This window comes from Delphinus delphis, chromosome 19, assembly GCF_949987515.2.
Source record: "Delphinus delphis chromosome 19, mDelDel1.2, whole genome shotgun sequence".
Classification (NCBI taxonomy): domain Eukaryota; kingdom Metazoa; phylum Chordata; class Mammalia; order Artiodactyla; family Delphinidae; genus Delphinus; species Delphinus delphis.
In genome coordinates, this window is record NC_082701.1 from 30,965,067 (window position 1) to 31,101,602 (window position 136,536).

At 51.2% G+C, this 136,536-nt stretch overlaps 2 protein-coding genes across 6 annotated transcripts; both read left to right on the forward strand.

Moving 5' to 3' along the window:
- The first annotated feature begins 12,896 nt into the window (after positions 1-12,896).
- CUEDC1 (CUE domain containing 1) lies at positions 12,897-89,281 on the forward strand. Of its 5 annotated transcripts, XM_059996613.1 has the most exons (12): positions 12,907-13,012; positions 37,561-37,634; positions 68,218-68,769; positions 73,028-73,155; positions 78,042-78,168; positions 78,819-79,011; positions 80,088-80,171; positions 81,797-81,868; positions 82,708-82,801; positions 84,112-84,170; positions 85,011-85,081; positions 87,487-89,279. In XM_059996613.1, exons 3-11 carry the CDS (start codon positions 68,449-68,451, stop codon positions 85,076-85,078), a joined length of 1,146 nt encoding a protein of 381 aa, XP_059852596.1. In that variant the 5' UTR covers positions 12,907-13,012; positions 37,561-37,634; positions 68,218-68,448; the 3' UTR covers positions 85,079-85,081; positions 87,487-89,279. The 5 variants fall into 5 exon arrangements, with proteins under 5 accessions (XP_059852597.1, XP_069396169.1, XP_059852596.1 ...); XM_059996614.1 differs by lacking the exon at positions 37,561-37,634 and having other exon boundaries at positions 12,897-13,012; XM_059996616.1 differs by lacking the exons at positions 12,907-13,012; positions 37,561-37,634 and adding an exon at positions 19,579-19,595.
- An 8,614-nt stretch (positions 89,282-97,895) lies between these two features.
- On the forward strand, positions 97,896-106,129 carry MRPS23 (mitochondrial ribosomal protein S23). The gene is made up of 5 exons (XM_059996332.1): positions 97,896-98,048; positions 98,888-99,058; positions 101,155-101,232; positions 101,535-101,661; positions 102,019-106,129. The coding sequence occupies exons 1-5, from the start codon at positions 98,005-98,007 to the stop codon at positions 102,169-102,171; spliced, it is 573 nt and encodes a 190-aa protein (XP_059852315.1). The 5' UTR covers positions 97,896-98,004; the 3' UTR covers positions 102,172-106,129.
- The last annotated feature ends 30,407 nt before the right edge of the window (positions 106,130-136,536 follow it).

Consider the following 136,536-nt stretch of genomic DNA (forward strand, 5'->3'; position numbering starts at 1 on the left):
GCTTTTGTCTGGAATGGGAAGTGTTATTTCACTGAATTGCTAGTTAACCGTCCTGGCTGTCCAGGTGTTTCCACTCTTCTCAAGGGGCGCTGCTGTTTGGTCCTCTCTGGAGAGACCTGGGTTCGGGATGTAGAGGGCATGGTGGAGGTTTTCCCTGTAGTATCCTCAAGTATCGTTGCCTGGAATGGTAATCACTTTCCCCTCCCAGGCTTAATAAATCTGGCCTTCAGTCCTGTACTCTTCCCTCTCTAAAGAGTCTTGTAGCCTGAAAGAATGCCATTTGTCCCCATTTGGGCCTATAAATCTCCCCCACAACTGATCTGACCCTGGCAGATTACTGGATAATCTCTCCCTGTCTTGTAAAAGTAGGGGCCAGGCAGATCAGTGCGTTATGGTTCACGGCTGAATACTGACTGAGTTTGTGCATTGATCTAGACTCCAGCTTCTCTTGGCTGCTCGCTTTTGGGCAAAGGCCCATGTAGTTCCCAAGGAAGGAATGGAGGGAGGGTCCAGGGCTCTGCTTAGGATCTTTGTGTGATCTAGCCCTCCCCTTGGACCAGCCCATCAGGGGTTGACTAGTTAGCTCTCTTCTTCCCAAGACAGGCACTTGACCCAGATCTTGGCCTTGGACCATGAGGGTCAAGTATTCTGTCATTTACAAAAACTGCCCTGTCATGGGAAGGGAATGGAGTTTCACACTTCAGATTCTGTATCACCACTGACTTGCATCATAGCTTCAGAAATTGTCTTCATCCCTGATGATCTTTAAGTTGACATCCCACCTTCCCAACTGTTAAATATCTCTTTGAAGAGTACATAGAAGAAGAAGAACTTAAAGTCAGTCTTCTTATTGTAGTGAATCCTTTCTGATGTATATAACTGCCAACCATTCAAGAAGAATTCTCTTGGGTGTTTTGGTAAATTTACATTGTTTATGGAGTTTTCTCAAAGTGAGGTCCACCTGCATTTGGCTGTGTCAGCCCTTTCACCTGAATGTCATTTTTTCCTAAGTACACCTATAAAGACCCTGGGCAAGAACTAATATGCTAACGATGGACACTTGAGGACAACTTTTCATTCTGCCTGTGAGCGATTCCTTTGGCACGGCAGCTAGAGAGGACGAGGAGACCAAGGGAAATGGAAGGGACATGCCCTTCTAGTGACTGGTCCAGCAGCTCTGTCTGGCAGTCAGTGCCCAGGTCCAAGGCTGGGAGGAGTAATGTACCAATTCCAGAGGCTGCTCATGGAGAGGGGAGCCAGCCTCAGAGACTGGGACAGGAAGCTAAGTCTTTGTCAACCTCAGGGGCAATTGGGAGGCCACCAAAGCCATGGTTCTTACTGAGTCAGCCTAAATCCACTCAGAGATCAGGCTTGAAGGAGCCTGGATCCCCAAGGCCCTTGGTCATGAGCCAAGAAATTCCGAGCTTTGTTAATGGTGGGAAAAGAGCCAGAGAGAAATCAGCTTGCTTATGAGGTGAGGGAGAGAAGGGAAAGGGGGAATTTGGAGGTTAGAAAGAGGCCCAGGGAAGGGGGAGAGAGAGAGATTTTGGAGAAATTGTCCTTGTGCTTCCTGTGGTGTCATCTCCACCCTGTCCTCCTCCCCTTTCCATGCATCTGCCCCGAGCTGGACATGATTACTCAGAGGACCCTGAGACAGGCTGCTAGTGTAAGCCAGCTGTGATGATTTCAGCTCCAGTCAATGGGCAGAAAAGAAGACATGCTCTTCTTAGCCAGAAAAAGAACAAAATCAGTAGCTGAAGAAACAGGCAAGATTCAGGTGATTAGTAGGGAATCCCCACCTGTGGTGGGGACCCAGGAGCCCCTTCCAGCTGAGGAGGTAGGGGTCCCCCTTCCTGAAATCCTAGAGCTTCATCCCAGGAGAGTAGGCCTAGACTCCAGGGTGGCCTGTCCCACACAAGTGAAGTTCTGCCACTTTGCCAACACCAGAAACTGTGGCTGTCAAGGATGTCTGAGGGAGAAGACTGGGGAGAGGGTGGAGTTGTGGAAAGAGGAAGGAGATAGAACCTTTGTATATTCTGTCCCTTAGGCCTAGAATGTCCTCCCCCAAGCAACCCTCCAACACATTTTCTCTGTTGTGAACCACTAGATATCCTTCAAAGTCTAATTAAAATGTTGTTCCCTCCGAAGCCTTCCCTGTAACTTTTAGGCAGTTGGTTCATTCCTCCTTGGTATACAGGCAGAATTGGGAGCTACCCAAATAAAGTGGAGGTAGTCCAGGGCCCCACAGAAGGGAGGCTAGTTCCTAAGTCGGACTGTATATTCCAAATGTTTTGCCACATCCCCTAAATCTCTGGTTCCAAATTAGTGGGACCGTGGCAACCTGCTGCTGACTTGCCCTTGTATCAATGAGTCCCAATGTTCAGGAAGCCCAAAACACAAGGCACCAAGTACCAAGGCCAGAAACAGCAGCAACAGGTAAGTAAGGCCCCCAGAAGATCCAGAGCAGGGCAAGGCCTGGCATAAGGGACAGCTGGGAGGTGCTGTAATATAGGGTTGCAATTAAGAGCAGGGGCTTGGAGTCTGACAGGCTGGGGTGTAAATCCAGGCTATGCCAGTGGGAACTGTGTGTCCTCGGGCAAGATATGTAACCTCTCTGGCCTCAGTTTCCTCAGCCGTAAAGCAAGGATGATAATAGTTCCAACCTAGTAAAGTTTTTGAAGATCTAATTCATGTAAAGTGCTTAGTACAGAGCCTGATATAGAGGAAGGAACCTCAGATTCAATATACTCCCCCCACCTGGTCCTCCTATACCCTATGTAGTAACAGCAACATCAATTCCCTCAGAGGCACCAACTGCGTTCTCCAAAAGAGCAAAGGAGCTGATTGCCTTCCTTCATGGCTTCCCCATCTCAGACGCTGAGATTTTAAGGATTGGCATCCAGCATGGGAGCCAGAACCTCATCTCGGGAAGGAGAAATTTAGATGGGAGACACATCTGACCAGCAGCTAATTGAAGGCTGCCCAATATGTGGCAGGGAGGGCTCAAGTTACACCGAGGGAATAGTCACCAGGTTGGGAGACATGGAAAATGTCAGGATATGTGCCTATCAGAGAAGTCGTTCCATCTCACGTCATTCACCAAGATGCACTAATATCTAGAGAAGTCGCCTGTGCAGTTTCCCTCTGCAATCTCACCATCCTGACAGTTAGTTCTTATAGCTTGCCGCTAGCCTGGCACGGGCCTGACCTCCTTCCTTCCCAAGAGGAAAGGGAGCGCCACCACCTACCCAGGCAGGATGTGGGAGAGAAGCCTGACATACTTCTCAGACCTGCTCGCTCCTAAATCAGCCGTCATCAGCTCCAACCTGTTTTCCCGAAGGCGTCCTGGACTCGGCGCTCTGAGAGAGGAGCCCCGCAGAGCGCGCGGCAAATGTGGGTTTTGTCAGGGATGAGTCAGTCAACCTACTACGGTGCCCAAACTGCCAGGCCTAACATCCGATGCCCTCCACCGTTTGGCCAAATCTACTTCGCCTGCCTCGTCTCCGCGGTCCGCGCCCCCGACCCCGCCCAGGGTAGACTACGGTTAGAGCGGAGGCAAACAAACAACTCTGGGCGTGTCAGCCCCGCCCCGACTAGAGCATTGAGGAGCCGGGATTGGTTGATGTCTCCTGCGTTCTGATTGGTCGGGTGAGGGTGCTCATTCACAGGGAGCATTGCTCCACTCCCGCTGAAGTTTACTCCAATGCTGCTTCACTTTCTACAGTCTGCACAATAGTTGTTCACATTCTATGTAAATAGATAAAATTAAGTTCTATGATGTGCTTCGCAATATAGTGTTGGCCCACTGAAGGATGGCCGAATCTGTCAGTTTATTGTATTCCATTTCCAAATCACACATGTGCCGGTGAATGGACAGAAGCTGCAGGAGGGCTGTGTTTTGCCTTTCTGGGGTGAGGCTAGGGTTTATCCCGGGATGCCATTTGCTGCGTTAGCTTTTCAGAAGAGCCATTTTCCCAGCACCGATCCTTTCTATCATCTACACTTATATTTCACATTTCCTTGCCATGCTGTTCCATATGGTAGGAATGCTTTTCCTTCTCATTCACTTTTTTTTTTTTTTTTAATGTGGTTAAATATTCCTGCTCACTAGCTCCTCTGGAGAAAAAGCTGATTGCAGGGCTTGGACAGGGAGAACACAAAGTGAACCTGGAAGAGTTCTGAAAAACTTTTTATTTGGAAATAATTTCAAACTTACAAAAAGTTGCAAAAATGAAAATAGTGCAAGAGACACCCGTATACTCTTTACCCACATTCACCTATTGCTAACGTTTTATCCCTTGCTTAATCACATATGGGCTCTCTATTTCTATATATATATATTTTTTTCCGAACCATTCCATGGTTTTATACATCATGGACCTTACCCCTAAGTACTCCTGTGTATATTTCCTAAAAATAAAGATAAGCTCTTACACCACAGTCGAGTTATTAACTTTCTACATTTACACTTATATAATACTTTTAGTTAACTTACATTCCAATTACGATCAGATTATGTCCTTGAGAGCATCTTCACTCCCAGGACAAGGCCTAGTCTAGTGTCAGGTGTTGCGTTTAGTTGCTGTGTTTCTTTAGTCTCCCTAAATTTGGACCATTTGTATAGCTGCCTTTTTAAAAAAAAAATTACACACCCCTGCTTTTTTTTTTAATATAACATTCTTCATTTTATGTTTGTCTGATGTTCTCCGTGATTAAATTGAGATTATTCATTCTTAGCTGGAATACTGCTGAGGTAATGTGTCCTCAGGATATCATATCTAGAGGCACATGACAGCCCTCTGTGCCTCATAGGTGATGTTACTTTATTTTTAATTTTTTTTACATCTTTATTGGAGTATAATTACTTTACAATGGTGTGTTAGTTTCTGCTTTATAACAAAGTGAATCAGTTATACATATACATATGTTCCCATATCTCTTCCCTCTTGCGTCTCTCTCCCTCCCACCCTCCCTGTCCCACCCTCCCTATCCCACCCCTCTAGGTGGTCACAAAGCACCGAGCTGATCTCCCTGGGTGATGTTACTTTAGATCAGTCAGTCAAGACATTGCCTAGTTTCTCCATCATATAATTACTGTTTTCCCCCTTGCAACTAATAAGAAGTCTGTGGGGAAACACATTAAGACCATTCAAATATCCTCCTCCTCATCAAAATTTCCCTCTAGATTTAGCATCTATTGAAGGTCTGATGCAGTCTTTATGATGATGGTGGAAACATCTCTGCACAAGAAAGGCAGGATGGGAATGTATCAAAAGAACACAGGGCCAGCAAATGGCCAAATCCGGAACAATCTAAGCATCAAAATAAATAATGATATGGGCTTCCCTGGTGGCGCAGTGGTTGAGAGTCCGCCTGCCGATGCAGGGTTCGTGCCCCGGACTGGGAGGATCCCACATGCCGCGGAGCGGCTGGGCCCCGTGAACCGTGGCCGCTGAGCCTGTGCGTCCGGAGCCTGTGCTCTGCAATGGGAGAGGCCACAACAGTGAGAGGCCCGTGTACCACAAAAAATAAAAAAATAAAAAATAAAAAAAATTAATAATAAATAATGATAATAATAAATTATAAGCTCTTGGGAATTCCCTGGTGGTCCAGTGGCTAGGACTTGGCACTTTCACTGCCATGGCCCGGGTTCAACCCCTGGTCCGGGAACTAAGATCCTGCAAGCTGTGCAGCGCAGCCAAAAAAAAAAACTATAAGCTCTTGAAGGAAAGGAAGAATTCATGAAGACATAAGTAAATGAATTAGTGTATCCTGCTGCTCCTTTAATTCTCAGTTCCGCTTTCTGGGGAAGCAACCCTGCAGTGGCAGCTGTGCCCCTTTATGCTGTCACACCAGCTGTGCTGCTCCTTTGACCAGCCACCATCAGGTGACAGTTCCCTGACTAGGGAATGGAGCCGAACTGAGCCCTGGCTCTACCTCCCCCTACCCCAAAGGGAGCAGGCCCTGCAGCCTCAAGTGTGGGACCTGGGCTGAAGGTCTGGACCCTAGGAACCCAGTCCTGTCAGGGTTGTCTTGCCCCGAGGGGCTCAGTCCTGCCCCTTGGGGAGAGGTTTCTATCTTCCTTTTTAAAGAGACACCTGGTGAGTGAAATCTCCCTCAAAGATGTCACTCAGCCCTTTAGGGTCCTCCACCCACCACCCTGGAACTAGCTGTGGTATAACCCCAGGGATGCTCTTCCGCCAAAGAATAAGACATTTTTGCCATTTCTCCTAGTGCCCAGAGCTCGGCTCAGGGGCTGAGGAAGTAGTGCCAGCTCCCTCTCTTTCCTTTCCTGGCCATTTACTGGTGCAACAGAGGTTCCCTCGCCCGAAGCACGAAGGAGCCCTCCCCAGAACTGCAAGGTCCGAAGGCTCCTTCTCCACCCGTGGCCCTGCTTCCCAAGTCCCCCAGGAATATGCATCCTGCCCCACCCCCAACCTCTTCCATGGATCTTCATCACCGGAGAGAATCAGATCTGAACATCTGTATGAAACTGATCGCAGGCAGACCTCCTTGGAATTAAAAGAATGACAATAAGTAAAACAGGCATCATTCATTAAGTGTATTAGAGTGACGAGGAACAGACTTTGCAGCCAGACCACCTGAGTTCCTCTCCTGCCTCTGCGAAGAAACTTGGGCAAGTTACTTAATCTCTCTGTGCCTCAGTTTCCTAGTCTGTAAACAGGGCCTAATGGTAGTACCTAGCACAGGGCCGTTGAGGAGTAAATGAGTTAACAATGTAAATGTTAACTGGTATTATGGGTTTAATTTATAATTATTATAATTGTTATCTCCAGGAGTATAGTGACGTGCATGGGCTCTGGAGTCACAGGCTGGGTCTGTGTCTTGGTTCCATCACTTATTGCTGGACCTTGGGAACACTTTTGACCTCCCTGTGTCTCAGTTTCCACATCTGTAAAATAGAAATGGTAATAACGCCTGCCCCTTGGTGTTTTTCTGAAGGCCAAATGAGCTAGAATGTGCAAAAATACTTAAAACAGGGCTAGACATTGTAAATGTTCAAGAAAATTTATCATTTATTATTATTATTTTTAACCTAGTGGGGAGAAAGGTGATATTCTTATCATCATTTTAGAGATGAGGGACTCAGAGAGGTTAAGTAATTCGCCCAAGGTCACCCAGCTTGTAAACGGATACAGCTGAGATTTATTTGTACCCTGGTCTGACTGGCACAAAGGTCTGGGCGCTTAGCCACTACGCTATACTTAGGAGGTTAGAGGGAGTTTAGGAGGAAGAAGGAATCTGCTGCTTCAAGCTGGGATTGAACATTTAACCTCTGTGAATGTTTAACTCCAGGCTGGCTTTCCCCAGGAGCTGGTCTGGTGCAGGACCAGGGGACCTCACTGCCTCAAACTCTTGGCATTGTCAAGAAAATAAAAATAAATGTTAATATTCTATTTTTAAATTCCAGCTTGTGCCTTCTCCGCAGATTCTTTAGTGTGGTGTTCCGGGCCATCCACTGTCACACCCTCCTCACCTTTCCAACTTCATTTTGCTACGTTACCCACCACCCACCCTGCAGTCTGGCCACAGTGGATATTTACCCACATCCAAATACGCCTCAACATTCCCTCCTCCTTGCCTTTGCTTATGCTGTGCCCACAGATGGGAATGCCCTTATCCCCAGCTAAAATCTTTTTCATCTCCTGCCTCTTTTGCACAGCGAAAAAGCCAACTGTTCAGAGGTGCTCTCTCTGACCGGTCCTTCATGAGAATTAACCTTTTCCTTCCTGAGCAGCCCCAGAGCCCTCTGCTTACACCTTGATTTTAGTAAGTGTCACACTCTGCCTTGTATTATTTTGCTAGCTGCTCCATATCCACCTTGCCCTTAGATCTGGAGTGGGGGTGAAGAGGGGCTACATACTGTTCATCTTTGGGGTCTCAGTATGAGTACACGGGAAGTCAACAAAAATGGTCATGCAACTGGATTGAAATAGTCGAAGTTAGACAAAATTATGGAGGAAAGTTACTTATATTTCACTTTCCTCTTTGCAGTCATATATAATGATTTTTTTGGTGGGGGGGCACACTGCGCAGCACATGAGATCTGAGTTCCCTCACCAGGGATCGAACCTGTGCCCGCTGCAGTTGGAAGCGTGGAGTCTTAACCACTGGACTGCCAGGGAGGTCCCCATACATAATGATCTTGAAAGCTATATATATATATATATATATATATATATATATATATATATATATATATATATGTGTGTGTGTGTATGTGTGTGTGTGTGTGCGTGTGTGTGTGCGTGTGCGTGTGCGTGTGTGTGTGTGTATGATTATAAAGGAATGTATGTTCGGTGTAGGAAGTTTGGAAAATCTAGGAAAATATGAAAAACACTAACAGTAAAAGTTATCTATAAAACCCTCATCCAACAGTTGTTAACATGTTGGCATGGTTTTTTCTATGTTTATAACTAACTAAATAAAAATTACTAAATAGCCTCACATTGCATATGCTGTTTTGTAGCCTTCCTTTCCCGTAACATATTTTGGATATTTTAACAGACATTTAATATTCTTTAAAAACAACTTTAATGGTTGCACAGAGTTCCATTTATCTACACCTAATCTCCACCCCACCACCTTGTACAGGACAAGCTGACAGCCTCTGAACAGAAAGGCAGGACACCTGGAGCCTTACAGTCAGTTACCAACGAAGGGAAGACACATGGTTTTTGTAAGGGCAAACCAGGCATGTCTCACCACCTGTCAGAAGTCAGTTCTTTAGCAAATATTTACTCACTCATGGGGCCAGCCAGGCCTTGGGCTGGGAGGTGTGGGCACTGAGACAGAAGACACCCCCTACCTCCCAGGAGCTCGTTCAGAGACCAGCTACAATACCATGTGCTTTATAGAGGCTGGCAGGATGGACAAAGGGACGGCATGGGAACAGTTTGTTACACAAGGGCAAGAGGGTTCAAAGGAGGTGCCACAGGCGTGACATTGGCTGGGGCGCTCTGGGAAAGGGTAAGCGTCCCAGGGAATCCTTCTCTCAGGTGGGAGCCAGACTGGCAATCCCACAGGCATCCATTTAGTTATTGTCCGAGAAGGGGGTCATTTACTCATTTTGGGGGGCCACTGTTTCCACGTTTCACCCATGTGTTCTTTCAAAACCCCGAAGTGAAATTACCAATTCTTTAAAAGTTTCCTCTGAGTTTCTTAGTCAAATCAGTGAAGATGGAGAAAGGGATAGGATGATGCAGATCATCTAGCTGTTTACCCCACTTTCTTTCCCACTTTGGGCCTTGTTAAGCTACCTTTGGTGGTTCGAGGAGGGGAGGGAGTCCCCTGATGGCTGGGACCATGTGGTTGCTTCCAAAACCTCAGCCACACGCTCTTGTCACCATTCAGGCCTGCCATTTGTCCTGGGCTGGGGAACTCCCCAAGGGAAACATCCTGTTGGGGGAAGGGCCTCCCTAAGGCATTTAAATTTCATTCTCCCAGCCCTGGGGACTCACCCACATCTTTTCAACAAAGCAGAGAGATCACCAGTCTATGCTTTAGAAAATAATTGCAAGCATTGAGGACGACGGATTGAAAGGCAGGGGACCTGGTGGCCTGAGCAGTGGGAATGCAGAGGGGAAAGAGTCCAGAGAAATTCAGGAAGTAGTAAGCCCAAGTTTACTTAGGGGTGTGAACGTGGGAGAGGAGAAAGGCAGTGTGTGAAGTTGGTGGCTTGAGTGAATGGGATGTGCCTTCTCCCAGGACAGAGAATTCTGGCACAGGAGATGCAGAGATGAAGGGTTCCGGACCAGCCATGCTGAAGGTGAGGCAGTTGTGGTGCAGCCTGTCCAATCAGGAGTTCAAGAGAGGGGGCAGGTGTAGGAATGGGCCATCAACACACTCTTTATTATACCAATACCAGCACTCATTGAACATTTAAGGTGCAAGGCACTGTTCTGGGCACTTCACGTGTGAATTTGTTTAATTCTCAGTACAATCTTTTGAGGTAGGCACTGTAGTGAGCCCCAAATACAAATCAGGAAACAGGCACAGAGGGAGTTAAGTAACCTGCCCAGAGTCATGCGGCAGCAGGTGGCACGGTCAGGGCTTGGTACCCACTCTGCTCTCTTCCCTCCGTGAGAGCACCCTGGGAATTGCAGGATTTATGGAAAAGTGAAGAGGACTGTGCCCTGGCAAAGCCTCTGAGGCAGGCAGAGCTGAAGTAATGAAGGAGTTGGTTGGAATTCCCTGGCGGTCCAGTGGTTAGGATTCTGCGCTCTCACTGCCGAGGGCCCGGGTTCAATCCCTGGTCAGGGAACTAAAATCCCACAAGCTGTGTGGCGTGGCCAAAAGGAGAAAAAAATGAAGGAGTCTGTAGAAAAATCAAGAGGATAGGAGGCCTTGGGGGTGAGAGTCCCCTCAAGGAGGAGTTAACGGCATCCCAGGTGACAAGCGGGCCCAAGGGTGAGGTGGGGAGGAGGCCAGTGGGTTGAAATGACTGGGAGCCGCTGGTGCCTCCTATGGAAAGGTTATGATGGGGAAGAAAGCTGGATTTCGAGGATTGAATGGGGACTGAGGAAGCAGAGAGAGGATGTTAAGTCTCCTGATGAGTGGGCAAGAGAGAAATAGGGCAATGGCCTGAGGGTAGGGCAGGGTTGGGGTACGGGTGTCTTACCAGGGCACATTCTGTAGTGTTTGTGGGTATGAAGCGGGGCGGGCTGTGGGGGGAGGAGAGAAAGAACTGAAAGCAAAGGGACATCTCAAGCTCTGAGATGAGCAGAGACAAGAGGGGCCCAAACCAGGGTAAAGCCAGGGAAACAAAGGATGGGGAGAGTGAGGAGGAAGGAACAGGCCTCCATAACCAATAGACTGCAGGGGAAGGGACACTTCGGACTGAGGTTTCCAGCTGTGAAGCCAGGGTTGGGGTCGGGGGGGCTTGGGAAGGAAATGCTCTGGACCTCTTGCCTCCTTGCATTTGGGGTGTCCAAGGGACCTGCAGGTGGAAAGCCTCTGTAGGCAGCTGGGTGTGATGGGCTGGAGCCCAGGAGGGTGGGCTGGCCTGGGGTCCTGGGGAACATTCAGCTCAGATGCAGTGGTGGGAGCAAGCGAGGTTACCCAGTGGGGTGTGAGAGGCAGGGAAGGAGTCTGAGGAAAAGCTTCCAGGAAGACAGCCCGGAGAGGAAGAGTATGTTACCAACGCCTAAGAAGTGTTCTTCAAGGAAGAGCGTCCATTACGGTGATCGGTTTCATTTGATGACTATATGAGTAATACATGAAAAGATTTTGTGAGCACTGGCCTCCCAGTGTAAACAGCAAAATCTCCAAGTTTGCAGGTGCATTTTCCCAGCTCCAAAATGCCAAGGTGACAGGGAGAGGAACTGCAGAGGGATCTTGCAAGTAAGCAGAAAAGTGACATGAACTGCACTGTGGGCAAGTGTAACATAATCTAGTGAGTGAGCTCTCGGTTACCACTTTGGGAAAGGAGACAGGAGTCAGCACGGAGGCATGGGTCAGTCCCTCCAGATTAAGGGTCTTTAACCTGGGGTCTAGGGACCACCTCCTGGAGTTTCAAGGGCCCCCAAAACTGAATGTACCACCAAGTGAGGGGGCCTGGGGACAGGTGGGTGGGAGAGAGGAGATCCCCGGGAGGGGGTTGGGAAACTGGCCCTGGAGCTCAACTCCACACGCTAGTTACTGCTGGGCCTCCCCAGAGGGTGTGGTTCTGAGGTTTCTCCCTCTCCCAGGTTCCCAACCTGCTGAAGAAACTTACCCTCGACACGCAAATGATGGAAACACATGGGTGTCTGGGGCACTCTGGTTTGTGGTTTTTACCTTCAGATGTCTCTGTGGCTGAGCACGTTGATTTGTCTCAGCTGGCTAGGGGACTGCAAGCCCTCAGGGGAGGAGGGGAGAGGGAGCTGTTCCCTAAGATCTGTACCCAGATGGGCAAGTGGGTCTCTAAGGCACGCTTATCCAGGAGGAGGGTGCAGGCCTTGGCAAGCTGTCTGGGGGCAGTGCTGGACCTGCATTCTGGCCATTGTCAGCCTCAGATCCCTTCCTTAGGTAGCTCCTCTTCAAAGCTGGATGCTTGGCAGGTCACCCACCACCTGCCCCACCCTACCCACCCCCCAGTTGGAGTCTGAAACTAAACCATGTGGAAAAGAAGAGCCAAAGTTGATTTCCCATTTATTAAACAAGTTCTTCTGTGGGAGATCTCAGGGCTCAGACGCCCCTGAAGTGACCTGGTATGTTTGAGAGGAGATGGGGAGATGGCAGGTGACATCTGATGGTGTGATTGGGTACTACTTTGATTTCTTGACCTCCTCCCCACCATCTCCTTTGACCTCAGCCTTTTATTTTGTTTACTTTCCTGAGCCCTTACTCCCGGGGGGCCTCCCTCCCCTCCACCACAGGTGTCCCAGGTCCCAGATGCGTGTCCACATTCTGCACCCTCTCGGGCAGTCCGGCTCTTAGGTCTCCCCCGCCCCCAGCCGAGGTCTCTGGTCTCCCTCCCGGCGTCGCTCCCCGAGCAGGGTGGGGCAGGACGCCCCGCACCCACTCTGCCCGGAACCGAGACTCCCCGCTCACGCCCTCCGGCCCGCCAGCCGGGAGTCCCCGCGGCTGCTGCGGGGGTCCGGCGGGGATCCGCCTCGTCTTGGCCTGGCAGCCCCCGGCCCCCGCGACTGCGTTACTAGCGGACCCCGATACCGCTTCCCTCCTCCCTCCGAGGGGTCTGCATCGGAGAGGGTCTGGGGGCCGCTGCCCGGCCCACGCTCGGCCCGCAGTCCCGCTCCTCCCCGCGCAGCCCCACTTGTGGCCCCGCGGCGGCCGCGCAGGGACAGCTGCATTTCGCGCCGCCCGCCGCTAGGAAGCCGGCCGCGCCTCGCTTTCCCCGCCTCCCGCGCCCCAGCCGCGCCGCCGCACCCGGCCCGCCGCCGCCGCCGCCGCCGCCGCCGCCGCCGCCGCCGCCGCCGCGGGATCGCGCCCCTCCCCCAGCCCCCGGCCTCTCCGGCCCGCGGGGAGCGGACGCGCGCGCGGCTGCTCGGTAAGACCTCCCTTCGCTCCCCGCCGGCGCCGCCCGGCCCGCGCGCGGCCCCGACCCGGCCAGGCCCCACCTTCCCGGGCCCGGTCTCCGAGGCGCCGCCGGGAGGGCCGGGCGGGCGCGAGTTTGAGTCCCTGGGCGGCCGCCGCTGCTGCCGGGAGCCCGCGCCGCCTCAGCCTCGTGCGGCGGTTCGGCCCCGCATCCTTCCCGAGCCGCCGCCTCCTCCCGGGCCGCGGGCGCGCGGGGCGAGCGGGCACCTGGGGGCTGGGAGCGGGGCGCGCGGGGAGAGGGGTGGTCGCGGGCGGCCAGCGCGGGGAAAGCGAGCGAGGCCTCGGCGAGCCGGCGCCACCCGGAGCCCCTTCCCCGGCTGCTCCCCCTTGTGTGTGTGGGCGCCCCTCCCCGCTTGGCCCGGGCCGGGTTGGGGGGGGGGGCGCTGGCTGCTTGGCGACGGCTGGCGGGGGGGCGGGGCGGGGGGCGCCTGCCGGGGCCAGAGCTCCTTTTAGGAAAAGGGGAGGTTCGCTTCCTGTCCCCGCGGATGTCACAGGTCGGCTCAGCTTTTTCTGGTTCCACCCGGTCCCCTGGGAGCTGCATCTCTCGTGGCTCGGCCAGGGAAAGTTCACCAGGCACTGTCCCCGCCCCTGCTTCCCCCCCACCCCACCCCGTCCGGCCCTAAGTGCCCAGGGCTCTACGCTCCAGGGGGTTGGTGTCGGCGCTAATTCTTTCTTTCCTCTTCATTTTCTGGTTGCATTGTTGTCTTACACCTAGCACGGGCTTGCCCGTTTCTTTTCCCGTTAAAAGAAGTTTTAGTTCCAAGAAATGAAATTCCGGGAGAGGAATTTGATTTAAGCGGAGGGAGGTTTTAGATTTTCCTTTTTGTGGTTAGAGTGGAGGGTGACTGGGAATTTATTAAGTTGTCCTAGAGGTGATAGAGGATACAAGACCTTCTCACTCCCCACCTGACCCTCCGGCAGGAGCATCGCTGAGCACGGGGAGGGTGCCTTCCTGTTAGTTATCCTGCAGCACCCTGAGCCGCCCTGCTCGGGAGAAGGGACTCAGGGAGGTGCTTGGGCCTCTCATTCCTTTTCTTTGCCAGGCATGCTCATCTTTACAGCCTGGGTGGAGCTGGCCAGGTGTGCCTGAAGGAGGTGAGGGACACCAGGAATCCTCTCATGAAGGAAGTTGTCTCACCATGAGATTTGGCCCCCTTGGGATCAAGTGTGAAATGGGTCCCTCTCTGTTGTTGGCAGTCGAGGCCTTTGGAACCTCAGTTTGAATGGAGGATGGCATCCCTGGGCTGGAGAGAGAAACCTGGCTCAGGTCACCAGGAAGCTGGAGGGTGTGTGAGGGACCCCACCCCAGCTCACGTTCTGCAGCTGGAAGGAGACAGGGGATCAGGAGTGGGGCCTCGGGCCTGGGCACATCCTTAAATAGGAGAGAGACCTTGGGCAGCTAGGATGGTCTAGGGATGATGATATGATGGGGCGGGGGGGAGGGGCTTGGGGCCAGAGTTGGGGTTATGTGTCCCTTTGAGAATCCGGTGACAACTCTAACTCCCCCCTCCCTCCCTCTGACACGTGCATGTGTGTGAGGACACATTTTGTATGTAGTATCAGAAGGTCACTGTGCCCCTTGGAACTGGGGCCCCTGTTGAGACCCCTGATCTACAGTCTGGTCCAGCCTAGGCCATTCAGAGCAGTTCTCTCCTTTGTGTCGGGTCAGTGAATAGTCCCAGGGTGCGGAGAGCAGACCTCTCAAGAGGGCTTTTCTCATGACCTTCCGATGCGACTTTGGGCCGTGGCCATAGAGACCTGGAAACCCTGGACCAGATCCCAGCTCCCTACAGCTAGCCAGAGGATGGGGGCTGATGTGGTGGCCCTTCTCCAGGGGCTGATTTTGCTGTCTATGTGGTGAGAAGGCTCTGGGCACTAACTGGGCCAGGGCCACAGAACTGTTGAATTAGAGGTAAATACAGGGACTAGGGTGAGGGACGGATATTCTGGTGTTTCAACAGAATAGGAGCGAGGTGCTTTAATAGCCCCAGCTCATTCTTGGGGCCACGGGGTTGAGGTGGGAGAAGGTGCTTCAGTGGAGAGTGTAAGCATGAAAGACAGTCCTCCTTTTGAGGAGGTCTTTGGGCAGAGTTGTTCAAGGCCAGGATCGAGGTATTTTAGGTTCCTTAGATCCTTCTGGACTAGGCAAGTCGGGGCCAGAGGGAATGTCTGTCACCATCCCCAGTGCACCCCCAAGGAGACCTGGCCTGCCTTTTCTTTCTTAGCCAAAGCTCACTGGGCCCTGGGCTGCTGCTCAGGTGTTGGTGGCATTTATACTTGGGGATCTGGAAGAGCCTTTAGTAGGGTCTGCTGTCTGTGACTTCTCTGCTTGGTACTGAGAAGCCCTTCTTAGGTGCAGGTGCCCCCAGACAATGGTAGTCCATGGAGACTTTTCTTTGCCTAGCAAGCAGTGTTGAGCATGTGGTAGCACTCAGACTAGTCTGTTCCTTCAGAGCTTCCTACATTTACTTTGCCCTATGGATTTCCCCGATCCTGGCAATAAGCAACATAGGCAGGTGTATTCTGGAGCCTTGGGGGGCAAGAAGCTGGGAGTCAGACAGGGATCACCTCTGACTATACAAGGTGGCCTGGAGGAGGTGATGTCTCTGTTTTGTTGGCTCTTAGACTCACAGGAAGTGAGAACCATAAAGGGCTTTGGAGACACTGTGGTCCAGTGGTCCCTGACTGGGAACTTGGAAGTTGTGTTGGTGGGATGTAAGGGTCCCGTTGTGGTGACTAGAGATTCGCATTCATCGGTGGCCAGGACTTGTCTGTCAGCCGCTACACCGGCTGCCACAGGTTGGTGAGTTTAGAATGCTGGTTATGTCGGCTCACTCAGTTCTTCTCTGATGCTCTCTGCTTTTAACCTCCCAGTAGGCATCTCTGATGTGTCAGAGTAATATAATGGACTCCTAATAATGCAGCTATGGCTCTTATCTTTAAAACAGGTCATAAATAATAAATAGAGTAACAATGCCTGTCAACATAAACTCCCTTTTCATAAAATGTGAAATGCACTGAGGAATGATTGGTGGGATGAAAACTTTCCAAATCCCTCTAACCTCCACCCCCAGGAGGCAATCCGGCCACTCTGTGCCCATTTCCATAATAGCTTAGTGGTTTAGAATGCAGGATCTGAAGTTACATACATATTCCCAGTTGCAATTCCAGCTCTCCATCTTACTCTATGACTTTGTAGATGCTTCAGTTTCTCAGCTTTAGAAAAAATGAAAGGAGATCTATGCCAGACAGAAGCTACTATTATTATTATTATTTCTTCACTTGGGTGCTAATGTTCTGAGGCTTCTTATTGCTAAGGAAGATCTTTGGTAAAAACTAGAGGCTGAGGCTGGCTTTTGGAGGGGTGGGATGGGATAGGATGAGGCTTAAATTTTGAGCAGAGGGGAGATGACGAGCTGAAATGTCAAGAGATGACAGAGAAACATAGTTGGGGGCAGAATGACCCGGCGTTCGTAGCCCTGCTGTGGAACCAACTCTTCTCCCTTCTCTTTGGAGGATTTGCCCTCTAAGCTGGTGGGGGTGGGGTGGGGGGAGGATCATAATCAGTAAAAAGGGTTGAATGGCTTTCTATGTTAATGCTAATATTGGTCCTGGAGGAAGGGGGTCTAGTGGGGGGAGGGCAGGCCCAATGTCAGTCAGGAGTGGAAGCTGTCAGGGGCAGGTCAGGGGTTCTGTGAAGCAATAGGCTTGGTAAATAATAATTCCAGCTCTCACTGAGCACTTGCTGTGGGTCAGACCCTGTTCCAAGTGCTTCTCGTGGATCAGCTCCTTTCATCCTCACAAGGTCCTATGAGATATTATATCTATTTTTCAGTGAAGAAACGGAGCTATAAAGGGGTTAAGTAACTTGACCAAGGTCACATGGCTAGAGACTGGCAGAGCCAGGATTTGAACCCAAGAGGCCTGGCTATAGAGCTTACATCGTTAGGGAAATTCTCAGAGAGACCCCTACTGAGCCAAGGGCTGGGAGGCGGGGATGCTGGGTGGGGGGATTGGAGGGGTTACGTGCTCCGGGTGAAGGGCTGATAATGCAACATTCAAGCATCATTGGGACGTGCCTGGAGGGTTCAGCCTAGCGCAGCCTACTGAGAACCACTGGCTCAGTGCCAGACACTCTCCTGGGGCCTGACCCTGAGTACAAAGGTCACTAAGACATGACCCCTGTCTGGGAGATGGCTATAGTCTAGTTGGGGGGATAAACATGTCAGCCTAGAACTGTAGCTGCCATGGCAAATGCTGCACTGAGGTGAAGCGCTGAAGAAGGGGATGCTTTTCCAGCCAGAAGAGGAGCTGGGACAGGGAGGGCTTCCAGCAGGAGGGGGCACTTGAGCTGAGTGAGGGTAAAGGTGGCTGCTGCCCCATGGGCTTTTTTTTTTTTTTTTTTGCGGTACGCGGGCCTCTCACTGCTGTGGCCTCTCCCGTTGCGGAGCACAGGCTCCGGACACGCAGGCTCAGCGGCCATGGCTCACGGGCCCAGCCGCTCCGCGGCATGTGGGATCTTCCCGGACGGGGGCACGAACCCGTGTCCCCTGCATCGGCAGGCGGATTCTCAACCACTGCACCACCAGGGAAGCCTCCCATGGGCTTTCGATCTGACCACAGAGTGTATTGCTCTCCCACTCTGTGAATTCTGAGTAGAACCGAGGGTCGAATTTTCTGGATCCTGCAACGCCCTTGCCTTATTTGGCTACCTTGATGCTTTTGTGGTTTTTAAAGTCACCTCCTATACTGCCTGCAGTGAGCATGCTGAAGAAGAAATAAACATCTTGTAAGAGTTGTTGCTCAGAACACAGTGATTCACTCTTGTCTCTCCGTACTTAGAAGCAGAACCAGAGGCAAATGAATGTAAACTGCAGAGGAAGGACTCGAGTAAGGTCTGAGGACAGTGTTGCAGATAGGATGTGAGATGTGAGAACAAGTGACACAGGAGCGGAGGGGAACCGCCATCCCCGAAGGTCTTTAGAAATGGGAACAAGTTCCATTTGTCTTTGTGGTTTAAGAGGTTTCATCTGGAGACAGGAAGATGAAGTAGAGGCCCCTCGAGATCTGTGTCAGCTCAGCAACGGGAGGGGAAAAGGATCTGGAATTTTTGAGCTAGAATGTTGCTCACATCTGGCCTAACCCCTCCTTTTACCATTGAAGTGGCTGAAGAGTGCCCATCACCGTAAGTGGCTCATTCATTAGTTAATGAGCCAAGACACAAACCACATCTGCCCAGCAGCCGTGTGCTGCCCTGTGTCAATCCCTGTCAGAGGGGATGCATTCTGGGGGCACTCCGCAGCCCTACTGGGTGGAGTCCACGCCTCGTGAAGAGGGCTGCAGGAGACCTGCAAGTAGTTGACCGCTTGTCTGGCTGCTGGCACTAGAGAAAAGCTTCAGCTCCTAATCACAAGATGTTTCTGAGAATGGCCCAGTCGGAGCCAGCAGTCATCTTATTCACCCTTCTGGCCCAGCACCTAGATGAGCTTCAGGCATACCTACAGGGCCTTCAGTAAACTTTGTTGAATGAAGAGTGAATAGCAGACGATCCACAAGTTATTACTCTTCTACCAAACACTTGTTGGGCCAGTACATTTACCATTTCAATTCTGTTTTGCCCAAGCCGACAACTGAATCATTACACGATGCCCCCAGCAACAGAGGAAGACGTCCAAAAGCATGCTGGGGGCAAGAATGATGAACAGAACAGTTTGGGATTTTTCTCAGAATGTATAATTCTTTGAAAGGGTTTCAAGGGCAGACCTTATGTTCATTTACGATGACCTGCTCTCTTTGTTCGTTTGTTGTAGTTGTTGTTTTTGTTCCCAGCGTGAAAGTAAAGGCTGCATTTTTCGAATTTAGGAAAAGCATGTGGTCTAGCCATCTAAGCTGCGTAGCAAGCAAGATGGCTGCAGAGATCTCCAAAGGGAGCAAGGCTTGCTCTCAGAAGAGAATCTGCTTAAGAATGAGCCAAACACGAACCGATGCTGGAAAAGGAATTTAAAATGCTGGGTGGTGAACTTTACTTGCTGGGGTGAATTTAAATTAACTTGTGCAAATTAAAGAAAAGCAGCAGCAGCAGAAAACCCTGTGGAGGATCTCTTCCTTCCTCCTGCCTGTTCATTAAGGAAGCATCGGGTTTTAGCAGGCACCTGCAGAACTCTGTTTTTCCCGGCGACCAACACGCTAGATCTGGAGCTCTGCGGAGAAGATTCTTTGTAGTCGTGTAGGATGATCAGGCGTAGGAAATCGTTATTTCACTTCGTTCAGGTCTGAGATTAGTTTCGGTTTCAGGCTGTACCAGGAGCTGAGTGAGAGAGAGAGAGCACGCGCGGGGAGCTAGGGCGAGTGAGAGAAGTGAGCTGGGAGAGTCTCACCATTGGCTGCCACTAGTGGCAAGGTGGGTGGGCAGGGAACTCCTGTGGCTGAGCAGGGAGAGGAGGAAGATGAATCAGAGCTGGAGTCGGGGAAGGCGGCCATTGAGCATGTGTGTGTCTATGGGCTGGGAGGCAGCGTAAGAAGGAAGATAGCAGCAGGTGTGCACAGGGCAAAACCCCGCACAGTTACAGGACTACTGAGCTGGGAGGTTGTAGGGAAGCTGTAAAACACGGATTACCTGGATGAGGTGGATTTTCCACGAGCAGGTGCAGAGCTGAGAGGAAAACCAGGTGTAAGTGTGCCACGAGGCCTACACCCACCTTGTACCGGTATCCTTAAAACTTGCATCTTCTTGTGTTTGAGTTTCCTTAAAAAAAAAAAGAGACAAATGAAGGTTTGAGAGCTGATAGTTGAGACTTGCAGACCTTTGCAAGTTGGAGCATCTTCTAAGACGCTGTCTTCAAGCTGTCGTTCTTCCTGAGACGGTTTGGGGCCAGTCTGGTGGTTTCACAGGGCATCATTATCCTAGAAAATCAGCACTTTTCCTCCCCGGACCGGATGTGGGTGTGGCAGACACAGATGTTTCATCCCACCTTAGCAGTGCTAGAGCATCATTGCATTTTATTCCTCGAAGTCATAAATTCATTTTATTTCTAAAAGAATCACTGAATTTCAAAGCCAGAAAGGATTTTGAAGATTATCCAGACGGCTCCTATAGAGGGATTTGTGGTCCTGGGTCATTAAGCACCTTGAAAAGAACTATGGTATGTAGTTAAGAACCGCAAGTCAGACTGCCTGTGTTTGAATCCACCCTTGCTAGTTGCTGCTGTGTTCTTGGGGCAAGTTACTCAAGCTCTCGGAGTCTTAGTTTCCTGACCCATGCAATGGGAGTAGTAATATCCCCTAATGGTTGCTAATGAGGATCACTTATTAAGCCCTTAGCACGTGCTTGGCAAATCGTAAGTTCTCAATAAACGTTAGCTGCTGCTACTGCTGCTGCTGCTGTTATTATTATTGTTATTATCATCATTTCATGAAATCACGTGGCTAGTTAGTGGTAGAGCCAGGGCTCCAGTGCTAAACTCTTTTTACTCCTAGTTCTCTCCAGCATGGCCATAAGATGATTTCATCACAGTCTTGAAATACACAAAGAGCACTGATGAAAGTACTTGTGTAGAGATCTTCGAATGAATGAACGTTCATAATAGAGCTGGAAGAAATGGGCTCAATCCATGTATTAGATATAGTTAGACTTTGGGCATGAGGGCATATGTTTCCCAAATAATCTGTGTCCACAAACATCCTTTACTAGTGTTCAGAGGTTTCCTAAATGCCAGAATGGTTACCTCTGCTGGAAAGGTTGGGGTGTTTCTCGATATTTTTGTTGAGCTCTCCTCGAATTGGAAACATCCATTTCAATGCGTTATGGTGGCAAGCAGGCTTTTGGGTGTGATGGAAATATTTCTGTAGCCTGGTTGCTATTTACCCAGGGTGAAGACAGTGCATGGTTTTAAAAACTACGGGCTTGGTGGAAGTCTACATGTCTTAGGCCAGGCCTGCACAAATGCCTTCCCAAATGATTTGCACTGACCTTTTTTGCAAATTGCTGACAGCCTGGGAGCCTCTCGAGGGAGCCTGAACTATTGTTGAGGTGGGTGTGATCCTTGGCCTTGAGGGGTCTTTTGACACCTTTGGTGAGGTGGTAGAAGGCCGTTTTGGTATATTTTCTTGGAATATGAAAACAAATGGAAATTAATTTTGTTTGGCAAATCCTGCAACATTCCCTTGAGATACTGCCACTCTCTGGGGCTTATAGAATTGAAGTCTGTTTTTGATGCTTATCCATGGGACTTCTCAAATTTCCATGCCTGAGGAAGGGAGCGTGTTAAAGTGTGAAATTTCTGAGCGTGCGATTTGGAGTCCAAGATGAGAGATGCAGGCTGAGCTCTGCCATGTATGGACTGTGTCATCTGTGTTGTTCTGAGCAGATCACTTAATTTCTTAATTTGTACTTTTCTTGCGGTTAATCTATTATTGTACCCCGGCAACAAATGGCTTTTGAACACATCTGTTAAGTAGAGCTGGTAATAATAATCCCTGTTGCACTAGATGGTTGTGATGGTCTAATAATGATAACATTTTTATTACGTATTTATTGCATGCCAGTCACCTTCCTGTGCATTTTAAGAGTATATATTTATTTACTCAGCCCCGTATGAGTATAGTATTATTTACCACTTTCCGTATGAGGAGACGGAGGCTCAGAGGGTTAAGTCAACGTGCCCAAGGTCACACAGTTCGGTAACCGAGGAGCTGGGATCTGAACTCAGAAAGCCGGGCTGCTGAGTCTGTAGATGGTGTTTCCAAGAGGGCTTTGTTGTCGTGTTGTACTTCTTACTCCTTGACTGTTCCTCTTCTTCTTTGACAAGCTGAGGGAGGGATAAGCTGAGCCTGGAGGTAGATTAAGTGTACAGATCACAGTGTTGGAAAGAATGAGGAGATGGGGCATATGAGAGCTTTTTTTGGAGTTATAGGGAAACAGCTGTTTCTAAGTTTGGGACAGAGCTGAAGAGAGCCGACAGGGACAGAGAAGGACATTTTCTGGGTGGATTTTTACTCTCTGCCGTGGGGGGCTGCGCTGTGGATTTAAGGGCCATGTGTCTCTTTGCTCTCCTATCACTTTATTTGGATAGGGATCTCCTATCCCTTTCCTATCACTTTATTTGGAAGCCTGTCTTTACAGCCCAACTCAGCCCTCAGCTGTGACAGCTTCAGAAACTTAGAACTAACTGCTATGGATACAGATAGCAAATTCTTGACACATGAAAGGCAAGGTGAAGGATGGGCTTTTGAGTGGAAATTCTTCTTTGTTATTGCATCTCTCTGAAATGCATATGGGGGTGAGCCATGGAGTGGCTGGTGTTCAAAGGAGAGAGAATTGGGAACCTGGGTGACTTCCTTTCTTCTCATGAGTTGACTTAAGAGAATGAATCATCCTATTAGCTTTCATCTTGGAAAAGAAGAAAGAAAAGAAAGCACGAGTGAGTGAGGTGGCATTTGACTGAAACCAGAGGCCTTCTGTTTGGGTATCCCAAGGTAGAGGCCAGGCCAACGCAGAGGGTCTTGGTGGCTCGAGCCAAGGGTGAGATACCCCCAGGGGATTTGGGAAGGGCTCCCAGCTTTGTGCCACTGCCACCTCCAGCCCTCTCCATCCCTGTGAGGCTCTGGGGAAGGAATAGGCCTTAAGGGGAAATAAATTGGGGTGTGTGTGTCATTTTTAAATGGCAAACCACTGGTGAAATTCATACATAGCAGTGATAATTTTGAAGATAATAATGTAAAAATTCATCACATACAACTAGAGACACTGCAAACATAGTTTTTGACCTTTAGGGACGTGAATGGCCACTTGGACTCCACCCCATGAAGGGGGTGGGGCCCTCCCTGTGCTAACGCCTGACTCCCCTGGGACATCTTTGGGGCCCTCTTGTTCTCTTTAGAACTCAGATAGGAGCCTTCCAGGTGTGAGTACTCCCTGCCTGCCCCGCCTCACCCAGAAGCCGCCCTGTGTGTCTCTGAGTTTGCGAGGAAGCTAGGGGGCGCATCCTTTTCTGAGCCACTCTTTGTGACCTTTCTGTGGACTGTCATTTGGATTGTGAGCCGAGGCTGGAGTCCCCAGAGGAATTCAAAGTCCACCTGGGAGGGAGGTATTGCAAGAAAACTCCCTCAGATCAGCCCCCCTGGAAGCCCAGTTTAGGAATGGTAATACGGCGGCCGTTTTCAGACACCCTCTGGCTTCATGGCGAACTTTCCCCAGAGCGGTTGCTTTTCTCTGCAAGGCCCCGCTGCCCCCATTTCGCCTCGTTTTCCTTCTTGCCCCAGCCATCAGCAGTAGCTACTGTTAACAGCTCCCATGTGTAAGAGGACTCACTCGTTTCAAGCATTTCACTTCAGTCCTTTAATTTAGTCCTGTACCAAACTATGAGCCAGGGATTATTGTCTTTTTAGGTGTGGGAACCAAGGCTGAGGGCTAAGGGGTAAGGTAACATGCCTAAGTAATACAGCCACTTACTGAGTGGAATGTGGTTTTTTTTTTTTAAACTTTATTGTAAAAATTTTCAGATAGACTCCAAATTGAGAGAGGCTAGTACAGTACATTCCCACGGACCCATCACCAAACTTCTTCGCTCCTTGTGGAGAAGCCCCTGCTCCAGTGCTTCTGGGGCCGCGGCATAGAGCAGACACCTTTGTGTGAATTAGAAGAAGGGACCCTTTCTCCAGGGTATGCAGCTTGGTAAGCAGAGCATAGGTTGGATTCCAGCCCCATTTGCCCCTTTGGAGGGGCACCTTGTGCAGTGAACAGCCTGTACAACTCTATGTGGTGGCCCTACCTGCCTCACTTGTCTCCTCATCTAGCTTTTGGCAGAATGAGACAGAGTGATGATTTCTCTGGTTGGCCCTCAACTACATGGGGTCAGGGGAAAAAAGCTCAGCTGTTGGGGACTTTGGGGGCTAAAATAAATTAAGCAGGAGTGTAATTCCCAGAGGAGATAACTCTTGCTGCAGAAGAGGGTGAGGGCAGATGAGCCGTGTCTTTTGCTGCTCCTGTGTTCTTCCAGCCACCTGCTCTCTTGATGACTCCTCCTGGATGCCCTCTCCCCTCTGTTCTGTGCCCAGGGCAAGGGAGGCACTTGTGTGTGGCCGCATGGCTGGCAGGAGGGGAGCTGGTACAGCCCAGGGTATGAAAAACCGGTGCGAACTCAGTCTTGGCTGCTACCCTCCCGGAGTTGCTGGGACAAGCTGTCTTTGCCTCCTGGAAGCTTACCTTTTCTTGGGCTCAGTTTAGCCAGTGGCTGGGTGGGAGGTCCTGCTTTCACACCTGTAGGACTGCTCCTTTTAGTGCCAATGTAGGGCCTGTGGGTCACCAGATAGGGCGCATCTTGAGGAGAGGGATTGGGTCTTTTTCACTACTGTGCTCTTGGCTGTATGGACACATGACAGCATCTAGTCTTGATGTTCTAGAAATATTTGTTGAACAAATGAATGTTAGACAAACAAATACAGCGTCCTGCAGACCAGAGAAATGTGCTGAAGGGCCCCGGTTGAATGATTCATGTGTTTCAGCCAGGAGAGAAGCTAGACTGTGCTGCAGTAATAATCAAACCCTGACATCCCAGTGGCTTGACACCATCTAGGGTTCATTTGTGCTCATGGAAAGTCTGACGTGGGTTAGACAGCCCTCCCCCACCTGTAGCCACACCATCTGGAATATGGGGCCATCACAGTTCCCCAGCCCCTGGCTTTTAACTGCCTTAGCAAGGAACTGACACCTGTTACTTCTGTGTGCATTTAATTTGTCAAGAACTGGTCACATGGCTCCAACCTAACTGCAAAGGAGGCTGGGAAATGTAGAGGAGCAAAGGGTTGTCTTCATGGTTTCAAAGGGGAGGATTTTGTATTTCTTGTCTCTGGCTTTAAACCACTGGAGTGCCTCCAGCCTAATCACTTATCCTCAGTTATAATTTTTTTTTTTTAAACACTAACAAGAAGGGAGCACCTGCCACTTTCTTTAATCCAGGGAAGGAGGCAAGAGATGGCACTGAAGGAGAGTCACTTCGCAGGGATTTTAACCTCTCCTTTACTACATTTTGGTCATGTGATATTCATTTGGTCACTCCACCTTTGTGAGCCTCTTTCCTCATCTGCAAAAGGAGGATAATTATCCACCCATCTGTTAGTTCAGACTCTACTGACTGCAAGTAACAGAAGCCAGCTTGAGCTATTTGAAGCCACGGGGGAATGAAGGAATCAAGGGCAGGAAATACGGCTGGCCTCCCAAGTGCCTGGAACTGGAGGATGCCACTGCGTCTGTGGATGTGTGCCAGATGTCATGGGTCCTCAGCCCCCAAATATACCCATCCTCCTTCCAGTAACTATCAGACTGAATTGTATCTCAGAACCTTGATTCAAATTCCTGAGGAAAGAGTCTGATTGTTCCTTTGTGTCAGCTGTCTCCTGCTGGTCCAAGCGGTGATGGTCAGGAACACATGGTCATATAGTAGCACCTGGCTTGGGGGCTGTCCCCTGTGGATGGGGGTGGGGGCAGTCCTCAGAAAGGTGTTGGTGCTTACCTAGTTCAAGGGTTGTCGAGTTGATTGGATGATGTCTGTAAGAGCGCTTTGAGAACTATAAAGTGCTGCATAAATACGAGCTGGCAGGGTGGTGTGGGGTTTCTCGTTAGGAGTCTTGGAGATCGCACTGCCCTGGAGGGGGATGGGAGAGATTATAATGCTGTGGGAGAGGGTTTAAGTTTTGGTGGAGGCAGGCGAGCTGTTTGTTGGAAGGTCATGGAGCAGAGACTGGAGGGAGTGGACAGGACTAGCGTGGGGGCATTGCCAGGGGTCAAGCTTCGATTATAGGCCGTTAGACCGTAACGTTGTAAAAGAGGGAATACTTGGAGTGTGCTCTGACCTGCCTCGGTAGTTGACACTGTGATTGTGGAAAGGATGTTAGCCCAGATCATGGCATTTCGGTCCTCGTCCGACACTGCCCCAGAGGGCTGTGTGACTACGAGCAAGGCTCTTCACCTCTTCGGGCTGAGTTCTGCTCTCTGAGGATGCTGTGTGCAGCGTATGCTTGGGCCATGTAACATGGGCATTAAGGCTTGCCGTCTGCAGTGAGACAGCTGGGTGTGAATCCTCCTTCACTTGCTAGCTGTATGACCTGGGGACATTTCCTAACCTCCTCCAGTCTGTTTCCTCACTTGTGAAATGAGGATATTCATAGTACCTACCTCATTAGGTTATTGTGAGGGTTATATGACATGAAGGCTCAGTAAAACATCAGCTAACATGATTAACGGAAGCCAAGGCTGCCCGCTGCCAGGGACCTGTGGCCGCGTGGTAACACCGTGTGCTCCAGGCCTTTTGAGTCAGACTGAACATCAGGACTGTGGGGAGGGAGGGTGAGAAGCTGGGGGGCGGGGGCTGGGCATGGCCCACTAGAGGCAGCCTAGGGGGCTGATACTCAGGGCTTTCTAGTAATTCAGTTCCTCCCTGGAGGCCTGCGCCCTCCTCCCGACCTGCAGCCGCTTCCCAGCCCTGGCGCTGGGTGGGCGGTTGGCTGGATTCTGGAAGTTCAGTGACCCCCTTCCCTGCAGTCCTGGGAGGCCCCGGGTCTCAAACCAGATCCACGTTTGGGATTAAAGTGCTTCCCGTGGTGAAACTGCAGCTCCTGGAGAGTTAAAAAATAAATGAAGAAACCCTTCCGACCACAGAGCAATTTGAGGGCTGAATTATTCAGAGGCCCAGCTCCCTCTGGCTTCTCGGAGCGGGGCGGGGGGCGGGGGTGGGGCGGGGGGAGGGACCGGGAGGAACGTGGGCCTGGCGAGGCTGGAGCTGCCCGGCTGCCGCCGTCAGGCCCGGGGTCCCGGCGGCCCGCGGCTTCAGGCCGAGGCCGAGCCCAAGCCGGCCCCTCCCGACCTCCCTGGCCGCTGGGCCCTGGGCACTGCGAGAATGAATGACAGAAAGAGGTCGTGCGGGTCCTTGTCCCCGTGAGCGGACGGCCGGGCGGGGGGGGCAGGGCCCGGAGGGAGGCGCCTCCGGCCTGCTCCGGGGGGAGCCTTAATCCCCTTTCGTCCCCTTTAGGAGGATGTTTTCTGATTTGAGGGAAATCGGCGCTTCCAGCAGCTGCGGGGTGCAGGAGAGGGGTGTCGGGGGCCCGCGGGGCCCCGGGGAGGGGGTCAGGACGGGTGTCCCGGCGCTGCGCCGGCTCCGGGCTGCCGGGAGGACCGTGGCCATGGCAACCCCGGCCGGGCTGCGGTCAACACGGACTTTCAAAGGGGGCCTTGTTCCCTGTGGGAGCCCTTCAGTTGCAGCCAGCGGGCTTTTCAAACCCGGGGAGGAAAGGGGGGCAGCGGGGAGGGGGTGGCCTGTTGGTGAGGAAGTGTCACTCCGGGTCCCCTCCTCCCCCGCCCCAGGCTTGTTTCCTGGAGGCCCCAGTTTCCACAGATCCTGCTTCTGGAGAATGAAAAGAAACGTAAGCATGAGGAATGTGTTCAGTCTCCAGGCAACAGGGTGTGTGTGTCTGTGTGTAACTGAGGGGAGGGAAGGAAGCTTGGAAAAAAAAAAAATCCCTATCCTGCTGGCCTCCAAGAATGGAAGGCCTCGGTGTCCTAGACCAGCGGTCCCCAACCTTTTTGGCACCAGGGACCGGTTTCGCGGAAGGCAGTTTTTCCACAGAGGGTTGGGGGGTTTGGGGCACGGTTCAGGCGGTTGTGCGTGCGATGGGGAGGCGCAGATGAAGCTCGGCTGTCTCGCCCGCCGCTCACTCGCCCGCAGCTCACCTCCTGCTGTGCCGTCTGGTGCCTAACTGGCCGCGCGGATGGCTACCGATCCGCGGCCCAGGGGTTGCGGACGCCTGCCCTAGACGGATTTTAGCAAGCTAGCCAGGGCCACCTGAAGCAGATCTTTAAGACTCACGCATCCTTTGGGCAATGAATAGCAAATGAGAAAATATCAGAGAAAATACTAAGTCACTCGTTCAGTGTAATGTAACCAAATGGCAATTTACATTCTTATGTATTAGCCAGTGAAATTTAGTGAGAAAGCTGATCTTGGGAGCTTGAATAGCCTTTGCTGTCTTTGGGGGAGCTTGGCCGCTGGATTTCCCTCCCTTCATTTTGTCTTTAACTCAAGTATAAAAATTGGGAAGAATGGCATGTCTGCTCTCTAAGCACGTGTATCACTTTTAAGGTAGTCTCTGTACATTTGTTAACGAATGTGTGAATGATGAATGCATTTCCACTTAGGGCGGCTAGGGGTTAATAGCCAGATCTTCTCCCTTGACACTCCATCCCTCTTTGGCCTTGTCCGAAGGGGTGGCCAGCAGGGGCAGCCTCAGGTGTGGGGAGATGGGGAGGCAGGACATGAACTTGACTACATCAGTTAACTGTTAACACTGGCCAGGCCTCTGTCAATCAGCTCTCCAGATCCCCCTGGGGATCCTTGAGCGAGGTGTTGGGAAAGATCCTAACCTTTCCAGCTCAGAAAGGAGCTGATTCTGGGCCTGCATTTATTTTCAGGTCACCATCAGCCTGAGGAAAACAGCGTTCAATCAGGTAGACTGGAGTTTCTACTGCTGCTGCTGCCCCCATTCTGGTCAAGAAAAGTGGGGGGTCAATAAACTTGAGTATACATAGGTGGGTGTCTTGGCCATTTAGCAAATGGTCCTCACACCCACAGGAGAGCATGAAGGGGGACTCATTCAGAGGTTGGACACTGAGACCCAGGTCAGGTGGCTGCATTCTCATCGGCCCCCATCTCCTCTGTCCCCTCCTGCTTTTGAGGTTTGGAGGCTGTAGATTCTTCTTGTCATCTACTGTTGCATCTGGGGGAGATGGTGCCATTTGAAGTGGCTTCTTCATTTGAAGTGGGGGTGGAGAGGGCTCAAGAACTTTCCAGACTCTTCTGATTAGCATAAAATAGGCACTGCATGGAGCACTGTCTGGAGCTTTGTGGAGAGAGGGAAATAAGAGATGTAGTTCATGCTTCTGGAGAGAGTCAGTCTAATGGATGAGTCAACCAGCACATTAAAGCAACATTAAGGGCCTGTAAAGTGACAGACATTCTTGTTTACGTATAGAATCTTAGACCAGAATCAGAATGTGTGTGGGGTGGGACCCAGGCATGGGTGAGTTTTAGAAGCTCCCCAGGTGTTTCTCATGCACAGCCAGGGTTTCCGGCCATCCCTCCAGTGCAGTGTTTGCAAATGGGGATGATTTTGTCCCCTGGGAGACATTGGCAGTGTCTGGGGACATTTTTGGCTATCACAATTAGGGGTGGTAGTGCTACTGACATTGGTGAGAGCATCTTGTAGGGAAATAGCACATGGCAGGGTTTGGAGGTAGGAGAATGTGGTTTGCTTTCGCAAAGAAGAAAGAGCCTCGTGGTTTCATGAGAGTCAGCTGAGATCCGGAGTTGGTTTTTCAGCCTGATTTTCCCCAGAGTTGTGTCTGTGTCTTGTCCAGACACTTTTGGTTTGGACGTCAAGCCCCTCTGTGTTTGCTGTGTGTGTCAGTAACCCTCAGGCCTTTCTGCGCCCTGTTGTGAGTCAAGTCAAGGAGCCCCTGTCAGGTACCATCGGCCTCAAGTGCCCAGCCCCACCCTCGGACTGACTTTCCCTAAGTCCATGCATATATGAAAGCTACTGTGCAGAAGCTCGCCTTCCCGCTGGCTCCAGGAAGATGCAGTGCCCCTTGCCTTAGTTAATGGCTTGGCTTCATGGCCCCTTCGGTCATTTATTCCCTACTTCTTAGAGAAGAGTGAGGAAGTGTCCCTCGTCTTTCGAGTCCATCATGGTACCTGACGCATGGCAGTTACCCCATAAATAGTTTTGAATGAAACAGTGAACCCCTGAATGAGTGGGAGATCTGAGCCCTTTACTGTGAATTGCCCCTTTAATAAGTACATAGTCCTTCAGTCCTTGGGTCATAAGTTAAATTAGGAGAGACAGACTGGTAATAAGGAGGAAAGTCTCTACGGTCAAGAACTTCCAGGGAATAAGACAGGTAACCTGAAGGAAGTGGGAACCATTTCCCCTTGGAGTTCCCCTGCTCGTGGCCCTTTCTGGCCACAGGAGTGGCCACTGAGGAGCCATTTCTGCCCTCCTGGGATGACCCAAACACACGTGTGTGGTAGTCCTCCCTGGGCATCACTGGCTGAGATCCAGCTGCAGGGTGGCATGAGCAGAGCTGAGGCAGGAGGCACAGTTTAATCAGAATACCTTCTCTTCTCGGGTCTGGTTATAGGTAGCAAATGCCTCAGAGCCGCTCTTCTCTGCCCTTAAGGCAGTTTTTCTGCAACTCAGGAAAAAAGGGCCCCTGGTGTCCCAGGCTCAGGTTGGGGTGGGAAAGGTGTGTTGCTAGGGCTGCCTGTGATAGGAACCCGGTCCCATGCAGGGCCTTCTGCCCCCTCACAGCCAGTGCCGGGGGGAGAGCCTGTTCTCGGGCCCTTTGCTGGGCTCTGGCTGGCTTTGTCCAGTGGAGTTTCTGGAACCAGCCTTATCTGCCCCTGTGTGATGTGCCGTTAGAAACTTGTTCCTCAAGTCGGGTCCCCAGACCAGCAGCACCCACGCCACCTGGTGAGAAATGGAGAGTCTTGGGCCCCACCTCGGGCTGCCCAAGTCAGTCTGCATTTTAACAAGAGGCCCAGGTGGTTTGTGGGCACGTAAAAGCCTGAGGAGTGCCTTGCTAGAAGACTGCTCGCTGAGGGGGGCAACTGCGGGGGTGGCCTCATTTGAGGGGCGTAGGTGCCCGTCCTTGCAGAGCGCTTTAGGGCAGTGCTTCTCAAACTCTGAGGTAAAGGACGGGTGGTTTATTTCATTCTTCTGGGGACGGATATGTGGCCCAACAAGCATGACCCTCTGCACAAGTCTTAACTGGTCTATATGCTTTCCCTATTCAAAGAGGCAAGTCTCCCGTCGCATGCTTGAATGTGGTAGCAATATCAAATTGCTAGAAACGTCTCTAAATCCTTACTTACTCTCTTTTCCTGTGCTTATCTTGCCAAGGATCCACGACTAACAGTTTCTGAATGGTCTGCAGACCTGCTTTAAGTGGCCCTGGTCTAGGGCCCCATCTTGGGGTCAAATAGACTTGGGTTTGAACCCTGGTTCTGTCACTTAACTTGCTGTGTGTTCTTGGGCAGCTGTTTAGCCTCTCTGAGTCTTAATATTGTCATCTGTAAGTCAGAGATAATAACGCCTCTGCCTCCTAGGGTTGGAGTTGGGGTTAAATGAGGTAAGCGTGGGTGGAGCGCAGAATGCGTGCTCGATAATACTGGCTGTCAGTTGTGGGCAGCAGCAGCACTGTTACTGTTTGCTGTCTTGGAGCATCTGAAAATGAGGACAGTGGCTGCAGTTAAGGGAATACCATTGCTTTTAGATAGACAGCTGTCTTTAAAAGTGTAGAAAATTCGTTTGGAACAGAAACTTTCTTCCTCCTGTGAATTTCTGATAGTTTAGGGCTGCAGGTAATGTATTTTCCTCTGTGTGAATCCAAGCAAAACCAAGGATCAGGATTGGGACAATGTTGGAACTTGTTTTGCAGCGGTGGAAAGAAGTAAGAAGCAGTGGATAGGAAATCCCTTTCACCCGCCGGGTGGTGGATTTTCAGTGCTAAGTTGCCTAATTCTAAACGGCCAGTGCATCATCTCTTTGCGGAGAAATTCAGCTTCCCGCTTGGATGTTTCATCAGAACGAGGAGATGAAGTGAAAGAGTAGAGGACTCAAGTTAGAAGATCTGTGTTCTGGAGTCAAATTAGCAGGCATGGATTGGGGTGTCACCTCACTGGTCCATGTTTGTTAACCTCTTTTTGGGTTCCAGACCCCTCTGATAATCTAAAGAGAACTTCGACACCCTCCTTCACCCTGAAGAGTGTATGCACACCCAAACACATTCAATTGTGCATTTGATGTCGTTGGGGGGAGATCCCTGGACCTCATCGAAACCTCAAGGACCCTTGGCTAAGAAGCTCCACAAGGCTTGTTACTAGTGTACTAGAATATCCAAGTGGCAGGTTGTGGAGTCAGAGTGCAGGGGTCTGAATCGTTCCTCTGCTGCTTGCTGGCTTGTTGAACTTGGGTACATTAATTATCTCCTCTAAGCCTCAGTTTCCCCATCTATGAAGTCGGGACAAGGATAGTACTTACCTCATAGGGTAGTTGTGAAATTAGATGAGGTAATATCTGTCAAATGCCTATGTTGCATTATTACTGTTTAGCTTACAGAATGCCCATTGCCCTCTGGAGGAATCCCACCTTGGTAGCAAGAACTTGTGCTGTGCTGATTTGAGAGCAAACAGTATTTGGACTGAGACCATGAGGCTTTCCTTTGGATGGGTGTGGAGTGGCCCCCTGACATACCTCTGGGAAATTTGGAAAGTTGGACAGCTTTGGAGCAAGGCTTCTAGAAGCCCTCGCGGCCCAGCTGCTCCCGTTCAGTAATTTCCATGTGCCATTGTTGGTTTTGGCTCCAGGCTGAAGATCCCTGCCTCTGGAGCTTCCCTGAAACTAGACGCCCGACCCAGAGGAGCAGGGAGGAGGGGAAGGAAGAACAGAGAAGCAGACTTTTTTTCTCTCCTTAATTAACTCAGGCTCTTTTGCTCCCTGGGCTTTTGGGCTCTCGCAGCCCCAGCAATTAGTGGGAGTGTTAACTGGGGTCAGGGCAGAGGCCGGCCTTCAGGGAACTCCCGGGGAAAGTACTGGGGAGAAGGAAGTGCCTCTCAGGCAGGAATGAGGGCTTCGCCTCTGGCCGCCTGGGCCGCTGCCCCCTTTTAGCTGAGCCACCCCCAGTTCCAGCCCCAAGTTCGGGCTCAGCTGTCCCGGGAGAATAGCGAGGAGCTAAAGGATTCCAAACCTCGGCCCCCACCTACTGGGCCTTAATTACATCAACGCACAAAGCCGGGGTGGCTGCTCAGCCTGTCCTGGTGAACAATCGCATCCTGTTCTCACGGCCTGTTTTCCCCCAGCTGCGCCTCTCTTTCATCTCGGCCTCTTTCCCAGGGACGCGGGGCTCGTTCCCAGGAGGCCAGAATCTGGGTTCTAACCTTCTTACTTCTTCCCTAGTCTCGCTGGTTTTGTTTACTCCTTTCTCCCTTTCCCTTTCCCCTCCGGTTCAGGAGCCCCATCCTATGTTCCTGAGGCTGCCCCATCCAGTCCTGTTTTAGAGTGTGTGGGTGAAGGGCTTGAAAAACAAAGCATGTGTCTGTTTTTGCTTCTAATTTGCATGTTGTCATGAGAGAGAAGCAAAATGCCCCCGCTTTATAATGATGCCCCGCTAGTCATAATGCCACCTTCCATTTGTTTAGCATTTGATAGTCTTAGAAATACCATCGCATGCATTTCTCGTGGATCCGCACACATTTTGATGCAGTAGCGAGGATGGGTACCGCTTACACCTAATTTAGGGGAGTGAAGCAGCTTGGCACCAGCCCCATGGCTAGGAAGCCACAGAACAGGGACAAAACCCGGGTCTGGACCCGGGCGCTTCCTACCTCCTTGGCTTCCTGAGTGTGGGCCTTTTTCAGTCCACCCCAGGGTCTCAGCAGAAATGCCTTGGGCAGGAGGACGTCCAGGGCCCACCCCCCGCCCCCACGCCCCGTCAGTGATGGTGGACTTGAGCTCCTTGCCGTGATGAGCTGTGAGCTGCGAGTGAGGAGCCCCTGAGAACTGGCATTTCTGGTCTCTCCACTTGACTCTGCCCCTTCCCCAGCTTCAAGGGACAAGGACATCAATTTTTTCCTATTTTACTGTTGCTATTCCAGATACTTAGGTCTTTAAAAGCTCCAGAGGGCTTCCCTGGTGGTGCAGTGGTTAAGAATCCTCCTGCCAACACAGGGGACATGGGTTCGAGCCCTGGTCTGGGAAGATCCCACATGCCACGGAGCAGCTAAGCCCGCGTTCCACAACTACTGAGCCTGCACTCTAGAGCCCGCGAGGCACAACTACTGAGCCTGCACTCTAGAGCCCGTGAGCCACAACTACTGAGCCCGCGAGCCACAACTACTGAAGCCTGCACGCCTAGAGCCCGTGCTCTGCAACAAGAGGAGCCACCGCAATGAGAAGCCCGCCCACTGCAATGAAGAGTAACCCCTGCTCGCTGCAACTAGAGAAAGCCCGCGAGCAGCAACGAAGACCCAATGCAGCCAAAGCTTAAAAAAAAAAAAAAAAACTCCAGAGAAGGAGCTTCTCTAGTCCTGTCCACATTCCAGTGTCTCCTGGCCCTGGCCCGCAGCCCAGGCAACTGACCCTGTGATGGGGACGTCTCAGTAAGCAGGACCTGTGGAAGCTGCTTTCTGGGCCTGGGCTTCCCTGCCCAGTTGGGTGACAGGCCTGCAGCCCATCCACAAGGCAGCAAAGCACAGGCGGCTGGGTGACTGCCGGGCCCCTGGGAGGATCTTTGCTTGCAGAGCCCGGCCTGGTGCAGGCGGCACAGCCCCTGTAATTAGTGTTGTTTTGGCGACAGCTGGTGCTGTTCCTTCACTTTAAACCTCTTCCCTCCTTCACATTTGCACAGGGCTTAGGGACCTGCCATTCCCCCTCCCGCCGGCATTCCCAGGAGGCTCCTGAGCCCCATATGGTGAAGCTCAGCTCTCTTCTGTCCTTGTGCTGGTGGGGCTTTGCAGCACAGGCAGGAATCCTCCTCGGCCGGGAGTCTCGAGGGACGCTGGAGCCTGCAGTGGCAGCTGTCTGCTGCCCCCAGCGTGGGGCAGAGCACCTGACTGCACTCTTTCAGTAGGCGCCTTTCAATAGAGTCCTTTAGAGCACTTTAAGGATTAAGGGGCTTTTTGTTATATTCCCTGGAGAATTCCAGCCCCTTGGGAAGGGTCCCCCACTGGCCCGCTGGCCCAGGTCTGAGCACCATAGCCCCGTGGCCTTGGACTGCAGATGTGCCTGTTCCATCTCATTGCTGTGAACTGTCTCGCCTGGGCTGTGCCCTCTCTGCAAGTCTTCATCCTGACTCCTCAGACACACGGACTTTAGTCAGAATGTGCTCCTCTTGTAAATCAACTGTCCTTCAATCAAAAAAAAAAAAAAAAAAAGAATGTGCTCCTTTGACCCCTGTGTAGTTTACCTTCTACATTACATTCCAGAAAAACTGGAAAATGCTTAATTTCCAAAAAAAGTGATCATTCTGATCACTTAAATGGTGCCACCAATAACATTTGATTGTGTCTCCCTCTGTTCTTCATCTTTTTTTTTTTTTTTTTTGCGGTACGCGGGCCTCTCACTGCTGTGGCCTCTCCCGTTGCGGAGCACAGGCTCCGGACGCGCAGGCTCAGCGGCCATGGCTCACGGGCCCAGCCGCTCCACGGCATGTGGGATCTTCCCGGACGGGGGCACGAACCCGTGTCCCCTGCATCGGCAGGCGGACTCTCAACCACTGCGCCACCAGGGAAGCCCTGTTCTTCATCTTAATGTGCATAGATTCTTAAACAGTCAGTTGTTATCTTACTGATGACATACTTCTGCATGTAGCTTTTTCATGTAACACTGTAGAATGAGCATTCTTAATGAAATGGTGTGGTTCTAAAACATTTTCAGTGGCCACGCTGTTGCCTCCTTGTGCATCCCCTGTTGTTCCCCTCCATCTCCAGCTTGTCTGTATGTTAAGCCTCAGACCTTCACGGAGCTGGATGGTCAGGAGCCACTGTCGGGGTTGTATGGGTGTAATATTAATCCAGAGCTGCAAGGGTGCTGGGAGGAGGGGCCTGGGGCCAATGGGACAGAGGCTCCCAGCATGGCCTCTTTGGCCCTTGGTGCTGTAGTCCTTGAATGGCCCCCGGCTGTTTCAGGAAGCCTCCATGACTTATGCAGGGGTGAGGCGATGGGGCACAGGTTCAGGTTGGCCCTCAGGGCCCATGGGCACATTTCCAGCCTTGGGCCTGGCATGGTGGCCCGGGTGCTGGGAACATGCAGCTGTGACTCAGCTCCGTCTCCTTCCTTGAGCTGTTGGGTTTTTGGACCCTAGCTGTATCCCACAGCCGGGCCTTCCCCTGAAGTCTCCTGTACTCACCCTGGAGTCGTCAGGTGCATTTCACCCTCCCCTCAAGGGCCTGGGGACTGCAGGGGTCTGGGCTTAGCCACCTGAACGTCAGGACAGACACCAACCGTTTCTCCCAGTATCTCTTAACTACACTTCTGATGAGGATAATGATTAATAACGAAGCCACTTTCAGTTCTGTTCATTTATACGCTTTTCCCTTTCTTGTGAAAGGATAAGTTGAGGCATCGAGAGATTTTAAGTTTTGAGCTTGGCTTCCGATCCTGACTCTGTCCTCTGTAGGTTCCATTACTTATCCACTGAGCCTCAGTCTTCTCACCTGTACAATGAAAGCAGTGATGCCTGACTTGCGAAGTTGACGTGAGGATCCAATTAGAGTATTTCTGTAAAATTCTCTGGCACGTAATAGGTGCCCCGTCAGTGTTGGGTTGTTGATGTTGTTTAGGGTCACAAAATGCACCACCCTCAAAGCCGGAGGGACTTGCCCGTCCAGCCCCTTCCCACCTCATGTTTCCCTGGAGTCCCTTCAACTGTGCACTTACCTAGCCAGCTCCAGGCAGGAAGCTTTCCTGCTTGGCTGATCAGAGGAGGCAGGCGGACCAGAGGCGCAGTTGTTTTCAGCTCCTTCTGGATGGGCCATGGTGCCAGGTCAGGCCATGCCCTCCTACACCCCGCCGATCTGAGCGAAAGTAACTAGGACCCTTTCCTTCTGGCTTTTGTCTTCGACGGTGTTGAGAAGGCAACTCCACAGGAATGCAGGGTGCGGTGTCACGATTAACTTGCTAGTGTGCCTTTGTGGCCACGCGTGTCTGCAGGCTCTTGCTAAGACCACCCCTCCCTGCCTCACCCACCACCGCCAAAAAACAACAACATGAAGCCGAAGAGAGAGTCATCTGAGGACAAGCTCTGGTTCTGGGTCCTTGTGCCCCAGTCTGAGGGCATATAGTTGGCTGTCTACTTCCAGGAGGCAGTGAGCTCTAGCCTGGCTAGACAGAGCCAGCCTTTGAGACTTCCAGAGAAGAATCTTATAAACTTGCCAGCCATCTGCCCAAGACCTTGAGTTTTGGGTGCCGTTCTTCCTGAGGCCATGAAGCAGTAGCACTGGCGTCACCTGGGGGCTAGTTGAAAATGCAGACTCTCAGGCCTCACGCTAACCCTGCTGAGTCAGAACTTGCATTTTAGCAAGGCCCCTAGGAGATTCGTGTGCACGTTCAAGGTTGAGAAGCAAGGATTCAGAGCACAGTTCTCAATCACAGGTGCACATTAGAATCACCTGGAGAGCTGTAACAAATGTACTGATTCCCTCAGGCCTAATCCACACGACTGAATCAGAGTCACTGGGGATAAGGTCTGGGCACTGGTATTTTTTTAAAAGGAAAAAACTTTCCTTAGTTGATTCTAATGTGTGACAAGAGTGGAGAACTGATTTAGACAGACCCCTGTCTTTGGGTTGGATGGTCCTGAGTGAGATGATCATGATGGTAATAGTTGCTATTTACTGAGCTCCTACTCTGCACGAAAGGCTTTATTCTTATCTAGAATCTTCTTTTTAAACCCGAAAGGTGCCGGTTCTCTCACTGTCTCGCATATGAGAAAACTGAGGCTCGGAGAGGTGACGTTAGGTGTCTAAGGCCACGTAAGTACATTGGGGCTGGAACTGCCTGCGTGGAGGCTTCTTTCGCCATTACTTCACTGTAGCTGAAGCTCATGATGGTTTCGAAGGGCCTGGTTCTCACTGGAAAATCTGACGGGATTCTTTTCTGGCTCAGTTTCAATGATACCTTCAGACTGTGTGGTTTTAGGATCATTCGGTTTGAGGAAAAGCACAGCAGCTTTTAGTCTTCAGATTTGTGCATCTCTCAGAATGAGGGGACAAGTTGCAAAGGAATGATGGAAAAATCTTAAGGAAAAGGAGGTATTTCCAAAGGTCATAGAGAACCCGACCCAGCTCTATTTATTTTAAGCTAGCTTTGTGGGTTGGAGCGAGTGCCTTTATCCCTGTGGACCCAGACTCCACCCCTCCCCCGAGACAAGCTAGGGGAGGACTTGCTGCTCCTTCCGGTTCTAAGATAAAAGTGGGGAAACTAAGGCATCGGCCAGAGGGAGCCGAACTGTGGACCCTCAGAGCAGCTGGGAGGCAGCGCCGGGGCTGGGGCCATGTGTGGGGAGACATGGAAAGCACAGCAGAGGGGAGCATCTGTGCCCCAACACGGCATCCCCGAGTCCTGAGCCTGCAGAGAAACCCGGCGAGGAGCAAAGAGAATGGGCAAGATGCTGAGAAAGCCCTTTCTCTCTGTGTTTTGAACCACGTCCAAACCTAACTTTTAAGTTCGAATAAGGATTTGAAAATCAGCCTGGGGCTCCCACGGACTCTAAATCCAGGTTGCTGTGTGTGTCTTCCTTATAAAGTCATGGACTGCCTGTGTTTGGGGAATGGAATGAGTGAGGGGGAATGTTTCACTGCTTTCTTTCGTCGCTTTTCCTTTCAAGAAACACAGCACCCTGCCCTTCACACAGGCCTCTTGTGCATTTCGCTGCGCGGTTGGTCCCTGCACCCATGCTGTGGGGCTTGGAAGGGTACGTGGGGCGACCCCCCTTTATAGTGGGGGAAACACAGGCCCACAGATGCCAAGTGAGAGCCCTGCTGTCCCAAGGCAAATTAGGGGCAGAGCCTGGCCTTGAATCCAGGTCTTATGACTACAAGCCCAGCAACCCTTTTCTTCTACCAACACTTCCCTAGGGACCCCCTTCCTGGCCTTCCGGGGAACTGTCATGCTTTTTATGAAAAATTGTGTAACCAATAAACAACTCCATTCTTTTTATTAAAAATTTCAAATAATACAAATGGCCTGAGACTTCCCTGGTGGTCCAGAGGCTAAGACTCCATGCTCCCAAGGCGGGGGGCCCGGGATCGATCCCTGGTCAGGGAGCTAGATCCCACATGCTGCAACTAAGAGTCCGCATGCCGTAACTAAAGACCCTGCATGCCACAACTAAGACCCGGTGCCGCCAAATAAATAAATAAATATTAAAAACGAGAAATATAAACAAATAAAACAAATGGCCCCCCCTTCCACCACCCCTTCTCCCCATCCCATACCACTCCTCAGAGGTAACCACTGATGAGTGTTTGACGTGAGTCCTCCCAGCACTTTGAAAAATACGCCTTTTGCATGTGTCACTGATGGATTATTGTAACCCTTAACCACCTTGCTTGCTTTACTTGCCAGCTGTGTGTGTGCACGTGTGGAGAAAGCAAACATTCTAATATTGCCTTCAGCAAGATAAAACCAGGTTGTAAATCAGCTGGACTGGTGATCTAGAGCAGGGATTCTCCAACAGGGATGTGCATGGGAATCAACTGTAGATATTGCTAGAATGCAGATTCTGATTCAGTAGGTATGGAATAGGCCCTGGGATCCTGCATTTCTAATAAGGTCCCAGTCGGTGCAGATGCTGCCAGTCGGAGGCCGCACTTTGAATAGGGAGGGTTTAGAGCACGGGCTCTGGAACTGAACAGACCCACTGGGCCTTTAACCTCTAGCCGACTGAGCTGGGCAAGTGTGTAAGCTTTCTGTGCTTATAAATCGAGGACTAAGAATGACACCTTGCCGATAGGATGGATGTGAAGACAAAATGAACTGGGGCCTGTGAAGCACCTAGTCCAGTGCCTGGCACATAGTAAGTGCTCAGTAAATATCAGTTATTAGTACCATCTGGAGATAGAGGCCATCAGGTTGTCCAAGCCAAACAGAAAACACTTGCTGGTTGGCTACTATTTGGTGCTGTTCGTGCCGTGCACTTCTCTGTTATTCATTTAATGTTATCATCATCAAATCAGGATTTTTTTTTTTTTTTTTTTTTTTTTGGCTGTGTTGGGTCTTCGTTGCTGCGCGCGGGCTTTTCTCTAGTTGCGGAGAGCGGGGGCTACTCTTCGTTGTGGTGCGCGGGCTTCTCATTGTGGTGGCTTCTCTTGTTGCGGAGCACGGGCTCTAGGCGTGCGGGCTTCAGTAGTTGTGGCTCGCGGGCTGTAGGGCGCAGGCTCAGTAGGTGTGGCACACAGGCTTAGTTGCTCTGCAGCATGTGGGATCTTCCCGGACCAGGGCTCGAACCCATGTCCCCTGCATTGGCAGGTGGATTCTTAACCACTGCGCCACCAGGGAAGCCCCACATCAGGATTTTTAATATGCTTCATATGGTATTATTCCCATTTGCTTATGGGGAAGCTGAGTCTCAGGGAGTTTGGGTGACTTAACCAGATCCACACAGCTAAGAAGTAGCAGAAATAAACTTGCACCCTGGGTCCAGGTCGAATGCTTGTCATATGTACTGCGGCTGCCTTCTCTTGAGAACCTATTACTCTCATGGCCCAGTGGGTGGTGTGGAAGCTACAGCCTCTGAGTGTGGCTCCAGGGAAGTAAAGACACACGCTTCAAACTTTTTTTGCTCCCACACCTGCCAAAAGAATTTTGAAAAACTGTATCTCCTTACACATTTAAAACTTCACATATAAAATTTTTTTCTCATAACTTTAAGCAGAGCGTATTTCCAGGCTTATTTTGTCAAAACCTAGAACGGCAAACTCCGCCCACACAGTTATGGAAAATGTCTGCCGTAATTCCTAACTGGCAAAGCTGGACCTCGTTGTTAGACCGTCAGCCAAATCATGCTTTGTGTTGGAAAAACTCTGACTCCATTTTTTTATTCCAATAAATGTGTTAAACAGGTGTCCCTGTGTCAGCTTCCTTCCTTCCTAATTCTAAAATAAACAGATGGGTAGATAAGCTAGAGAAGGTCTTGGTAAAATAAGGCCAGCTCCCTTCTCAATGTCCATCCTCAGGAGACTCCTCCCAGGAGTGCTGCATTCTTGAGTTGTCCCCTTGTTTGGTGGCTTTTACCAGGGCAAAGCACCAGAGTAAAGTTGGGTGGCTGGGGGAATGGGCCTTTCTTCGGGGAAGCGTTGAGGAGGGCCACCTCGAAAGAGAGCTGGTGGGCTCCGATGGTTCCCAGCACACTGGTATGTGGAAGGACACCAGGGAGAAGTGGAGGTTTTGGAAATTGATTCCCTGAAGGCCAACCATGTCAGGAAGTCCCCGAGTTTCCCAGGTGTACCTTGGTGGGCAGACCATTGAACCAGATGCCTCCTGGAGATGCTGCCTAGGCTTTTGCTCTGTGAACATCACGTTGCTCAGCCCAGAGCCTGTGGATCTCTGTGAATCTCTGGAGCTGGGACTGAGCCTGTTCCTCCCGTGGGCACCCTGATGACAGCCCTGGACCTTGCCCCACGTTTCTTCCCAGTTCCTCTCTCTCAGCGAGGTAGTGGGGGACTCACACTATACTGATGAATGGCAGAGAGGTAAACAGAGGCCCAGACCGGGTGAGTGACTTAATGGCCACAGAGCAGTCCACGTACCCCACCAAGAAAGCTGGCTTGCCTTCCCAGGGGCGGTATCACAAGTCAAACAAGCCTTGGGTGTGTCAGGAGAGCTGGTCCTCAGAGTCCATCCCCTGCTTCAGTGCAACTCGCTTGCATTCTCTCCTCCTCGGCATCTCTGTCTGTGAAATGGGCTGATGCGGCAGGCATTTAGCCTAGTGTTCACAGGCTTTGAAGTTGGGCAGACTTGCATCTGAATCCTGGCTTTGCTACTTACTAGCTGCATGATCTTGGGCAAGTTACTTACCTCTCTGTGCCTGTCTCCACATGGGTAAATGGGAATAAGAATAATGTCTCCCTCACGGGGCGGTTGAGGGGGTACAGGAGACAATGGCTAGTTCGCACACTCAGGAAATATTCTTGCTGTTGCAACGCTTGTTTCTTGTTCCTCGTAGGAATTATGAAAAAGACCGAGTGGAGTGAAGGCCTGGTTGAGACTCTCCAAGGGCAGGGCATCCCTCCCCAGGATGGCAAGCACATGCAAAGAGATGCTTCATAAATACATGTCACCTGATAAAGGGTGACACCCCTGCCACCTGCTGAGCCTGCTGCTGGCCTCCTGCCTTCCTGCTGCCCCTTACTGCTCCCTGCTTTTCCTCGCAGCCTGATGGCTCTGGGGTCCACCCCGTGGGGACCTGTTGGAAACTCTGCTGCCCGCCTCCTGTGCTGTGCCCTTCCCGGGGGACGGGCCACAGGCACTCGGCTCTCTTGCCTCCTGTTTGAAAGCTGCCCTGGCTCGTCTCGAGGGCCTCTCCCGGCAAATGTTTTAGAAGCACAGTCTTGTCTCCACCCCTCTACGCCTTCCCCTTAGGAATTTTGTCATCTTTTCTAACAAACTTTCAGCTGCAAGTTACTCCCTTCTCCCCCTCTTCCTCTGGCCCACAGAAGTAAATAATGAAACAAAGCAAAGCTCCAGTCTACCTTGGGCTCTGGCCCTTTCAAGGAATCCCTTTGTCAAGCAAAGAATCCTTTTGTAAAGTGAATAATGATTCACTTTGGACTTTGGTGTTTTTTTTGTTCAGGGTCTTTCTCAAGAGTGGGGGCCAGGCTAATCTGTAGGCCTGGGGGCTGGTGGGGGGTGCTGCCTCGCTCTCTACCTACTGAAAGGGCTTCCGGTGTGTCTGCGGCTCTTCTGATTGCCTGTAATCCTTCCGATGTCCTCCTGTCAGGGCTCTGGCCTGACAACATGGGTCACACTGGCCCAGAAGGTGGTGACGGTTTGTGTTTATCGCTCTGTTTTGCTTCGCCCATCGCGTCTCCATGGAAACAGGCGCAGCCTTTACGTTGCCTTTGCTTTGGGCAAATTGATGCCTGCCGGCTGGGGATTTTTCTTTGCTCTCCACCCTCTTCCCCTCTTTGGGAGTCAAAGGGGAAGGTGGGGACCACACAGGAAGACTTGCAGTGGCCTGGAGCTCCCAGGTTGGGGGAGCCATAGTCGGTCCTCCAGCTGGGGACCCGTGCCTGGGCTTGGCCTGTGTGGTGGAGCCTCGTGCGTCATGAGGCCATGGGTGGAGCGAGTGCGCCATGGTTTATAGACACTCAGCCCACCCCACCCCGTACTCACAGCACAGAGGCAGCTGCTGGCCACTTGGGGCGGGAAGCTGGTGGGAGAGCTGGGACCTGCTGATCCTCCGGCAGGAACTTTGCACGAGGCCTTTAACCTTTCCAGGCCTTGGTCTCTCCGGGGAGGGTGGAGAGGTTTTGAACCTCTTTGATACTGTGACCCCTTTTACCTTAAGGAAGCCCCACATCTGGGTAAACTGCAAAATCATTGTCATATGATTGTTCTATGGTAAATAGTAAATTCTGTGTTTGACTCAAACCAGTGAGTTGCCTGGTTTGAAATGAAACTTCAGAATTGGGAGCCTCTCTTTAGACTAGACTGAGCATTTTTGCATGTGATCCAGGCCCCCAGGTGCCCCCTCCTCCTGCCCAGGGTGTCCTGCATTCCCGGGCTGGTCACGGCAGGGAGACTGCTGTTCCAGGTCAAGGCAAAAGTGTTGGCCCGAGCAGCCCAGGGCGACAGCAGATCTGCTCTGTGTCCTCACGGACCCCCAGCAGCTCAGTAGCAAGTACGCGAGGGTGGCCCATGCAGGACCGGGCTTCCTGAGCAGTTTTCTGCCTGAGCGGCTTGCCTGCCACACTTCCTGTGGTCATCTCGGTCGCTACTGGCTTGACAAGCTATGTTATCCAACAGGCGAAACAGTAGGCTTTTATCACTCAGTACCACGCTCGTGCCAGCTTTACTCGTTGATCAAATACGCCAACTCCACGCTTCATTTCAGTATCGGAACTCTCCACCCATCTGCTTGTCAAATTTAGCAAAGGATGTGTTTAACCTCAGATTTGTGTTGTCCAAAAGCCTCCCTTGAGACTGGAGCTGGAGTCAAGATGTCTGAGGGGAACTCCAAGTGCGTCAGGTGATAGAGGTCAGGCGGTCCCGTCTCCTGCTGCAGAACAGGCACTTGCTGGAGTGATGCACTGTTCAGGGGTCTTTCCTGGGAAGTGCTCTTTCTAACACCTCTTTACAGTCAAGAAAGTTTCTTCTGGAGTCTCACCTAAATCCCATTTTATTTGGTCTGTCTTGAAGAAAGAGAACAAAGGGCAAGTAGCCTTAATGCTTTACCCAAAGACCCTTACATCTCTACTCAGCCTTGGCCAAACACACCTGATTTGGGAGCCTTGCCTCCCTGCTCTCTCTTGTTCCAGCAGAACAATGCCCGAGTTTCCTGTTGGTAAGACGAAGAGAGTGGCAGCTGCCTCACTGGGTTGGTGTGAAAATTAAATCCCGTGGGGACACACGTCACCAAGTGCCTGGCGTATGGTCCATTTTCAATCATTCCGGTTAACTCTGAATGCATTTTCTCTCTGCCTACTTTTATGCCGCCCCGGGTCCCTGCTTTTCCTCATAGGCTCTCCTGAATGAAGCCCCCTGGGCTGGTGGGACATCCTCTCACTGGCCCAGAGCAAAAAGGCCCTGAATGGCATCATCCCTGTCCCTGTTTCTAAACTGACCTCCGAGAGCTCCCAGTTGGGACTGCTAACTTCCGGGCTCTCCCAGGGGCTGCAGCAGGGTCCCTGGCACCTCACTGAGAGAGGCCTTCACCAATTGCTTCTGCTCCCGTGGGCAGCAGCCTGAATCTCTGCTTTGTCTGAAGGGTGACCCCCAAGCCACAGGAGCAAGGACTGCAGAGGGAGCTATTTTCTCCAGGTTTTACTCTTTTTTCTTTTCCCTTTGAACCACAGGTACCATGGCAGAGTGGTTGAGAGCAGCGACTCTGGAGCCAAACTGCCCGGATTCTCACCCAGCTCTGCCACCGTGGCCGCCCTTCCCTCCCTGTGTCTCAGGCTTCTCTGTGGCACATAGGCAGCACTAAAGAAAATATTTGCTATAATTTCCCTAGAGTTTTGAAAAGTGTGCCGTTGTTTGATTTAAAATTTCCTCCCCTCCCTTTCTCCTGATCAGCATAAATATACAGGCAGACCTCAGAAATGTTGTAGGTTCGGTTCCAGACCGCCGCAGTAAAGTGAATATCGCAGCAAAGTGAGTCACACACGTTTTTTGGTTTCCTAATGCATATAAAAATTATGTTTACACTATACTGTGGTCTATTAAGTGTATAATAGCATTATGTCTTAAAAAAAACAATGTACATGCCTTAATTAAAAAATACTTCACTGAGAAAAAAATGCCAACCATCATCTGAGCCTTCAGCCAGTCGCAGTAGTAACATCAAAGATCACTGATCACAGAGCACCAGCTCAAATATAATAATAATGAAAAAGTTTGAAATATGGTGAGAATTACCAAAATGGGACACCGAGACACAAACTGAGCAAACGCTGTTGGAAAAATGGCACCAATAGACTTGCTCGATGCAGGGTTGCCACAAACCTTCAATTTGTAAAAAACTCAGCATCTGTGAAGTGCAGTAACGTGAATGGCAATGAACCGAGGTCTGCCTGTACATATTGCTTACCTGCTTTATGCTGGGCACTGAACTAGGCGTTGGGGACAGAGAGCTGAATGAGACCAAAAAATGCCTGCTCTGTCAGGGCCACCAGCCGGCACATTGGTAACTTTGATATCATGTGACTAGTGCTGCCATTTTGATGGTGCAGCAAGAATCTAACAGGCCCAGGCCATGTAGGGGAGAGCCAAGGAGTGCATCTGGGAAGGCTTCCTGGAGGAGGAGGTCTGTGTTCTGAATCGTAAAATTGCAGTTGGTCAGGGTGAGGCTGTTAGGGCCGAGGAGTTAAGAGCACGGGACTAGGGAAAAGTGCTAGGATGGTATGGTGGCCAGAGGAAGGAGCAGCCCAGGACTCGGCCACACGTGGCTGAAGCAGCAGGTCCCTGGAGGACTGGTCAACCTGTGCGAAGAGGAGGTTATCTCCTCTCCAGTACCAGATTTCTGGAGTGGGGAGCAGAAAGGAAGGGCACCTCAATATTGACATTCCTTCTCGCCTCCAGCTTGTCTCTGAGCTCCCTTGATGTTTTCCCTGCAGCCACTGTCCCTCCCTCCCCCTCTTTTAGATAATAATTTGCCATTCACCTCTGAGATAGTATATCCCAGATACACTGGGAGCGGCCCAGAATACCCCTGAGCCTCTTTTTTTTTTTTTTTTTTGCGGTACGCGGGCCTCTCACTGTTGCGGCCTCTCCCGCTGCGGAGCACAGGCTCCGACGCGCAGGCTCAGCGGCCGTGGCTCACGGGCCCAGCCGCTCCGCGGCATGTGGGATCTTCCCGGACCGGAGCACGAACCTGCGTCCCCTGCATCGGCAGGCGGACTCTCAACCACTGCGCCACCAGGGAGGCCCGTTGTTGTTTGTTTTTAATCTGTCCTTTTATTCTTCCGACGGTGATCTCTATCATCTTGTTTTTTGGCTTTACTTACTTTTTAAAAAGGTATTATTAGATAGTGAAACTGGGGCACAAGGAAGTAAACGTTGTCCAAGGTCATGGAGAAGCCAGAACCTGCCTTACAGAGTCCATGGTGTCTTCAACCTGCTGAATGTCTTGCTGGGCAGAGAGCCTAAGGGTCCCGAGCCCTGGGTGTTCGAAGAAGCGGGGTAGGGGTCTGCTTCTCAGACACCGCAGTGTCTTCTTGCCTCCCTCCGCTGGGTTCCAGGCTGGCACAATCACGACCACTGTTCCCAGTTGCTCTGCCCGCCTGCCTGGACATCTGTTCTCCTAACAATATCTACCCATAAATCCTGTCCCCGACTCCAGGGTGGCTTAGCTGGGGGACAACGAAGCCTGTGACCGGCAGCCAAGCCTTTCCCATGGCTGCACAAGGGCGCGTCCACACCTGTGTGTGCTTACTGGCGGCACCAACACCTGCCTCTCAGGCCACGGTTGTGTGTGCGCAGCGGTCTCTCGTGCTGCAGTTGGAAGGGCTCCTCACAGAGCCCTTTCTGCTGTAACCCACGCTATTGTCATTCTTGTTCTTTGTGAAAAGAGATTTTTATCTTGTATATCCTGGCATACAGTAGGTCCTCCCTAAGTGTTTTTTGCCTGCCAGTGAATGAATGAGTGAATCATTAGAAGCCCGTGTGTGAATGTCGCTGGGGTGTCTGTGAATGAAACAGACCCAGTTTCCCTGGTACATGCAGAACACCCCCTGGGTGGCGTGGGGGCGTTGAAGAAGTGTCCCTCCCTGAGTCTGCCCTGAGGTCTGATAGAGGTCTGATAGAAGGAGGCAGCAAAGGATGACGTGCCACCTTGCCCGTCATCACGGCCACTCAGCACTCTCTCCCCTCTTCAAGGCCACCAGACCGCTTTGAGCGCTGTGGCTGACCTGGAAGAGCAGAGGGGCATCAGTACTGGCCGAAGTTTCCAGAGACTGCCTCTCGGAAAAGGGGAACCTGAGAGGGGCGTGAAAGCTGGACAGGCCTTGTTTATGAGGACAGAGGAGAGGTGCAGACGGCTGTGCTCCGTGGTCCCTGAACCAGTGGCCTTGGGGGTAGAGCCCAGCAGTGTGTGTTTGACAAGCCCTGCAGGTGACCCTGATGCTCACGGAGTGTGGTGACGGCTGATGCAGAAAAAGGAAGGGGTCTGATCTTTACACAAGAGACTGAGGGGCTGGGAAGCGACCTGGCACGGTTTAGATGAGTTCTTCTGCTGGCGGCACAGAGCAAAGACAGGAAGGAGACGGGCTGACCAGCCAGGAGGCATCAAGGGAAGCAGGCTCGGGACGCCGAGGATCCCAGCTGGATTGGTGGTGGCCGTGGGAGCAGAGAGCAAAGCCAGGTGGTCCTGTGACAGGAGAGCAGACAAGCCCGGTGACACGTTCGATCTCGCGCCGCGCTTTCAGAGCGCTCTTTTCTTGAAAATGTTTAAAAGTGATTTGTCCCCTGTCACATTGTTATATGCTAATTGTGGAAAATACAAGGAAGAAAAAGGGGGGTACAGAATTCCACCAACCTCCAGGACAACTATTGATAGATTGGAGTATTTCTTCTGCTCCATTTTCCTAGGCATCTTTCCTTTATGTAGTTGAAAGCACACCATATGTATCCGTTTGCATCCTGCATCCTTTGCTTAACGTAATTTCATAAGCATTTCCTGATGTGCTTTGAGGCTGTCTCTTTTTGTTGCTGACAGGAGCGCCATAAGGTGGGCAGGGTGGCACTGGTAAGGAAGCAGTAACTAAGACTCAGGGAGAAAAGGAAACTTGTTCCATGAACTTCAGATAGTAGGGAAGTCTGGAGTTAAACAGCCTGGGTTGTTCAGCTCATAAATTACAAGGAACAAAAGGGATGAAGGGGGAACCTGTAGATTAAAATAGACTTTAAAGACACTGTGCAAGACTTAAGTATAGTGTTCAGGCATATGCACATTTGAGGGTTAAGAAATGCAAGGAAGCGATTACCATGCAAACAGTTTGTGGCACGTGGAGAGGGTTTTGGAGCACCTGGCAGAGTTTCATTTCTTGACTTGAGTGGTTGAAAGGTGTTTGCCTTATGATGATTCATTAAACTTACATGTATTTTGTGCAGTTTTCTGTATCTGTTTTATTTTTGTAAAAAGGTTGAAAGGAAAAAGGAGCTTGCTCAAGGATCTGTGTGGCAGAGTCGGGACCGGAACCCCTGTTCACTGGTCCTCCCTTGGGCTTCATTTCCAGCTGTTCCCACCCTTTGTAGGTTGCTGCCCACCCACCTCCCAGCCCCTAGCCCCCAATCTGCAGCTTGCAGGAAAAACTTCAGATTTACAGCTCATTTTGGTTGACTTTCAGGGCCAAGCTGAGACAGCCTGCAGGGAGAACAGGGATTCCCCTTTGACTCAAATGGGGAAATTCTTGAGGAGATCAGTTAAGTCAGGAGTGAAGCTGTCTCAGCCATTTCTATCATTGTGTGCGGTGTGTGTGTTGCAGGGGCAGGAGCTGCCTTGACGATTTCTTGAGCTACAGGCTCAAGCACCCGGGCTTCTGTGTGCTTTCAGACTCCCTTTGCATTCATTTCCTTAGCCTGGTGCATTGGGTTCCTGGAAACAAATGGCTTTTTTCTTTAATAAGCAGTATCCCTCCCATACCCCATCAGCACACACCCTGCCTCAGCTGCCCTTTTCCTCTGACTCCTTCCCGGAAGCCCAAGGAGGCAATGCAAGGGCCACCATGGGGCACAGCCAGGAGGGGGGACAATGGATGAGCCCTGCCGATGCTAAGCACCCCCTTCGTCCTGGCAGGGCAAGCGGGAGACACTTCTGAATCAGGTCCTTGAGCCCAGGGCCCTGCAGCTCCTGAAACCAGACTCGGGCTCCTAGCTGGATTCCTGCTTCTCCCTGCCTGGGTGTCAGGTTTCACCATGGGAACCGGGCCAAAGCTTTGATCTTGGTTGAGGCCAAGGACACCCGTGGGGAGTGGGCCTACTACTCACCCTAGCTCTGCCTGCCCAGGAGAAGGGGATCTTTGCACTTACCTGCCCTTCCCAGAAGGTTGTGGAAGGGCTTTTCTGTTGGGGATCAATTGTCCACAGTCCTTGGTCCCCCCCCAGATCGTTGTAACGAAGCCCCCCAATTATGGTACGCCGGGACATCATGCTGCTGAGGAGGAGGGCTCCCCTTAGGTTCTGGAACAGCACTGTCTCATAGAACTTCCTGTGATGTTGGAAATGTTCTAATACACGTGCTGTTCAACGTGACGGCCATCGAACACTTGAAATGTGGTTGCATGACCGAGGAACCGATTTTAAATTTTATTTAATTTTAAATAATTAAAATTTAAATTTATCTGGCCACACGTGACTAGTGGCTACCTTCTTGGGCAGTACAATTCTGGAAGGAGCGGGTGTCTGAGAAGGCTATACTGCCTGCTCCCCTCTTGCCTCTGCGCACACATACACACATACAAGTTTCAGGAAGGCCCTGGACACAATGTCCTTTTTTTAAAATAATTAATTAATTAATTTTTGGCTGCGTCGGGTCTTCTTTGCCGCGTGCAGGCTTTCTCCAGTTGCGGCGAGCGGGGGCTACTCATTGTTGTGGTGCGCGGGCTTCTTATCGCGGTGGCTTCCGTTGTTGCGGAGCACGGGCTCTAGGCGCACGGGCTTCAGTAGTTGTGGCTCATGGGCTCTAGAGCACAGGCTCAGTAGTTGTGGCACACGGGCTTAGTAGCTCCGCGGCATGTGGGATCTTCCAGGACCAGGACTCGAACCCGTGTCCCCTGCATCGGCAGGCGGATTCTTAAGCACTGCGCCACCAGGGAAGTCCCAATGTCCTTTTATAACAAAGTTCGCTGTTTAAACGTTCTCATCTCGAGTGAGGCAGAGCTGTCATTGACCGTAAACGTGCCCCCACATGTGGCTTCTCTGCGTCCTTGCACACGTGGAGGTAAGGGGTGTGAGACCTCAGGAAACTGTGCATGTGAGTCTGGATTCATCGGTCACAGGACGCAAACTCTGGTCTCCCGCCCTGGCGTGCCCGTGCTCCTCTCTGCTCCTGCCCTTTAGGAAGAAAGAATCCCGTAAGGGTGGATGCCTGGTAACTGGCAGACAGGCCCTCTCCTGGGAATAAGGCCCAGGCCCCGGGGGCGGCGGGGGGTTGGGGGGGAGCCCACGCTGGCAGTTTTGATCTTATTTCCTGTTCTGGATTGAACAGCTCAAGTAAGAGGGATTTTTGCCTTTTTCAAGAAGGTGGGGATGAGGAACAGCTTTTTTTTTTTTTTTTTTTTTTTTTTTTGCGGTATGCGGGCCTCTCCCGTTGCGGAGCACAGGCTCCGGATGCGCAGGCTCAGCGTCCACGGCTCACAGGCCCGGCCGCTCCACGGCAAGTGGGATCTTCCCGGACCAGGGCATGAACCCGCGTCCCCTGCATCTGCAGGCGGACTCTCAACCACTGCGCCACCAGGGAAGCCCGAGGAACAGCTTTTAATTTCTTGTTTTATATATGGGTATATTTTTTGAGCAAGGTGGGTGGTGGGGTGAAGATGCCTTAAGGTCGTCACCAGCTGAGTGGGTCCTCTTATCCCCCTCTCGCCCTCACTTTCCCACTGGCTAGCACCTGGGGGGGTGCTCTGTGATGTTTGTTCAATGAACGAGTGAAGAAGTGGTTTCTGCCTGCCAGAGCGCCTCCAGGACAGCCCTCTGCTGCTCCTCTCTCTCTCGTCCTCTTCCTTTCGCCCTGCAGGGCAGGCCAGCCATCTCTCCTCTCCCGGCTCCCGTCCGAGGCTCTCAAGATGTACGCTGCGTGTTCTGACACACTAACCTTTTCTAATAGCTGTTTCCTAGTGTATCATAACTCAGCCGTTACAAATGTCCCACAGAGTGTCCCTGCACGGCCATCCCCGTGGCATGTGTGACTCTGCAGACCATATGAACATTCCTCGTCAACAGGGCTGTCGTTGTCCCCTGGCCTACTCCATGCAGATGGGGAAAGAGCCCCTCTGTGCAGGCAGGATTTCCTGTGTGCTGTTGGCCCTCTCTCTGCATAGCCCAAGGAGAGCCCCCTTCTGCCCGGTGAGTCGCAGTCTCTTCTACAACCCAGTGCCTCATCCTGCCTGATTTTGTCTTTTATTTTCATTGTGATAAAATGAACATGACATACCATTTTAACGATTTTTAAGTGGCAATTCAGTGACATTAAGTATACATACGGTGTTGTGCAGTCATTACCACTGTCCGTCTCCAGAACTTGTCTATCATCCCAAACAGGAACTCTGTGCCCGTTAAACAATCTCTCTCCATCCCCCCGTCCCCTCAGTCCCTGGGAAACTCTGCTCTAATTTCTGTCTCTAAGAACTTGCCTATTCTAGGTACCTCATAAAAGTGGAATCATACCGTGTCTGTCCTTTTGTGTCCGGCATAGCATGTTTTCAGGGTTCATCCATGTTATAGCATGTATCAGAATTTCATTCCTTTTTGGGGCTGAATAACAACATTCCATGGTTCCATATGTACAGATACATTTTGTTCATCCGTTCATCCGGTGACAGACACTTGGGTGGTTGCCACCTTTGGGCTATAGTGATAATGTTGCTATGAACACGGGTGTTCAAATTCTGCATCTCTGGGAGCGGAACTGCTGGGTCGTATGGTAATTGTGTTTAACTTTTCGAGGAGCCACCAAACTGTTTTCCATAGCAGTGGTACATTTTATGTTGCAGTGTACCTTTTAAAATAATTCTTAACTTTCAACTAGAAAAACGATGCATGTTTGTTATAAAAACTTCAAAGGAGGGCTTCCCTGGTGGCGCAGTGGTTGCGAGTCCGCCTGCCGATGCAGGGGACACGGGTTCGTGCCCCGGTCTGGGAAGATCCCACATGCCGCGGAGCGGCTGGGCCCGTGAGCCATGGCCGCTGAGCCTGCGCGTCCGGAGCCTGTGCTCCGCAACGGGAGAGACCACAACAGTGAGAGGCCCGCGTACCGCAAAAAAAAAAACAACAAAGAAAACAAAACTTCAAAGGATGCAGAGGTACATGAAGTAACGATGCAACCCTCCGTTTTAGACAACTGCTACTTAGTGTTTGGTGTGTATCCACTTGGACCCCTCCCTGTACCTCTCCAAATATACAAGCATACACTCAGACATTTCAACAAAAGTGGGACACCTGGCCCTGCCACTTGGTTTTTTTCCATGTCATCCCATGTTGCACCTGAAGTTCTCGGCTGTGTGCCTCTCCGTTCTGTGGATGCACTTGTGTCATGTATCGGTTCCCGGGTAGTGAGAGACAATTCTCACAAACCCTATGCACTCACAGCTTTGCACACGTCGGCTGCCAGAGCTGACCTTGGCACTGGGGAGGCCATGTGGCCAAGAACTACCTTCCCCATCAGTCTCAGCTTTTCCCAAGTTGCTCTACGCTTGGGGTAGCTAAACTAGCTGAGCTGTGTTTTGTGAGGGAGGGCCACCCACCTGGCCTTATCCAGCTGCAGCCTGGCGTGGTACACCCTCCCCTCTGGGAATTCTGGGAGTCAGCCTCCTTTGAAGTGAGGAGGTAACTTAGAGCTGGGCAGGGAGGTGAGCTGCAGCTGGAGAGAGAGAGAGTCCAGACTCTCACAGCATGGGGCGGGCGGGGTTTCTCTTTGGGGCTCTGAGAAGGAGGCTGTGGGACCATCAAGGCGTGCTGTGCCCTCACACACTTGGACAGACCCAGCTTAGGCCTGGCAAAAGGCCACCTTTCAAGCCAAGGACCAGCCTATCTTTTGCCAGCACCTTTTTCTGCAGAGCCCCAGGCAGCTGGTGGGAGAGTACAAAGAGGCCTGGAAAATCCACAAACTGCATAATCAGCCCCTGCATCTTGGACGCTTGACTCTGTTTATTGCTTCCTGTCCCCGAAAGCCCTTTAAAAACAGAGGGGCTTTGAGGGGGGGGAGCTGGACCTGGTGGGTGGCCTGCCCCTGCCAGACGTCCCACAACTCTGGGAGCCGGCAGCTTCCCTAAACAAGTCCACTTTCCTTTCCACTTCCCTCTGCCACCCCCAAAGAGAACAGGGGGTTGTCCAAGAGTGTGAGAGGGCCTAATTGACAAAGGACAAGGGTCTCATTTCTACCAATTTCCTTGAAGGCCTGGAGGTTAAGCTCTAATGAGGTGCAGGAGGGGAGCAGGGTAAAACCTCAGCCTCTGACTGACCCCTGTGAGGTGGGGAGGGGAGCAGGGGGTCTGTTCCCTGGGATCTAGGGACGGTCCTGTTCCAAGGGCCGTGGGACTCGCTCAAAGCTGTTTTATTCTTGTTTGTATTACATTTTTTTTCTTTTGGCCATGCTGCGCGACTTGTGGGATCTTGGTTCCCCAACCAGGAACTGAACCCGCGTCGTTGGCAGTGAGAGTTCGGAGTCCTAACCACTGGCCCACCAGGGAATTCCCTGTATTACATTTTTTTAAAATAAATTTATTTATTTTTTATTTATTAATTTTTGGCTGTGCTGGTTCGTCGTTGCCGTGCGCGGGCTTTTTCTAGTTGCGGCGAGCGGGGGCTACTCTTCATTGCGGTGCGCGGGCTTCTCATTGCGGTGGCTTCTCTTGTTGTGGAGCACGGGCTCTAGGCGCGCGGGCTCAGTAGTTGTGGCTCACGGGCTCTAGAGCTCAGGCTCAGTAGTTGTGGCGCACGGGCTTAGTTGCTCCGCGGCATGTGGCATCTTCCCGGACCAGGGCTTGAACCTGTGTCCCCTGCCTTGGCAGGTGGATTCTCAACCACTGCACCACCAGGGAATCCCCTGTATTACATTTTTAAAAACAGGTTTCTCCTTGTTGACTGACTTTTCTCCCTTCCCTTCCTCTCACCTCCCCAACCTTCATCCACCCTGTCCCAGAATTAACTAATTCACGTCACAGCCTTTCCCACCACTGCCGGTGGCTGAGATGTGACTCTTTCAGGGAAGAGCTACAGCCCTGAAACGTTCACCTGGACACTCACAGCTGGGGGTGCCCGTGAGGGCTGTTTGCTGTGCTTTCCTTGCATCTGGGAGACATGGGCAGGGTGGATGTGGGGGGCACATGGTTGGAAGAGGGATGCTGTGTTTTGGGAAGAGGGGCATGTAGGAAGACAGTCACCCAGAGCTGGGGCTGCCCCTGCCAGCCAGACGTGGGGCGAACTGTCCCTCTCCGACCTGGGGCTCCCGCCGTGGTCAGGCGGGTGGGAGGCCTGAGTTCCCACCCTCCCTCTATGCCTGTCTGCATCCTCCCTTTGCTTGGCGTCCCTGACTTAGAAGCCGATTGACCACATGACCCTGATTTACCCCTGTTGAAAGGCCTCTCTGATTTAAAAAGCAAAGGGTATGAGTTGGCCTGTGCTCTCTGTGTGGACCCGCCGTATGTGAGGGTCCGTGGGTCTGCTCGTACTTTTCCGCAGGGGCCGTCTAAGCAGACTTTCCACGTGGGACCTCTGTGTGTCTGAGCTTGTGCATTTGGTTGTGCAATTCTGATCCTGCCCCACCCTCCCAGCTCCTTCCTGAAAGTGAAATGCTACAGTCCTTGCTCAAGAACAAAGGCTTGAGCTCAGCCCTGCATGTTAATGATTTTCAAGTGTGGCCACTTCCTCCTGCTGGGCCCGACTCACTCAGCTGCTGCCCGCTGTGGTTGGGATGGAAACCCAGCTTGAAGAGCCCAGGGACGGACAGGGGGACCCTGCTGGGGGTGGGAGCCGGAGCCTGGCAGGGTCCTGTTGGCCCTGGGACCCCTGTAGCAGAGGAGGCATATGGCAGGACCGGCCTGCTCTGCTCTGAGCTGGACTGCACCCCCTTCTTTTCTATCTCCCTGCTCCTGGCCAATCCATGCAGCCGCTTCTCTCCTGCCCCAGGGTGACCCCACGTTCCCAACCCTTCTGGAGCCTCAGTTTCCCTCTGTGCCCCATACAGAGATCAGAGGCTCCTCATTATAAGTAGGGTGACAGTGCAGTGAGTGGTTGGGAACATGGGCTTGGGGGTAGAATCCTGACTTAGCCGCTTGGTATCTAATTCCTCTGTGCCTCAGCTTCCCCATCTGCAAGGTAACACCTCCTACCTCGTAGGGCTGTTGCTAGGATTCCATGGAGGTGAAGTGCCCAGCATGGTGCCAGCTGAGCCCCTGCTCTCGGGGAACAGGCCCAGCCTAGAGCCTGGCTTGTGGAACTCGCCCCCAGCACTGGAAACTGTAAAGTGCTGTGCACATGTAAAGCACAATCATTTGGGGGCAGTCATCACGTTCAGAGTGAGAGAATGATCTATTTCAGGATTTTTAAACGGCTGGGATCAGCAGACCTTGGCTACAATTCACAGATGTTTCCCACTGTGGAAGCTGGGTTTTCACTCCTGCCTTTCCTGTTGGTCTTTCCTCTTTGGTTATTTGGCACACGCACATGGGTTCCCCCCTTTGTGCCACACAAAGGGAGCATGAATCCGGATTCACCCCGTGTCTGTGGGCTGTGGGCCTGAAAACCACTACAGCTCCTCTGTCCAAGATTCATAAACCTTGAAGGATGAGTCAGTCGTGTTTGCCACCAGCAAGAAGTGCTTGAGCACTAGCTGAATACCTCGTGTTTTAACAGTGCTCATCAAGGAGACACGGGACTAAGGAGTGTCCAGCTGCTTTGGAAAGGTCCCAGCAATTGCTGGACTGTCCTCATTGTCGCCTCATACCCCTTAAGTCTGGGTGCCTTGTAACCCACTTGTAGGCTGGGGCCATTCCAGCTACACGCTCTCTCCGACCCAGCCCTCGTGCCCATCCCACACTGGAAGGAAGGGAGTGCAGGGTCCACACATCCCTGGCTGGCGGCTTCCCTGGGAGGGACAGAGCGGCTGCGAGTTTGGGCTTGTGGGGTGAAGTGGCAGAGCGTTTGTTTGATGACTGTGGATTAAGCCCAGGTGTGTGGGCCTAATGTTTACAGAATCCTGATTGGCTCAGGCTGGAATGAAAAAAAATGGCTATTCAGGGGAGCAGGGAGGTGGCATGGATAATCCAAAAGCCATTTTTTCAGGGCTTGGAGCCAGAGATAAGGTATTTTTGCAGATCTCCGTAAATCAGCCAGATAGGAATTCTTTTTAATGTGTGCCTACAGTGTACCTCAGCTGCTCCAGTGACTGAACAGTCCACGAAACTCAGCTCAGACAGCTGTGGACCATCTGGGGACTCGGGGCACACACAGAGGATGCCAAGAATGAAAGGGACCTTGAAGATCATTTAGTCCTCCTTGCCCATTTTTCAGATGGGTACCTGAAGGCTCAGGCGGTGAAATGACTTGCTGAAGTTCCCTTGGCTGGTCAGTGATGGAGCTAAAGTCAGAATCTGGGGCCCCAAACCGCATCACTCTGTAAGGTAGTGGTCCTCACACTTTACTGCACATTCGAATGATCTGGGGAACTTGTTAACATACAGATTCCCAGGCTGTAGCCCCGGAAATTCTGATTTCATAGTGGGGTGAAGAATGTGTGTCCTTAGCAAACCCCTCAGAGGAGTCTGGTGAAGGCGGTCTCCACCATCCTCTCAGATACATTGCTATAACGCAAAGGGCATTTGCTTTTAGACTGATAGAAAAGCACATTTGCTCTTCCCAGAGCCTCGTGAGCAGGCCGGTAGCAGTGCGGGGAACAGGCAGAGATGCAAACAGCTCTGGTTAAACCTAGGCTTTAAAGCAGGTTGCAAGAAACTGGTGTGTCAGAAGACTTGACAGCACACTGGTTTCTTTCCTGTGAGGCCATGCAATTTGGATGTGGTGCAGTCCTGGACGACCTTTAGGTCACACATGACGACCCCTTGTCCCTATCTGTAAAATGGCTCTGATGGTGGTAGAAGGTAATAATCTGCGGTACTAGATTATCGTGAGGATTAACACAGTGCACGGGAAGCACAGCCCAGCACTCAGTAAATGGCAGGTTCTCTGATCGCTAATTGCTGGGGGAGGGAGGGGAGGGCAGGCCTCTGCTTTATGTCTTTATGGAATGGATGTCTGCTGAGGATGTCATTTGAGGACAAGGGTTCCGGTTCTGTAGCTAAAGAAAGGGTCCAGGTCCTTCCAGCCCTGGGGGACTGGGATGCAGCCACCCCCTTCTGCAGAGGTGTCACCATGGTTTGTACCTAGCTTGGTGGTGCCTTTCTCTGGCTCTGATCCGTCCCCCACCCCAACTCATGTCCTTGCATCTCTGGGAGGTTTCAGTGATGGGGAAGGTCAGACTGAACAGGGACTCTTTCTCTCCATTTTCTAGGGATGGAGACTGAGGCCCCCTGGAGGCAAAACAGGCTGGTTCTGGGACCGCCAGGATCTCCTGCCCCTTCCCCTGACTGTCAGATTTGAGGGCCAGGGCTACCAGCCCCAGCGGGCCTGCAGCCCTCCTTCACTCCCATCTGGGAGTTGGTTTTGCAGGGAACCGGAAAGCTGATTTCTGGGCCAGGGTGTGCCACTTCCAGGTTCTGGTTCTGGCCAGATTTGCTGCAAATCAGGTCAGCCTGACCTCACCCCTCACCACTGATGCACCTGATGCTGTAAAAACCATTCTGGGCACATTTGGGGAAGAGAGAGAGGGACCAGGGCCTCATCTGGCCCTGCTGTCAGCCTAGCGAAGGGAGGGGTTGCAGGGTGGGCCGTGGGAAGGCTGAGGGGGCGGTTAGTGCACGTTAGCGTGTGTGTAGGACAGTCTGGCGGAAGAACACAGCTTCCAAGTTGGGTGAAGAGAGGAGTGGACTGAGTGCCTGGGCTGGGCGGGAGGGTTCAGGAAAATCTAAAGGAAGGGAGCGTGGCCCCTGGCTGTGAGGGCCTGAGGCATCTGTGGCACCCGCCTGTGCAGTGAAGGCTTGGAGGGAGCTGGTGTATGTGGCGCAAGCAGACGCATGAGCTGTGCGCCGCCGCGCTGGGGTGCACGCCCACACGGGGACAGGGCGCTGGCCCAGGAGGCCACAATCTGGGTTCAGATCCCAGCTCTGTGGCCACTGAGCTCTGACCTCAGGCAACACACACCATCTGGCAGGGAGAGCATGGGGTTTCTTCCTGAGGGCATGTGTGGGCACGTGGGTACTGGAGTTGAGCAGTGTGGGTGAGGGAGGGCCACAGGTGGGGAGGGACACCTAGCCCAGCGGTGGCAGAGGAGGGGCGCGGGGGAGCGAGCAGCCTGCGGTTGGGGAGAGTAGCACGGGCCTGGTAAGTGGCTCTGAACAGTCCCATCTGCTGTCTGGGCGGGGCGGAATTTCTGATGGTGTCCCGGCTGCCTGCCTGCGAGGGGTGGTGGCCCTGGGGCTGCAGCTGCCTCCTGCTGTTTGAAGCTGGGCCCCTCCCCAAGCCCCTGCTCCCCAGCCCGGGACCTGCATTCCCCAGCTGCTATAGGAAGCACTTCGGAGAAGGGCCCTCTGTGTGCCCGTGCTCCTGCTGCACAGCCCGGAGCCCCTCCCTGGGGGCAGGCCCCTGTCAAACCAGCCCAGCCCCCAGCAGCAGCGGGAGCTCCACGCAGGGGTCCCAGAGCACCCCAGCCTGAGGTCCTGGAGGCACCTGAGAAGAGCCTTAATGCTGCATACTCTCCCCGCTCAGGGCTGGATTCAAGATCATAACCCCAGGGGCTTCCCTGGTAGCACAGTGGTTAAGAATCCACCTACCAATGCAGGGGACACGGGTTCGAGCCCTGGTCCAGGAAGATCCCACATGCCGCGGAGCAACTAAGCCCGTGCGCCACAACTACTGAGCCTGTGCTCTAGAGCCCGTGCAACAAGAGAAGCCATCCAATGAGAAGCCAGTGCACCACAACAAAGAGTAGCCCCCACTCGCCGCAACTAGAGAAAGCCCACGCGCAGCAACAAAGACCCAACGCAGCCAAAAAAAAAAAAGATCATAACCCCAGGCCTGACTCCTGGGCCAGGCTCTAGACACAGACAGTCTTACTGACGGCTGCCCCGACTGAGAGAACGTGATCCCCCTCAGGAACCTGTCTGAGGACATACAGGTGTCCCTGTTCTACACATGAGGAAACGCACTCAGAGATGTTCCACTCACCCAAGCAGCAGTGATCGGAATGGAAGCCGGGGTTAGCCCTGAGCTCAAGCCCATCCTTAACCGCTGCGCTCCTACCCCAGACACAGCGCCGGTAAAAACCAACTTGTGGTTTCCCCTCCACGGGGAGCTTCCTGGCTAGACCCCGCCCCACCGCGCTGCTCCGGTGGGCCCTCCACACTGTGGTCTGACCCCTGAAACAGCTGTGGCATCAGCCATCACCTTGCCCACCGGGAATCTCTGTGTACCCTGCAACCCTCCCAGGAGATAGGTGGGGCCCTGGCCCTGAGGCTGAGGCTCCGGCCAGGGAGGGCTTGCCCAGATAGTCCGGGTAGGAGGGATGGAGTTGGGATTCGAAGGATCACAAAAGTTTTAAAGCCCTGGAGGCTCTGTGCTTTTAAGATTTCTTTCTGTCATCATTCAGTTGTTTTTGGTTTGGTTTGACTTGGTTTTTTAAAATCAGAGAACAGCGTAAGACGGAGGTTGAGAAGAGCATGGACTCTGGGGACAGATTGCTTGCATCCACATTTTGGCTCTGTCGCTGACTGTGTGACCCTACGTAAGCTCTTTACACTCTCTGAGTCTTAGTTTCCTCATCTGTAAAATGGGTATAATTGCTTTACTGTGGGGTGGCTTTGATGAGATGATGCATGCCACGTGTTTAGAAAGTGTGTGGCACACAGTATGTGCTCACAGATATTTGCTATGACTATTATTAAAAAGTAATTCACGTCAATTGTAGATAATATGCATATGCAAAGAGAACAGAAAATCACTGGCAGAGCTGTCATTTTGATATTCTTTGTAGGTTATCTGCTTATTTTATAATTTTAAAATTAATGAACATGAATCAAAATTTAAAAGGTACCAAAGGATTTACAGAGAAAAGTTTTCTTGATCTGTCTCTCATGACCTAATTCTCCCCAGTGGAAGCCTATAGTATCAGTTTCTTATGAATCCTTTCAGAGCCCTTTCCCTCACCCTCTCCATATGTAGACATACACATACCCTAATGCACTATAGTATAGAGACTATACTTACTTTTCTGTGCCTTGCATTGTTCCCCTAAGCAACAGGTCTTGGGCATAGAGACATACAGAGATGCCCTATTTTTGTTTACCACTGTATAGTGTTCCATCAAATGTGTTATATGAATTCCATAGAAGTGGAATTCATGGATCAGTGGGTGGGTGCAAAGTGTGTGCTAGTGTGGGGTAAGGGGACAGGAGTTGGGACTTCAGTTCCCAGGACCCTCCTCTGCTCTGAGCACCCCTCCCTAATCTTGGTTCCTTGGCCTGGACTCCCTGGGCATGCTCAGATACTGAATTATGTGGCATCACTGACTGACCACCTGTCCCAGGGGCCCAGAGACATCTCCTGCCCAGACTTCAGGGCTCAGCATCAGACCATGCAGGCCCAGCCTGTGGAGGGGCCTTCAGCTTAACCGCCTGAAGGACATGCCCGGGGAGGGGCAGCTGGCCCCTCTTTCCCAAGGAGCTGGAACTGGGCCAGCAAGAGCTCATGCCTGGAGCCAGCCCAGCTTCACTGCCTGGCACCTGAGCTGCCAGGGCCCCCTTCTCCCAGTTTGGGCCATTGCACTTGGTCCCAGGTACAAACACATTCCTGCCAGCCCAGAGGCGCTCCGCAAGGCTGCAGTCCCTGGGTGGGGCAGCGGGGAGCAGCTTCCCCTCTGTCAACTGAAGTCTGATCTCCTCCCAGGCGCCTGGGTTGAGTGTCTTGGCCGAGCTGGTAACGCTTGTTGATGGAGAGACGGATTGTTGTGGAAATAGTCCCAACCAGTTCAGGTAGAGATGGAAGACAGTTGGTTGCCCAGGCAACTGACAACCTGGGTGGAGTAGAGAAAAGGGATTTGTAGGGAAACTGCCATGGTTCTGTCTTTCCTTCTGGTAGGCTTTGCCTTCCTCCTCCCTTCTTCCCTGGACATGAGCACCAGGTACCCCCAGCCTCTCCAGGGGCAACTCTGCCCCATTAGGAGTCAATTCAGTTCCCAGTTACTGAGTTCTTGCTGTGTGCCTGACTCCGTGCTCAGCCTCGGGAATGCAGAAAGGGGGTCAGGCCTGATGGATTAAGAGTGCCAGGTCTGGAGTCAGATCAGTTTGGCCACTTAGCTGTGTGACCTTGAACAAATGCCTCGACTCCTCTGTGCCTCATTTTTCTATCTATAAAGTGGAAATAGCATTGGTAATATGTACCTCTTAGGGCTGTAGAGAGGATGAAAAGAGTTATTAACAGGCATAAGGCACTTGGAATAGTGGTTGGTACATAAAGAAGCAGGCGATAAGTGTTATGTTATCATTATTGCTATTATTACCGTCATTCTACCAAGATGAGCCGAACAAATGACATGTTACTCATGCCTGAGGAGCTTCATCTTGGATCTTTTCAACTGGAAGGCAGAGCTGACTTCTCAGCCCTTTTACAGCAACCAAGCCCAATGTCTGGGCCTCAGGAACAAAGATGAACAATGGTGTCCTTAGAACTGAAGCTCTGGGGCCAGTCCTTTCATAGGGTAGGGACCTTATTAACTTCCTTTGAAACCTCTTGCCCTAGTCCATACCCAACAGCCCCCATCAGCTATAGACCTGCCCACAGAAGTTGAAGCAAGAGAGAGAAAAATTAGGAAAGAAAACATCTTTTTTCGTTTTTTTTTCTCCTATAGATTTTTAAAAGATATTAGTGGGGTAGGTGGATTTCTTTCCTGCCCCAGCCTTAGATTGGACTAATTGATGGGGGATGGCCCAGAGAGGTAAGTGGCTAACTCAAGGTCACACAGCCGGGCATGGCAGAACTGAGTCTGCCTCTCCCTCTCTTCCTCCTCCTCTTCTCTTAGGTCCAATAAGGCCTCCTTTTCCCAATGGCCGTGCCCGAGGGTCCTCTCTGCCCTTCCTGACACCCCCTTCCCCGGGGGGTGGGCACAGGTGTGGCTGCCCAGCAGCTCCCGGTGCCTCGGGAATGAATGAGGCTGGCTTTGTTGCGGCCCCAGCAGCTGTGGCCGTTTGAGTTTCCATTAAGCCCTTTCCGCGCCTTGGTCTGGAGCAGGAGGCTCGGCATTTAAAGGTCACTGGGCGTTTGAAGCTGCAGTGACATTAATAGCTTGGGAAGAAAACAAGACTGTGCAGGGACCGGAGGACAAGGCGCCTCTGTCAGGGCTGTGCCCGCCCCCCCTCCCCCGCCGGGTGCTCACGCGCATACACACACACTTACACACTCGGACACACACACACACAGACCCTGACAGCCTCTCTCTGTCTCTTGTCCCGCCCTCCTTTCTCCCCTTTTGGGGCCTCTCTAGCTCAGAAGCCAAGAAGCTCAGGCAGACTTCCCTGTGCCCTGCCCCCATCACGTCTGAGGTGACAGTTGGACAAGGATGCAGCTGCCCCAGGCCCAGCGGCTTCTCCATTAACACTGCCATTACCCACTTGAGGTTTCCCCAGGACTTAACCATGGTTACACAAGCATCCCAGGGGTCATATGACCTCATTCTGGCCCCGCTGGCTTTTGCAGCCCAGATTCCTAATGAGACAAAATAAGCCTGGGCCTGGTCTTCTCATACGGGAAATGAAAGGGCTGGCAAGCAGGGTGTATCTTGCCTGCCAGTTCTAATCACTTGGTAGTGACTTGCCCAGAGGGCTGAGTTGAAAAGGCTTCTGAGGCTGTGTGGGTTCCATAGGACAATACCTAGATGGATTAGTGATGTCTGCCAAGGACACAGGATATAAATAAGTGGCGTGTGCGCCTTGTATTTCGCACCTTGGGAATAAATTATTTTGAAACTCTTCCAGTCTTGGATTCTAAGATCCCTGGAGTGGCTGGGTGGCTCCTCTTCCTTTTAGTCAGCCCGAGAGTCGGGGGTGGGGCTGATTTTTGAGTTCTTGGAGAGAAGCTGATCTGTATGCCCTTTCCTGGGAGCAGCTGTGGCCTGAGCCCTGGGACACCACCTAGTGGCCTGGAATGGTAGTGCCATTGGGCTGGGCCCAGATCTTATGCAAGAAGGGACAGCGAGTCCCTCTGCAGGCTGTGATCACAGCAGTTACAGATAGATCACAAGATCCGGTCTGTCCCTGGGAGTTTTCAGAGAGGGAGCCAGGGGTGTGCAGGGACACAGCTGGCCTCGGGTAGTCACTTCAGAAGAATGGGGAGGGGGGGGCGTACAGAAAAGTGTTGGCAATTGGGACCTCTGGCCTCCCAGCCCCGTACCTCCTCCTGAGGCCTCCTCTTCTAATCCCCACCTTCTGGGGTTGAGTCCTGGTCCTCCTGGGAGGCAGCAGAGTATCAATTCAGGTGTTGGAGGGGGTCGAGCTCCTGCCCGCTGGAGCTGTCGCTGGCTTGGAAAGAAGACCAACAGACCAGCCTTGTGTGCCAGGGAGGAGGCCCTCAGGCCCGGCGGCAGAGGGCTCAGGCACCTTGACCGTGTCACTGAGCAGCCTTGGCCTCGGTCGCCTCGTCTGTGAAGTGGGGTAATAATGCACACCCTGTATAAATGATAGGTTTGTTGTGAGGACTGAATGAGAATGCAGAGAAGACAGGGCTTTGGAAATGGAGAAAGCACCCCGTCCCCACCGTTGATATGAGCCGGAGAAGGAAGAGAGGGGAAGGGAACCCACAGTTGCTGCACTCCAACTTCTTTCCTTCCCTTCTTTACTCATCCACCTGATAAGTTACGTTGGAGCTGCTGTTGGACATCCACGTGGAGGCAGCGGGTCGGCTGTGCAAGTGTGGAGTTCAAGGGCGTGTTCCCGGGAGACCTCAGGGCGAGAGACATGTGGGAGCCAATATTCGGCGTGTAGACAGTGTCAAAGCTGTGGGACTGGATAAGATCACTCAAGGTTTGAGTATAGCTCAGGAAAAGGGCCAAGACCCGGGCCGGAGGTCGCACCAACCTGTCTCGTTGGGTGCTTCCTATGCTGAGGCACCCGTATAAATCCTATCACAACACCCCTTCCACGTAGGTATGATCCCAACTTTGACAGATGAGGAAGCTGAGGTTCAGAGAAATGAAATAATTTCTCCAAGTCACACAGCCGTACCAGGCCCAGGCAGAATGGGAATCCATTCTGGCTCCTGGGCTCTCACATCCCCCATGTGGGCCCTACCTGGCCCTGCAGGAGACTGGCTGGGATGACCTTGGGCAAAGTCGGGAGAATGACTCTCCGACTCTCGGGCAGCTGGCCCACCTCCCTGGGCCAGGCCGGGAGTGACTCAGGCCTTGGCTGTCTACACACACTTGGAGGGAAGCTTGGCTGTCTGCCGCCCCTGCCAGGCCTGGATTCCTTTCTGGGGAGGCGGAAGGCCTGGCTCCCTGGGACCTGGGGGAGGACAGGTGTGGGGTTTCTGCTTCCCAATCCCCAGGTTGCTCACAACCTGTGAATTCAGGAGAGCCTCTGAGTCTGCCTCCAAGAGGTCTAATGGGCTCAGCAGGTTAGATTCACTTCCTTTTTCAGAAGTCAGGGGTTATCTCCCTCTGTTTCCCTGCCAGTGCCCAGCAGCCAGGGTTCAGAGAGGCGGAGGAGTGATTTCCCCAAGGTCACAGAGCCAGTTCTGGGGCAGAGCCAACAGACCCCCTCCCTGCCCTCCCTCCGCCAGTGCTGTCTGGGTCACATTTCCTCTGCTGGAATGTCAGCCAGGCTGTGCCGTCTCCTGAGCCTTTCTGAGGTTCCTCCGCTCCTAGCCCTGCAAGCCTGACTTGGCATTTTTGCCTCTTAGGAAATGGGTTCCTAATTCTGGCTTCTCTACACACTAGCTGTGTGACTTTGTACAAGTTACCTAACTTCTCTGAACTGGTTTCCACAGCTATAAAGTGGGGACAATAACATCTGTCTCTGGAGTTGTAAAAAAAAAAAAGATTAAATGTGAAAGCGCCTGGCACAAGCTCGTACACCTAAGCTGCCTACTTCATTTTTTCATGTGTTTAACATTTTTTTTCATTTGAGCTGTGCCGGTTGTAGAAGGCAGCCTGGCACGGATGACTCTGACCCTGAGGACAGTTCTTCTCCCTGCTCCCAGCCACGCTGGCCAAACCTCAGCCCTGGCCTCAGCCTCTGCACCTGAGCTCAGCGAGCGCTGGGGAGATGGTCCTCTGAGAAGTGGGGGCCCTCACAGCGACCCCTCCTGGTGTTAATTGTAGGCAGCCTGGCTCTGGGAGTCCGTGGGTCCTTGCAGAGTCCTATGAAAATAGCATTTCTCTACACTGAATCCTGCTTCCCATTACTGTTTCTGAGCCACTTTCTCCTCATCCACAGAAACGCTCTCTGATGGAAAAGTCAAGGCTTTACCGCTCCTGCTCTGTGTCCTGGGCATCTCCTCTGGTCCTGGGTCTCGGCTCTTCATCTGTAATGTGCAGCAGGCTGTAGCGTTGTCGGCCGTTCTCATGTCGCGGCAGACACACAACGTGCTCTTTTTCAAGGCTTTGCACCTGGGGTAAATGGAAGCAGCTGCTGCGGCCCAGCCTCCCCTGGGGCTGTGAGGATCGGTATCTCCTTCCCAAGGGCTGACAGAATTTCGGGGGGTTGATATCCAGATGCTGGGGAAGGACCGCCTAGAATCCCCCGCCCCATCCACTCCAGGAGCAGCTCGGCTGGCACGCCAACGGCCCCTGGCTCTCTGCCGGCCCTGTGGGGCAGCGGCAACAACAGTCACGCAGCTAACCACGTTCCAGGCACCGTGCTGAGGATTATCCTGTTTAATTCTCATGGAAGCCCCATTCGTGTAGGTGAGGGATTGGGCACAGAGAGGACAGGGGACGGGTACCAGGTCCCACAGCTGGAGCGGCAGAGCGGGAGTTGCAGCCTGGGGCTGAATCAGGGCACTTACTTAAATGGTAGGAGGGCAAGAAGGTTTCTTGGGGGCTTCCCGACACTCAGGCCCGGAGCCCAAGGGACCTGTAAAGAGGGCTGTTAATGGGGAAAACGTGGACCCCATCATCTTCCTTCTTCCTCTGTCAGGGGGGGATCAGGTCCTGGCCTCTTTCTCCAAGGGGCTGCCCTTGGCAAAGTGAGAGCCAGGTCCCTCAATCTCTCTTATGAAATTACTCGAGGGGGAGGGCGAAGGTGGTGAAGGTGGCCGACTCCAGACGCGTTAGCACAAGGCACGGACCCCCATGTGTGACGACACCAGGACAGCAGATTGCAGCCCAGGGCACGGCTTCTGGGGCCTCCTGGCCCTGAGGTCCTTGTTAGAAGCCTCAGGGCAAGTTTCCAGAACTCAGGACAAAGGTAGACACCAGGGTGGAGCCCCGCTTTGGAGGGTGTTTTGGCAGCATCCTCTGACCTTACAGTGTGTCAGGGCGGGTGGAAGGTGTGGGTGAGGGGAGTTGGGGTGTCTAAAGCCAGCTGTGGGAGGCCACGTCACACTTGACTCCCCTCCTGTGTTCATCCTCATAACACATTTCTTGGACAGATCCTTTGAGGTCACTCCTCTGGGCTTCCTTGCGCAATGGCTTTGGCCTCTCTGAGCTGTGACTCGCTCGTCTGGGAAGCGATGGGGTGGAGGAGGTTGGATAATAAGTCATACTTCACCCAGTCATCTGAATACTACTCAGGCATTAAAGACCATGAAGGAGATCTCTATGTTCTGACACGAGAAGATGGCTACAATCAGTCATTAAGTGGAAAAAAGGAAGTTGCATAGTAGAATTTGTGGTCTGATCACATTTCAGTAAAATGAATTCATACTTATGGCAGTATGTGCCTAGAAACATGTATCTGCATGTAGATATTCCAGTGTTAAGAGGCTTTCTCTGGCGGTGGGAGGGGATTATAGTTCTGTAACATCAGTGTCCGGAGGCTGCATGGGGCCCATGTGCTTCTAGTTTCCTGCTCTTGAACACAGCCCGCCTCCCTGGGACTAGGCAGACACCCACCCAGCAAGCCCCCGAGCATAAGCCCCGGACAATTTCCACGTCCCTCGAAGGAGGTGGAGGTTTGACGGAGATCAGAATCTCAGCATGGTGGCCCTGGAAGGCACTGGGGGACAGTATGAAGCCCCATTTTTACCTGTGAGGGGACTAGCCTTTAGGGACAGAAGGAATCAGTGGTAGTGATGTGTCTTCCGGCCTCAGGGTGAGGGAGGGCGCTCCCACTGCACCTTCCACACGGTCTGGTCTGGTCTGGTCTTCCTTTCATCATCAGTTAACTGTGGAGATCATGGCAAGGAAGATCGTGCTGATTGGCTCACACCAGCTCTTCTCTATCATCTGTTAAGATGATGACCCCCAGTACTAGAAAAGGACTTAAGAATATCCTGTGCTGGAACAGTCCCTTAAAATAAAGCTGCCACTTTTCTACACTTAGCAAAACTACCGTACATCCTGGGATAAGCATGAGAAAGTCAGAACTTGATGTTTTTGGACACATTCAACTCTCAGTTACCTGCACTAGCAGAAGTGCTACCTTAGAAGTGATTTACAGGCCTGGTTCTGAGTGGGCTGCACTGCGTTCTGTTGCAGATTTACTGGAGCTCTGCACAAGTGGATGCCTCATATGATGGTGGGGCCCTGAGGTGAGGGAGCTAAGGAAAGCAGAGACTGGATGGGCTGGAGACCAGAGGGGGAGGACATTGCCTATACAGAGCCCCTCCTGCCCCAGTCAAGTCTCTAGGAGTCCTTGGCAGTGTGTGTAGTGGTTGAGACCAGTGGCTCAGGGGCCATAGTGCTGGGTTCAAATCCCCGCCTCCTCCACTTTCTCAGGTCTGTGCCTCTGCATAAGGGGGATGATAGCACCTACCTCATAGTGGTGTCAGGATGTAAGCCCTTGCTAACTGGTAAAGAGCTGTGGCTGTTTACTGCAGCTGGAGAGAAAGCAGAAAGAAGCTGTTCTTCCGTGGGCTTGGCGGGGGTCGCCGAGTTCGTTGCATTCTGCCCCTGACTCTTGTCTCCCTCGGTTTCAGGTGGGATGGTCCGTGGAGCCGGACCCAGGATGCTCCCGGGGTGTGGATGACCAGCCGCCCAGCCCCGCACGGCCCAGGCCCGGATGCCGCGCCCTTGTCTCCTGACCCGGGGACCCCGCCCGTCGCGGGACTGAGCTTCCAGAAGCCGCCGAGCCAGCGGCGACGGCGCAGGGACCCGGGGGAGGGGGTTCGGCGCCGGCGGGAAACATTTTCCCCCAGCGGCTCGGCAAGATGACCAGCCTGTTCCGCCGGAGCGGCGGGGGCGGCGGCTCGGCGGCGGCGCGCGGGGCTGGGGGCAGCGCGGCCGCCTCGCAGGAGCTCAACAACAGCCGGCCCGCCCGCCAGGTGCGCCGCCTCGAGTTCAACCAGGCCATGGACGACTTCAAGACCATGTTCCCCAACATGGATTACGACATCATCGAGTGCGTGCTGCGTGCCAACAGCGGCGCCGTGGACGCCACCATCGACCAGCTGCTGCAGATGAACCTGGAGGCGGGTGGCGGCAGCGTCTACGAGGACAGCTCGGACTCGGAGGACAGCATCCCCCCGGAGGTAGGGGCACGGCCCCGATAATTCCCAGGAGCTCCAACAACTGTTTGAACCTGTTAGAGGACTTGGGTTATACTCCTGTCTAGGTTCTACCTAGCAAGCAGCCTTATTTCTCCCAGGGAAACGTACCCAAGTCAGCCCGTGGCCTTATTTTATGGGCAAAATTCATGCGGTCACTAAACAAACACTGAGCACTACTCCGGGGCTGTGCCAGGCACGGTACGAGACCCTGGGTCAGGGGTCATCAGAATGAAGGAGCCTGTTCAAAATGTAGACACCTAGCCCCCACCCCAACGTCCCGAACCCCACTTCCGGGCTGGAGCTGTCTGGTCTGTATTTTCTGAACCTCCAGGTACCCGCTAAGGCCAAGTCAGAGTTTCTGTCCCCACAGAGTTCACAGTCCAGCGAGGACTAGAGGCAGGTGTCAGGCAATGGCAGCCCGGAGGGGTGAGTGCTAGGATGGGAGAAATGGAAGCAACAGAGAGGAGGGGATGGCTTCCCAGAGGAAGAGTGAAGAGTGAGGGAAAGGTGGGTGTGTGGGCAGAGGGCACAGCTTGTGCAAAGGCTCGGAGGTGAAATAGAGCAGGAGTGTTAGGGAACTGGCAGCAGGACCTTCTGTGAGGATCCTAGAGTGCGCAGAGACCAGGAGGCCTTGCGGTTGAAAAGGAGTGTGGTGTGTTCTGGAGCGTAGGGACCTGTGGAGGAGAGCTTGCAAGTTCAGTTCCTCTGACCGAGGCGCGCGATACCCAAGCAGTTCCCTCCTCTCTCCAGAAAGGTGGCTGAGGGCGAAGGGACCACCCCACTGCATCAAGGCCCACTTGCTGGGTGTGGCCAGTCCTCCTCAGCCCCTCCAAGAGCTCAGTAGATGTCTGAGCCCCTAGTCTCAGCAGGACGTGCAGTGCTGGGTGAAGAAGGGCACTCAGAGTCTTTCAACGAGAGGGTCACTGCCCACAGGGGCATCTGGGACATGCAGCCATGGATAGGACGGAAGGCCGCAGCAGATCGGATTCAGCTCTGCTCTTCACTGAGTCCCAGCCTGGGCCAGGCACCATCCTACATGCTTTAGGTGTATCATCTCTTCGAATCTCATAAACTTTGTGAAGTGGCGTTATTATTACCCCCGTTTACAGTGGGAAGCCTAGACCCAGATGTGGCCTCAGAGTCCTTCTCAACACAGCCCTGCAGGTGGCTCTTCTCCGTTCATCAGAGTCATCCTGTAGGGCAAAGCCCGCTTGCTCTTCCTCCTCTAGGGCTGCTGCCTGGGAGTTCTCTCTCCGGGTGGAGGAGAAGCCCTGTGGGCAACGGCATCTGGCTCATCCCTGTGTCACGCGCAGCACCCGGGAGTCATTGCACATAGCAGGCACTCGGGGAGTGTTTGTTGAATGAATGAATGTTGCTGCCGTCTTTGCACAGCTTTCTTTAGTCTCTTTCTCCGGGAGAGCACTCCTTGGCTCTGCCTGGATTAGCCAGTGGAGGGAGTTTTGGCAAAACCAGATCTTCTTTGTGAAAGGGAGGTGTGTGTATGCGTGTGCGGGTACATCCTTTAAGTGTGAGCTGGAAGGAAAGTTCTCTGCAAACGCTGACCCCCTTCCACAGTCTCATTTGTTCTGACAGTCTGGCAGGTAGGATCATATTTCCTTCTCTGTTCATGGCACCCACAGCCCTGTGACCCTCCGCAAAGCTTGCCTGATGCCCTAGATGGGCCTGCACCGTGTGCGCTTCTGTTTTCCCAAGAATCTTGCTTTCCGGATTGAGCCCCTTCTCAGCACCCCTCCTTGGCTGTTTCCCCAACCCCCCATCTTTGGAGCTCTGCGTGGGCCCATCGGCAGGCGGTTCCTGAGCCAGCGGAAAGTGCTGCGGAAAATTTATGAGCAGCAGCTGGGATGACAATAACTGCTGACTGAAAAAGCCCCCTCTCTGGGGGCTGATGGATGGTGGGCTGGCCCGAGGGGTATCCTTGCCACAGAGAAATATCTCCTGTCAGATAAATGGCCCAGACCTTGGCCCCCAGAGCACCTGGCAGGCATCCATCACCCACATGGAGTTAAGCCAGGAAGCCACAGAACCAAAAACTTCAGCACCTTTAGAGCCAGAAGAACAGCCTCACTGTGGCTGGTGGGGGAGGGGAGGGGGCGGGGCGGGGCGGGGGGGCGGAGTCCAGAGACATGGCTGGGGTTACTTCTCCCTGGAGACTGGGGATCAGCCTTTCCGGAGCGTGCCTGGCCTGCTGTCTGCCTCCTTGGTGTTTCCTCATTCTGCTCCAGGAGCCTCTGATGAGCGTCTGGCTCTTGTAGCCCCAGGAGGCCGCGCTGAGGCAGGAGCGGCTGAGAGGGGAGGAAGCCCCCCTGCGCGGCTGTGGAGGCCCGATCTCTCTGAGCCCGAGGGGCGGCTGCTATGGGCCCCAGTCAGAGGAACCCCAAGCGGCTTCCTTCTGGGAGCAACTCCTACTGAGGCTTCCCCTCCTCCTCGCCCGTCTCACCGGCTTCGGGGGGACAGTCCAAGCCAGCCACTGAGTGGGAGGGGCTCGGCCTACAGGCCCCAGCGTGGAACCCTGTCCCTTAGAGCACTTGTGTGCCGGGCACTGGAGGTTGTGCAAGTGTGTGTCAGTGAGCAGGGCTGGAGTTGACAGTGTTCTCTCTCTCTTTTTCTTGTGGAAATTTGGGGTAAGGAGAGCAGTGGCCCGAAAAGCAGCTGCATTCTTCTTTCTCTGCAAAAACATCTGTTTAAGTACTTTCTGCCTCAAAGGAAAGAACGTTAGTGCATTCCAGAGCAGGAGGCCTCCTTGGGTCAGGCTGGCTGTACGTGTACAAAGCGTGGCAGTGTGTGTGTGTGTGTGTGTGTGCGCGCGCGCGTGTGCGCGTGCGCGCTCACTCACCCACCTGCCCACCCGCCGTGGTGTCCCTTTGAGACTGGGTGCCTGGGCATGGCTGGGCTCGGGCAGAGATGTGCAGAGGCATCTTAGCAGTGATGTCTGCAAATTCACTTGGGGTTCAAATTTTGGGCCAGTTGACAGCCTCTGAGCCCTTCCCACATTCTTTGGTCTTGGAGGAGATGGGCACAGAGCTGGAGAGGAGGACGCGGGGGTAGGGTTGTGTGACCTGGGCTCTCCAGGTTGATGGCTCCCTCCTGCTCCAGACTCCTTTGCAGAAGGGTTCAGGTCAGTCCATATGGCAGGAAGCCTGGCCCTTGCCCAGCCTTGGCTTCTCCTGCCCCTTTCTCTGGCTCCTGGATGAGGAGAGGAGGCCAAGAAAGAGCCTGGGCTCTCCCTTTGCTGCTATCTCCCTGAGAACCCAACCGGGGTGTGCAGGCCTTGTGTCTGAAGGAGGCACTCTTGCTGTAGAGACCACATCTAAGTTAAAGACTCAGTTGTAGAAACAGTGTGTGGCTCTTGCCATGTTAATCGGTCAGCCTGGGCCTCAGTGTCCTCATCTGTAAAATGGGGGTAATGATCCACAGCCTACTTTGCCCAGTTGTTTGAGCTTCAGGTGACATAATCGATGTGGAAGTACTTCGAGAGAGGGTAGGAATGATGTTAAAGTTATCTACCAAAAGTAACACAGGGACGGAAGAGTCCACGAGCCACAAATACGCAGCTCGGTGAAGTTTCATCAGCACTTGGATCAAGAAACATCAACAGAGCCTGGAATCCCCCTTGTGCCCCTTCTCAGCCTTCCCCACCCCCAGAGGTCACACTGCTCCAACTGCACTCCCTGTAAATTTGTTTTGCCTGTTTTTTACCCCCACGTGTTTATTTATTTATTTGGTTGCGCTGGGTCTTAGTCACGACAGGCGGGCTCCTTAGTTGCAGCTCACCGGCTCCTTAGTTGCGGCTCGCCGGCTCCTTAGTTGTTGCCTGCGAGCTCTTAGTTGTGGCATGCGTGTGGGATCTAGATCAAACCCAGGCCCCCTGCATTGGGAGCGCGGAGTCCTGACCACGGTGCCACCAGGGAAGCCCCATGTTTTGCCTGGTTTTGAACCTTACTTGGATGGCTAATGCTGCATGGAGCTTCCCTCTGGGGAGAAGTGCTTTCACGTCTGCTGTGTATGTTGGAATCGTGGGCTCAGAAGTAGCCCATGTGCTGAGCGTTAGTACAGGAAGCCAAACGGTTTTGCAGAGTGCTGGTTATATCACTTTACACTCCCACTAGCAGCAGCAGAGTTCCCTTACTACACATCCTCGCCCACACTTGATTTTGTCTAAATGTTATTTAAATTCAAGGAAGGATTGTTAATATTTCTTTCTTTGTCGTCTCTGATACAGATTTTGGAAAGGACCTTGGAACCTGATAGCTCTGACGAGGAACCCCCGCCTGTGTACTCCCCTCCAGCCTACCACATGCACATGTTCGACAGGCCTTACCCTCTGGCTCCCCCCACTCCACCTCCCCGGTAAGAATCCATCTCCTCTCAGAACGCAAGGCAATGGGGAAGGGGATCAGTGTTTGGGATTGAGTACAAACACAGTGGGAAACTTGACTGGACCCTTCGGTATACTGTCCCACCAGGAACAGGCTTCTACTGCAGCAAGAGGCATTTTAGCTGGATACCAAAGAGGACTTTCAAACTGTAAGGATTGCAAGAGCAGACATCCACTGAATTCCTACTCCAGACTAGATGCTATGCTGAACACTGGACAGGACATAGAGATAAACGATGCTCAGCCTTTGCTTTCTGGAAGCTTATAGTCAAGGGAGATGCAGATTGGGGATGACAGACGCATGGAATGTGTCCTGACACTTCCCCTCCTGAGCCCATGGCAAACATTACTAACTGATCACTGTGTTCTTTCCTGCTAAGTTGAGACAGAACCTGAGAATCCTCCTCAAAACAGCACTCCCAGACAGTCATCAGTAATGGATGGAATGGATATCTATTTGCTATCCCTGTTCTAGGGACGTTGTGGGGATTTTTAAGCAATGGGAGCAAGTAAGTCTCTTTTTCTGGGGTAATTCGATAATTGGAAGCAGAAGAGTTAGGTCCCTGGAGACTTCGTCCAGATCAGGGACTCTGTAATTTGGAAGTTTAAAATGAAGCTGGTTGCCAGCTGGGTCCCTGGGTCTCTGAAGTGCTTGTTTTTCTGGGCTCTGTGTTTGAAGAGGGCCGTTGGAGCCCAGGTGCCTCTTTGTCCTGGAGCTGCTGGTCCTGAGAAGAACTCAGGCCTGGGGTGGGGAGGGGTGTGGGGACACGATAGGACAGGGAACTTGTTCCAGTGGATCTTCCCTTCTGGGGATCTTGGGAGCCCCAGACAGTGGTGGTGGAGCACTCTGTGATCATACAGGTATAGATAATAATAACACGTACCATTTACTAAGTGCCCTTCAAATTCCTGAAACTGACAAGGTTCTTTACCTACGCCATCGCATTCAAACCATCTGACAATTTGTGAGGTAGGCACTGTTGTCATCCTCATTTTACAGATGAGGAAACTGAGCCTCAGAGAGGTTTCATAACTTCCCTAAGACTACAGAGCTGGGATTTGAACCCAGGTCATTTCTGACTCCAAAGCCAACAAATGCTCTTCCCTGCTGTGTCCTGTCATCCCCCTAATGAGAAAAACCTCTGTGATTGCAGCTCAGGGAGCTGATAGAGGCCTAGAAAGTTATGGGGGGAGGAGGAAGCATTGTTTCGACTCAGGGACGGGAGCAGAGCTGAGGTCCTCCATCACAAGTGATACCAGAGGCTGTAATGGGGCAAAGCAGGGGGTAAGTGGATAGGTCTGGGTGAGATCTTGGCAGGACTTGCAGCCCAGGATGGGTCATGATGCCCAGGGCTAAATGATTTTCCTTTGACATTTTTTTAATATCCCAAGATGCTTTTGCAAAAAATTCAGTTTCTATTAGGCAGAATAGTTCTACCTATTTTTCAGAAGGTAAGACTGAGCCCATAAGAGACAGAATCCCATTGTAAACCTGGCATGGATATCCTGGCCGCATCCTCCCTCCCCTCCTCTGTGCATGGTGGGGTGAACTAGGGCAGGGGTAGTGTAGCCCAGTGATGGGAGCCCCAGTTGGGGGCAAAATGACCTCAGCCCTAGACCAAGGCTCAGGAGGTCTTGCTCATACCTTTGGACAAGTTACTGCCCTTGCCTCAGGTTCAGGGGCCTGACCCGGAAATGAAGGCTTTGCTGGCCTGGGGGTGGATGCAGGGAAGAGAACTTAGTTGTGAGGTCGGACAGAGGCCGAGTGTCCCCCCACCCTGCCTCCTTTAGCTGCCTAACTGTGATTCTTGAGGTGCCTTGGGCTACTGCTTAACTTCTCTGAGCTTCATTTGCTTCATCTGTGAAATGGGAATACTAATCCCCACCTCAGCACTCCTGTGAGGGTTGAATGAGGCATTGTGGGGGGGGCCCTTAGCACAGTGCCGGGTATGAACCAGACCTGTCCCCAGTGCTTTACTGCTCCCTCCTGCCCCTGGCTGCACAGTGGGCCTCTGAGGTCAGCTCTGACAGTGAACAGTGAGACCAGGGGTAAGGCTGCCCTCAGAGGCCAGCGCTCAGGAGAGGCAGGGCCAACCTCTGAGCACGTGCCCCTTTGCCCCGGGTTGGCCCTGCTAGGCCCAGATCCACCCCCAGCCCATTTCCAGGGCCTCATTCGGTCTCTCCATCCAGGACGTGCATTTCCAGCATTTATGGAGTCACCTGATACAGAGATGAATACAGCCCCGCCTTGACCTCCCAAGGAGATCAGGGTCTGGGGGAGGCAGAGACGCGCGGCAGGGTACAGGGAAGGCAGCCTAGGGGAACTGATGTCCCAGCAGTTAGCTGGTAAAGCGGAGGACAGTAGGGCGTTCCAGGCAAAGGAAACCACGTGCAAGGGCCTGGAGGCAGGAAAGGGGGCACCATCTGAGGGAACTCCAGGGAGTATGGAATGTCTGGGTGAGGCTGGAGGGGTGAGAAGATCGTGGAAGCCCTTGAGGGACCTCCAAGGAGCTTTGACCTTATCCTCCAGCCAGGGGTTTAAGCTGGAGAGTGACGGGGTGAGGTTAGTGTTTTAGGAATCTCTCTCTGGCTGCTGGGGCCAATCAGATTTGAGTGGGGGGGTTGGGGGCAGGAATGGCCTGGCTCCCTTCTGCCACCTCCAGTCTCTGGGGTACCTTTGAGAGTGAAGATGAAGAGGGTTTGGGAGCTGGCCCTGCTGGGGCACAGAGAGGCAGGCTGATCCCAGGGGAGCGTGCCTGGAATGCCAGGATTCCTGGGCCCAGGTTTTAGCAGGACGATCTGTGTGTTCCAGGACAGGCCTGACCCCATCAGGGCCTCAGTGTCTAGTCTTTACCAAAAATCTTGCCTGGAAGCCTTGTTGCTGAAATCCTTCTGGGCTCTGATATCCTTTGGGTAGGCCTGGGGGTCTTATGGGGCATGCAGTTCTAGTTTGGGGTCCAGAGAGCCCCCCGCAGCCTTCTCTCTCCTTCCCCTCGCCCAGCCTGTCCTTTCCTGAATGAATGACAGGCTCTGAAGCCCGGAGGCACCCCTCCTCACAGGCCACCTGCTGTTCTTCCATTGAAATTACAGCCTTGGAAGTTTTTTATTTGCCTCTCAGCTCATTTCTGACATTCCTTTCTGACCACAGTGGAGTTGCCTGGGCCGCCCGTGCTCAGCGTCCCCCTGGCTCTCACAGCTGTGGGCTGACCTCATCTCAGCCGGTGCCAGGGCAGGGGGCTGGGCCTGCCCCTCCTCCAGGACCGCGGGCCCAGCAGCGAGGGACACTCAGCCTTCTACTCCTCGTCCCCCCTCCCGACTTGGGTTCTCAGTAACAAATGGCTAGAGGGGTCCAGCTGCAACTCCGGGGCTCTCTCTCCATGGCTTTCCTGGGTAGCTGTGGGTGTGATTGAGTTGCGGTGGGCACCCATGTCCCAGATGAAGACCCTGAAGCTGGAGGAAGGGTGCCGGGGTCGACCAAAGAAGGTCCTCGAGTCCCAGAGGGATGGGGTATCCACCCCCTTGACTATCTGGCCCTTGGAGAAAAATGAAGCCGCCAACAGTGATAGGAGGTGGATGAGTGATGGAGGAGGAAAGGCGCCCAGGAATGGGAGTCCCGGGCCGTAAGGCAGGCTCTTCTCTGGACCATCCCCGCATCTGTACAGTGAGAGGGTGCCTGGGGTTCCTTGGCTCCTGTCTGAGTACTGAGCTCCCACCAGGCATTTATCGGCTTGTTATCCTGTCTGCTGCCGCCCCCGCCCTTCCCCCTGGGCCCGCCAGGCCACCCGCCCAAAATAGAAAAAGAAAGGAAGTTATTTCCATAGTCAGGGGCAGCCCGGAAAAGCTCCCCTCCAGTGAGGGGGCGGGCGGGATTCCTGGAGCTCGAGACCAAATCAGAGCCAGGCCCGAGAGAGAGTGGCTCCCGGCCCTCGGCTGCCTTCTCTGTGTGTCATTTCCCTGATTCAGCAGAACACGTGTCCTGCGGTTGCCACGCTGCAGGCTGCCGAGGAGCTGTGGGGAGCTCCTGGCCAGGCCCCAGGCCGCCCTCAGGCCAGGACGGCAGGGCGGGAGGCTGGGGGTCAGGGAGGCCACGTGCCAGGGTCTCCTTCCTCTCCTCTCCGCCTCGCTGTTGGCCTCCGCCTTGGCCCAGGGGAGCGGTTCCCCGCGCCACTTGGAACAAGGACCCTTCCAATCCCACACCTCCATGTGCCTTTTCAGCACGTTGTTCGAGACAGCCTCCCGAGGGGCTCCCACGCACCTGGGCAGGGAGACAGCAGCTTGTAGGAGACTGAGCCCCAGAGGGGACAGGGTCTCACCCAGGACCACGTGGCTGGCTTGTGGCTGGGCCAGAACTGGAGCCTAGATCCACTTACCCTCTAGGGATCCTGGTGTCCTCATGTCCCCCGACCCTAGCAAACCAGCACTGGGGCGGGCTGGGCTGCCGGCGGCTCTGTGTCTGTTCACTCGGAGCACGCCTGGCACTCAGCAGCCAGGAGGAGCTCGCGTCATGCTAGGTGCTAGGGATAGAAGCGTGAAGGGCCATGACTGCCACATCCATGTCAAAATCCACAACACGCAATATGTGCGCCGGCAACACAGAGCTCTCTAGGCCCAGAGGCCTTGAAGGCGCTGAGCAGTGGAACATCCAGTGCAGCGGAGCCCAGGCCCAGAGGCTGGGGGTCAGCCGAAGCCTGGTTGAGAAGGGGAGCTAGCGTGCTGGGCCTTTGTGCCAGAGGCAGCGGAGGCCACGGGAGGCTCTGGAGCAGCAGTGCCAGTCTGAGCAGGATCTTGGTGTGATGGGCCAGGACACCTGTGTTTGGGCCTGACTCTTCCCTCCTCCTCGTCACCTCTCACCCCGCAGCATCGACGTGCTGGGCTCCGCGCCCCCTTCCGGCCAGAGGCGCTATCGGAACTGGAATCCCCCACTGCTAGGCAACCTCCCCGAAGACTTTCTCCGCATCCTGCCCCAGCAGCTGGACAGCATACAGGTAACGGAGGATTCCCCCGCCCCTGGCCTGTGCAGCAGCCCTGCTTGCCCACACCGTTCATGCCAGCCAGTGTCACTCCCTGCTGTTTAAGCCCAGGCTGAGCTGTTTCTGTTGCCCTGGGTTTGTAGGGAAAGAACACTGAACCAAAAGCCTCATTTCCTGTCTGGGCATGGAGGTTTCCTCTTCCGCCCAGGAAGGTGACAGCCCTGGGGACGCTCCCTGGCTGCGGCCATCACCCCAGGCTGGAGGGAGGTGGGCAGGGGCAGGGGGTGGGAACTGTCAACGGCAGAGGTGCTTCTCCCCAGAGGCTGGCCCTCTGCAAGGGGTCTCCCCTGAGACAGCTTAGACAGGGAGAGCTTTGAGTTTGGGGACCCTGAGCAGTTCGCAGATCACTCTTCCGGACTATTCAGGTTTTGATGAAGGAAGGTGTGGGGGGGCGTCCAAGGTGGAGGAGGTGGGGAGTAGTTTTTAAGCCCTTGCTGCTTCCTCAGCAGAGAGGGCTCTGGCCTGTGAAGTTAGATAGGAGGTGCTGGCCGCAGTGTGCGGCCACAGCATCCTGGGAAGGACACGTGTACCCCAGGTGCGCGTGGATATCTGTGCAGCGTGCGTCCTTGTGAGTAGGCGGTCCAAATGCTCGCTCCCCTCCTCAGGCTACCTCCGGGGGCTCCAAGCCTGCGATCACGGAGGGAGGCCGGCCCCTCACGTCCGGGCCCGGACCCCGGGACCAGGAGAACCGCTGGAAGCAATACCTGGAGGACGAGAGGATCGCGCTCTTCCTGCAGAACGAGGAGTTCATGAAGGAGCTGCAGCGCAACCGCGACTTCCTCCTTGCCCTGGAGAGAGGTGGTGCCCCGGGTGGGGTGCTGCGGCCGCTGCTCCACGGCTAAGGAGGGGCTGATGCTGGCTTTAGCCTTGGAGCTCGGGGTGGCCTCTGTGCTGTTGAGTTATCCTGGTGGGAGCCCCAGAAGTCTGCCAACAGGGACCTGAGTCACCAGCCACCACTTCCCTCCTCTGGAACTCAGAGAGAGAGAGGGGTGCCCCTCCCTTGCTCCCCTGCCTGTCTGCTCTGTGCCAGGCACTGGCTTCGGCACCATATGTCTGGGTCTCCAGGAATAGAGTGATTGGGTCCGTGGGTGCCTCCCTGAGCAGAGGACATTTGAGCAGGGGCTCTTGAGTTTTTTGGGTGTTTGAGTTGTCCTTGGGCCCAGCACTCTACTGGCCCCAGCCTGGCTGCCTTCCCCCTTCAGGGTGGGAGTGTTTGATGGGGGTACAGCGAGGGGCCTGTGGGAGAGGGGTGTGGGTGTGTGCGCGTGTGTGTGTCTGACTGTGTTTTGGGGGAGGGAGCACGGTGTGCAGGGAGAAGTCTGGCCTGAGACAGAGGAGGCCCAAGGCTGGACCCAGCTCTGCATTAAAGGTGCTGGGGGTCTCGGGGTCTTTCCTTTTTTTTTTGCGGTACGCGGGCCTCTCACTGCTGTGGCCTCTCCCATTGCGGAGCACAGGCTCCGGACACGCAGGCTCAGCGGCCGTGGCTCACGGGCCCAGCCGCTCTGCGGCATGCGGGATCCTCCCGGACCGGGGCACGAACCCGCGTCCCCTGCATCAGCAGGCGGACTCTTACTGCGCCACCAGGGAAGCCCGGGGTCTTTCCTTTTAAATGAAGGGCTGGACTGTCTGACTTCCCAGGGTCCTTCTCATTTTGACATTCTGACACTGCAGGTTGTCAGGGCAGTCGTTTCTGTATCTTTGAGAGTTCTGGTTCTTTGAGAGCCCGTAGGCGTCGTGTGTGCACATATTTCGGGTGTGCAGGTGTGTGTGTGTGTGATTCTGGGGGTTTGGCCTCTAACAACCTCCTGCATCTCAGCGCAGGCTGCCCCTGGGTGGGAGCTAACTTCCCCGACCAGAATGTGGTCCTTTTCCAGATCGATTGAAATACGAGTCCCAGAAATCTACATCCAGCAGCGTAGCTGTGGGAAATGACTTTGACTTTCCCGCTCCTGTCCCAGGTAACCTTGCCTTCCTAAGAGAGAGGCCTGGAGGGTGTAGGGGGCTCACACCCCAGCTGTGGTTTGCGTATTTGGAGTTTGGGGGTAGGCTGAGGAAGCAGGCTGGTGGGGAGGTTTCTCCCTCTTCTCCATGCTCTCCGAGAGGGAGATGGCCCCTCCATTCAGCAGCCCCGGGTTCTTACCAACCCAGCGGCTGCTGCAACCCACACCCGGGATTGGCCAACGGACTGGCTGAACTCCTTGGAGGTGCCTGGAGCACGGGCAAGAAGGGGACACACCACACCACGTAATGTCCCACGGGGTGTCGGGCTTGGGGTGGCCAGGGACTCAGAGACTGGGTCACTGCCCAGGGGGAGCTTATGATTTTACTGGGAACAAACACTGGAGATGCATCCGAGAAACAGGCAGAAGAAGCAGCAAGGCTGAAGACACGCTTGTTAATTACGGCAAAAACATGTCGGCGCGGAAGGGCAGGATCAATCTGGGAAGAGTTCATTCGTTCATTCATTCATTCAGTACCTGGGGAGTATCTGCCACAGGCCAGGCTCTGCCTTAGTGTTGGAGGAATAGAATTGGAAGCTTCACGTCCAAGGTGGTGAGAAGCAAGAATTGCCTCAGTGGCTGAAGGAGGGCCAGGGGTGGACAGCAGGCTGCTGGGCTGCACGGACGAGGGTCAGGCTGGAGCTGGGGACACCCTGAAGGTCCCGGTTCCATCCTCGACATCTGGACTCTGCCTGTGTGTGTGCACAGTGGCCCCTGGTCAGCCAGTGCCCACCACACACACACACACACAGGCTGCCCGCCTCAGAGGAAGAATCCGCAGCTCTTGCCCGAAACAGAGCTTACATCGCGTGGTACAATGGGGGAGGGGGGCAGAAGGATGGGGAGCTCAGCTGATCCCAGCTTGAAGAGGGAAAATCCTGTCGAACTGATTCATAAGCGACAGGCTGGGAGCTTAGGTCCCACCAGATACGCATCTGGGGGTTTAACAGCAGCCTCTTGTCCTTGATCCCAAATTAACCATAGACACCGGGACCGCCGAGGTGGATCGGGATGACTCACAGGGACTTAGCAGGCAAGGTGACTCGGGATTAGCGTGGGAGCTTAGAAGGGCCTTGAGGGACCCAAGTGGGTGCCGAGTGAACGGGGAGACTCGGCGTACCACGTCAGGACGCAGGCAGGCTGGCCACGTGCTGGTGAATGTGTGACAGCCTGTCGGGGTGCAGGGGAAGCCCCAGTGCTTAGCATCTGGTAGCTTCCATGCTGTAAACACTCCCATCGTGGCTGATTTCAAGCTACCAAAGGGCCTTCACGGAATGCAGAGTGGTCAGAGGAACGGACCGTTGGGAGCCTGCGGGAGCCGGCCCTCCACACATACAGACCAGACCACTGACCCTTTTTACAGAAAAGGGGAGAGTGAGGCTTGGGTGGGGAAAGAAATGCTCCTTGAACCCTGGTGTCCTCCTTGCTATAAGCTCCCTCCTGGTTAGGGCAGAAGCCTGCTCTTTGCTCCCTTCCTCAAGTGGAAGGGTGGGGCTGAGCCCCTGTCCTGTGGGGACAGCCCTGACCCCCCTCCCCGGGCCTTGGGCAGCCACTGGCCCTCAGAGGTGTCTTCCCCCTTCCAGGAACCAGCGACAACAACCCCGCTGCGTCTGAAGATGCCTTATTCAGGGACAAGTTGAAACACATGGGAAAATGTGAGTCCAGCGTACGCCCCCTCCCCAGCTCTTCTAAGGCAGGCCTGTGGCCTCCTGGGAGGGAGGGAGCCACCCGGAATTTTAATGCAGCTGACTCTTGGTGAACCAAAGTGACATTTTAATCACGGGCTGGCTCCCTCAGTTTTCCTGCCTCTCTTCCCTGTGCAACTGAGTCTGGATACAAATTAAGTTTTAAATCCTCTTGGGCCATCTGTCTGCAGAAAAATAATAATGTGCTGGACACCGCGCCCCCCTGCCCCCCGCCGTTTTAGAGTTCACGTTCTCTGTGGCTTGAGGGGGCTTGGCCAGGCTGGGCCTGAGTGGGGAGGCCCAAGCTAAGTCCACGTTCTGTGGGTGGGCGGTCCACCGGGTCAGTGGCCCCTTCCCACAAAGTCCTGCCAGCCGGGTCCCGCCTTCCCCTCCACCCCACCCCCCAGACACACAACCATGCGTGAATGAGGCTGCCATCCTTTCAGGCTCCATTTCAGAGAAAATCTCGGATTAGTCATGGAAATCCCAGAACCAACCCTGGAGGTGGAGAGGGGAGAAGGGGAGGTGGCAGGAAGAAAGCCAAGACGTGAAGCCGTCTGTCACAGCTGGGGAAGGAGGAATACCCGGATCTCAGCTGCTGGCTGCGGCCCCTGGCCAAGCTCCCGGTGGCGCTGCCTCTGCCGGCCGACCCAGGATGGCAGCCTCACTCCGCCAGGGCACCAGCCTGACCCCGGTCTGCGATTGCTGTCACCTCTTCCCCTCCCCCCCCAGCCTGCCCACCTGCCCCAGTCCTGGGGGGCAGCTACCTGCTGCTCCGGCTGCCGGCTCACAGGTCTCTCTGCCCCTAGCCACCCGGAGGAAGCTGTTTGAACTGGCCAGGGCCTTCTCGGAGAAGACCAAGATGAGGAAGTCAAAGAGGAAACACTTGTTGAAGCATCAGTCGTATCCTTTCCAGCCTGGCACCGGGTGGCAGCGGTGGGTGCTAAGGGTGCTGAAAACCCTGGGCTGGACTCCCTGAGGCTGCACCCTCCCCCGGAGTGGGACCGGGCCACGTGACTCTCCCCTCTCCCACCCTGGGCCCTGCTGCCAGCCTGGCGCTGCCCTTTTTTTTTTTTTTTTTTCCCCCCCCCGGTACGCGGGCCTCTCACTGTTGTGGCCTCTCCCGCTGCGGAGCAGAGGCTCCGGACGCGCAGGCTCAGCGGCCATGGCTCACGGGCCCAGCCGCTCCGCGGCATGTGGGATCTTCCCGGACCGGGGCACGAACCCGCGTCCCCTGCATCGGCAGGCGGACTCTCAACCACTGCGCCACCAGGGAAGCCCTGACCTATCTATTGACACCAGTGTTGACTCCCATCACCAGGCATGGGGAACAGGCCAGTGTAGGCCCCTGTAGGCTCAGAAGCTGTCCTACCACTTTTTAACTTTTTGTCTGGGGTAATCTGCGTCTTGAGAGAAAACTTCGTCCTTCCATGGAAATAAGCAAACCTTTTCCTAATTTCCTTTTTTTTTTTTTAATTTATTTATTTTATTCATTTTTGGCTGCGTTGGGTCTTCATTGCTGCATGCAGGTTTTTCTCTAGTTGTGGAGAGCGGGGGCCACTCTTCGTTGCGGTGCGCGGGCTTCTCACTGCGGTGGCTTCTCTCGTTGCAGAGCACAGGCTCTAGGCGCACAGGCTTCAGTAGTCGTGGCTCGCGGGCTCCAGAGCGCAGGCTCAGCAGTTATGGTGCATGGGCTTAGCTGCCCCACGGCATGTGGGATCTTCCTGGACCAGGGCCCGAACCCGTGTCCCCTGCTTTGGCAGGCGGATTCTTAACCACTGCACCACCAGGGAAACCCCCCTAATTTCTTAAGTTGAATTGATCCACAGACCTTTCCACCTCCTCAATTCACGTATTGGCCCTGCCTTCTCACTCTTAGTTCCTCCAGTAAAAATATGGTTTTCCACAATTTTACCCAGACTTCCATCCATGCTTGTCAAACAGGGCCCAGGATATTATTATAGAAGCTGAGCAGCCAAAGGAGAACAGGGAGAAAGTTCCTTCTCTGTTCCCAGAGATGGGAGCTGGGGGAGAGAGTCAGCACCTGGCTGCTCAGCTGACCCCAAGAAAAGGAGTCTGCAGGAGGTATTGGGGAGTTTGGGGGGGATAAGGCTGGTGCGGTGAAGGCCTCCTGAGCTTGGGGCGGGGGTAGAAGTCCAGGGACAGGGAGTGCCCACCCATCCCTGGGACAGTTTTCCTGAATGGTCCGGCAGACTGGGGGCTGCGGCATCAACAGCCAATCTCCTGGACGACGTGGAGGGCCACACTTGTGGTGAGGCGGGGAGGGCAGGGAAGTCGGGGCTCTGAGTTGCCTGTGTTGGGTGGTCCTCCAAGAGGAGGGCCTGGGTGTTTCACAGGTGAACCCAGACTGTAAAGGAGGGGACACCGAACCTGGGGGACATATCAGGGTTGGTGGGCAGGCGACCCAAGGGAATGGGTCCCCCTCGTGACTTGGTCCATATCGCCTCTCCCTTCCACTCCTGAAAAGGGGCCCAGCCACATCTCCACCTAAATCTTTACCTGGAGCACAAAGCACCGAGTGCTGTTTCTGGGGAATATTCTCTGGGGTGTGAGGGGACAGACAGGCCCACCCACATGGAAGGGCCTCCCCTTGAGAGCCACGCGCTGGGCAGTTTCAGTGTCTGGGGCCCAGAGGCCTTCCAGCGTTCATTCAGTCCCTCCCAAAGGCGTGTGGGCCAGCAGACACTGCCTCAGACCTTCCAAGGCCCACAGCTGAACCCTGATCCTCAGGCCTCAGAGCAGAGGAGCCCTTTGGTGTCAGGAGACATCCAGAAACAAGGGCTAGAAGGGCCTTGGAGGTCATCTGGACAGTCCGACTTCCCCATCTCATTTTATAGATGAGGAAACTGAGGGAAGAACTTGTCCAAGGCCTCAGAGCTCATCGATAGAGACAGAGCAGCAGACAGGGGTCCTAACCCCGCACTGTGCCCAGTTGCCCCTCACCAGACCCGCGCATCGCTCCCGGGGATCAGCGTGTGCCCTGGCAAACAAGGGTGGAGAGAGTTGGCTCAGCTGTCTTGCCCAGCCTGGGAGACGTGTCTGAGTGAGGCCGTGCAGGGTGGAGGGTGAGGTGCTTTCCTCTGCTTTTCAGACGAAGACTTCCGGGGAAGGCGACAGGAGGTGCCCAAGGTGGAGGAAGCACTAAGGGAAGGACAGTAAGAGGTAAGGTGCAGGACTGCCCTGCCCCACACCCCAGAGGGTGGTCTTCCCCGTGGTCCAGAGGCATCAGGCTCAGGCAACTAGATGGCGCAGGTCCGGGGTTTTTTCCCTTGTTACGGCGGGGGGCGTGCGCATGGGGGAACTAGTGTTTTGCGTTATTTATTCATTTGACAGAAGATAGTCACACCTATGCCAGATGCTAGGAACAGGAAGCGAAAAACCAGCTTTGACCTTGAATAGTTTACAACACAGTTGAGAAGAGAGTCCAGGATACACACAGCACACTAATTTAAGAAAAACTGAGATGGCCTCACCGGCCACGTCCACACAGAACTCTGCCATTGCCTCGGGTTTTGGTGGTTGGGAAGATGAGGGAACGGCCCCTCTCAAGACAGCTCTGTTTCTGGCTGGAGCCATGGGCCTCCAGGCTGCTTTTCCTCCTCTATCCCAGTGCATCCCTGGGGAAGAAACAGGGAATGTCAACACCTCCTCCAGGGCTCAGGGGAACCTGTCCCTCTTCCAGCCCCTCCCCCATCAGGAAGCTGCCTGCTCACCCTGCCCCCAGCCGCTGTCCTGGTCCCAGGGGTCAGCTATCTACAGGGCTTTTTTTTTTTTGCGGTACGCGGGCCTCTCACTGTTGTGGCCTCTCCCGTTGCGGAGCACAGGCTCTGGACGCGCAGGCTCAGCGGCCATGGCTCATGGGCCCAGCCGCTCCGCGGCATGTGGGATCCTCCCGGACCGGGGCACGAACCCGTGTCCCCTGCATCGGCAGGCAGACTCTCAACCACTGCGCCACCAGGGAAGCCCTACAGGGCTTTCTTGAGCTCACGGTGTGGCAGGTATGGCCCTTTTTCAGGCTATGGAGAAATACTTGCTACCCTCAGGGTAACTGCAGTGGAGGGGAGAAACCAGGGTGGGGAGGACACAGCCAGGAAGAGTACAGGCGCCCTCTCCCCTCAGCCTGGGCGGCTGGCCTTCACGTCACCTCTAGTTGACTCGCCACCCTCCACCAGGCCCTTCCAGACCTCTTCTGTTCTCTCAGGCTCTCCTCACCCATGTTGCTGCACCCAGGCTTCCCAGGTATCCGGAATGCTGAAATAAAGCCAGCCGAGGGGAGGACCCCCGCCTCCCGTGCAGTGTCGCTACCACTTCCTTCCCACTGGTCCCCCGGGAAACGTGCTGGCCCAAAGCCACCCCTATCAGGACCTTCCTCATAATTTCTTTCTTTCCTGAATCTTCCAGCTTTTCCCTTTCCTTCCTCAGGTCTACATCCTCCTCGTCCCATCTTAAAAACCAAGAGTCCTCAATATTTTCCATCATCACCCAGTTTGCAGAAAAGTGCACCCTCCTTCACCCATTGCCAGCTGGCACCCCCACCCCCACCCCCAGACTGACTCAGGATCACCTGCCAGGTCCTGGGCCTTTTCCTGTTCTGCATCCTCTGGTGCTGTCTCTGCACGCCATGCCCGTCGTCTCCCCTGAAACTGCCCTCCCTTGGCTCCTGTGGCCCCAGGAATCCTGGATCCCCTTTCTCTCTGCCTCTGATTCTCTGTGCGCTTTGGGGCTCCCGTGGCTCCTTCCACTCCCGCAATCCCAGCTCTCCCCGTAGCTCTGGGCTTGACCCTCTTCAAAGTCTCCTTACTCCCTCTCCCTAGCGGTGCCACCAGCCTCTCTTACAGCATCAGCAATACTTTTGTGCAGTTGGTTCCCAAATCCGGATCTCCCTCTTAGTTCTCCAAATCCACTCCACGGCCCCAGCTGTGCCCACGATGGTCTTTCTAGCCCTGGCTGTCAACTCACTGAAAGCTAGACAGTCCCACTTCCGATTTCCCCGGTTCGTTTCTCTTCTTATTCCTCGCATCACTGCCCTGGCAGACTCTCATCGCCTGGCTAACAGCTGCTGGTCTCTTCACTGCCCCTGCTCTGTTTACCCATCGCCAGGACACCACTACAGTTCCATTTCTCCCTTGCTCTCTGAACGGGTCTTCCGAGCGAAGTCTCCTCAGCTTGGTGTGGGCGTCCCACCAAATTCTGATCCCATTTTACTTTTCTGCCCCTACAGGTGCCCTTGGTGTAGCTCAGCTGGGCTACCGCTGTATCACAGAACAGGCCAGGCACCCAGGCACACCTCTCAGCCCTTCACAGACAGCTGCTTCACCCCACCCGCCCCACTCCATCTCTAGCTGCCAGAGTCCCTGCTGTTTTGCAAGTTGGAATGTTTCTAGGAGCTTGGATTGGTGGGTGTGACCGCAGGCAGAGTTCCAAGGCTGACACAGAGTCCCTGGGGGAAGGAGAAGCCTCCTGTCTTTAGAAGCTTCTGCCCAGAACCATCTCTCCAGGAACCAGTGGTGAGGAAAGACCCCTGGGCTCCACTGAAAAAGACTTCTCCCATCCCTTTTTCCTGCCAGATGTAGCAGTTTCTCCTCGCCGGAGACCATCTGACCCGGTAGAGGCAGCCACAGAGCAAACCGGCCCTCCGCTGAAGAGCCCAGCTGCAGCCGGACGGATGGTGCTTGAGTTCTGAGGCCCAGTGGTTCTCCAGCCACAGTCCAGCCCAGCCACTGCCACTGCCACTTCCCAAGGGACTTAGAACTTCGGAGTTGCATGCTGTGATTGGAGGAAGGGCCTGAGGGTGGAGGCAGCAGCCAACCACAGTCCCTTTCGTAGCCAGGCTGTTCTGTGGGGAACGAGTGGAAATGTAGGATCTAACCCCTCTTCTTAAAAAAAAAAAAAAAAACCACCCAGAAAACTGGCAAAGGTTGGAGTACCCAGAAGGGGAGGATGATCCTACCAGAGGCTCGTTGGCCTGAAGGTGGAGCCCCTGCCCCCCTCTTGTCCTGGTCTCTCCTGTCGGGCCACAGACACTGCCTGATCCCATACCGCCATCCGCAGCTCCCTTCTGGGCACCTAGGGTCCTTTATTCCCATGGCCTTCTGCATCTCAGTCTTTCCCCAGGGGTGCTGGTCCTTGGCACTCCCCTGCACGGAGCTCTGGGTGAGAAAGCCCTGGGCAGTCACTCGGGCCCGCTCTGAGGAGTGATGGGCCACCGCAGAGAGGTATCTGCTGAGTACCCTGCCTGGGCCCCTCGGGCTGCCTCTGTTAGGGGCTGGCAAGGGCCCCCAGCAGGGATGGGGAGGCTGGCCACCCCGGAGCTGGCGGATTCTAGCTAGGCAGGGGTAGTGTTTACTCTGACAGAAGACGAAAGTCAGTCCTGGATGGGATCCTGTAGTCCCACGACAGTGGGGGCTCCAGGGGCTCTGACTCCCCAGTTGGACTAGAAGTTCTGCTGTCATTAAGGGTGGGCAGCGGCCAGTTCTTCAGTAACCCTGAGAAGGTGCAGGACTGAGGGGCAAGAAGGAGAGGCTGCCAGCCGGGCCAGAGCCTCTGGGGCAGAAGGGCTTGCTGGGTGCCCCTTGCCAAGAGTGAGAAGGCAAATGGCCAGGAGGAAAACAAGGGTCCTACGAACCTGACCCGGCACCAACCACTGCCAACGGGAGGGAGGGAGGGAGTGAGGGAGGGGCAGCCGGGCTTCCGTGGCCCGGCTGGAGGCGGGAAGGCGCCGACCTCGGGAGAACCGGGGAGCCGGGCAGGCACGGGGCTAGGGCCCGAGCGGGGAGCCAGCCCAGCGGCACGGCGGTGGGGCGTTGGGGGCGGGCGCCAAGCCTGGCGGGGCTTGGTGGCCCTAAGCCACCTCGAGATAGTGAGGGCGTGGCGGGCTCCCCGCGGTGCCGGAGGGGGACCCTGGCCCGGCTCAGCCTCCCGAGCGAGTGCGGAAGTGCTGCCGCCCTCCAATCCCCACCGCCCCCCAAGGGCTCCTGATGACCGGGCACAGAAGAGGGGGAGCGCCAGTCGCCCCCCGCCCCCCACCCCCCGTCCGTGTGTGTGGCTTTGTCAGTTTTTTTGTTTTTTCTCCTGCGTGTGGGTTTTATCTTGGAGCAGTTTCATAGGAATTCGTGTAATAAAGACTTGGTGTTCTCTTGGTGCTCTGACGTGGCGGCGCGTGTGCTGACCCTCCTCTTCGCCTCCCCCTCCCCCCGGCACCCCGCGCCCGTGGGCCGCCTGCCTGGCCCACCCGCAGTCCCCGCGGGGCCCCGGGGCTCGGCATCCCCGCAGCGCCCCTCAGGTGGCCCCTGTGCCGCACCGCAGCCTCGCCCACCTGCTGGCGCTGCCCGCCTTCCTGTTTGCCTGGGAAAGTAAACCGCTTGCTGGCAGGCCAGGGAAACAGCAGTCTGTTGCGAGCGCTCCAGCCGGTCACCTTCCTAAATAAACAGAAAGCTGCCAGAATAACGTCTCGCCTGGAGCTGCGGGGATGTGTAGTGTCGGGCTTCAGAGGGCCCGCAGACATCTTCCAGTTCAAACCCCTCTCGCTTTCCCTACTCCCAGGCTTCGGTGAACCACCTCCCGCGCCAGGGAGCTCACTGCCAGAGGAGGAGGCTGGTGCCCTTTTCAGACAGGGCGGTTTTCAAGGTTAAAAAGTTCTTCCTGGTGTTGAGCTGTGGGCCTCCTTGTGGCTTCAACCCACACAACTTATTTCTGGGCTCCGAGTCACCCAGGCCAAGTCACTGCTTTTCCTCTGATGCCATGATTTTTTGTTTGTTTTTAATGTTTATTTGTTTATTTTATCATTTACTTGGCTGCACCGGGTCTTAGTCACGGCACGCGGGATCTTCGTGGTGGCATGAGGGATCTTTAGTTGCGGCATGTGAACTCTTAGTTGCAGCACGTGGGATCTAGTTCCCTGACCAGGGATCGAAGCTGGGCCCCTTGCATTGGGAGCATGGAGTCTTAGCCACTGGACCGCCAGGGAAGTCCCCCCGTCCCCATGCCATGTTTGAGTTCAGTGGCCTTTCTCCTGGATAAACAATGCAGGTTCTTCCTGCCTCCCCTACAAAAATGTTCTGCCCCCACCCCTGCCCTGCCCCTAGCCCAGGTAGACCCAGGTGGGCTTGTAAATTGACGTACCTGGACAGCTGGTAATGCTCCAGACCTGGTGTTTGGACCTCAGCAACCCAAGCTTATCCTCTCATCCCTGCTCTGTGCATTCTTTACTGATAGCTGTTGATCAGTGTAAATCCCCCCACCGCCAGCATAACACCAGCGCCTGGGACCTTGTTAGAAATGCCAATTCTCAACCCCACCCCAAACTGAGTCAGAAACTCTGGGGGTGCAGCCCAGCAGTGTGTGCTTCTGATATGCACTAAAGTTTGGGAGCCGTGGTGTTAGGTCAGTACCTAGTACTGGCTGCAGAGTAGAATTACCAGAGTAGTTTAAAAAATCTTGATGCTCAGTACCCTACACCAATTAAATCAGCCGTTATAGGTTGGTTTCTTTGAAAGCGCCTCAGGTAATTCAAGTTCACACTCAAGTTTGCGGACCAGCACGCTAAGCAGTCTGGTAGGTGTTTCATATTAGCCCAGTTAATTTTGCCCAATAATGGCCACTTTACAGATGATGCAATGACAATTCAGAAAGGTTAAGTAACTTACCTAAGAGCTAGCAAGGTGTGAAGTAAGAAAAGGGGCCAGGGCTGCCTGACTTCAGAACCTGTGCTCCGCCCTCCATCCAGACCTCCTGAATCTGAACTTGGGGTATATTTGAACAAGGCTTCCAGATGATTCTGATACGTTTGAGAACCACAGTTCTACTACCTTGCTACTCAAAGTCTGGTCTGCAGACCAGCAGCATCTCTATCATCCGGGAGCTTGTTAGAAACAGAATTCCCAGCTCTGCTCCAGACCTACTGAACCAGAATGTGCATTTTAAAAAACTCCTCAGTTGTCTTCTGTGCACAGTAAGGCTTGAGAAACACTGGTTCTCAAACTTGCTGCCCACTGGGATCATCTCTGTTGTTTGGTCCCATTCCCAGAGATTCTGGTTTCATTGATTCGGGATTTAGCCTGGGAATCAGATCGTACAAGCTCCTGGGTGATTCTAATGTGCGGCAAAGTTTGAGCACACTCACTATTATGCCTATTAGTGTAGATGAGGCTGAAGGTGATTGGAACCAGAGAGGGGGGGTGTAGGGAAAGAAGGCAAAGAAAGCTTACCAGGTCCAACAGGAGTGCAGAAGAGGAAGCCCCTGCTCCATGATGAGTCCCTCCCAGTTGATCAGTGTGTAGAGGACCCAGGAACGAGTCGGGCTGGGTCAGGTGACTGCCTCAGCCACCCAGCCTCACACCATGTTCATCTGCAAGTCCTGGGCTCTTGGTATCCACAACGTGATACTTGTAGATTCATCTGCAAAAATGCTGAGCTGGGCTATCTGGAGTCTGGTCCAGCCAATGCTCCTCCCCCTTTGTATGCTTTGGTGTCCTCAGGGCTCAGTCCCAGCTTGCGAGGAGCTCATGGGGCTGGGGAATGCTGTGCCCGGAAGAACTGGCCTGGTTATTACCATGCTGGGGTCTCAACCCTCCCTCTGTTCTCCTGAAGCAACTGGTAAGGGGTTGAGGTTGGAGGAAACACAGGAGAACTTGGTTTGAAGCAGGCAGGTAAGGTGTGGGATGATGATGCTGAGAGCTGCTTATCAGTGCTTACTGTATGTCAGTCATTTTTCTGGGGTGCTTTACAAAAATTATTTTATCCCACAACTATTATATGAAATCAGTATTTATACTCCCATTTCCCAGATCAGGAAACTGAGGCCCAGAGATGTTAAGGTCCTTACTCAGTATCACCGTCAGTAAGTGGTAGTGCCTGAATTTGAACCCAGGCAGCTGAACTCCAGAGCTGGTGCCTAAACACTAAGCTATATATTGGGGTGGCGGGAACAGGTGATAAGACTTAGAACCCCTGCATAAATGCAATTTGTAGAGCACGGAAAGGTCCACCTGCTTAAAAACATCTTCAACAGCACGCCCGGAAGTCACCTATTAGCATTCTTTATCTGATTTTTAAAACAATCTTACCATTTCCATTAAATGGCAAATATGCTGCTGAGAGCCACACATGAACCTCTTTTGCCCATTATCACAGCATAGATTAATATTCATTGGATTAATTGGCTAGACCAGCTGGAGAAAGATTTGGAAGTTTCTGGAGTTGATGGTGGGGTGAGGGGGTGGGTTGGGGTGTTGAAGGGGGCTGTGTAGATCTACTGCCACCTGGTGGTGATCTCTCAGAAGCGGCAGTTGCTGGTCACCGAGGGGCCCAAACACCATGTTCCCAGAAGGAAGACCCGAGCACCTGTGTGGCCTGAAGCCAGACGAGGAAGTTTACTCTGTTCCCATGGTCTTCTGTTTGGTAAAATTTGCAAAGCAAGGATATTTTTGTACCATTTTCTTAAAAGGGCCATTGAGATTACATAAGCTTCGGGCCCCACAAAACCAGCATCTACCTGGCCTGTCATTTCTATAAAGAGTCACAGTCCTTTATCAGGCCAGGAGGATTATTCCAGGGACTCTGCAGGGAGGAGTTGTGAAGCTCAGTACAAACTCAGCATGAGCCTGTCTTGCTCTGACCTTGCCATTCAGAGCGTGGTCTGTGGATACGGTAACCAACTGTTCTGGTTTTCCAGGACTGAGTGGCTTCCTCGGATGTGGGGATGTGGAACTTTCAATGCTAAAACCAGGAAAGTCCGTGGCAAACTTGGGTGAGTCGATTACTGTATCTGCAGACTAGCAGTATTGGCGTCAGCCTGGAAGTTTTTTTAGAAATGCAGTTTCAGGCCTCACCCCAGAACTCCTGGGTCAGAATCTGCATTTTCCAAGAACCCCATGACCTTCAGGTACACATTAAAGATGGAGGGCTCTGCCTCCCCCAAGAAAAGAGGGGCCTACCCCAGCCCTGAAATGTGTGCCTGCAAGGGTCTCATCTTCTGCTGGGAAAACTCCACAGCGTGTTTCCCACTGGACTTTAATTCTGATAACGAAAGGCCAGACCTAGCTGGCTCCTGTTTCCACAGTGATACAGACCACCCAGGGCAGGTAGGCACAAAGTGCTTCTCTCTCCTCTGCCTGAACTGGATTCTCCTTGGGGGCAAGGCTGCTGTTTGCTGAAGAAATGAATGGGCAGCCATGTGAAAATGCCTTGAGGGAATTCCCTGGTGGTCCAGTGGATAGGTCTCCACATTTTCGCTGCTGAGGGCCTGCGTTCAATCCCTGAAAAAAGAAAGAAAGAAAGAAAAAAAGGGAAGGAAGGAAGAAAGAAAGAAAGAAAATGCCTTGAAAATTGTTAGATGAGATTTAATTGTAGGTGTGATTGAACACATCGTGATCTGTTGCTCTTGGGCATGGAATGGTCAGAAATTGTTATCATCATTATTCCTACTTATTGAGCAATTACTATACACCAGGCACAGTTTTGAGCACTCTACAAATATTAACCCACTGGTAATAACTACACTTGTTAACCCACTGGTTAACTATAGGTGTTAACAAGGCTATGTGGTGGGTGCTATGATGATGCCCATTTCACAGAAGACAAGCTGAGGCTCAGAGGTTTATAAAAAGGGATCTATCCTATCAGTGTGGCACAGAGGACAGCCAGAACGGGAAGTGACCAGGGGCCTGACAGGCTGGAGGATTGCTTCCATTCAACCACAGCTTTCTCCCTATGGGTGTATCCAGGGAAGGCCTCCAGGAAGGAGGGCAGCAAAGGAGGGCTGAGGTCACTGCATCCTCATTTGCTCTAACTTGGTTTTATTTCTCCGTGCTGTTCAACTGGAAAATTCTTTCTATGAGCCAGCTCTGGGCCAAGCACCAGGCTGGGCGTGGGGAGGCAGAGATAAGAGTCCTGGTTGCTGCCTCAAAGAGGCCCAGCTAGACAGACTCAGACAAGCAGACAGTTACAACGCCAGGCCCGCAAAGTGAGAGAGGGAAGGTGAGGGAGCAAGCAGGTCCCGGGGGCACATCCATGCGGTCTGGCTGAGTGTGTGCTGGGGCTGAAGCGCCTTCCCGCCTGACTGTTGAAAGGAAGTGGAGGTGTGGGCCTCCAAGGAGGGAGGGTCTGGGCCAGGAGACAAACAGCATGGAGGTGAGAGGGGGCACTCCTGCCTCTTCCTTGAAGACCCCCCCTCCATGCCCTTCCTCTTCCTGGGCCCTGTCCTGTGGATTGAATATATATTACTGTTTTCCTCCCCTTTTAAAGCAACATCTAACTGCTCTCTGGTCCTGGCTCTCTGCAGTATTCATGATTTCATCAGCATGCTGGGGGGTTCACTTGCCAAAGCTCTTCTGCTATTGGAGATGCGCTTGTTCTTTTTGTCAGACAAACTCCTGGGCGCTAATTACAAAGATGTGGGCAGACTGTAGGAAAGCCGCAAGGGATGGCCTAGACCCTACGGGTGGTACAGAGGGGCACAGTTGGCCGTCTCTAGGCCTGAAGAGAAGGGAGGAGACTGGAACCTGGGGAGAGAGCTGGGTGTGAAGAGGCCGCCCTGCGGATCTAAGACTTTACGGTCCTGGATTGTATAGGGAGGAGGGGTGGGAATGACTTCTGTCTCCTCCTTCTTCCCAGTCCCTGGCCAATGCCTCCCATTGGTGAAACAGAGGGCAAGGGGCTGGAGGATGCAGTCCTAGAAGTCAGCCTCCGGGGGCGGAAGCAGAGCTGGGTGAAGAAGGGCACAGAGTGGGTGTGGCTCTGGGCAGGCAAATGGAAGCTATTCAGTGCCGGTCCTTGTTGATCAATGTTGTGGGCTGAATGGTGTCCCTCCAAAATTCATACACTGAGGTCCTAACCCCCAGTACCTCAGGATGTGGCTGTGTTTGGAGATAGCATCTTTAAAGAGGTATTTAAGTAAAAATGAGGTCATTAGTTTGGGCCTGAATCCAATATGACTGGAGTCATAAGAAGAGGACATGGACACACACAGAGGGAAGACCGTGTGAAGACACAGGGAGAAGACAGCCATCTACAAACGGGGAGAGAGGCCTCTGAAGGAACTAGCCCTGCCAACACCTTGATCTCTGTCTGGCTTCCAGTCTCCAGAACTGTGAGACAATGGATTTCTGTTGTTTAAGCCATTCAGTCTGTGGTATTTTGTTATGGCAGCCCTAGCTACCCAACAGTCAATAAGCTATTCAGCACATAACTTATCAATTATGCATTTGCCTCTCTGTCTCCCCCTCTGGACAGCCAGCTTCTCCAGGACTCAGCACAGGGTCAGGTGGGCGCCAAAATGTTTGTGGGATGAATGGATCATTTAACAAGAAAATCAAACATTAAGGCGATCTATGGAATATCATCAAAATGTTGCAGTCTCAGGGGGCAATCAGTGGATTACAGGACACAACAGAAGTGATGCTGTAACAGCCACTAGACTTGCCTGTTACAAGCACTTACTACGTATAGGCACTGTGATGCGTGCTTTACACGAATGATCGCTTTTACTCTGGCAATGAGCAGACACCGCTAAATGTTCCATGGGGAAAGAGAGGCTTGAAAAGTTATGTAAGCGCCCAAGATGACAGGATTAATGGGCACATCTACAGTGTGATGCAGCGGGACAAAATGGGGCCCAGCGGTATTGTGGAAGGAATATGACCTTCTGGAGAGTTTACAAGCTCTATTCCTTTATCTGTAAGATTATCAGGACATGATCTATGGCCTCAGGTAGTTGAACTATTGAAGGAGATAATCCAGGTCCCTGGTGTGGTGCATGGCATGAGTGCACAGCTTCTTGCAGCTTTGAGAGGCCTGGGTGAGAAGACAGAAAACCTCTACTGTCCATTCTGCCGGCCCCCAGCTCCCTCCTACGTGATGAATGAATGCTCCCTGGGATGCAACTTCCTGTTGCAGGTTCAGAGGGTTCCCAATGCATCTTTGCTCCCACATCTCCATGGTTCCTTACACTACCCACCAACATTCCGTTCTCAGTCACAGAAGCATGAAATAGGATGCTGGTGGGGAAACTTGAAAGGCTCAGAAGAGGAAGGGACTTCCCCAAGAAGATCTAGAGAGAAAACTGCCACCTTGCAATTCCTCCCCCATCGAGCGTTTGGGTCTTTGGCTCCCCTCCCTGAACTTGCAATAAGCCCTTCTAATTCTTTAGCAGCGGTAACTGGGTAACAGCAGTGGCCTACAGGGCAGTCCCGAGTATGAGAAGGGAAGTGTGTCTGTGGTCTGGGCTGGCAGCTAGTTCTTACTTGGATGGAATTAGAAACTTGTTTTGAAGCCTGGGAAGACTATATTTAGCTGCGAGTATGTTTGCTCTCCCTAGAGCAAAGTCTTGTAGACCTGCCTAGGACTCCATGCTTGGCCCAGCGGCCAGAGCTGTGCTCTCTCTTCCCTGCTCCAGAGGGTCCTGAAGCAGCAGTGAAACCCACCCCTCGGCCCTCGGCCTCAGACCACCTGTCCCCTGCCCCTGGCGCCAGTTTTACCTGACTTCTCAGCCCATCAGTCTCCAGCCGGAGGCATGGCTAAGGAGGCATTGTGGGGTCCTAGAAAGTGCCTAGGTGGGGCTGGAAGCCTGGCTCTGTCAGTTACCTATCAGACAAGTTACTTAACTCCCTGTGGCCTCACATTCTCATTTATGATGGGGATAACAACAGCCAGTTGTGGGTAGGTGTGTGGATTCGGTGAGAGAACACAAGCAAGCATTAACTGCTCATCAGACATCCCCCTCCACCTCACCAGCCTCCCAGAGAGCAGGGAGGACTCTGGGATGACTTGACACTTTCTTGATGACAAAGATAATGGGCTCCCCGGACATATTGTGTGTGTATGTGATTCAGGACATTTCACTGGATTAAAAAGTTCAAAAATGAATACAAACTCTTCACAGGTCAAACTCTGAAGAATACATAAAGAAAAAAATTCTCCCTTCCCCTCCTGCAATCTCACTGGAGATAATCAATGTTCACAGCCATAGGTGCCTTTCCACATAGTTTCTATCCTCATACAAACACGTCTAAAAGATTTCTTTTTTCTTTTGATTAAAGACCTTCTCTGCAATTTCCTTTTTCATTTAACAATAAGTCGTGGGCATTCATCTAGGTCAATACGTATGGCTCTAGCTCGTTCATTTCAATAGCTGCATAGGACTCCATAGATTATATGAAGCATAATTTTCCAGCCATCTCCCATTCGATGGTTGGGAGGGTGCATTACAAACAATGCTGCAATGACGATCTCTGCACAAATATCCTCGTGAAATTGTGTTTTAATTTCTATGGGGTACTTTACCCAAAGTATGACTGTTGGGACAAAAGGTTATCCTGAGAGGATACTTCCCCAGATTTTTGAGTTTCCTTCTCGGAATTTGTTTGTTCCGGACACTTTCACTTTTCAAGCTCTAAGGAACAGCTAGCTAGCGACGCCTCCCGGGGAGAAAACCCTAGCTACCCGCAGCATCCCCATTAGAGCGCATGCAGGTGGCGCTCCAGGGCCAAAGGGTTTAGTGGGGAGCGCTAAACTGTAGGAGACGGCGGACGGAGGCTTGGGCTCTAGGGTGACCCTGGGCGGGTGACGTTCCTCCCCGGGCCTCGGTTTCCTTCCGGGCAGTCTTTGGCTCCAACCAAAATTAGGTGCAGCCCGTACCTAGAGCTGGTGACCTCTTATCTCTGCCTTACGAATTCCTAGACTAGTTGGCTCTCCCAGGACCTAGGCTGCGCCTCCCTCCTCCCTCCCCATCATCTTCCCTCCGCACGGCCCGGTCTTCTTGGGCGGAGTTGGCTCAATAAGGCCAGGGAGGGTAAACCAACCACCACAATTAATCCCTCCCCTGGATCGGTCATTTATTGCTTCTGCCGGGCTTTGGCTCGCTCCCTCCCTGGCGGCTCGGCTATCGAGTGCTCCTGTCTGAACCTGGCGTGTAGCCGATGGCGTGCCGATGCGGCCATCCTTTGCTTCTGCCTGGCTCCGCCCTCCCGTTGGGGCCGGGGCGATAGCCCAGAGATCCGCGGCTCGGCCCGCGACTTACAGTCACTTTGCCTGCTGCGGGCGCTTCCGGTTCCGGTACGAGGAACCGCACGGGATCCGAGGCGCCGGGCATGGCGGGGAGCCGCTTGGAAACCGTGGGGAGCATTTTCTCGCGGTGCGTGCTCGGAGCCGGGGTGGGCCGAGGGCGCCTCCCCTTTTTACGCCCTTTCTTGGGTGGGTCTGAGCCCGGCCAGGCCTCTCCTGTGCTCTCTCCTGTTTCTGAAGAATTGTGCTTGACTACGTCACCCCTTGAATTTCTTAGCTCTCACATTCAAGATCGCACCTGTCCGCTCCCCGAGTGGAGGTCTCTAGGAAGAGGAAGGGAGGAAGGGGCTGATGGGCCTGGCTGGACCGTCTTTGCATTTTCCTTGACGGGACGGGGATGGGGCGAGGGGGGTGGGACGCACATCAGAAGGTGGAAGATTAACTCCCGAGCACTGTTAGGTTGGTTTGGAATATGGAAACATCTTACCTGTAGGTAGGGGACTTCCTGCCCTGCCCTCCTTCCGGGTGTCTTCCGGACTCTGTGACCCCGCCGGTGTCCCGGGCTGCGGCTACACTGATTCACTGACTGACCTTGGTTTTAAATTAATTAATTAATTTTTGGCTGCAGTGGGTCTTCTTGCTGTGCGCTGGTTTTTTCCGAGTTGCGGCGAGCAGGGGCTACTCTTCGTTGTGGTGCGCGGGCTTCTCATTGCGGCGGCTTCTCTTGTTGCGGAGCATGGGCTCTAGGCGCCCGGGCTTCAGTAGTGTGGAACGTGGGCTCAGTAGTTGTGGCTCACAGGCTCTAGAGCGCAGGCTCAGTAGTTGTGGCACACGGGCTTAGTTGCTCCGTGCATGTGGGATATGCACGGACCAGGGCTCGAACCCGTGTCCCCTGCATTGGTAGGCGTATTCTTAACCACTGTGCCACCAGGGAAGCCCTCTGACCTTCGTTCTTTACCCTTCCTTCAGGACGCGGGACCTGATGCGGGCTGGTGTGTTGAAGGAGAAGCCCCTCTGGTTTGACATATATAATGCCTTCCCGCCACTGAGGGAGCCGGTCTTCCGAAGGCCCCACTTGCGATACGGCAAAGCGAAAGCTCACATCCAGGACATTTTCTACCACGAGGATCGGATTAGAGCGTGAGTGCCGGGCCCGTATGGTGGACAGGAGGCTGCAGAACTTTAGAAGGAAAGGTTTAGCCAGCAGTCTGACAACTTAAATAGGAATTGAGTCTGGGCTTGCTCTGTGAAGCCGGTCTTGTCTATCTAGCCGGATTAGGGAATCAGAGCCCCTCACCCATGTGAGAGAAGCAGAAGTTCGGAGAAGTAGAATCTGGAGCCCAACAACTGACTGATCATTGCAATGATAGCTACCTGTTTCTGCACATCTGTTTGGTGGCTGGCACCGTGTTAAGCCCTTAACCAACGTTATCTCATTTAGGTCTGTCTTCAACCCTGCAGGGTTGGTCGGTATCCTTGTCTCCATTTTAGTCATGAGAACAATGAGGCTCAAGGTCAGCTTACTGGGAATTCACTGACAAAGCTCTTTCCCTCAAATACGGATGTCAGTTTTTAGTATCCAGAGTGTGTACAGTTTCTTTTGTCTTTAAATGTTAAGATCGGAGATTGTGCCTAATTGAAATTAATACACATACCTTATTCTTATACCTATTCCTGGATGTAAGAAAACAATTTATAAAGTCATTTTCTCTATTGAGGTCCGGGCACCTTTCACTTGACGAATCTTTTTTTTTTTTTCTCCCACGACACTCCTTTGAGGTAGGAGAACAAGTATGTTCTGGCTCTGCTTGTAAATTTTCAGAGATCTTTGGGGCATTAAATACTTCTTCAGTAGTTTTCTGCTCAGGTCCATTGCATGCTCTCGGTCAGGATGCTTTCAAGGTCATTTACATATTAAAATCATTTGTGCTTCTACTGTGTGCATAGCAGTGGAACTGGGTGATGGTCACTGGAGAATGTGGAATATTTTACTGCTTCCTCTTTTATTGCCGTTCAGGCCAAAATAATAACACCTTATACTTAAATCGTTTTTTGAACCTTTATCTTTTCGGCCATTTTTTTTTTTTTTTGGTGTTTTTGATATTTTTAAGAACTTAAAACAACAAAATAAATTTCAGGTTTATCAAAACCTAAATGTAATAAGTGAAGTCCTAAAAGTTCTAGAAGAAACTATGGGGTAATTTAAAAAATAATCTCTGTGATAAAAGCCTACCTAAGCATGATATAAAAACCCAGAAGCCATAGATGAAAATATTAAAATGTCTGCACACAAAAACTACCATAAGCAAAATCAAAAGTCAGGTGACATACTGGGAAAAAATTTTGCAACATGTATGACAGAGGGCTAATTCCCGTTTATATTGCTATAAAGTTTGCTTATGAGTCAAGAGAAAGACCAAAAGGAAAAATAGGCAAAGAACGTGGACAGGTCACAGAAAAGGAAATTCATTTGCTTTTAAACATGAAAAGATGTTCAACCTGTTTCATAAGAAAAGCAAAACTACAATGAATTATAATATTTCACCTGTCAGATGGACAAAGGTCAAAACGTCAGGAGATACAATTAGGTGCGGGTGTATAGAAATAGGCGGTCTCCTGCCTTCCCGGTGTGGGTATAAGTTGGCACAGCCCCTTTGGCAAGCATTCTGGCAGTTTGCAAGGCCAAATTACAAAGGCACATACCTTGACCCAGCAATACCATTTTTATGAAATTATTCCACAGGCTTATTTGCACGGTACACTAAGAAATATAGATAAAGGTAATCATTGCAACACTGTCTAAAGTAGCAAAGGACTAGAAACAATCTACGTGCCCCGATTTGAAATGATCTCTGAGAAATATTAAGTAAAAAGGAAAGATGTGTTTACTATCCTTGGGGTTAAACAGCGTGGCTGGGGACAGGGAATGATAGATGCATGTATGGTTGTAGAACATTCCTGGGTGGATACACAAGAAACGGGTTAGCGTTGCTTAAGGGGAGGGGAACTGGGAGTTTAGGGTGCAGAGGTGAGGGGGAGTGTTACTTTTCACTGGATACCTTTCTGTAACATTTGATGTATTTACCATGTGCCTGCACTGCTTATTTAAAACGAACTGAAAAGGTCTGTAGGTCACGTTGTACTCGCTTCCTCAGGGCCCAGCAGTTATTCTTTCCTCCATTCTTGGCCATGATCTATAACTGGAGATTTATATTGTATTGTTTTGTACTTTCTAGGAAATTTTATTCAACCTATGGATCTGGTCCAAAAGCTTTTGATCTGTTCAATCCAAACTTCAAGTCTACCTGTCAACGGTAAGCCATTCCATAAGTCTTTGGTTACCTTTCCTTTTTTAGGATTTAGTTGTCAATTTGAGGGGTTTTGTTGCATTCCACTTGAGGAAAAAGATGTTCCTATAGGAAGATCTTTTTTTTTAATTAACTCTTTTTTTAAACCATAGGTCCTTGTTGGTTATCTGTTTTAAATAGAGCAGTGTGTACGTGTCAATCCCAAACTCCCTAGGAAGTTCTCTTAAGGGAATACTCAGGACTGTGTAATAGCATGTCTTGACAACTCTCAACATACAGACTGAAGATGTGACTGCTTGGAATTCTAGGTTTGTGGAGAAGTACATTGAGCTACAGAAACTTGGAGAAACAGATGAAGAGAAGTTATTTGTGGAAGCAGGGAAGGCTTTATTGGCAGAAGGTGTCATTTTAAGACGAGTAGGAGAGGCAAGGACTGTGAGTATTTTGGTAGCAAAACTGTTACTAGGATTGGTTGTCTGTTTGTCAGAGGTTAAAGGAAGGCTTGGTTTTCCTTCCCCAACCGTGGCTCCAGGTCAAATACCGTTAGATTGAATAGACTAGATTTTTGTGGTAAGGACTGCGGCTTGGAACAAGTGAGTTGTCACGAGGGCTTTCAAAATTGTGGTTCTGTAGAGACTTTTATCATGTTTATTATTTGTTGTAATCAAATTTGACCTGAGATATTAATGTTAGATTTTTGAGTCAGTGATAGAATGTGCTAGTCATATAGCTTCAGCTGATTGAGTGAAAGTCATAACATCTGTGTGACGTACTTATATCTGGTCTTTTAAGCAACAGGATGGTAGTCACATTTCCTGGAAATCTGAACCCATGGGTGTTGAGCCCCAGACTGCGTTGGAGGAGAACCAGTCTCTGAAAGAAGATCCACAGGCCCAGCATTTGGGGGCACCTGGAGAGCAGTCGACAGGCCTCTCACCTCCCTGAAGAATTGTATGCTGTGTACACTGACATCCAGACTGGATTCACTGCGTGAATGTTGTACTGTTTTTAACAGTTGAACTGTGTAAATGTTTCTCGATCTCTAAGGCATCACGTTTGCCTTCTCTTGGTTTCCACTTCCAGGTTGTCATAAAGCTCTGTATCATGGTTTGAAGAAGCAGTTATGTGAACTTTTAGGTTAGGGCCGTATTAAACAAAGAATTCCTCGGTGCTTATAAAGTAAATTTACTTTAAAACTGTAAATAGCATGAGGAAACCTTTGTAAGTATTGTTTGAATGGGACTCATTCTTAGTAGGTTTGCTTGGGGTTTTGTGTTCACATTTGATTCTCTGGTATGTTTCCCTTCTCTCTTTTAATTTTTTTTATTTTTTTTGCGGTACGCGGGCCTCTGACTGCTGTGGCCTCTCCCACAGACTGTACACCTTGCACATGGTGCTCAGGTAATGGAAGGTCGATGAGTACATGAGGCAAAAGCCATTCTCAGCCATGCTGCTTCTCCCCCACGCCTTTATCACTGTTGTACAATTCCTCTTGTTTAGGGAATGCTTTACATTTAGATGGGGAAGTAAATTACATCCATTCGACATCAGGCAACCATTGGGTGCCAGATACCGGGCCTGGCCTTGGGAGGAAGACTGCGGCAGGTGGAGCAGTTGGTTCTGTTCTCAGAAGAGCGATCGTGGCTCCCTCATGCTCAGAAACCTTATCTTTCTGGGATTTAAAAGGTGGTTTCTTTTTTTAAAATTTTTATTTATTTATTTTTTTCCGGTACGCGGGCCTCTCACTGCTGTGGCCTCTCCCGTTGCAGAGCACAGGCTCCGGACGCGCAGGCTCAGCGGCCATGGCTCACGGGCCCAGCCGCTCCGCGGCATGTGGGATCCTCCCGGACCGGGGCACGAACCTGTGTCCCCTGCATCGGCAGGCAGACTCTCAACCACTGCGCCACCAGGGAAGCCCAAGGTGGTTTCTTTGTCACAGAAATGAAGACGTTTAAAAAAATTATTTGTTGCATAATTAAACAAAAAGTTATACATGCTCATGGTTCAAAACTTGAAGGTGAAAAGTCAATCTTTCCACTCCTGTTCCCTGGCCCTCCCATTTTCCCTTCTCTGCGGCCACCACTATCACCTTTCTTTCCAGAAATAATTTTGAGTGTGTACAGGGGGACACAACGTATGCTGTTCTGTACCTTGTTTTCCACTTAATGTCTCAGAGATCCTTCGTATGGACGCGTAGCAAACCTTTAGGTTGAACCTCAGTGATCAAAACACAGTCAAAGGGAATGTCATCGTGAGCGGCTGGGTGGCGGCTGCCAGTTCCCACAGAGCCGGGTTGGGTTGCACGATATGAGGAGAGGTCTTCGTGCTGCGGGGCTGGGTTGGGAGCGTGCTCCCGCCTTCCCTGTCCCCCACCCCGAGCCAGAGAGAGAACCCAGGAGCCCCAGCGCCCCAAACAGAAGGATCCCTGAACAGCCACCCCCCTCCCCACTGGCAGCTGCTAGGGGGGTGGGTGACCAAAGTCTAGGCTTCTGAGAAAGCCAGGATGGGAAATCTTTAAAAAGAAAAAAACAAAACATTGTCAAAGGTGTGAAGCTTCCTTGGGGAATTCAGAACTCTTCCCATGGTCAGTGTGGGCAAAAGCCATCACCAGGTCCCTATAGTGTTTGGAGAGAATGGAAGTATGACCTCATTCTCGGCCTTCTTTAAGGAGCTTAAAATCTAGTTGGGAAAATAAGAGTGACTTTCAAAACAAGATGAACAGGAATCGTTTTAAATTACGGAAGTGTAGAGAGTCGGGGAGAGGGATGAGCCCTGGACTAGTCTAGGACCACTGCCTGGAGAGCCTTGAAGGGCAGGTGGGATGTGAAGTGTGTGTGCTGTTTCTTTTGCCAGGAGCACCTCCCTGCCACCGCAGTGTTTAGAAACCATACCTTCACAGCCCTTTCAAAAGCTATCTCTGCTCGCAAGGTTTACCAACATCCAAACTGAGTCTCAAGTCCCTGTCGAGACACTTCCAGGCTGCGCTCACTGTATTCGCACCCTGGGTCCGCTCTTTGTACTCCTGCCTGGTTGACCCTGGTCCTCCATGCCAGAGGTAACTGTCTTCTCCCTGTTGAGAGTGTGAACAACAGCAGAAATTCTTGTTTGTATGCACTACGTCATTAAATCAGGAGTAGACCCTCCGTGTGGGTTCGCTGAGCTGAAGCCAAGGAAGGCACGTGTCCAGGTTACAGTGAAGTTTGCACCAGACAAGTCTGAAGGTCTGGGTTCTAGTTCTGGTTGTTCCAGTTTTTACTGGTGTGACCTTGTGCCTGTCACCATCTCTCTGACTACAAAACAGGGATGACGTTTGCCTCTTTGGCTTCCAGTTAGTACTGTGAGAATTACTTGAGATAATGAATGCAAAACTCACTTGTAGCATGTGTGACAGGTGCCTTTCTTACTCTCTTGAGCAGTGGAAAACAGGTTTGAGCAGATAGGATGGGATCAGATCATGGTGGCCTCGAGAACTACACAGAGGACTTGAGTGGGTATAAGGAAGTTTGAGCGAGGAAGTAACACATCATGAAAACTGTCAGGTCAGAGGAAGGTTCACCCAGCTGTGACATAAAGAATAGGGTTGGGGGAGTTGGCAGGGAGGGAGGGAAGAAGAGACATGTCAGAAAGACTTTGGTCTCTGTAGCCATCCCACTTGAAGGCAGGGATTTCAAGGTTGCAAACCTGAGTGACCAGAAGAATAACGATATCACTAACAGACAGCAAGGTGGGGAAGAGAACTTCAGTTCTCAACATGCTGTGTTAGAGGTCGTGGCTCAATGTTCAAGTGGCAGACAGAGATCGGTTGGGTGTCTGGGAGATGTGGAGGAAACCTTAGCACAGGTAAGGGTTGGAGCCAGGAGAATGAATGAGCTCTCCAGGGGGAGGGTAGAGAGACACAGGGTGTGGGGACTGAGCCAGGACGGGGGAACAAGAGAGTCAGCAGATGAAACAGGTCCTGCATCGTCCATCATTTGAATAGAGAGGCTTGTTTAAGTGGTCCCAGATTCACCAGGTTTTACAGAGTTCTCCTTTTGCTTTTGTTGGGTAGAACCGATCCTTGATTGTGTGTCCTTAAAAGGCAAGCACAAGTCTTTTTGTAATTTTGTGTAGTCTTCCTCAACTTACGATGGGGTTAAGTCCCAATAAACACGTCATAAGTTGAAAATATCATAAGTTAAAAATGCATTTAATACACCTAAGCTACTGAACATAAGAGCTTAGCCCAACCTACCTTAAACATGCTCAGAACACTTCCATTAGCCTACACTTGGGCAAAATCATCCGACACAAAGCCTATTTTTATATAAAGTGTCAAATATCTCATGTAATTTGTTAAGTACTGTACTGAAAGTGAAAGACGGAATGGTTGTCAGTGTATCAGTTGTTTACCCTCGTGATTTCATGGTTGACTGGGAGCTGCCCTGCCCAGCGTCACAAAAGAGTATCACAGTGCAGGGCTTCCCTGGTGGCGCAGTGGTTGGGAGTCCGCCTGCCGATGCAGGGGACACGGGTTCGTGCCCCGGTCCGGGAAGATCCCACATGCCGCGGAGCGGCTGGGCCCGTGAGCCATGGCCGCTGAGCCTGCACGTCCGGAGCCTGTGCTCCGCAACGGGAGAGGCCACAACAGTGAGGGGCCTGTGTACCGCAAAAAAAAAAAAAAATTAAAAAAAATAAAAGAAAAGAGTATCACAGTGCATATTGCTAGGTTGGGAGAAGATCAAAATTCAAAAATCAAAGTGCGGTGTCTACTGAATGCGTATTTTTGCACCATTGTAAAGTGTAAGAATTGTCAGTCAAGCCATCGTAAGTCGGGGACTGTCTATATAATATTTAATGTCCTGTTTTCCTGATAGTGAAAGTGGAATTACAGAAAACCTGTGCCTCCAAAGGATTCCTGATTTTGTTAGAATGATACCCTTCCCCCTAAATAAATGATGGCTTGCCACTTGAAAACATTCAACAGATTCTTTTTTTAAACAAAGTCATTCAGGTGGGATGACGAGATTTTCTCTGAGGCTAGCACTGGTGCCTGCCTCTGTTCTTGGGCACCCAGCTGAGGCACGCTAGCCTTGTGCGGCCTTATCCATCCTTCTAGGCTCTCAGCTCTGACCAAGCCTTGCTCAGAACCAGGCGGTCTGTTTCCCTGACTACTGGGACCTGGGGCATGTGACATGGTGTGGCTCCGATAATGGAAGCAGGCTGGCACCGTGGAGCTAGGAACAAGGAAAGGTGAGTCGTGTGTGTTTGGGGGGTGGGGTGGGTGGGGGCAAGGTTATTACTTTGTTCCTGGTCCCTGTGTTCCTGCGTTCTATTCCAGAACAGCCAAAGGGTGGAGGACCAGCTGGCTGGGTTAATCGTGTGTTTTGAGCCTTTGATGGTGCTCGACGAGATGGATGCCTGAGCATGTTCAGCGAGCAGCTTGGTTGAGGTCACCTTAGCTGATGGAGGAAGGGCACCTGCCCTCCTGTGGAAAAGGCAGGAAATGGTTTTCCTGTCACTCCTAGGGTAGCGCTCAGTGTGGCAAGTGGGTCTCCGATTGGATGAGCCCAGCACTGGAGCAGTTTCTGTGGAGACGCTGAACCAGACAAGTGTTTATTGCTGCAGCATGAAAATGAAAAGGTTGCTAGGGGAAGGCAAAGGAGGCCGGAAGTTAAGTGCTATGTTCCCTACAAATGCCGCCTCCCTGGCTCACGCCCTACCCCCCACCATCGGGGCAGATTACAGAGAAGGGATTTTCGTTAAATGTTAGCTGACAATGAAATTACATCGGGGGGATAGTTTTACCCTCGATTGATGCTTTTCCTGGACTGGAACTTAAATGTCAGTCACCTGACCTTCTAGTTGCTCAGTTCTTTTAATTAAAAGATGATTCTAAGTAACAGCCAGTAGTGGTCTATTTATTATTTATCAAGCATTTTCTTTCCAGCAGTTAGTGAAAGGTCAGTCGCTTCAATGGATGCTTTGTTTTTGGTGAGCAGCTTAGATGAAAAGACATACAATCAATCTCTGCTCCCTCCTGTTTGCTCATGGGCAGGACACTGTTTAATAGTCATTGTGGCATTTAGGATCGCAGACCTCTTGAAACATGCAGAAAAGTGCACTTGCATCCCTTGCTGCTGAACATTTCTCCAAAAGTAAACATCAGGTTGTGATTATGGTTAATAATGAGATATCGATTGTTTGAAAATGTCACCGCCTGGGACCTTGGCCCCAGCACCGCTAGATGGCGCTGCACTCTCATGCTGATCGGCCACAATCATTTTTATTTCCTTGCCTCGGTGTACCTTGCCTTTCAAGGTTGGAGAGTGTCCTTGTAAAATGGTGTTCTGCCTGAGATTTAGGAAGCTGAGGTCCTGGGGTGCCTGGGATAGGGTAGAGATGGGAGCGGATGGGCCTCAGGGCAGATGACAAAGACTTACCGGGTAGGGGGCGGGGAATCCAGCACTGTCTGCATCATAATAGGAGCAGAAGGGGAAGGACCCTAACTGGTGCTGAGCCCCTGGGGACCCTGCCCAGAGCAGTGTTCTCTAACCTCCTCCAGTCAGTGACACATCTGCGAATTTGCTCCGGAGGATGGAGGGAGAAAACGCTGCAGGCAGGGGAGCAGCGCGGAGTAGTGGAAAAAACCCGGGCCTTTGCAGAGACAGACCTGGGTTTGAAACCCAGATAGATGGCTTTGTCTTGTGACGTTAGGGGAGTGAGTGAATGAATAGCTTGTGCCTCAATTTCCTTATCCGTAAAACAGGAATACTCACATCTACCTCTTGGAGTTGTGAGCAAATGAGCGTGAACAAATCAGATGTGTCTTTGCTCTCCCTGCTTGAAGGCCTCAGCAACTGTTGATTCCCACTGGGTGGAGACGAATGTGCTTTAGATCAAAATGCAGAAGAAACCAAACAGTGGTGTCGAGTACCTTTTCACCAGCCGCTTGTTTAACCATTTATCTTTTCTCAACCCTTCCCCTCTAATAGTTACCATCTCCTTTATCTTCTTCCAGCCTTCTAGCACCCAATCAATCAATCAGTCAATCAATCAATCAAAGAAGACAAAGGAGGAAACCAAACACCAGCCTGCAAACTTGTCCACTATTGGAACTTACCCATCGCTGGTAGGTTGCACTGAAAAACTGCTTTTCTTTAGTTATTGCTTAGGCAGATAGTGTGTGTGTACGTGTGTGTGTGTTTGTGTGTGTGTGTAGAAACCAGTTTCTTAATGGCATTCCTTCTGTCCCTTCTTTCCTTCCTCATTGTTGCTCCCCTGCCCTCCTTATGTTAAACTTTTCTCCTTTCTTTCTCCCCCCTGCACCCCAGATTGTGGAGGGAAGCTAGAGGGTCACAACCTAGAGGCCCAGCAGAAGAAGACCTCAGAGACATTGTTTCTGGGACCCGGGGCTGCTCAGCAGTTGGGGCAGGAGTTTCTGGAACTCTCTCTGGTCCTCCTCCCAATGAAGGGCAGGAGGTCGTGGGTACCAGGGCTGAAATGGTGGGTCGGATGGGAGTGCGGTCCGGAGAGCCAGAAAGATCTATTCATTGTCCTTCCCCCTGTCCAGTGCCCGTCTCCCTCCATTTGTCCCTGGCTGGTCTGCAGGTGGGTCGTGGGACCCCTCTGCCTCTGGTCACCCGGGATGCTAGGTCAGAGGAGCACAAGGCTTAGGGTGCCACCCGGGTGCGTTGGGAGGAAGAGCTCTCTGCCTTCTTTCCTCTCGAGGCCTCAGTCAAAAGAATTGTGTTCAAATCCTGATGCTCCCTGTGTGACTGCGACTTTGGGCAGGTCACTTAACCCTTCTAAGCCACACTCAGTCCCAGCACAGGGTCTGGAGCCTAATAGGTCCTTGAAAGTGTATTTGTTGATACACAGTGAATGAACAAAGGAATGCTCCCCCATCTATGTCATGGGGATAATCGTACTGGCACCAAGGATGCTTTGGGGGGCAGAATGCCACCAAGATGCTGGTGTGGCAGAACTTCGTAAACTCTCAAGCCTTCTACAGTTACGTGAAATAAAGGTGTGGGAAGATGGAGATGGGTGTGGAGCTGCAGGGCTGGGCTTCTTCCAGGAGAGCAGAGCCGGAGACTGTGGCCTCAGGAGGGGTGCAGAACAGCAGGAGAGGATGATGGTCCCGTCTCTCCTGCTAAAGAATTCTGCAGGAAATGCCCACTGTTCCTCAAACCCCCTCCCGGCGTGCTCAGCTGAAACTCTAGACATGCTCAGGATTATCTCTAGAATATTAAACACGGGGAGAGAGGAGGACCCTGAGCTTTAGCACCAGCTTCCCCTGGCTCCTGCCAAGTGAGGTGAAATGGCCCCGCTCCAGCTCATGGCAGGGTCATGGCCTCCTCGCTCTCCTGGAGCGCATCCTCTTCCCAAGGCCTGGCTTCCTGCTGGGATCCATCCCCCTGCCGTGGCCTATGTGTCACTTTGGCTCCCTTCCAGCCCCCTGAGGGTATAATTCAAGGAACAATGGGCTTGTGCTGTCACTGCTGCCAGCCTTGGGCTGTCACCTCTCACAGCGAGGCAGGGTCTCCAGTTCAGACCGGGCAGAGGAAGGGTGCAAGCCCAGGGCCTGGCTTACCTCAGTGACTGTGCCTGAGCCCTGGCTCCCGGTTTCGCTGTCCAGCCACACTCATGGGGCCCCTGAGGTTAGAACAAGAGGCTTAATGTCAGAAAAATTCCACATTAAATCCTAAGAAGGCAAACTTGTCTTTGGCAACATTGCCCCATCCCCTCACTTTCCCAATTTTGGATGTGTGAGAAGAGGAAGGGGCCCTGGGAGACAGGCCAGGTGAGTAGGAACGGTCTGGTAACCTGAGCTCCAGGCAGATAAAGGGCACCAGAACATTCCACAGTCCTACAGCATTCCAGCCGGGTCTCTCCTGGCCTGGGCAACCTAACCTCCAATCCAGCATGTTCTTAAGGTTGGACCTGTTTATTCCTTCCCTTTTGATTGCTGAAGTAATCAAAATCAAATTCAGACTGGCTTCTGAAAAGAACCACCTTGAATACCTGTAAAGTCAGGAAGGTCGAATTTAGGAAACTCTCACCCACAGGACTTTGTTCCCCTGAGCTGCTGGCCACCTATAATTAATATTAATGAAGGATAGATGACAGATGCTTACTGCTCAACTGGCATGCGTTGCCAACCCCCAAAGGGGTTACTTTAAGATCTAAAGGACTTGAATGTACTTTACTGTCACGTTGAAGAGAATAAAACTTTCAGGGTATAGTCAAAATTTCGTACGTATGAGAACTCATAGGTGATGTCTGCCTTAACAACACAACACAAGAAGAAACAAAAAAACAACTGAGTGTGCTGCCGCTTCTTACTGACATTTTTTTTTTTTTTTTTTTTTTTTTTGCGGTACGCGGGCCTCTCACTGCTGTGGCCCCTCCCGTGGCGGAGCACAGGCTCGGGACGCGCAGGCTCGGGACGCGCAGGCTCGGGACGCGCAGGCTCGGGACGCGCAGGCTCAGCGGCCATGGCTCACGGGCCCAGCCGCTCCGCGGCATGCGGGATCTTCCCGGAGCGGGGCACGAACCCGTGTCCCCTGCATCGGCAGGCGGACTCTCAACCACTGCGCCACCAGGGAAGCCCCTTCTTACTGACATTTAAAAATAGCTCCCTTAAGCCCAAAACCGACGCAGGAGAAGAAGACTTGAGACAGTAGATGGAGCACCGGCTGAGGCTCCTGGAGACCCCGGCCCGGCCCCAGCTCATCCACGAATTGGCTGTGACTTTGGAAAGTCATTAAACCTTTTCAGCCATTTGTAAAATAAGGGGTTGAACTACAAGACCTCAGAAGGCCTATTCTTTGGGTCTGTGGGTCCCAGAAGAGCCACAAAGATGGGGCGAGCGAGCACGTTCCAAGACTTACTAAATACTTATTTAAAATCTTTTCACTTTTTCAATTTTGATTATGGAAGCCCTCGTAAAGGAAGAGAAAATAGTGTAATGATCCTCCATACGTTCATCGTGTAGACTTAACCCTTATTAATATTTTGCCATATTTGCTCGCCTGTATTTTTTCTGAAGTATTTTAAAGCAAGTCCAGACATGACCTCCCTCACCCAAGGCTTCAGCCTGCTTCTCTGAAAAAAAAAAGACCTTTTCTTACATCAACACAATACCATCATTAAGCCTAATAAGATGGTAATTAAAAGTAATTTAGGGACTTCCCTGGTGGTCCAGTGGTTAAGACTCTGCGCTTCCACTGGAGGTGGTGCGGGTTCGATCCCCGGTCGGGGAACTAAGATCCCACATGCCGTGCAGTGCAGCCAAAAAAATGAATTTAATATCGCCTAATACCCAGTCCATATTCAGATGTCCCCAGAGTTCCCTGAACAGGCTCTCAGACTCCTCCTACCCCAGGTCTGTCTCTGGGGTCAACCACTGTTAAATACTTCCGGTTTTAGCGCCTCTGGTGATTACTTTCCCAGAAATCATAGTTTATACCACCACTTCTTGTTTACCCACCGCAGTCACAGTGTCTGGGCTTCCTGCTACGATAGATGAGGGTTGAGCTAACTTAGATTCTCTCTTCCTTCCACTGGGGTGTATTTCCACCTAGTTCTTCTGTATAGTAACTCCTACTAAGGTTCTACTTTGGGTTGAATTGTGTTCCCCCCCAAAAGGTACGTTGAAGTCCTAATTTCCGGTGCCTGTGAATGTGACCTCATTTGGCAATAAGGTCTTTGCAGATGTAATCAAATTCACATGTGGTTATACTGCGTTAGCGGGAGCCCTAAATCCAATGGCTGGCACCCTTGTAAGGAGAGGGATATTTGGAAACAGACACACACAAAGAGGGAAGACAGCCACGTGGGGACGGAGGCAGAGATTGGAGAGATGCAGCCACAAGCCAAAGAGGGCTGAGTTTTGCTGGCAACCACCAGGCGCTGGAAGAGGCAAGGAGGGATTCTCCCTTCCAGCCCCCAGAGGGAGCACGGCCTGCAGGCAACCTGATCTCAGACTCCGGCCTCCAGAACTGTGAAAGAATCAATTCCTGGTGTTCTAGGCCACTCAGTTTGTGGCAGTTACGGCAGCCCTAGGAAACTAATATGGTTCCTCTATCTTTGGAGCGTTACTGTAGGGGAAAAACTCAGTCTTCCACATTCCTCTGTAGGGGAAAACCCAGTTCTTCCCTCCTGGGTGTTTCTTCTTGTCAGTTACCTTCACTACTCACATCAAACACTTCACTTCTGGTCACCAAATAGGTGGAGGTTTCCGCCTACAACAAGCAAGTCTCTGAGACACCAGCTGAGTATCCTACAATTTAATTCGGTTCTGATATTATCAACCCAGAGATAGCATCAGATCCCACAGGTTAAGAGCCCAGCCTCCCAGTCTTATAAGACTGCCCACCCTCACCCCGCATACACACACACATACTTCAGATGCCGGCAGGTCACAAGCCCAGGTCGTCATCTGTGCTTCGGACCAAACAGATGTAGATCAGAGCTTCCAACGACCCCCCTCCTTGGGTTTCATTCATTTGCTAGGGAGACTCACAGAGCTCAGGGAAACACTTACTTAACGTTTACCAGTTTATACGTGACCAAGGATCAGATGAACGGCCAGATGCAGGAGACGCCTAGGACAAGGTATGGGGAAGGGACGTGGAGCTTCCAAGGTGCCACACTCCCAGCACCCCCACATGTTCACCAACCTGGAAGCATTCCGAACACCATACTTTTGGGATTTTACGGAAGCTTCGTCATATAGGCATTATCAATCATTGCCTCCATTTTCAGCTCTTCTCCCTCCTCAAGAGAATGGGGGGCGGGGCTAAAAGTTCCAAGCTTCTAATCGTGGCTTGGGCTTTCTGGTGACCAGCCCTCATCCAGCAGCTATCTAAGAGCCCACCTAGAGTCACCTCATTGGAACAAAAAACACTCCTATCACCCTGGAAATTACAGGGGTTTCAAGAGCCCTGTGTCAGGAGCCGGGGGCAGAGACCAATACATATTTCTTGTTACAAATCACAATCACAATTACATAACATGCTTATGGCTGTATTTCTTGTTCCGTCAACTACCTCGATTCTCTACTTTGTGAAATGGGGATAAGAACCAAAGGTTTCAACAGACCGCTGAATGGACCCAGGGTCCGAGAAGTCAGAGGGACCGTGAGCTGAGCCAGGCGAAGGGCGGATGCTTCTGATCCAGGGCCATAGCTGCTCCAGCTCGAAGGCTGTAGAGGGTCCCAGCCGGCAGCAGGAGCGTGAGGGAGGGCCCTGCCCAGGGTTGATGTTATCTCTTGTGCCTCCAGGCACCAGCCCCCAGAGCCTGTCTGCTTCCCTCTTGCTTATCACAGACCTGTTCCTCTGGAAGGGTTCCAGACGCCGGCTATGAAGATGGGTCCTCACAGAGCAGCTTCCTCTGAGTCCTGTTTTGACATGAAGCACCGGCACGCGTGGGGGGATGCTAGCAAAATTGCACGATGCTCCGCCCCTTTTTCCTGTAGGAATGTCATTAACCATCTTGCCAAATCGCTCTTCTAGAACAGCTGTGCTGAGTAGGCGAGTGTGCCCATTTCTCCCACCCTGGCCCATTCTTGGAGGTGTTTTGTGTACTACTTTTGCTTAAACTTTGCTTGATCTTTCTTTCCCTTTGTCCAAATGTCCCCATCTACTCATTTTTATCCTCGTATACTTTCTGTAAGCATTCTTTTGTCCATTCGGCCTCCTTTTTTTCTTTTTTTTCTTTTTTTTTTTTGCGGTACGCATGCCTCTCACTGTTGTGGCCTCTCCTGTTGCGGAGCACAGGCTCCGGACGCACAGGCTCAGCGGCCATGGCTCAGGGGCCCAGCCGCTCCGCGGCATATGGGATCCTCCTGGACCGGGGCACGAACTCGTGTCCCTTGCATCGGCAGGCAGACTCTCAACCACTGCGCCACCAGGGAAGCCCCCGCCCTCCTTTTTTCTTTGGAATGAAGCAGGATCTAAATACATAAGAATTAGACAGGGCCCCACAGAATGGAGATCACAGTACACAGGGGCTGCCCGCTACCCCAGCCCTGGTCCTGCAGGTGTCCTGGCTCTCGGGATTTGTTAAGGTTGCTATCAGTCGTGGCTAATATATGTTCAGTGCTCAGGACATAATAGGTGCCCTGGTTACATTATCTTGTTCAATCACATAGCAACCCCATGAAATACAACCATTATTCCCAGAACCTTGATTCAAAGGAGGCAGTGATGCCAGAGTCTCTGCTCTTAACCAAGGCCTCCAACAGGGCTGCTGCGCGGGGTGGCTCAGGCTGCACGTTGCACAACCCCAGGGGACACCATTTGCACAGACTGCCTTGTGAACGGCGCCCCCTGGAGTTGTGCAGTGCAGTGGCCCTGGCCTTCTACTAAGTAAGAGCTTAAGGAAAATACTTTCTACCTATTTGACAGGCTTAGGAGGGTCGATCTCACTACCCACTGAGGGGCTTTTCTGTTTTGGATTTATAGGACTTTCTTAAGGTCATGGTTCTTCATGTTTTAAAAGCCTATTGGTGTGGAAGCCCTCCCACCTACATAAACATTTGTTTAGGAAGGGAGTGCCCAGCGTGGGCCCCGTGCACTGACACCAACCATGTAAGGGCATGGACTCGGCCGCTGTTTGTGGCTTCCCCCCTTGGCCACCGCAGACTTATTGAGCAATATATTATGAGCGTGCCTCACTTTGATGATGTGTTATAGATAAATCATTAAGGAGGCAGCTCACCGCGGTGATGTATTGGTGTAATAGATCATCAGAGTGAAGTCTTCTGCCGACATACGGCCTGGCTCAAAGGGTGGTGTCATTCAGGGAAGAATTAGCCCAGCAGCAGATCTGGCTTAATTACAGGATAAAAGGTTTGTGAATGATGGGTTGAAGTCTACAGCACCAGCATTTTGATTCTTGACGTAAAAATATAATTGGGCTTCCTGAGAGGATTTCTGATTATTTTCCAACAGCCCTCTGCTTTATCACAACAGCACAACTTACCACGTGGCTGCAGGGGTACCTTTTATTGGGGGGAATCTCCAGGCCCTTTCCACATCTGAGTTACTGTGGTCCTTTCAATTTGTAGGCCACAGAATGAGTTAAGGGGAGATAAAATCCAGGAGGCCTGCCTTTAAGGCCTTCAGAATGACGTTCTTAGCAAGCAGACCGTTGGAACTGAGTGATGTATTCAAATCATCATTAACTAAGGCAGTGGTTCTCGACTCAGTCTGTGTGCACGTGTGGGGAAGACGGCAGTCTGGCGAGTATGTGCGTGCATGTGTCTGAGAACATTAGCACCTCAGGGATAATAATAATAATCATCTTTATCGGACACTTAACATTGTGCTAAAGGCTTGCATGTGTTATTTGATCTCATTTAATCCATATGACAACATTGTGAGACAGGCCTTCTTCTTCTTCTCATTTTCCAGATGAGGAAACCAGCCAAGAGCTGGCGTTACCAGCCAAGGTTGCACAGCTGCTCGGGGGCAGAGCCGGTGGGCCTGGTGCTGCAGGTGACTCTTACCATCTCCCCTCCCACCTCTAGATCCCCCCCCTTCCTTTGAGAACCCTAAACCAGCGCTCCGTGGACCACAGACCTCAGTGAGCACAATTCAAGATGCGTTTGTTGGAAAATTAATTTTTTTTTTTTAGATGTTTGGGGTAGGAGTTTATTAATTAATTTATTTTGCTGTGTTGGGTCTTTGTTTCTGTGCGAGGGCTTTCTCTAGTTGTGGCAAGCGGGGGCCACTCTTCATCGCGGTGCGCGGGCCTCTCACTGTCGCGGCCTCTCTTGTTGCAGAGCACAGGCACCAGACGCGCAGGCTCAGTAGTTGTGGCTCACGGGCCTAGTTGCTCCGCGGCATGTGGGATCCTCCCAGACCAGGGCTCGAACCCGTGTCCCCTGCATTAGCAGGCAGATTCTCAACCACTGCACTACCAGGGAAGCCCTGGAAAAGTAATTATTTTATTTTAAGACACATAAATCAAACATTCGGTATTAGTAGGGCCTCAAATTTGGTTTGAGTTGGTTATTTCTTGAAAAGCTTGTAGGATGAGACTTCTAGCAATAGTAGGTGAAACTATTTGGCCCAGCTCTCCCGGGAGACAACTACAATAGATGCATAAAATATTTTTTGAAATATTCTTAAATAGTATTAAATTGCTGATAGGAAAGTAAGAATGACTAGGTTGACAGGGATGGAAGAATAGGAACCAGAGAGGTGAATGAGCACAGAGGCTGCCTTCACCCTGAGGGTTACTGATCCTCATGGCCCTACAGCTACCGGAAGAGAGAGGGCGATGGAGGCCGGAAGGCAGCCCTCTCCACAGTATATGGGGAGCCCCAGGGCTATACCCCTGGGAGAGGCGACCTGGAAGTGGAGCAACTTTCATGCAGAATTACAACCCAGGTTCCAATTACCCAGATTGTCCAGGTCCAGGAAATCTCAGCCTTGGATGTGATTTAAGGTGAGCCCTTGGGACTTCCCTGGATGTCCAGGGGTTAAGACTTCACCTTCCAATGCAGGGGGTGCAGGTTCAATCCCTGGTCGGGGAGCTAAGATCCCACATGCCTCGTGGCCAAAAGAAAAAATACCAAAAACATAAAAAACAGAAGTAATATTGTAACAGATTCAATAAAGACAAAAAAAAATAAAAGGTCCACATCAAAAAAAAAAAAGGTAGGTCCAGACTGGCATGGCTCCAGCACATTACAGAAGCAGATCTCTGGACATCTGGCCTCATATCACTCCTATAAATAATTTTAAAAATACTGGACTATGGTCGATGAGAACCAGGTACACAAGGAAACTCGACCCTGTGAGAACCAGCAAAAACAGGCAATAGAAACAGATCTATAAAGACTTTAGTTATTGAAACCATCAGACTACAGACAATAAATGACTTTTCTTCCTTATTATGTTTAAATAAATAAAACATGAGCTTGAAGATCTCTTAGAGAACAGAAGACAATAAATGAGAGGTTGTTATAGGACAAATATGAAGCTGTCTATCCACCGCTCTCCCCTCCCATTCCACCCTCAACCCTCGTCCCTCAAAGAAGGAAGAAATTCTGGGCAGCACGATTCAGTATGGAAATCTCACTTAGCTTGGTACCAGGAAAACTAGGAAAGACGTTGTCTTATTCTCAGTATGTTTATTTTCAATAAAGAATGTCAAATATAGAACTTCCTTATTTGGCTCTTATTTGTGACTTAAAAAAATATAATTTGAATTTTTATTTGTTTGGAAGTAAGAAATACTTACAGACAAATTGACTGAAAAATCTTGAAAATAGACAACCAACAATATACCACAGCCCTCTCCCACAATAAAGGAGGGTACACAACCTCGCCTTTTCAAATCATCATAGAAAATATATTATTAAATTTGATGTGTGATAAAATCTGAAATGTAAGTGGCTATGATGCTATGATGTATAGATGACATTGCTAAAAATCCTTAGGAATCAGAGTTAAAAACATGGGCTCCACCTCAGACAGACTGGGTTGAAACTCCAGTTCTGACAATTAACAACATTTTGTAATCTTGGGCAAATTAGTTAATTTCCCAGAGCCTCAGTTCGCTCATCTGCAAAATGGGGATAATAATAGCACTGCATCTGCTTCAAGGTGTTGAAAGAGTCAAAAGAGATCCAGGATGGAAAGAGCTTTGCACTCTGCTGACCCAGGAAACTTGCCATTGTGACTTTAACTTCCTGGAATAGCACTACCACACCAGGGGAAGCTGGCATTTGCATTTTGCTTGCATTTAAATCTAGGAAGGCTTTACATAAAGAGACTGATTCCATATGTGTAACTACTCAGAAAAACTCTCTTACCACGGGGCTTCCCTGGTGGCGCAGTGGTTGAGAGTCCGCCTGCCAATGCAGGGGACACGGGTTTGTGCCCCGGTCCGGGAAGATCCCACATGCCGCACGGGGCTTCCCTGGTGGCGCAGTGGTTGAGAGTCCGCCTGCCAATGCAGGGGACACGGGTTTGTGCCCCGGTCCGGGAAGATCCCACATGCCGCGGAGCAGCTGGGCCCGTGAGCCATGGCCGCTGAGCCTGCGCGTCCGGAGCCTGTGCTCGCCGCGGAGCAGCTGGGCCCGTGAGCCATGGCCGCTGAGCCTGCGCGTCCGGAGCCTGTGCTCGCCGCGGAGCAGCTGGGCCCGTGAGCCATGGCCGCTGAGCCTGCGCGTCCGGAGCCTGTGCTCCGCAACGGGAGAGGCCACAACAGTGAGGGGCCCGCGTACCGCAGAAACAAACAAACAAACAAAAACCTCTCTTACCATGAAAAGCTGATGAGACTTGGCTCCTGGGGACCGGCTCAGGGCTGCTCAGGCTTGGCCGTTTACAGGAACCTTTTGATAAAGAAGACACTTATTCTGGCCTCTAAAATCAAGGCCATCTCCTTGTGAAGGGTAGAAATCCAGGCGAGATAAGATTGATAATCCTGCATTGCAGAAATTTATTAAAGATGTCCAGATTAAAAATTGAGTTGTTTGTCAATCAATCATCCTGTTTTCTACCTTTTTCTCTGTCATTTACTAAAAATATTCCTGTATGGCACTGAACCCCCTGTAGACATCCTAAATGCTAATCTCCCTTCCCTTGCCTTTAGAAGGACAAGCTTGGTTGTGTTCCTTGACAGAGGTCCCTGGGTTTGTCCTTGTCTTGTTGAAGGCTTTACTATTATGAGTTAAATTTTTCCCGAGTCATATGATTTCAAGTGAGGAAGAAGGGCACAGTCGTGGAAGTCACCAATAAAGTGGGGTTCAGGCTGCATTCCCCTATTTTTGATAATTTCCTTAAACCCCAGTGAGAGGGGACAGGTTGCAAACAACCAACTTAAAGATTGATCCAAGGCTTCACTATTGATCAGTAGGTCGCTGTGAAACTGTTGGGGTTCCTTGTTTCAAAGAGCTAAGTCAGCATCATTTGAGTTTTCCAATATCTCAGCATGCACTTGCGGGATGTCTTAGGTTGGGTCCCCTGTAAGCAGACTCTGAGATGGAGAGCTGCATGCAAAATTTTAGTTAGGCGCGTTCTCAGGAGATATACCTATAAGGGGGCAAGGCAGGCAGGACCAGGCCCCCATTGTGGTTGCCTTAGAGACCTCAGCTAATTGTATGGGGAGCGCTGCAAATGAGATGGTCCTTCAGAGTTGTCCCTAGGGAAGGGGGCTGGGCCTTTGCTTACCCCCATCAGCCAGTCATTGGCCAGGGCCATCCCAGGGAGAGGATGTACCTTGGGTAAAGCAATTTCCAATGATGGAGGAAGCTCCGAGCCATAAGCAGCCCATATTCTCAGCAGCTGGGAGATGGGTGGATGGCCCTGAAGAGGGGCATCTGGGCAGACAGTATTCGTGACAGATCATACATTGAGCTGCTCAGACCCACTTGCTTTTCACAGTAAGTTTGCCCCATCTCTGATGGTTTCTCTAGGACTGTGCGTTGTTTCGTAGGGAAACTGACAAGAGAAGGCTTAATGGGGCAAACTGCAGCCCCTGACACTGCATTTGATCTCAAGACTCTAACGGATACTCAGATGCCCCCTTCTCCACCACCTGTACTAGATTCTTCTTACTCTTGGCCAGCATCTCTGCTGGTCTAAGCGGCTTGCTTGGTGGGGTGACCCAGACTCTCGTTCCTGAGGACTCTGAGGGGCTTTGGTTGCCACGCTCATTTCACACCGGCTGCCATTTATCATTACAATTGGGTATAACACCAAGAAATGCCCTGGTGGATCACCTGGGTGTCAAACGTACCCTTCTCTGCCTCCACTGAGGACCAGCAGCCGTGGTTCACACTGACATAGACTGAGCTGACCCATGTATGCACTTGGCTCGGCTTTTTTCCTCCTCTGTCAGCTGGCCATACAGGACCCCCGTGCAGCCTTGGGCCTGGAGCTGGGGCAACACTGGTGCACGACATGGGGTCTGGGCCACCTGTTCCTGGAGCTCACTCATGCTGATCCTGAGTGTACCACTTCCATCTTATGATGGATTGCTGCTGGGCCTGCCTGTGACTGGGTGGATCTGACAAAACCGAGTCCATGATGGGCATCTTTGGTTGCCCGTGTGATCACTTGGTGTCACTTGGTCGGAACGTCATCTCTCCCAGGTCCTGTAGCATCTGGGAACTGCTTTTGAACTGGTGTGTAGTTCTTCCTGCAGATGTCCTGTCTTGCTTCAGAACCGTAGGCGTCTATACTTTTTTTTTTTTTTTCGGTACGCGGGCCTCTCACTGTTGTGGCCTCTCCCGTTGCGGAGCACAGGCTCCAGACGCGCAGGCTCAGCGGCCATGGCTCACGGGCCCAGCCGCTCCGCGGCATGTGGGATCTTCCCGGACCGGGGCACAAACCCGTGTCCCCTGCATCGGCAGGCGGACTCTCAACCACGGCGCCACCAGGGAAGCCCATATACTATTATTCTCTTCCTGGGGCTTGCCAGAAACTCCACGTGGCATCTTTTCCTACCGCAGATCCTCTGGTTCCATGGAGCCTGCCGGGTTGTACAGCGCAAGAGGCAGGGTTGCCTGAACTTGATCAGAGCCATTTCCTGCCCTAGTTCCCACTCTAAGCTGGCAGACTTCTGTGTTACCTGGTGAAGCATGGGCTATGGTATCTCCAGAACCTGATGAGGCCTACCAGGCCTTATGCTCCCTGCTAGGCGGTGGGAACTGAGGCTCCGCAGCTGGGATAGTTCTTCAGGAACAAGGAGGCAGTGCTCACATCCCTGCCTCAGCCGGTCCTTGGCCACAGGCTGCCCCCTGGAAGGGATGTAATTTTTTTTTTTTAAATTTTTATTGGACTATAGTTGCTTTACAATATTGTCTTAGTTTCTACTGTACAGCAAAGTGAATCAGCTATGTGTATATATATCAGCTATACATTTATCCCCTGGGATGTAATTTTTTTTTTTTTTTTTTTTTTTTTTGCGGTATGCGGGCCTCTCACTGTTGTGGCCTCTCCCGTTGAGGAGCACAGGCTCCAGATGCGCAGGCTCAGCAGCCATGGCCCACGGGCCCAGCCGCTCCACGGCATGTGGGATCCTCCCGGACCGGGGCACGAACCCGTGTCCCCTGCATCGGCAGGCGGACTCTCAACCACTGCGCCACCAGGGAAACCCTGGGATGTAATTTTGAGCAAGGCTGCTCTGTGTGGCCAGAGGAATTCCCAGTGAGGGATACAGCTGTGAGCCCTCATCACCTGATAGCTCCAACTGCTGGGATGTGAGCGTGGGGGTTCTGGGCAGAGGATCACAGTATCCACCACAGGAATCAAATTCCAGGGCTGGCACTAGGGTGAGGCAAGTGAGGCACATGGGGCCCAAACTTGAGTCACTCACTCTCAAAATTATACAAGCTCAGATCTGGTGCTTGCCTTACCCTAGTTCTGGCCTGTCAAATGCCCATGGAAATCTAATATCAGGAAATGGTAAAAATTTCAGGTTGATCAGAATAAAATTCCCAGTCACCATGGAGTCAGCCTCTTTCTGGAACTGGTGGAACGTTGGACAACATAATTCTAGAATATTTCCTTTCTACTTCTCGGCAGGGGACAGGGAAGGGTGGACACTAGGTGAAGGTGTTACCTGTAATTACTGTTAAAAAATTCAGAGAACCTTTCCAACATGCCAATTATTCTATGACTTTATTTGTCTAAGCCCACGGTCATTACCCCATGATCTCTGCGTTATGGAAACGAAGTCAAAGGAAGGAAGAACTGAACATTTCAGTTTCCTTCTGTTATTATGACATTGATGGCATTGTCTAATCCTGACCCTACAGGCCACCTTCAGTGGGTGGGACCACTCACCTGCAAGAGAATGCAGATTATAGAACGACCATAACATGCTAGGAGAACAAGAGGTGGTTGGAAGCCCAGAGAAACACATAACTCATATACAAGTAGAAATCAGAGTTGGAGACCAACAGGAAAAAAAGCAAGAGCAGGCTGAGTGGAAGAGGACATGGGTATGGGGCAGGATCATTCTGGGACTGATACGGAAGCTGCTGGATTCCAGCCGTGGCATCCTGGGAATGTGTGGGCCTCGATCGATAGTTTTTGTTTTTCCTTTTTACCCAAAGCATCTTAGAGCATCCTTCCCAATCATATAGTTAAGGCAACTCTAATCAGATACCACTGCAGTTTTTATTATTAACTTAACAACTTGAAAATAAAGTTCATCAGGAAGGATAAGTGCATGAGAATAGCCAATGAAATTTGAAATATAAGAATGTGATATACCTACTAACTATCAAATGTATTATAGGGCAACAATAATTAAAACAGCATGATACAGGTGTAAATAAGCAATTAGACCAAGGGAGTACAACAGAGTTCAGAAAAAAACCCTGTGTATGGGTATTAAGTATATGACAAAGCGTTTCACATCAATGAGAAAAGGGTGAATTATTAGACAGGCAGTGTTGGGAATAGGTTGTGAATTTCAGGGGAAATTTTAATTTAGTTGTCTATCTGGCACCATACCCAGAAATGATCCCACACGAATTAAAAATCTAAAAATAAAAATTAAAACTATAAAAGTACTAGAAGAAAATATAGGGCCTTTTTGAACATGACACGAAATTGAGCAGACAAAAGGGAAAGAGTGACAGTTCTGACTACATAAAATAAACAGTGACGACAACTTCTCTAAGGTGAAAAATACCACAAACAAAAGTTAAAGGATGGGGCTTCCCTGGTGGCGCAGTGGTTGAGAGTCCACTTGCCGATGCAGGGGACGCGGCTTCGTGCCCCGGTCTGGGAAGATCCTACATGCTGCGGAGCAACTGGACCCGTGAGCCATGGCCGCTGAGCCTGCGCGTCCGGAGCCTGTGCTCCGCAACGGGAGAAGCCACAGCAGTGAGAGGCCCGCGTAATGCAAAACAAACAAACAAAAAAAAACATTAAAGGTTGGAAGAAAATATTTTAAACATATAAGCTAGACAGATGGTTAACATCTATCATATACAAAGAGCTGCTACAAGTCAGTAAGAGAGAGAAATACCATGGACAAATGACCTAGCACTGTGAACTGCCAATTCACTGAAGGAATACATGAGGCACATAAAGAAAAAATGCCCCACCTAAGAAACAATGAAAACAACACAAATCAAAGCAAAATAAGGTCTATTTTCCCTGTCAGAATTGGCAAAAGTTAACGAGATTACTAACACTTTGTGTTAGCAAGACAGGATACAGATAAAAAGGCAGTTGAAACTGAAACTTGCTAAAACTTCCCCCCACCCCCCACAATAAACATGGAAGTGCTTATGTCTCTTCAATGACCTGTTTTCATTTCCTTTGGATAAATAACCAGAGGTGGGATTCCTAGATCTTACATTAGTTCTATTTTTAATTTTTTTGAGGAACATCCCTATTGTTTTCCATAATGACTGAACAAATTTACATTCCTACCAAGAGTGTACAAAGGTTCCCTTTTCTCCACATCCTTGCCAACAATTGGGTTTTTTTTTGTCTTCTTGAAGATAACCATTCTCACAGATATGAGGTGATATCTCATTGTAGTTTTGATTTGTATTTCCCTGAAGATTAGTGATGTTGAGCACCTTTTCTTGTACCATTTGGATGTCTTCTCTAGAAGAATGTCTATTTAGTTCCTCTGCTCATTTTAAAACCAGATTTTTTTTTAATGTATTTATTTACTTGGCTGTGTCAGGTCTTAGTTTAGGAATGTGGAATCTTTTGTTGTGACGCATGGGCTCTTCGTTGCCACGTGTGGGCTTCTCTCTAGTTGTGGCGCTCGGGCTGTAGAGTGGGCGGGCACAGTAGTTGCAGCACGTGGGCTTAGTTGCCCCATGGCATGTGGGATCTGAGTTCCCCAACCAGGGATCGAACCCACGTCTCCTGCATTGGAAGGCGGATTCTTAACCACTGGACCACCAAGGAAGTCCCAGACTGTTTGTTTTTTTGTTATTGAGTAGTATGAGTTCTTTATAGATTTTTGGATATTAACACCTTATCTGATACTTGGTTTGCAAAATTTTGCCCACATTCTGTAGGTTACTTTTTCCCTTTGCTGATCATTTCTTTTGCTGTGCAGAGTGTTTACATTTGATATAGTCTTACTTGTCGATTTTTGCTGATGTAACATTTTTAAAGAAGCATTTGGCAATATCAGTCAAATATAAAATACATTTGCCCTTTGACCCAGAAACTACACTTCTAGAAATTTATCATACGGAAACCCTCCTTCAAGAGAGACAAGATATATGGCTAAGTAGGTTCACTTAGCATTAATTGTTATAGAAAAACACTGCAAATAACCCTTCAGGGTATAAGAGAGGTTAGATAAATTGTGGAATATCCATACAATGGAAAACTACTAAGAAGAATAAGGCTGATCTATGTTGTACAGATTTGGAGTAATGTCCACAACAAGTTATTAGTTAAAGGAAAAAACAAATTGAAAATTATTACATAAAGTACGAATCCATTTTTAAAATAGTTAAAAAGTAAAAGAATAGTTTAAAATTTAAGCTATTACTGTAGAAATTTTCAAGCACATAAAAAGTAGAGTGTAGGGCTTCCCTGGTGGCGCAGTGGTTGAGAGTCTGCCTGCCGATGCAGGGGACGCGGGTTCGTGCCCCGGTCCGGGAGGATCCCGCATGCCGTGGAGCGGCTGGGCCCGTGAGCCATGGCCGCTGAGCCTGCGCGTCCGGAACCTGTGCTCCGCAGCGGGAGAGGCCACAACAGTGAGAGACCCGCGTATCGCAAAAAAAAAAAAAAGTAGAGTGTAATGAACCCCTCTAGTCCCAAAGCATTGTTGCAACAATTTTCAACTCTTGGTTATTCTTTTTCCATCCCATTCACTTGCCTCCCCAACCCGTGGGTTATTTGAAGCAAATCCCAAATATCCTATCACTGTATCCATAAGTATTGGGTGGGCCAAAAAGTTCGTTCGGGTTTAAACCCGAACGAAATTTTTGGTCCACCCAGTACATCACGTCCACGTTCACATTCAAAGGATGGTGCAGGCAGGGAAGAAAGGAGACACACTAACTTGATGTCAGTGGTCATCCTTGAGGAGTAGGCTTCATGGGGATGGATTTTTATTTTTAACATTTCAGTAGTGTGTAATTTGTTTTTACATTATTATGGTAAAAGAAATCTCAGTAAAGATTTTTAAGAGAGTAAGAGAGAAACCTCAACCATCCTTTTTATCTCTACAAAACCCCCTTATAAAAGTTAAAAAAGCAACTGAAATCATTGTTACTTGATTTAAAAGAGCCACCTCCAATCTTTGATGGAATGGTTTGGGATTAATACATCAATAAAGATATTATAATTGGAATACATAATTAATACTTATTACTATCAGAATATCCAGTTTAGGTCAAATTTTTGATAGTTGAGTTATAGCCTTTAAGTGCTGCATGAACTGTATGTATATTATAATATAGTGAAGCTCTTATAAAAATCAAGGTTGCTGGGACTTTCCTGGTGGCGCAGTGGTTAAGAATCTGCCTGCCAATGCAGGGGACATGGGTTCAAGCCCTGGCCGGGGAAGATCCCACATGCCGCAGAGCAACCTAGCCCGTGTGCTGAAACTACTGAGCCTGTGCTCTAGAGCCCGTGTGCCACAACTACTGAAGCACATGTGCCTAGAGCCCATACTCCACAACAAAGGGAAGCCACTGCAATGAGAAGGCCACGCACCGCAACAAAGAGTAGCCCCCGCTTACCGCAACTAGAGAAATCCTGCGTGCATCAATGAAGACCCAACGCAGCCAAAAAAAAAAAAAAAAAAAAAAAAAAATCAAGGTTGCTATAGACTGAAAAAAGTTTGTGTCCCCCCAGATTCATCCGGTGAAATCCTAATCCCCAAAATGGTGCTATTTGGAGACAGGAAGTTTGGGAGGTGACTAGGTCATAAGGGTAGAGACCTCCTGGATGGGATTAGTACCCTCATAAAAGAGACCCCAGAGAGCGCCCTTGCCCCTTCTGCCATGTGAGGCAGAAGATGGCAGTGAACCAGGAAGCGGGTCTCACCGGACACCAAATCTACCAACACCTTGATCTTGGACTTCCCAGCCTCTAGAACTGTGAGAAATAAGTTTCTGTTGTTTATAAGCCACCGGTCTATGGTGTTCCGTTATAGTGCTCAAAGGGAGGGAGACAGATGTATACATGTATGACCATTTTATGGAACTGAAGAGGTCCAATTGCAAAATTTCCAGCGGGAGACTGTGATTGGCCCACGTTGGGTCAGCTGTCCCCTCGTGGCCCAATCAGCTGTAACTAGGAGGGTGGAGCTGTACATGCCAGGGTGGGTGGGCTGAGCAGACATCTCATCTCCGCTCAGCCAGCTTTTCTATTTCTCCTCCAAGTTTCTTTCCCTTGCGTTTCTTGACCTAACTGCCTTGTGCAGCCCGCAAGTGTGTGGAGAGGGGAGCATGGTGGAGACATAGAATAAGGGGCTTTGAAGGCAGACAGTCTGGGTTTGGATGGACAAACTGTGATTCTGAGTAAAACCCTCTTCTCTGAGGCTGGCTCCTCACTTTAGTTAAGGGCTGTGAAGGAGAAAATGCCTCATGGATGAAGAGGACCAGGTCCATACCTGGCACGCCTTCCACGCCCCTTTATCATGAAGCATCGTGAGCTTGGGCTTCTCATTCAAGAACCCTCCCCTGGAACATTCTGGAGTGGGGCTTGGAGATGCTGCAGCACAGCCCCTGTCACTGCAGAGTCATCGCAGGGGCCTCCCCAGCTGGGCCGACAGAGCCAGGCACAGCTCCAGCCCACGAAGCACTGTTTTCACAACCAGGGGCCCCTCCCCTCTTCCCCTTGACCTTGGAGTGCAGCCCCCAGGGCATCTCCTCACAGGCCCAGTCTTCCCACCGAGGCCCATCTCTCCTCACCGCAGGCCTCTCCGCACACCCACTCGGATATGCGCTAATGCCATTATCTTCCCGAAATTAAAATCAAGCCTCAACCTATAATGTTTCGTGGAGAGGGAATTGGGGTTATATATTCCTGCGTCGAGCGATATTCTATTTCAGTCATAGCATTTAATTATGATTGGTATGTTAGTGCCCACCGGAGCATAACAAATTGTCATTATGTTATTCTGCTGAGTCTAATTTAATTGGCAAGTTGTCACAAAAGCAATTATCCATCGTTTATTTTGTTGCCATAACCACATCTAGAAGAGCACCTGCTGTCTGCGAGGGGAAATGCGCCACCGTCTCTCAGCCCTGGATCCAGGCCACTCATCTGACACAAAGGCATTGCTTCCCCTTCTGATTTAAAAATATGTTCCTCATTTCCTGCTGCGGTCTCATGAATCCTCCTGGGGAAGCCTCAAAGTGCCAGAGGAAATTCATAGCCTGGGAAGTGGCCTGGGGCCCACCTGAGGCTGGAGATCGGCCGCTCTGTTGGGGTGCCGGTTGGGGGCAGTGGGAGGAAGCGGCCCCGGGGAGGGTCTGGGACCCCGGGCTTTGCTCTGTCCGCTGTTTCAGCAGCCACTTCAGTGATGGATTTATAAACATTTGTTGCTCTTTCCTCCCAGGGCGTGTGCTTGCTCCCTGGGAAGCAGGATCATCTGGCCATTTCACAGAGAGGCAACCTGAGGCCCAAAGTCACGAGGGGAGTCTGGGGAGGGGCCGAGACTACAACGGAGATCTCCAGACTCCAAAGGTTTTTCCCATTCTCTGGATCAAGCACATGCAGGCAAAACCAAGGTACTTTGGGGCCTGACACAGTCCCAGGCTGTGGCTCTGGTGCAGTTGGACAGTCATCTGCCCTCCAGGCTTCAAGGGCCCTATTTCACATGGACACACCAGAGATAGCAGCCGAGTGGGGTGTAAAGAGCAGAGGGCGAACAGAAGAGGGAGGGGAGAGCCACCAGAGCCTGAGACAGGGACGGGACGGCCCCCTTCCCGGGCGCCTCTGATTCTAAACTCTCTAGGGGGCCTTGGTGGCCCCACCCCTCCCTGGTGGCCTCCCCAGGCTTGAATGCTATCCCCACACCCAAGCCCAGGAAGACTTTTGTGGGTGAGGAAGCAGAGGCAAGTAAAGTTTGGTCTACGGGATGTTTTTTCTTCCCTAAAGCTGGGAGATAGTCATTCCTAAAGGAAGATGCAGCCTGCAGGTCTGTCCCTGTCCTGTGGATGGAAGTGGGTGGAAAAATGACTAAGCTTGTTCTTGCTTCCGCAATGCTTTTATTAGCATAGTCAACAAAAGACTTGTTAAAAACAAAAGCAAACCCCAAACACAACACCCGGTAGGTTGCAAAGGGGAAAAAAGAACCAGACCTTTAAATCAACTAGCTTCTCCCTCTGGGTCAGTCAGCTGCAATTCCCAGGCTACCTATTTGGGGACATTGGAAAATTACCAGCTTTCCAAACACAGGCAGATCATTCTTGTAACTCTTAAAAAAATCTTTTGTTGTCATTGCTGACTAAAAATAAGCTAAGGATGTGTCCAGTTCCTCCCTCCTGGACCAGCATTATCCCTAAGGAGTGTTTCTCATGCTTCTGAGAAGTCACTCTTGCCACCGTAGCAAAATGGCCAAGATCTCTGCTCAGTGTGGGAGGCCCCCTTGAGTCTCTGGGGCAAGAACTTATACAGTTGATATCAGAGCAGGAACAAGTTTAACATGCAGGTAGGAGGCTGTGCATGAGGGCCCCGCTGGGTCCAGTTGTGGTAGAGGGTGGTGTTTAATTACAATTGGACGTGTAAATTAGCTCGAACTCTCTGGAAATTAAGTTGGTTAAAAATGGGTCAGGAGCCATAAAAAATGTCCATCATCTGACTCAGGAATTCTGCTTAGGATAAGCAAATTATTTCAAAACAGAAGAGAGATGTTTGCTCTGGTGTTATTTATAATAGCAAAAACAAAATCTGTGCTGAGGAACAAATGGACTTAGAGCAAGTGGCTGTGAGCCCAGGGGTGTTGTTGATAGAGTTTGCTTTGTGTTTTCTGGGAGGGACAGAAGTCAGGCGTCAGGAGGAATTCTTTATGCAGTTGCATTAAGTAAGTATTTTTGGGGCACCACAGAAAACAGAGCCAGGTTATGTGTGTATGTAAATACAGATAAGACATGGTCCCTCTCGAGTTGGTTTCCTATTGCTGCTGCAACAAATTATCTCCAACTTAGTGGCTTAAGCAATACGTATTTTTTATCTTACAGTTCTGGAGCGGGAAGTCTGGGATGGGTCTCACTGAGTAGAATCAAGATGTCGGTAGGGCTGCGTTTTTTTCTGGGAGCGCTAGGGAGTGTTGGTTTCCTTTCCTTTTCCACCTTAGGGAGCCTGCCCTCCTTCCTCCACCCTCAAAGCCGGCAACAGTGGGCTGAATCCTTCTCACCTGGTGTCTCTCTGACCTTCTTCCGTGGTCCCAGCTCCTTCTGACCCTCCTCTCCTGCCTCCCTGGACCTCTTCTAAGGACTCCTGTGATAATCCAGGCTGTTCTCCCTGTTTCAAGGTCAGCGGATGAGCAGCCTTAATTCCATCGGCCGCCTCAATTCGCCTTTGCCGGGTGATGCACCATATTCATAGGTTTGGGGTCTAGGACAGGGACATCTTTTGGTGGGGGGGCCATTATTCTGCAAACCACGGTCCAAACCAGGAGCTTACTGTTTAGTGAGAGAGACACGTGACCACATCTTTAGAGTACATGGCAGAGAGCCATGTACAGCCAGCAAGACTCGGGGAGGCGGCATGCGTATTCATGATAATCCAGAAATTCCTTTCTGGGAAGCTAGATACTATCCTACTTGTCTTCCTCCTCCTCCCAGCACAAACTCTCTGCCCTGGCCACTTTAGCGTCTGCACTGTTTCATAATCACCAAGTGCACTTTCCCAGTTTGCACCTTTGCCCATTGCTGCCCCTACCTGGTGGCCCTTGTTTCTTCTTACTCCCTACCCCAATCACCCCAACCCGTCAAAATCCAGAAAAGTGCCAGGTCCTCCCTGACTCTTCCCTGCACCCTCTCATCCCAGCCCAGGGCTTCTAAAACACTTATAGTCTCAATGACACAATGTTCCACCTAAGTGTGATCACTTTCATGTGCTATTATCTCAATTTTAGTGCGTTCTTATGTCTCAGCCAGATTTCAGTCACTCTGAGATCAGGGATCATGTGTTATAATTCTTCTGTCACTCGCATAGCACCTGGAATGGTGGTAGCGAAGAAAATTTGCTAAATTTGTTCAAGCCATTCTTTGAACAAATGGAGCACTCACAAAGGTACCAGACCCTGGGGATAGACATGAGCTCCAAGGGGAGTCCTGCTCTAAAGGGGCAGTCAGTCTAGAGGGGGAGATTGACGGGTCATGAGGTGGTCCGACAAGAGCTGGAACAGAATCACACATAGGAGGGGCTTCTGGGTCAGCTTGTGGGTGGATCAAGGAAGGCTTTTCAGAGGAGGTGATGTCTGGGTGGAGTTTTGAAGGATGAGTAGGAGTGAGCTAGATAAAGGGATCTGGAAAAAGGGTCCTATTCTAAGAGAAGGAGGAATATTTAAAGCAGAACAGAAATTGATTGAATTCTGGAAAAACTACTCATCTCTCTGTCTCTACCAGATGTGAGTATTATAGATGCTAAATGTTGTCCAGCTTGGTTTCCCCAGCCTCCCAGCACAGGCTCACCGCTCTGGTCACTTGAGTCTCCTATCTGGTCTGTAGTCATGACATGCTTTTTCCTAGTCCCACACCTTTGCCCGTGAGCTTGGAAAAAATGGTAAAAGCTGACATTCACAAGTGAAACTGACAAGGAAGGAACAAAAATAATCGTCTCACTAAGTCAAAAGGCTAATAATAATACCTATGACAGACAATAAATAATATCCTTAATACATACCTGATAAGGTAAAGACAAAACTTAAAAAAAATGGACAAAGGACGGGAGCAAGCATTTTACAGATGAGAGAACACCAATGGCTGATAAACATTGAAAATATGCTCCACTTGTAGTTGGGGAAATGTACAAGATTGTTACTATATTTATAGTAACAAAACCTGGATAAAATCAGAATTGTCCACCAATAGGTGAATGTTGAATAAATTATAGTATTATAGAAAATTATAGGACAGACTAGTATAGAATATTATGGAGGTAGTGAAGAATGAATTAGATCCATATATTTGACCTGGAGGAATCCCCATGATACCGTGATATAAGGTTAAGCGGCAGGAACAGTGAGTGTTACAGCCTGTGGGGGAGTTGGGAGACAATGGGGAATGGCTGTGTCTGTTTAAATCATCTCCAGGAAAGGTATGGAAGCCTCCTTACAACGAGCACATACTCTTTTCGTAATTGCAAATATTAATAACATTTTTTTTTTAAGTACTGAGGAGAGAGTTCAGCAGGGTCTCTGTTAAGGGGGTGAGGAATGATTCATGCAGGCAGGTTCCTGAGTGCGGGCCTGTTTGTTCCTCCTTGGCTTCTCTTCTATTCAAATGAGCTAATTTAACAAAAGCGAGATAGCTTTCATTTCCTTGGTTAAGTGCGTTTAGATCCTGGGATTAAAAACAGCATCATTTACATATGTAGTGACCCTCTCTTTGTACCAGTGAACTCCAATGATAAATTAATTAGAACCATTCAGTCCCAGCCCCGCTTCCCTGAGGATGCCTTCCTTTGAGTGCACACATCTGTCTGAAGTAGGCTCTGGACAATGTGTATTGCTAACTCGTCTACCCCTGGGTAGCAGGGTGAGCCCAGCGTCAGCTCAGGTACCTCTGAAGTTGTTTGAGCACTTTCCTCAGGTCTCCAAGGCTAAACTCGTTAAATCTCCGTCCCAATTGATCAAGGAGAATGCCATTTGCATCTCAGCTCCCTGCTTCTTAGTAAAGCCGGCAGAAGCCCTTTCTTGTGAATCTGAGCTACTCCGGAGGTCACTGGCCTACAGTCACCATGGCAACTCCCTTCAGTGTACCACGGAGAGGGTTAAGGAAAAGAGTCAGAAACTTACCAGGGGGCCCCAGGAGAAAGCCACTTTCACTGAGAGGGATTTCAGTCTCAATTATTGGGTTGCTACACCGGGCACTGCTTTATATAGGATACATTTTTTCCCTAAAAGTTGCTCTAGGTCAATTTTTTGGTAAAATTTTGTAATTTATTTTAAACACACAAGTGGAATTCCCTATATTTAGAACTCCACTGTGAATTCTTCTATAAAGGGAATAAAACCCCCTACGATTCTTTTAGTACAAGCATAGCTGTCAGATGTCAAGTTGTTTTGAAGTTCAGCACACCAGTTTTTTGGGTTTTGTAAGGTGGGGGTTAGTAGTGTGGGTGAGAGCTGGTTGGGGGGAACTTACTTCGAGTAATGCTTTGGGTGGCATTTGCATGCTGTCTTCGGTTGGGTTCTACCAGAAGAAGACCCTGAGCCACAGATTTGGATGCAAGTGATTTATAAAGGGACTGCTCTCAGGAGAAATCTGTAGGGGAACAGGAGAAGCAGAATAGGAAAGGGGAGGAAACCAAGTGAAAGTCAGATTTCGGGTCCCAAACTCAGCCTGATCCCATGGGGAACTCAGAGCTTACCACCTTGAATCAAAAGAGCGAGCTTTTATTTATTTTTTAATTTTTTTTTAAATTTATGTATTTAATTGGGCTTCCCTGGTGGCGCAGTGGTTGAGAGTCCGCCTGCCGATGCAGGGGACACGGGTTCGTGCCCTGGTCCGGGAGGATCCCACATGCCGCGGAGCGGCTAGGCCTGTGAGCCATGACCACTGAACCTGCACGTCCGGAGCCTGTGCTCCGCAACGGGAGAGGCCACAACAGTGAGAGGCCCGCGTACCGCAAAAAAAAAAAAAAAAAATTATGTATTTAATTTATTTATTTTTGGCTGCATTGGGTCTTCGTGGCTGTGCGTGGGCTTTTCTCTAGTTGCGGCGAGCAGGGGCTACTCTTTGTTGAGGTGCACAGGCTTCTCATTGCAGTGGCTTCTCTTGTTGTGGAGCACAGGCTCTAGGCACACAGGCTTCGGTAGCTGTGGCACGTGGGTTCAGTAGTTGTGGCTTGTGGGCTGTAGAGCACAGGCTCAGTAGTTGTGGTGCACGGGCTTAGTTGCTCCGTGGCGTATGGGATCTTCCTGGAGCAGGGCTTGAACCCGTTGTCCCCTCCATTGGCAGGCAGATTCTTAACCACTGCGCCACCAGGGAAGCCCAAGAGCTGGACTTTTATGTTCTCTGATCAGTTAGCTATTGGCTAGAGGCTGCCCAGGGGAAAATGTAAAATTCCCAGAATGAAGTTGCTTTAGTGCCCAAGGTCAATCTTCTGAAATTCATCAGTGCAAGCCGTTTGCAGCAAAGTACACAGAGGGGGCTGTGGACATGCAGACCTGGTGAAAGGTATCGGTTTCAGTGGAGTCCGTAACAGATGCCAACAAGTATGGTTCGCAAATGGCTCTCTCAGGGCACAACCTTAACAAAAAATCAGTGAAATGAATTAGCTTCCCACAACAAGGTATTTAGAATGGTGTTGGAGAAACAAGGTGATAGTATACTTGGGTGGGCGCAGTGTTGGTTGAAGAAACATTTCAGAAGAGTATGGAATGAATGGCTGTTAGTTGGAGGACTAGCTCTAGGGGCAGACCGCAGGGCTCCACCTGGAGCCTGTGTTGTGAAACATATCTACATTTTAGAGGCAAATGGTGAGCTTATCCAAGTAAATCTGTGGGTTACCCTAAACTGAGAGGAAAGGCAATAGAACAAAGGGAAAAGAGTTGGAAAGGACATTCCAATGAATGGATAGCTATAAGATTAAAATCAAAGAGATTAATGTAAATGTAATGTGAAGTAAATTTCATTATGGTCATCCATATGGAATATTATACAGCTGCTAAAAATAACATTGAAGAATAATAGTGATGTAGAAAAATGTTCATGATTATTTGGTTATAAAAAGATATCATCATATTCATGGAAAATGTATTGAAAAATGTTCTAAAATGATCATGTTGCTTTATCTCTCAAGACGTGGGGTTATGCTTGATTTTGATTCTTCTCTGTTTTTACTCAGTTCTATGACTATTTATTTAAAAATTGGAATTTATGAAAATGTGACAACTATTTTTGGTTATTGTTTTTTGTTTTTTGCTTTAGCTGTATGGGGAAAACATAGTTTAAAAACAGAAGACATTAACAATTCGAAATCTGAAGGCATCTAATAACAGTTTCAAAATATACGAACCAACGACTTACAGAACTAATAATTAGTAATGATAAGTAGTTGATAGAAAAAATAGAAGATCAGTAACGCTCTAGAAACTTAAGCAACACTGCCAACCACTGTCAATTCATATTTATAGAACACTGTCCTGAACAGTGGCAGAATGGATCATCTTTTCAGGTGCACAGGGATCTTCACCAAGATAGACCATATACTGGGCCATAAATAAGAATCAATAACCTTAAAGGGATTGACATGATGTAGAATGTGTTCTCTCAGCACAGTGGAATTAAAACAGATTTCAATAATACAGAGATATCTAAAATATCACCCCAATATTTGATAATTAAACAATAACTAGATAATTTTTAGGTCAAAGAAGAAATCACATATATTTTGAAGTGAATGATAATGAAAGCAATGTAGAATATCTGGAATGCAATTGTAACAAAGCTTAGAGAAAAACTTAGAGTTTTAAAGACCTATATTAGAAAAGAGGAAAGGTTTAAAATGAATGATTTAAGTCTCCACTTTAAGAAGAAGAAAAAGAAAAGCAAAATAAACTCAAAATAAGTGGAAGGAAGAAATTATAAAGATGAGTGCAGAAATATGCAATAGAAAATAAATGGTAGAAAAAATGAATGGAAATAAAAGCTATTTCAAAAAATAATGAATAAAAGTGGTAAACCTCTAGCTAGAATGATCAAGAAAAAAACTGAGAAGACGCAAGTTACTGATACCAAGAATGAAAGAGGGGACATCACTATACAGCCTAGAGACAGTAAAGGATAAAAAGGAAATAATATAAACAGATTTACACCAAGAAATTCAACAACAAAAGAGAGATTTACAAGCTTCTTTAAAGACGCAAATTACCAAAACTGACTCAAAAAGAAGTAGAAAATCCAAATAACCTTATTTCTATTAAAGAAATTTAAGTTATAATTTGAGAAACCTTTCTATAAAGAAAACTCAAGGCCCACATGGCTTAATTGGTGAATTATATCAAACAGTAGGGAAGAAATAATACCAATGTTATACAATTTTCCCCCAAAATAGAGAAGACTTCATAACTCATCTTATAAAGATAGCACCTGATACCCAAACCAAAGACATTACAAGGAAAGAAAACTATAGAACAGTATCCCTCATGAATATTGATGCAAAAATTCTTAACAAAACAAAAACGTTAAGAAATCAAATCCAGAAACATATAAAAAGGATAATACGTCACGACCTACTGGGGTTTATCCCAGGGACTCATGGTTGGTTTAACATTTTAAAATCAATTAATGTAATTAACCTTATTAACAGAGTAAAGGAGAAAAACTATACAATCATCTCAATAGAAAAATGCATTTGACAAAAATTCCCCATTTATGATAGATATTCTTAAGAAGCTATGAATAGGCAGGAGGGATAAATTAGAGTTTGGGATTAACAAATACACGCTGCTGTATATAAAATAAAAAGGACCTACTGTATAGCACAGGGAACTATATTCAATATCTTATAATAACTTATAATGGAAAAGAAACTGAAAAAGAATACACACATACACAGTTTATATATATATATATATATATATATATATATACATATATATGAATCACTTTGCTGCACACCTGAAACTAACACAACATTGTAAATCATCTATACTTCAATTAAAAAAAAAAAGTCTAGAACAAGCCAAGGCCTGTCTAGATTAGCCAACAGGCAACTACTCCCAAGTGTGTGAATAAGCTTCACTGAGACCAGCAGGGTTGCCTAGCTGGCCTCCATCTGACCCCACACAGGTGAGCAATGAGCATCGTTGTATATCACTGAGGTTCTGTGGTTCCTTGTTACACAGCATTATTGTAGCAATAAACAATTGATACCGTTAAAAGAAAAAGAAAGAAAAAAAAAGAAACTATGAACAGAAGGAAACTTCCTCAACCTGGTAAAGGGAACCTAAGAAAAACCTATAGCTAACATCATACTTAATGGTAAAATATTGAATACTTTCTCCCTAATATAGGGAAAACGGCAAGGATGAATTCTCTCACCACATCTGTTCAACATTGTACTGGAGGTTCTAGCATGTGCAATAAGGGGAACCAAACAAACAAAAAGAAAAACATGCATACAGATGGAAAGGTCGAAATAAAGCCATCTTTGCTCACAGATGACCTGATTTTTTATATAGAAA

What these genes read in the sequence shown, in the direction of transcription:
- MRPS23 (XM_059996332.1), top strand. Translation starts at nt 98,005, where the DNA reads ATGGCGGGGAGCCGCTTGGAAACCGTGGGGAGCATTTTCTCGCG. An exon ending in CACGAGGATCGGATTAGAGC is followed by an intron (nt 99,059 to 101,154) that starts GTGAGTGCCGGG and finishes TGTACTTTCTAG; the next exon opens with GAAATTTTATTCAACCTATG. An exon ending in GAGTAGGAGAGGCAAGGACT is followed by an intron (nt 101,662 to 102,018) that starts GTGAGTATTTTG and finishes TGGTCTTTTAAG; the next exon opens with CAACAGGATGGTAGTCACAT.
- CUEDC1 (XM_059996614.1), top strand. Translation starts at nt 68,449, where the DNA reads ATGACCAGCCTGTTCCGCCGGAGCGGCGGGGGCGGCGGCTCGGCGGCG. An exon ending in CCTCCTTGCCCTGGAGAGAG is followed by an intron (nt 79,012 to 80,087) that starts GTGGTGCCCCGG and finishes GTCCTTTTCCAG; the next exon opens with ATCGATTGAAATACGAGTCC. An exon ending in CACTTGTTGAAGCATCAGTC is followed by an intron (nt 82,802 to 84,111) that starts GTATCCTTTCCA and finishes ATGGTCCGGCAG; the next exon opens with ACTGGGGGCTGCGGCATCAA.